The sequence below is a fragment of the Podarcis tiliguerta genome (genome assembly GCF_965153285.1).
Source record: "Podarcis tiliguerta genome assembly, chromosome: 13".
Taxonomy (NCBI): domain Eukaryota; kingdom Metazoa; phylum Chordata; class Lepidosauria; order Squamata; family Lacertidae; genus Podarcis; species Podarcis tiliguerta.
In genome coordinates this window covers 38520678-38649354 of record NC_139546.1, presented here as the reverse complement: position 1 = coordinate 38649354, position 128677 = coordinate 38520678, and the positions used below count along the sequence as shown (strand labels likewise).

The window sequence follows — 128677 nt, the reverse complement described above, 5'->3', positions numbered from 1 at the left end:
CATACATCACTACTGGGAAAACCATAGCTTTTACTATACGGACCTTTGTTGGTCAATAACTCTAGCTCCCCCAAAATCTGGCTCCCCCAAAACGCATGCGCGACGAAACCCGGAAGTATACACTTCTGGGTTTGCCACGTTTGCAAGCCGAAAAGACGCAACACGAACCTAATGCAACACGAGGTATAACTGTAGATTGAACCTGCACTGCTGACCCCGTAGCATTTTTATTTTTGTTTGGCATTTCATTAAAGATTAAGAAAGCATACACCAAAGAAACAAAAATAACTATTTCCAACACTGGAGTGCCACAGATTGTATACAAACAAAACAAACATTCACATAATGTCAGTCCTGAATCGAGAGCATTACATTTTTACATTCCAATTTTTTGTACCAGCTATTAATAAACGTATCTGCAAATTGCTGCCTGATGCATATAAAATAAAGTTCCACAAGGTGGCGAAAAATGTCTGTGGTTTTCTTTACCCTGCAAAAGTGTCCTGGAAGTTCATTCCATTGTCTTTCGAGGCAGACAGAGGCCAACAAATTTTCTCTGAAATTGTAATTGTCCAAATATTCCTGAACCTAGCAGGCAGATCTAGATTTTCCAGACTTTTCCGCTTACAAACTGCTGTCTGTCTTGTAACAATGAATAAGAAAGTTAGCAATTCTTTAAATTTAATATTAGAATTTGGACTTACAAATAACGACAATAGAAATAGCTTAGATGCAAGAGCAATGTAATTTTAAGTAGTCTGTTATGAACATTAGCTCAGAATGGCTTAATACATGTGCAATTCCCACTAAAGCTGGTAGTATGTACATTTACCATTGCAGCCCCAACAACAGTTTGCACTAACTTTAGATGACAAATGAGAAAATTGAGCCAGTGTTCTATAGCAGCAGTGAAATGCCTTAGGAGACGTTTCCATAATATTTCCCAATACTGTTTTAACTCCTTTTTTGGACCGTCATTTATAGCATCTTTCTTCATCAATGACTGCTTGCAAGTCAGTTTCCCATACTTTCTTTAAACCTACTAACAGCCTGCTTGTTTGTCAAGCAAGTTTGTGATACTATCTCACTTTTCCCCTCAAACCAGCATTCAGCATAGCTTGTTCAAACCTTGTTAAATTCCTGTTGGCATGGGATTATCTCATGACAATTCCCAGTGTCGTTTAACAATAAATCCCACTTCCCAGCTAACTTTGGTAATTATAGCTCTGTGAGGTCTCCTAACAACTCTCAGCACCCATAACAAATGACACTTCCCATGATTCTTTGTGGGGACCAATGACAGTTTAAAGTGGTAAGATGCCATTGTAAAACATACAGTGCAGATGGGATCCAGGAAATTGAAAGTGTTGTTTCTTATATTCATATCAAAAGTCCACGAGGTGGCAGCAAAGTGCATCAAATTAGCTCTCACATTGAGTACTCTCAAATGATGGCGAGCTTTTCAGACCCTGCAATATACAGAGTCTTTCTGTATCACCTTTCTCAAGACATTTTGGCACCTGAGGATGAAGAAACTAGGCTTTCTTTCACCCAGATCAAAGACCCAGTTTGGCACACTCCCATGTGCATTTGCACACACACACACACACACACACACACAGGTTGGGAGCTTCACAGATTGGAGGTTTCCCCTGGGGCAAAAAACCTGGCTAGCTAGTCAGTCTCTCCCAGCTATGGCACTACCTGAGGTGAACTACAAAATGCCTCCCCTCCTGGTCAGGGAAGAGTGAAGATTGACATCAAGAACCAAGAATAAAGATCTACATCAGGATCTGCTGTATCTGTGGATCATGCTGCCTGGGGCAGACACTTCACCCTGCCTTATAGGAGCAAAGTTCTGGGTGCCCAGGTCCCCCAATAAAATATATGAGCCTTACCCCACCCACCCCACACAGTTGATGGGCTGTGTCATTCAAATGGTGTGCATGCACTGTTAGTTTCTGTTTGTCCCACTGTGCAGCTGCTTAGAGTCACAAGACTCTGTTTACATTCCAGAGACAGTCCAGGGTGTTGGAAGTCTCACGAGAGACGGGAGACAGATGTGACGTTACTGGTTTCCTGTTCCTTTGTTTTGTTTCAGTTGCTCTCTGCTCTCACAGAGAGAGGATGTGTTTTCTGTCTGCGTAGTAAGAAATAAAGCATAGCGATGTAGCCATAAATCTCATCACTTCTGTGTGCTGCTTTGATTCTCTGCTGAATGGGAATGTGCCTGAGCCTCATCAAAGGCTCAGGTCGTTAATCATGTCAGAGGGCGATTCCGAAGGACTCGGCTGGAGGAAGATGAGCTTTATCAGCTCGGTCGAACGCAGATTCCAACATGCACCACATCATGTGATGAATTATGCAGGGTGGGGCTTACCTTTCCCCCGCCCCCGCCAATATTTTATTCAAGTTGGCTCCCCTGCCCTGCCCTTGGGTGGACTTTCCAATGTTATAGTCACGGCCTCTTTCCAACTATGAGTGATAAGCAATCTAGCAACAAAGGGGAGGAAAACAATTAGGTGCTTTAAGGTAAAGCCAGCTTTATCCCCGTAAAAAAAGAGAGAGAAAGCAAAGTTTTGGGTAGAAATCTATCCAATAATCACACCGATTTCCTTCTTATAAGGAAAATTCTGGGTTGAGAGGCTATTCAACTGCCCAGCTCATTGGGACTGAGCCCGTGGGTATGTGTGGTCAGAATGGAAGGAAGTTCCAGCCAAAAGCCAGAGCAAAACAGCTGTTAGTAGACCAAGATCTTTATTGTTGCGCAACAGGTCCCCACGAGAGTAAGAACCCTGAGCATGGGGCAACATTGGCTTTTAAAACTTTCCCCAAATCCCCAGAATACATTTCACCCAGCATCACTTATACATCATTACTACTGTGGGTTAAACCACAGAGCCTAGGACTTGCTGATCTTGCAGTTATGCGGCAAAAGGAGGCTTTCAGTGGAAGAGCGGACTCCCCAGTTTTGCTAAGTAAGTCGTCCCCCTTCCCCAAAATGTAGCAAAAGCGCTAATGAACCTCAACCACCTTTACTCTACTGCTGCTTTAAACCACCGGAGTATCTCATTTCGTGGCAACTCGCCGAACTCGGGACGAGGCAAAAGTTTCGCTCCCCTCCAGACCCACCTTCGCGATCCTTAGTATCCACCGCCGCCAGGGCCAAAGCTAAAGGGTAGCCAGAAAGCACTCTGGGCTGCGAGCGATCCTCCAGGGGCTGCGCCTCCACTCTGGGCTGCGCCCGATCCTCGGGGGGCTGCGTGTCCTCTCTGGGCTGTGCGTCCTCTCTGGGGTGTGCGTTCTGTCCCGGCTGCCTGCGCCGGCGGCACCTTCTTCCCCTGGCTCTTGCAAGGCATCCTGAGCCCTGGAGGAGGAAGGACAAGAAGGGAGCTGGAGCGGCTGTCCCGCGGAACCGACTGACCCAGGGCCCTCAGGGGAGCGGAGGAAGATCCGCCGACGGCTGCCTCGAACCAGGGGGCATTGGCCGCTCAGAGGAATCAAGAGGGGCCGGGAAGCTGCCGGCAAATGCCTTTCAAAGGCGGAGGAAAGTCTTCCTCTGCTAAATCAGGAAAGGAAACACCCGGGGGGTTGGGGCGCGGAGGGGAGCTCTCCTGCGCTCATGGGAGTCGAAAAGGGGTGGACCCCAGGCAAGAAGGCGCTCTACCTGCTGGCTGCGCTGGAGGGTCCTTCGCAGCCCCAGAAAACATTTTACTAAGAAATAATAAATAAAGGATTTTATTTAAGTGATGAATTAATATGTTTAATTCCATAAGGTGAAGATCTAAGGATGTTAATGTTTTAGTTAAATTTCATAAAAATTGGGATTTGGAAAACCGTTAAAAGGACATGCAATGAAATTCAACCAAGGGGAAGCGAGGAAGTCGCTTAACAAAGTTAATAACTGTAATTTTCAATAAGGCTATGATTTATGTTTGTTTGTGTTGTGTGTTTGTTTGCTTGTTTATAATATTGTGAAAACTAATTAAAAAAATTGGGGGGGGGGGAGAAATAATAAATTAAATATTGGATTGTCTGTGAAAGAATTCCTTGCAAGGTGAAATGCGTGAGGAATTGAATGGGTGGAAGGGAGAGGGTTGGAGGAGAGAGCTAATTTCTCCGTGGCTAGGGGGCGCAATCTGGACGGTTCTGCCAGGGGCGCAAGATCACCCTGGCCGCTGCGCTCCCTCCCCAGCCGCTCCTTACTTTTCCCAGTGGCGGCCAGGAGCTCCTCGGCGCGGTCCTTGCCGTTGATGGCTTTCAGCACCTTGGCGGTCAGCTTCACTGCGTACTCCTCGGCGTAGAAGCTGATGAGCAGATCTTTGAGGTCCAGCGCATCCGCCTCCTGCAGCCGCCCTCGGGGGATGTTGTCGTAGCCCTTGGAGATGGGGAACCCGTTCAGCTTAGCCTTGAACCTCCTCAACTCGCCCTCCTTCAAGTTCTCCAGGCAGTCCAGCAGGCGGTCCTTCGCGCTCCTCGCCATGGCGCTCCTTCAGTGCCAGCAAGAAACGAAACTTGCTTCGCGAAAGCAGCAAAATTGAAAGCCGGTATCGTGCCTGGGGTGGGGGATGGGGATGTAGGACTCGGATTGGTGCAGCGGGAGGAGAGAGGCGTGGCCTGAGTGAAAGCTCCAAAAAGTGGTGGAAATGCTCCCCCGTGGCTCTCGCGCTTTTCTCTGTCTGTTTTCTTAGCAAGCTGGGCAGAGACGGTTTCTCCCACTATAAACATTTCCTTACAGAAGGCGCTCAGGCAGGGGCGGATCAAGGCAGGTGTAGCTGTAGGACGGCAGGCAGCCTCCTCGGAGGCCCCGCGATCTCCCCCCCCCAAAAAAAGCCCAACAACTCTGGCTCCCCCCAAAAGGCTCCAAAAAGCTCAACAACGTTTGTCACTGCCAGTAGATCGCAGTTTCTTGAGAGTTGGACCTGCCTGCTATAAATAAAATAACACAAGCCAAAACACAATCCATCCTGTAGATTTAGGTATCTGTCCACAGTTGCCTACTTGTTATCAGAGGCCCAGAATTCACATTCCTTTGTAAGAAAATATGAAATTAAGTCAAACCATTTTTGCAGGCAATAATAATAATAATAATAATAATAATAATAATAATAATAATAAAAAATTAAAAATCAATGGGGGGGGGGTTGACAAGAAATTTTCCGTACCAGATATCACCTGACCTTGCCGCGCCTGTTTCTTCCAGGTGCCAAGTTGTGCAGGCAAACCCTCCAACATTTCTCTGATGAAAATAGGGGAACAACAACAATAACAACAACAACGTATTTATACCCCGTCCATCAGACCAGGTTGCCCCAGCCACTCTGAGTGGCTTCCAACATATATAAAAACAAAATACAACATTAAACTTTAAGAAAGACTTCCCTATGCAGGGCTGCCTTTAGGTTTCTTCTAAAGGTTCCCTAGTTACTTCTATCTCCTTGGCTTGGGGGTAGCAAAACTCCATACCCGCCAATATTTCTTCGATGAAAACAGGAACATCCTAAGGAAAAGCGGGACATTCCAGGATCAAATCAGTAACCTGTAAATCCGGGGCTGTCCTTTGAAAATAGGGACACACGGCTCTTGCAGGAGGGAGAGATAGGGGTGGGGGGACTTGGGGGGACGGAGCAGGTTTGTAAGAAATAAAGAGGAAAGCCATGCGAACAGCCAGGCGCTGGTCTATTCTTGTAAACATCACAGAAATCAGACACACAGGCAACCCCTCGTCCCTTTTCTATAAACCTAAGGCGCGAGACTTTCATATATTCCGCTCGGGTTTTCTGATAGACTGTCAGAGCGAACCTCGGGCCCGCCGCTTAATCTCTTTTTCTCCCATGGCAGAGGCTTTTGACACATGACAGGCAGACATTCAATAGGTGAAAGCTTTATGCACACAAACACACACACTTATTTATTTATTATTTATACCCCGCCCATCTGGCTGGGTTGATTGGGGGGAACCCTGCCCTCCTTGGCTGCGCCCATTCTGGGAACCCAGACGAACCGCCCCGCCCTCCCCCCTCCCCCCCCTCGCAGCGGGAGGGCGTGCAATCCGCCTTTGAACTTCCCCAGATCCGACTCTTGCAAGTCCCGCAGGGCGCCGAGCAGCAGGCGAGAAACAGAAACTCGGCTCTTGTCCTTCCCCGACAGCGCGGCGGAGCCCAGCAGGGGTCGCTAAAGGAACACGCTCTGATTCCAAGCTTTCCCCGGCCGTTCGCGTCGGCTCCGATTGGCGGCGCGGGCGGAAGAGGGCGGGTCCGGAGCTCCGGGCTCCAATTCTCATCTTGCTTTCGCTTTCCTCCCGTCTGAGGAAGCTCCTCTGCTCTAACAGCTTCCGCTTTCCCTTTCTGTCCTCCGGAAGGGAGGAGGCGGGGCTTGGTGGAGGCTTCTTGCGTCGGGCGCGCCAGCCTTGTTGCGACTGGGGCTCCTTCCTCTCGAGAATTTCCTTCTCCTCTCCCGCCTCTCCTCGGGGCTCTCCCTCCCGGCCTCTGCCGAAGTGCTGCCCGGGGAACTGGGACTCCAGAGCCCGCCGAAGGCGCCCGATGGCGTTTAGGTTGAGGGCCTTGAGGGAAGGGTCGGGTGGGAAGGATATCGCTGAATTCTTCATAGAGCTGGTAGGCTCTGGAGGCAGTATTCAAATTGTCCTTCCCACGGTCTTTGCACAGAAGAACAGATTCAAAGCAGAAGCAGAACCCCAGCTGCGGGTGTGTGTGAGTAAGATAGGAAGATAGGAAGAGGATGGAGGCTCAGGCAGTAGGAAATTCTGCTTTGAACAGCTTAATGGATTCAGTAGTTGTTGTTGTTTAGTCGTTTAGTCGTGACCGACTCTTTGTGACTCCATGGACCAGAGCACGCCAGGCACTCCTGTCTTCCACTGCCTCCTGCAGTGTCGTCAAATTCATGTTGGTAATTTCAAGAACATTGTCCAGCCATCTCGTCCTCTGTCGTCCCCTTCTCCTTGTGCCCTCAATCTTTCCCAACATCAGGGTCTTTTCCAGGGAGTCTTCTCTTCTCATGAGGTGGTCAAGGTATAGGAGCCTCAGCTTCAGGATCTGTCCTTCCAGTGAGCACTCAGGGCTGATTTCCTTAATTCAGTGCAAAGGGAAGGCATGAGATCATTCAATGCATGCAACTGGATCCCCTGGGATAGATCTCTCCATTTCTGCGGCCTCAGCTCCATTCAAGGTCAGCAATAAGGAACCTGTTTTTGGCCTTCAATGCCTTGTAGAGCTGATCCTTGCAATAGTGGTTCCAGCCAGGCACCAGCGTGTAAAGTTCCCTCATTTTTTCTTGGTTAGTTTCCCTTGAAGAGATTTTTTGGTACTGTTCTTCATCCAGGATTTGGCCGTGCAGCATATCCAGGACTGCTGCAACGTTGGTGGTCCGCTGGATCAGCTGTTCCCGATACTGTTCAATGAAATGGCAGTCAGAGGAGCTGGATGGAGGAGCATCTGTCAGACAAAAGAAGAACAATTCACATTTAAAAGGATGGGGGAGGTTTAGAAGATGCTGCAAGAGACTGACCTCTGGTTACATGAGACCATATTATAGATTCCTACTGACCTTGTACTGAGTGGAAAACAGAAGGCGTCAAGTCTTCTGAAAGGGGACAGAAAAGAGGGAAGTTAGACAAACTATGATTGGCATGTCCTTATCAATCCTTCATCTCAAGCTTTGGTCAAATCATGGAGTCCTTCCTTGTTCAAATGTTTAAAGGTGGCTAATCCAGAGTTACCCTGTCTGAAATTTGGCAATGTTCATCCCCTCATGTTTCCCAAGTTTCACCACCTATGTGAAATAACAAACAAAAGGCTATAGCTCTTTTGGTTTCCAAATGTAGCCAATGAGATTTTTGAAGATTTGTTTTTTTCTGGATTGCAATTCAGATCAGGACTCCAGATTGGGTTGGGCCAGATCCATATTAATGTGAACTGAACCAGATGTGGATCACTAAGGTTGATCCTGAATTGTATTCCAGTTGGGGTGTGTGTTGCATTGCCTTAGTATCTAGTATTAAATGCTTACTCTTTGCACCTATTGGGAAGAAGGATGGGATACAAGCACATACACAGGGGAAGTGAATAAACAATTAAAATAAATAAATAAAACTTACCTTGTGCTGGGGGCAGAACAGAAGAAGTCAACTCATCTGAAAGATAACAGAAAAAAGGAAATCAGAGGGGGAATGTGGCTGGGATGTCCTCCGTTAGCCTGCTTCCCAATGGATGGTCCAACCTTTTGTCCTCTCTCAATCAAAGCTCACCGTGTCGCACACAGGCCTTCCACACAAGTTCATCCTTCTTATTTATCAGGTTGAGCTCCAGTTCATCCTGCATGTGCTGAGCACACAGTTCAATGTACTGCTGTTTCATGTCTGCATTCAGGTAGTTTAACTTCAGTTCCTGTGAGAATGAGTGAAAGATGGACTTTTCTGTTGAGCAGGACTAAAAAAATGGGAGGAAATTGCAAGGAAGTGGATTTTGGCAAAACTTTTTGGAAAACTTCCTAATGGTAACAGTTGTTACCATTGGGACAGTGCCTTGGGAGGTGGTGGCCCCAACTTCACTGGCATTATTTAAGAAGAGGCTGCACAGTCATCTCCAAAGGGATTTAACAGGTATTTGCATCCTTTGAAGAGCTTGCACTGGGCAGGGAGGTGGACTGTAGAGGCAGGTGGAAAAGATGACCCCAAAGTTCCTTCTGACTATGATTCTATGTGCAAATGTTGCTTAACCCACAGCTTTCCACCTAGCCCTCCATTCAAGAGGGTAAGCAAAAGGCTGAAGAGCTCTGAGCTGAGTTTCTCCTATTCTCATACCTCATAGGCTAGGTACCCTCCCAGCAAAACCTTTCACCCTCTTCGCGCTGTACCTTCGGATAGATTGTGACATCATCTAACTTCTGCACAAAGAAGCGAGAGCCAATCTTAAGAGGTTTCATGGTCACAGGATTTTTTTGCATTTTTCGTGAATGGCACTTCGCTTCATACTCATGGACAGCCTGGAATGAGCAAACAAAGTCACTTTTCAGACATTCAAAGAAGATGACAAACTGCTGGAGGATTTTCCAACAAACTGAACTGGCAGAGGTTCAGATATTCTCTGGGTAAACACTTCCGAGACTAACAACATATAAGGAAAACTAGGTCACTTTGACACTCAGTACTGAATCTTGGTCAATGGATTCCCTGTCTTTTTTCCACCATGGAATCCAAGAAACCACACATGCAGTTCCTAATTAACCACCCACCCAGGCACTGACCAAACCCTGACCTGCTTGGCCTCAGCAAGATGATGGCTTCATATGCCTTCAGACCAGATCTTTGCTCTGGTCAACAGGATCAAGCTAATCATCTTGCAAATTTGTAGAACCTAGTAGAACTGGAGATTCCTGGTTACCTTTTTAAAGGAAGAGTCATTGGGGAGGAGGTACAGGTGGAATTTTGGAGCAGAGACTTCCAGCTTTTCATAGAGCAGGGCCACAGCGTGCACCTTTATCTTCTGCTTAAACCAAAACTTTTTGAAAACTGCTCCACAAGGAGATAACTTGGGGTTTTCCAACACAGCATGAAGTGGTCCCACTCTGGCTGGCTTCTGCAGAATCATCATCCTACCGACAAAATGTGCTATACGGACTTGGGAACCCTTTTTACCTATCAGAGGAAGGAATGCAAATGAAACACAGTTTAATAGTAGTTAGCCTGTAGACCCACTGCCCTCAGGGAGGCACCTAGTTCTTACGACCTTTAGTTCACCCATTCCTGAAGACTCCAGAAGGTTCAAAATACTGTACACTGGAATGCTGTTATGCTGTTTCAAGTGACGGGCTGACCATCAATTTATCCAGCCTTTTTTTTTGCATAACTAACTTGCTTTTTTTTGATAGCCTGTGATAACAGATGCTGCTTTATGTCTAGCACAAATTGTCTCAAATGAGCATCTGCTCTCTGTTGCCCAGATTCCAATACTGTAAGACATGAACACTGTAAGAGGCGTTCCTATTGCACAGGCAAGTGGGAAGTGCCAGACTGCATTAATTTAAGCCATATATAAAGCAGTTAAATTGGCAAAAAAATTTTTTGAGCAAACATATATCAAAATAGGTGGCATTAGTTATTGGGCTGTATTTTAATGAGCTTATCTAGATGTGTAGGGTGAAGTATTTATATATTTTGTAAAAACAAAAACATGTGTCTTTTTATCTCAAATGGGGCATGTCAAAAAGGCTAATCTAGGTAATAAAAATCATAAATCCAAAACCAGCAATTTCAAAAACCCCAAGAAAAAGCAGTGACATTAAATTATCAGGAGCTGATAAACAAAAAAACTTCACAGGTCATCCAGGCCAAATGCATATATGAACAACAGAATTTTGAAGCATCTGCTTAAAGGCAAAAGAAAAGTTGGCTCTACTGCAACAAGAAGTTCCTTAGCTGAGGCACTGCAGCAAAGGTGGGCATCCTCAGTCTTGGGGGCCAGAGATGGTCCTCTAGACTTCTCTGCCAGCCCCTTAGAACTCCGCTAATCAACAGTTTTGTCTGGATTGAGATTCACTTTCTGCACCCACAATGGATCTAGCGGTCCTTGGAATATAATAGCTGCAATTCAAACCACACAGCAGCATTTATTATCTGAATTGGTAGTAAGGAATGGGAACTAAAGTTCAAGGAGCATCTGCACGTCTTCCCATAATGCAAATCAAGAGCAGTGATTTACCAAGGTGGAAACCAGAAAACATGGGCTATAGACAGCAGAGGTATTTTGTCCTCGGAAGAGTGTGTAAACACTGAAGAGGTGTATACTCAAGTTCACGTGAACTATTCAACTACCATTTATTATTTATTGGATGTGTATCCTGTCCTACCTCCCAAATGACTAATCTTTACCCACTGAAATGAATTGACCCATTTAGTCATTCCCTTCAGTGGGTTTACTCTGAATAAATGTTAGTCAAACCCAACGCTTATTGCCCTGCTGGTCTCACAATCAAAATGGTTTAAGAGGGACCAGCATGTTACAAGTGGGGGAAAATAAGAGCTTAGGTTAGGAAGCCAAGTCTCCTTCACCCTCCCATGCCATGATAGTCAATCCCATTTAGGATTCTTGTTACAATGGTTATGGAAGCTTTCTCTTACCATACCTGCAAGACACAAGAAGTGAGGAAGTTGAATAGCTGACACAGACTCGACTGGATCTGCTTGGATGTTGAGCAAAGGGCCGGCAACCATCAACTTCCATGCATCCCACCTGTTCAGGTGTTTAGGCCATGAGTCAAATTGGTATGTGATGGTCACAGCTCCCCTCACCTCAAATATGAGATCAGTATAACAGCAACGGAAAGAGCCAGCCTCAGTAAAGCATAACCTGAAAGCAAGCATGAAAAAGTCAGATGGGGAAGGGGGTGGAACACATTCCTTTGCTGTTGAGAGAAATCATAACTCATGTCCTATGTGCTTGCTTGGTAAAACATATCATCTAGTAAAAGTTTAACACTGCCTGAAATTTGTGGTTATTCATCCTTGGTTTTCTTGCATCTGATATAGTAGCTGACCCACAGCTTCCTTGAAATAGATCTTGGTCACTGCTAGTGATCTGCCACATAAATGTGGAGCTACAGATGTAACCTGGCTGTGCTTTAGAGAACACCAACATTCATCATGATTGTGCGACCCACATGAGCCGAGTCTACAGAACATTCCCCAGAAGGTAGGCTGAAAAATGTGTGAGATAAATTACTCACTTGTAGGATGTATGATTCCCTTGTAAATCCAGAACCACCTCTGGGATTATTTTTCCTGGAAGAGCCTTTAACAAAGCAGTAATGATTAATATTGATGCCAATTCACGTGCACACCCACCCAATCTCATCTGAAAATAAGAATGTCCTTCTTCCCCCAAAATCCTCAACAGGCAGTTTAGTATAGGAGACATTCCACAAAGGTAGGCTGAAATTGATGAACTCCGCTACAAGCTGAATGTGCATTGATTAAAAAATGTTAAAGCACCAGAAAAAAAGTGTGGATTTCAAATTGATAACATTCAGTGGACCGTCTGTAAAATGTGAATAGGATTGATGATTCTACCCGAAACTGAAATCACAGTGTGATAGTACAGAAAGTCAATTGCAATTCTATTTACTTCCATTGCCAACTGTAGGGAAACTGCTTTACCACTATCTATTGACACACACACAAACCAACACCAACGATTCTAAAAAGTGTGGGATGTATTATTACTAGAGCAGCCAAGTACAACATTTTCCTGTTGCCTAGAATGGACACACAGAGGAATGTGGCTCCAGACAGAGAGGACTTCCTGTCATACCTGCTCTGTTTCTTCCTGCCCCTTTGTGTGACCAGGTAGATGGGCATGATCCTGGCTGGCCACGCAACCATCTGCCTCTTGGACTCTTGCTCTCCTGGCTCTCAGCCAGCACATGGCTCAACCTTCACATAGGATGGAGCCCAAAAGCAGAAAGTCTGAGATGTAGCTCAGACTTCTTTTCACTGTAACCACAAGATAAAGCCTGCCTTCAGATTACTGCTGTGAACTGAATGTGAGTAAAACTTTTTAAGAGGGAAATAAAGGGGAAACCTACCAGGAACAATCCAGACTGGACAAGGCAGACTGGATTGCTTAATTAAATGATTCTAACGAATCATCAACTTGCTTCCAATAAGGTGCAAAAGGATTCCCCCCCCCCCCGCTGTTTTCCCACTAGCATGAGGAGGGATAATGTCAAAACAATATATCCTCTCCTATCTTCCTTAACATTCCCACAAACAGATTACTTTCCACAGTAAACCTGAATTTCAAGTTTGGTAGATTCACCTTGAAAGTATCCATGTATTCCTCATTCCTGTGGGTGGTAATGCAAATCAGATTGAGTCCAGTCCCTTACCTTACTGGGACACCTGCTACACGGGACACTTCCCCCAAAATCTGCAGCCTCATCTGTCTGACTACTGCTTTCTTCTTCTACAAACTGGGGTTTTTTCTCACCGCAGCACCGAGTGGGCAGGAATCTGGATTGAAATTTGATTCCACTCTGTAAAATAAGGACAATTATTTATAATCCCACATAGCTGTACTGTGATCGAAGGAAAAATTTCATTGTCCTTGAGGATTAGGAAGAACCCTAAACCAAACTCACCTTGTGCTGCATTTTGTACGACCGCCTCTGTTTCCAAGTGTCCATTTCTACGCATTCCACAAATTGGTGACAAGTTTTCATCCCCCTTTCCCGAGTTCTAATCGGCAATTTGTGACCTTTCTCACATTCTTCGAAAATGTGTTCTGGGTCCTTTTCAGCAATTTTCCATAGATGTTTCCTTCCCGTGTGGATCATCTCATCACTAGACATTGTGGCATTTTGCAAATTACCTGTTGTAGAAACGTTTGTTTGCTTGTTTGCTTGTTTTGACATCAGCATAAAAAGAACGAGAACCTCAACAGGGTATGAAAAGTTTCCCTATACGGGATCCTACCGCTTGCCTGCCTAATTTCCCAGGGCCAACTTTCAAGGTCAAGTGACTCTCCCAGGCCGCAGATAGAGGCAAGTCTTTCCTAGCCCGGCTTGCCATTTTTCAAAAATAACTGTTGCAAAGGAAGGTTGAGTAAGAAAGTGTTCTTCAGAATAACGCATAGAAGAGAGATACAATATATTCGAAATGTCGTCCCTGCCGTTTAATGGCCATGTTGAGGTGATGCAATGGAATAATGAGAGGGAGAAGGAGAGCAAAGCGGGAATATAGGAAGAGAGCCCGGGGATTCCCAAGTCGTCCCTCCAATTTTGTCGCCACGCGCTTGTACAGCTGGACCCCGGAAAGCAAACCTCCCCTCTCCCGGCCAACGTTTCCATAGGAGATCCAGGCGAAGCAACGGCTCCCCTTCCCGAGGTCCTTACCTTGCCTGCTGAGGAGGAGGCGCTTGTCCGCCTGGCGCCGGCCGTCGATGGTGCTCCGCGCCTCGGGCGCCACCTCCACGGCGCTGCTCTCGCAGGTGTGGCGGAGCAGCTCGACCGGGAACTTCTCCAACTCGCCCTCCTCAGAGCGCGCCGGGGTGAGACTCAGGGGGCCACGGCTGGCGCCACGGAACAAGCGGAGACTTGGCAGCCGGGATGCTCTACCGGAGCGGAAGGAATCCTCTTCAGAGAAGCACCCGTCCCCAGCGCAACTCAGAAAACATTTCACCGACAGCATTTCCCCCCCACCCAAAGGCCCTGCAAGAGCGGCTTCCTTCTCCTTAAGGGCTACTTCCACATCCCTCGGGTGGGGAAGCTCTGCGCGGGTTTCTGGCCTCTCCAGCCGCCTTCCCTGCCCGCTTCAGTCGCTCGCCCCGTCGAAGTCCCGAGAGGCAGAGACCAGCTTCAGACACCAGGGGACTCGACGGCGGTGACGGAGACCGCGACTGCCGCGGCTTGCTCCTGCCCGACCCCTGCGCTTAAGCAGCTGCGCAGTCTCTGCCAGGACGCCGAAGCCTGCTGGAGGCTTTCTGCGACGTTTCGGTTTCTCTCCTTCGCATGCGACTTCCTCATCCCTTGTGCTGGGATCTTGAGACTCTCGCCTTCTCCGCCTACCGCCCCCAATCGCCTGGGGAACCAGAGGAGCATTTTCGCTTCAGACACCAGCAGACTCGACGGCGGGGACGAGATGGCCTGAAGGGCTTTTTCTTCCAGCTGCTCTCTCTTTTCCGCCCCTCCCAGCCGTGCGCTTCGGCAGGCGCGCAAGTTGCGCGGATTCGGAAGGGCTCCGAGGGGAAGGACTCTGAAGTCTGCTTAAGCTTTTCTGAGAGAGGTTTTTCCTACATTGTGGTAGAAGGGAAGGGGTTTCTTGTCCCCGGGATCCAAACATGGGAGGAGGCCGGGGAAAAGCGGGAGGAAGGGACAGGACGCAGCAGGTGGTTGAGCAACCGCAGCGCGATGCGCGTGGGGAGGGGGACCCACACCGTGCTGATAAATGAATTTTCAGCCTCATAGAGGTTCATTTGAAAATAAGAAATAGAACCTTCAGTGCCTTCCGCCCAGAGATTCAAGCACCTTCTGTGCCAACTTTTAAACCCCTGCTGAAAATTGTTCTATTCTGCCTGGCCTATGCAGGAAATTAATGATCCTTTCATAATGGTTAAGTGATGTCTGGTTTTAACTCCCCCCGCCCCCTCCAGTTCTGTTGCTGTAAACCACTTTGCTATATTGTGTATTAATCACAATATAGCAAACTTTTTCAGCAGGGGGCCGGTCCACTGTCCCGGTGTGGGGGCCCGGACTATATATATTTTTTTTGGGGGGGGGGAGATGAACGAATTCCTATGCCCCACAAATAACCCAGAGATGCATTTTAAATAAAAGGACACATTCAATTCATGTAACAACACGCTGAATCCCGTACAGTCTGTGGGCTGGATTTAGAAGGTGATTGGGCCGGATCCGGCCCCCGGGCCTTAGTTTGCCTACCCATGCTATTAATGGTATAGCAGTATACAAATACTTTTATAAATGCATGCATGAATCTGCTTTGCTTTCTTGTGGGCGAATCTTGTGTGTGTGATTTGGTGTTGCCTTTTAGGATATGCATAAGTCCCACCAATAATAGCTGAGTTGTACACAAAAAAAGAACCAGGACCTCCTCACCCCTCTCCTTAATCCCAGAACTGTATTGAAGTAGTCAGGATGCCCTAATGTGCTCTCTTTGCATTTGACTTCCTGGCTATTTTGGGAGGTTGCTGATCCTCATTTCCTCCCATTAACATTTAGTTAAACAAGGCATGTGATGGGAAGTCATCCTCCATGGAGGAGAGAGGAGGAAGGATGGTTAGGAGTTGGGGCAACCTATTCTCTGCACCAGGTAAATTATCAGTACAGTGGTACCTCGAATTACAAATGCCTCAGGTTACAAATCCCCTTCATGGATCACTGCCTTGCCGTGGCGAAGGGGCTTGAAGAACTCAGAGAAGCTATGAACTATGCCGAGCAGGGCACCCAAGATGAACAGGTCATAGTGGAGAGTTTGGACCAAACGTGATCCACCTGGAGCAGGAACCGGCAAGCCACTCCAGTATCCCTGCCAAGAAAACTCCATGGACAAAGACAACAGGCATATAAAAGATATGACGCTGGAAGATGAGCCCCTCAGGTCGGAAGGCGTCCAATATGCTACTGGGGAAGAGCGGGGGACAAGTACAAGTAGATCCAGAGCTGATGAAGCGGCTGGGCCAAAGCCGAAAGGAAGCTCAGTTGCGGATATGCATGGAAGCGAAAGGAAAGTCCAATGCTGTTGTCAGAGCTGGCTCCGGGTCCCAGCTCACCAAGGACCAACGCTAGCCGATAGTATAGTATCAAAGTCTTTATTGAAGAATAGTTTCCATTTCAAAGCCTCAGCGTCCCAGCTCTACGTCTGAACTTTAGACCGGCGAAGCTCCATCTGAGTCTTCCCCCCCTGCGCACCAGTTTAACACTCTAATCTTACTCCACCTCTTCCTTCTCTCTCTCTTCCTCTGGGTCCTACTACCCCCCGGTGTCTCCTCCCTCCTGGACTCTTCTGATGCAGACGTTGACCCCTCGGACTCCTCCCCCTCTCTTCGGCGGGCTTTAGGACCTGGCTCCCTACCCGGGCTGCCCACCTTGCCGCCTTCCTGTACATTTGAACTTGGCGCGCGCGCGCGTTTAACTTTCCTGATGACCGTTTCCTCGCTCCCTGACGAGGGTGTGGTCGCTCCTGCCTCACGTTCTCCCGCTGCCCGCGCGCCACCTGATCCCGATGCTTGGGACTCCTCCCCCCTACTGCCCTCTGGGGGGGACGCTGGTCCGGATTTCCAGCTGCTACTCTCTGAGTCCCCTCTGGCCCCTTCTTCCTGAGGTGCCCCCCTGGGCACTCCCCTTGCCCTGACCATGGGGGCCCCTTTCTGTGAATCTTCCGAGTCACTGGAGAGACTCAGAGACCTTGGACTGCTGTCTTCGCTGACATTTCCTTCAGACTCCTCCCCCTCGCTCTCCATTTCCTCCCTCTCCTGTGACTCTGCTCCTGAACCCCTGACAGCTGTAAAGAAAAATATTGCATAGGAACCTGGAATGTAAGAACCATGAACCTGGGTAAGTTGGATGTGGTCAAAAATGAGATGGCAAGAATAAACATTGACATCCTGGGCATCAGTGAACTAAAATGGACGGGAATGGGCGAATTCAGTTCGGATGACTATCATATCTACTACTGTGGGCAAGAAACCCGCAAAAGAAATGGAGTGGCCCTCATAGTCAACAAAAGAGTGGCGAAAGCTGTACTGGGATGCAATCTCAAAAATGATAGAATGATCTCGATACGAATCCAAGGCAGACCTTTTAACATCACAGTAATCCAAGTTTATGCACCAACTACTGGTGCTGAAGAAACTGAAATTGACCAATTCTATGAAGACTTACAACACCTTATAGAAGTGACACCAAAGAAGGATGTTCTTCTCATTATAGGGGATTGGAATGCTAAAGTAGGGAGTCAAGAGGTAAAAGGAACAACTGGCAAATTTGGTCTTGGAATTCAAAACGAAGCAGGGCAAAGGCTAATAGAGTTCTGTCAAGAGAACAAGCTGGTCATCACAAACACTCTTTTCCAACAACACAAGAGACGACTCTACACATGGACATCACCAGATGGGCAGCATCGAAATCAGATTGATTATATTCTCTGCAGCCAAAGATGGAGAAGCTCTATACAGTCAGCAAAAACAAGACCTGGAGCTGACTGTGGCTCAGATCATCAGCTTCTTATAGCAAAATTCAAGCTTAAACTGAAGAAAGTAGGAAAAACCACTGGGCCGGTAAGATACAATCTAAACCAAATCCCTTATGAATACACAGTGGAAGTGAGGAACAGGTTTAAGGATTTAGAATTGCTGGACAGAGTGCCTGAAGAACTATGGATGGAGGCTCGAAACATTATACAGGAGGCAGCAACGAAAACCATCCCAATGAAAAGGAAATGCAAGAAAGCAAAGTGGCTGTCCAATGAGGCCTTACAAATAGCGGAGGAGAGAAGGCAAGCAAAATGCGAGGGAGATAGAGAAAGATACAGGAAATTGAATGCAGAATTCCAAAAAATAGCAAGGAGAGACAAGAAGGCCTTCTTAAATGAGCAATGCAAAGAAATAGAGGAAAACAACAGAATGGGAAGAACCAGAGATCTGTTCAAGAAAATTGGAGATATGAAAGGAACATTTCGTTCAAAGATTACCATAATAAAGGACAAAAGTGGTAAGGACCTAACAGAAGCAGAAGACATCAAGAAGAGGTGGCAAGAATACACAGAGGAACTATACCAGAAAGATATGGATATCTCGTACACCCCAGGTAGTGTGGTTGCTGACCTTGAGCCAGACATCCTGGAGAGTGAAGTCAAATGGGCCTTAGAAAGCATTGCAAATAACAAGGCCAGTGGAAGTGATGGTATTCCAGCTGAACTATTTAAAATTTTAAAAGATGATGCTGTTAAGGTGCTACACTCAATATGCCAGCAAGTTTGGAAAACTCAGCAGTGGCCAGAAGATTGGAGAAGGTCAGTCTACATCCCAATCCCAAAGAAGGGCAGTGCTAAAGAATGCTCCAACTACCGCACAATTGCACTCATTTCACACGCTAGCAGGGTTATGCTTAAAATTCTTCAAGGAAGGCTCAAGCAGTATGTGGACCGAGAACTCCCAGAAGTGCAAGCTGGATTTAGAAGAGGCAGGGGAACCAGAGACCAAATTGCAAACATGCGCTGGATTATGGAGAAAGCTAGAGAGTTCCAGAAAGACATCTACTTCTGCTTCATTGACTATGCAAAAGCCTTTGACTGTGTCGATCACAGCAAACTATGGCAAGTTCTTAAAGAAATGGGAGTGCCTGATCACCTCATCTGTCTCCTGAGAAATCTCTATGTGGGACAAGAAGCTACAGTTAGAACTGGATATGGAACAACTGATTGGTTCAAAATTGGGAAAGGAGTACGACAAGGCTGTATTTTGTCTCCCTGCTTATTTAACTTATATGCAGAATTCATCATGCGAAAGGCTGGGCTGGATGATTCCCTAGCCGGAATTAAGATTGCTGGAAGAAATATCAACAACCTCAGATATGCAGATGACACAACCTTGATGGCAGAAAGTGAGGAGGAATTAAAAAACCTTTTATTGAGGGTGAAAGAGGAGAGCACAAAATATGGTCTGAAGCTCAACATCAAAAAAACGAAGATCATGGCCACTGGTCCCATCACCTCCTGGCAAATAGAAGGGGAGGAAATGGAGGCAGTGAGAGATTTTACTTTCTTGGGCTCCATGATCACTGCAGATGGTGACAGCAGCCACGAAATTAAGAGACGCCTGCTTCTTGGGAGGAAAGCAATGGCAAACCTAGATAGCATTTTAAAAAGTAGAGACATCACCTTGCCAACAAAGGTCCGTATAGTAAAAGCTATGGTTTTCCCAGTAGTGATGTATGGAAGTGAGAGCTGGACCATAAAGAAGGCTGATCGCCGAAGAATTGACGCTTTTGAATTATGGTGCTGGAGGAGACTCTTGAGAGTCCCATGGACTGCAAGAAGATCAAACGCATCCATTCTTAAGGAAATCAGCCCTGAGTGCTCACTGGAAGGACAGATTGTGAAGCTGAGGCTCCAATACTTTGGCCACCTCATGAGAAGAGAAGACTCCCTGGAAAAGACCCTGATGTTGGGAAAGATGGAGGGCACAAGGAGAAGAGGACGACAGAGGACGAGATGGTTAGACAGTGTTCTCGAAGCTACAAACATGAATCTGACCAAACTGCGGGTGGCAGTGGAAGACAGAAGTGCCTGGCGTGCTCTGGTCCATGGGGTGACGAAGAGTCGGACACGACTGAACGACTAAACAACAACAGGTTACAAATGCTTCAGGTTACAAACTCCGCTAACCTGGAAGAGTTACCTCGAGTTGAGAACTTTGCCCCAGGATGAGAACGGAAATCGTGTGCCTGTGGCGCAGCATCAGCAAGAGTCCCCATTAGCGAAAGCACGCCTGTATTCATTAATAGAGAATCCGCAGAGTAACTTCTTTGATGCACTTTCTGTAAGACCACAGGAGCTCTTTCTCATGCCTCTCACTGCCTCAAAAAAACCAGCTTTGTTACAAAAGGTTTTTTTTCCTGCCTAATTTTTCACTTCCTCAAATGATTCTCAGAAGTCTCAAAAGCCACAGATTCAGAAGGAAAGCAACACAATGTTAGTTTCTAAGACCTGAACATAATCCCTTGGGAGCTATATATTGGAGTCTTCATCTCAGTACAGACACTGTATTGTGTGAAAGTTAAAAAGGCAAAATAATAATAATAATAATAATAATAATAATAATAATAATAATAATAATAAATAAAAGTCAGGGAATATGACCAAGATGCTGTTACCTCTTCCACCTTGTGGTACTCCCAGCTGCAACCCACCCTTAGTCAAAGACCACCTTATGTCATGTGGGTCTGCCAGATGGAGCCCCCCCCATTCTTCTCTCCCAGGTTGTCAGCTCTCTTACCTGTGTGCAACGTGCACTTCAAAATGCCGCTTCTTCATGTCAGGATACAGGAATTCAGCTTGCACATGTTGTCATAGGCCTTCTTGATGGGTTGACCTGTTGAGTTTGCCCTTGAACTTCTTGAGTTCATCTCTCCCTCCCCACCCCACAAGTAGTCCTGGAGAGGTGGTTCAAGGGTAGGATTTGCCATCATGCCCCTTCAGCACTGGTTGAGCCAATGCCAGAAAAAGGGCAAAGAAGAGGCTGCAAAGGCTAGTGAGAGGGTCTGCTTTTGCTGCCAGTTTCCAGCAACCCCAGTCAGTGCTAATGGAGAGCAGAGCTTTGGCCTGAATGAGGAGGTTCAGCCTGAATCCATTCTGCCTGCACTTCTCCCCCTCATCATTTATTGGGTGATTGCAGAGGTGGAGCAAGGTGGGTGCCGTTCGCCCCGGATGTCATCCCTGAGGGGAGTGACATCACCGCCCTACCCCCCAGATGCTCGGCACGGGCGGTGCACCCTGGGACACTCACCCCGCCCCCCCCAGGACGCTTGCCCCACCACCTGGGGCGCTAGCCCTGCCCCTGCGGGCAGCTAGCTCCACCCCCCGGGTGCACGCCACTCTGGGTGCCGGAGCAGCTAACTCCACCACTGGGTGATTGGTGCTGTCTATGGTCACTTCCACATGATCATTTTTTGTGGGGGGGGGCATTTATCCCAATTTGTTTGCAGGGAAATTAGATGGCAGCATTTGCTCTGATTCATTTTCAGGAAGGCTAGATGTTGCTTCAAAGCAAGTGCTGTCTGACATTTCCCACCACATTTTTCTGTCACTCTCCTTTTGGGAAAGCGAGAATGTTGCACAACAGCTTTAAATCTGCTTTAATTGCGCAAACTGAATTTGCTTGTGTGTGGTTGGAATCCCCATTCAAAAATAGCGGCCGTCTTGGAGTGTCCTATGATGCTCTTTGGGAATATCCCTTCTCTTGGCACAACCGTGCACTTAAAAATGCTGATTTTTGCAGCATGTGGTTTCTGCAGGACTTGAGAGAGAGACGTTCTGGTGGGATGAAGCTGGAGGAAAAAACAAATTAAAGGCAGCTGAGCCGGGTGATATATTAAAACGACATCAGAATCATCTGGCTAACTCGGTTACAACTCCACAGGCTGAAAGGTGGAGTGATACACCATTATTTGCATTAGTAGCAAATCAGTAACAGAATATTCCAGCATGCCTGCATTTAGCTGTATATGGTGTGACAATTGCCCTTCCCTTCCTAACGCCGGCAGTTGGAGCACATTCAGTGCGTAAAACTTCAGACTAGGCTGATTGGGGAAGGTCCATGACTCAATGGCAGAGCGTTTGCTTTTATGCAAAAAGACCCAAGGTTCAATCCCTTGTGGTCTCCAGGTAGCGCTGGGAAGACCCCTGTCCTGGACCCTGAAGAGTCACCGTCAGTGTCATTAATACTGAGCCAGGTGGACCAAGTGACATGAGGCAGCTTCCTGTATTCCTGTGCTCTCAGATAAGTCCAGCAATCCAACCTGGCCTGCATAGATAGGGACTAGGGTTGGCAAGGCGTGCGGGCTTGAAGTTTCAGATCCCTAAGCGTGCCCTTATTTTCAAAGTTTCTTCCTCCTTGAGAGGACTTCTGTTCCTCATTTTAAAGGCCAGTAATTGGAAAGTATTTCTCAACTGGTGTATATATTATGAGGGATCTATGGCCTTCTGCTGACCTTCATTTCCTTCCATTAACTTTTAGGTAAGTAAGACATGCAACATGACACCAACCCGCCAGGAGAGGAGACAGCAGGAAGGAGAACACAAGCCCACAGGTTGCTCCTGATCTAACCACAGTTAGGAAACCAGGCAGCCTCAGGTGTGCAGGGGTAAGCGCCAGGATTAATGGGCGAACTGCAGAGTAACTTCTTCTCTGGGAAATTGTTTGCAAGACCACAGGTCTTCTCCTTCACATCTCTCACCGAGACAACAGAGTCCTTCAAAACTGTCAACAAACTCATGTAAGACCCCAAGTTAATATCAGTATTCCATTAATGTACAAAATATACCTTTAATTAGCCATCCTAGTTAATATATCATTCCATCTCCAGCGTCAAACTCAGGCCTGTGCCATTCATACTTCGAAGGCCTTCTAGGGGAATGGATAGCAGCAGAAAAAGGCAAAACAAGGTTTGATTAAATTTATTGTGGCAGGGAGTTCTGTAGACCCTGAAGTATAAAAACTAAAGGAGCACAAATACCTAAACCTGTTCACTAAAGGAACTGAATGAATTTGCCCTTGGACTTCTTGAGTTCCTCCTCCCCAAGTCCTTCAAGATGTCTAAAAGATGGCTGTGGATGATCTTCACCATCACACCCATTCAAAGTCAGCACCAGCTGAGCCCTGTAAAAAAGCACAAAACAGGAGAGGCTGCATGTGGGAATTGTGGATAGTAGGAGAGGATATATTGATTAAATATTATCCTTCCTAACTCAAGCTAGTGAGTCATACAGCAGAGTTCATTCCCTTCTACACACAGCAGGAAGCTAGGTGTAAGTGGCTCCTGTCCTGCTTTGCTGCTTTAAAGCGAGCTGTGGAGTAGGGAGGGAGGGACGGGATCACTTTAAAGCAGCAAAGAGGGAGAGGAGCCATTTACACGAGAGGAGGCTGCTGGGATTCCTGTGTCAGGTCTGTCCGGGGGCGTGCTGCCTCCCCGCTCGTCGCTCCTTGAGCGCGCATGCTAAAGAAACATAGAGCTCCTGTCCCTCTCCGTCTCACTCTGATATTATACTGGTAGTTTATTAAATAGTTGAGTACAACATTTGATTCAGAATATCCCCCCCCCCCCCGTTTTCCTCCTCTAAAAACTAGGTGCGTCTTATGGTCAGATGTGTCTTATGGAGCAAAAAATATGGTATATTCCTGGTAAGACCCCTTTGATTCCCTCCTAAAAGAAAAAAGACACGAGTCTTCATTATAAGTAATGAAATGTTTACTCACATTCAGTTCAAAGTATGATCCCAGAAATAATAATAATAATTTATTATTTATACCCTGCCCATCTGGCTGGGTTTCCCCAGCCAATTTGCGCAGCTCCTAATTGAATATTAAAAACACAATACAGCATACAACATTAAAAGTTCCCTAAACAGGGCTGCCTTCAGATGTCTTTTAAAACTAGAATAGTTGCTTATTTCCTTGACATCTGATGGGAGAGCGTTCCACAGGGCAGGCGCCACTACTGAGAAGGCCCTCTGCCTGGTTCCCTGTAACCTCACTTCTCGCAGTGAGGGAACTGCCAGAAGGCCCTCGGTGCTGGATCTCAGTGTCTAGGCTAAACAATGGAGGTGGAGACATTCCTTCAGTTATACAGGACCGAGGCCATTTGGGGCTTTAAAGGTCAGCATCAACACTTTGAATTGTGCTCAGAAACATACTAGAAGCCAATACATGCCTCTCAGGACTAGTGTGGCTTACATCCTTGTAAGGATGGGCCTATGTGCTGCTGGCAGAGAGCCAGCAGACAGCATCAAATGCACCAGGAGCAGTGGCCAAAATAGGAGAGAGAGATGGTTGCATGACTGGGCCTTTTGTTAGGTCTGCAAGGGTCATGCTCATCTACTTGGTCACATGCAGGGGGAGAAAGCTCCAGACCAGGTGTAACAGGAAATTCTACCTTGGCTGGAGTAACATTTCCTGTGTCCACTCTAGGGAAACAAGAAATGTTGTATTTGACTGCTCCAATGGATTACATCCCACACTGCAGAGGTAAGCAGGAAGGAGTGTCTCATTCTGTTGTCATTTCCAGTCCCTCTAGTTAGTGTGAGGGAGGCAGGGGGCTCAGCCTGAGGCCCAGAGTCCAGCCTGGAACAGCCCCTGTTGCAATTCTTTCTCCCCACTTCTTCGCTACACTGCAGAAGGAACTCTTCTGGAGATCTCTTCAGCCTGTGAAGCTCTTTGAGGACCTCTTTTCTGCCTTGCACAAACCTATGCTTAGTGCTTGCTGGTTTTGCAGCGCTTCATTTTTGCTGGACTGTTGAGAGCAAAGTTAGGATGGGAAGAAGCTGAAAGAAAAGCTGAGGGGACAAAGTTAAGTGACAGAGGATCAGGCTTGTTATATATATATATATATATATATATATATATATATGAATGAAACAACTGTGAGATTTGGGCAATTTCCTGCCATTCTGTTGTGCTCCCATAACTCTGGTTTTCAGAAATAACTGTGACACTTTTTCTATCAATCTAAAACCAGAACTTATCTGATTTAGGTTGAAAAACCTGTCAGCCTAAAATCCTTGTACGTTTTCTGATCGCTCACTGCTGATGACTGGGGTGTGTGTGTTTAAATGCTGCTCGATTTGGCAGTGGACGTGCCTGTTCCCTACTGGTGCAGCCAAAGCAAGCAGTCCCCTTATTGTTAAGACACCTGCTTAAGGAGAGACATCTCCCTCATGCTGCTGGGGCTTGCAATAAGCAAGTTTCTTTCTCCCACTCTTCTCTGGTGATGGACAAACTGGAAAAGGACAAGGCTCAGCCAGCAGCAATTGCTGATTTTGATGGCAATGGATTGAGGATTAATTTTGTAAATTAAAATTTAAACCTCCTGTCCCACACGTGTTTGAGAAACAGGCTGTGAAGCCCTTTTAGCAGAATAAAAAAAACCCTAATGCAGCTCAAGGCAAGCTAGGAATTAGGCAATTGCACCGGTTTATTTGTGGTCAGCTGACCTCCCCTTCTTTGTCCTTATTGCTAAGAATGAACCACACGTTTTAGTAAGATAAACAAAAGAGAGCTCATGCAGGGGAAAATACATAGTATTATTTCCTTTGTTGGAAATCCCCCCCCCAAAGCATTAAGGAAGTGACCTCATACGGTCCCTCCTTTATTGATTAAGGAAGAACTGAAGTCACATAGTACATGCAGTTGGAGTTGCTGTTGTCTCTCTTTGACTTCATTGTGGTCTCATTTCCCTTCCAGTTCATCAAAAAGATATGGATTTCTGTTCTTCAGTACTTTGTAAAGCAGATCCTTGCAATAGCGGTTCCAACTTGGCGCCAGCATATAGAGCGCCCTCATTTTCTCTTGGTTGGTTCCCTTCGAAGAGATCATTTCATACTGCTCATTATTCAGAATGGTGCCAAGGAGCATATCCAGCACCGCTTCAACGTTGCTGGTCCGCTGGATCAGCTCTTCCCGGTGTTGCTCAATGAAATGTTGTTTTGATGAGACTGACATTGGATGAGGTGGGCTTGCCTCTGTCAGACAAAAAATAAAAGAAAATGCTCTTTTAAAAAATGGCTTCAGAGGATGTTTCAAGACAGTGAGCTCTAGAGAGAGGTGGTCAAAGTAGAAGGCCTAGTTTGTCTTCAAGCTGTCCTGGCTCCCAGACATTTATAGGGATAGAAAATGGCTGAGAATATGAGAAATAACTCATGGCATGTTCCAGAGGCACTGCTGAGGAACAGTGCAGTCGTCTCTATGTAGCCACTAGCAGCTGGAAAAGAGAGAGAGAGAGAGAGAGAGAGAGAGAGAGAGAGAGAATGAGTAGATGCATGAAGCAAGCAGAGACTACAAGGATGACTTCCAAATCTCACTCTAAAATTTCCCATAGTGAATATGCACCATTCCAGATGTGCAACCCTGGGTAGGCTATTACTGCATTCCTACTGACCTTCTGTTGGGTTAGAAGATTTCAGCTCTTCTGAAAGAGAACAGGGAAGATGCAGTCAGAGAGTGCATGTGGCCTTTTCAAGCTATGGTCCAATCTTACGGTCTTCCCTTGAGCAAAGCTCACCTTGTCTCACAAAGGCCTCCCAGATGACTTCATCCCTTTTCTTCTCTATCAGGTTGAAGTGGAACTTATCTTGCCTGTGTTCAGCATAGAGTTCAAGGTACTGCTGCTCCATGTCTGCATGCAAATATTGAAGCTCCAGTTCCTGTGGGAAAGAGGGAAAGCTGTGTGACTATGGCCTAGCCCATGGTCTACCAATTTTAAGGGGAGTAAATAAGAGGTTGAAGGGATCCTGGTATAGCTGTCCCCTTCTCATACCACACAGACTCCCCCCAGGTAACACTTTCCATCATTTTTGCGTCTTACCTTGGGGCAGATTTCAACATCATCTAACTTCCGCACAAAGAAGCGAGAGCCAATCCTCAGAGGCTTGAGGATGACAGAGGGTTTATCCAATCTCCACGAAGGGCATTTCTCTTCTTTCTCATGGACTGTCTGGGAAGCACAAACAGAGTGATTTTTGAGACATGCAAGGGAGATGCCAAGCTGCTAAGCCAATTCCAAGCCTCACCTCAGGGAAGACTTCAAAGTCAACATGCTGCATAACCTGGCATAAAGGTATTTTCTTTACACAATTCGATGACAACACTGTGTCTAGAGAAGAAGACAGTCATTTGGCTTCTGCCCAGCAAAGGAAAGGGGTTTATTTTTATACTGGATATTTGAATACTAATGCTGGTGGGGGACAACTGCTAATGTGGGTTCATGTTTGCTAGAACTTCAATCAATCAATCAATCAATCAATCAATCAATCAATATCAATCAATCCAAGCACACCTTGATGAATGAGTTTGCCCACAGTTCTTGCATCTAATTATATTGCAAGTCTCATGCCACTTAGCAGAGTGAAAGATTCCCAATTACCTTTCTTAGAGAAGAGTCGTTTGGGAGGAGGTATAGGTGGAATTTTTGGGCTGGAACTTCAAGCACTTGATAGAGCAGTGTGATGCAGTGGACCTTCATCTTCCGTTTAAACCAAGGCTTTTTGAAAACTACTCCACGGGGAGAGAACTTGGGGTTTCTCAACACAGCATGACGTGACCCCACTCTGCTTGGCTTTTCTAGACTCATCCCCTCTTCCACAAAATGACCAATGTAGACTTGGGAGCTGTCCCCATCTGTAAAAAAAAGGAACACAAATGGAATATGGGTCAATAATAGGTAGCTTGCTTAGGGCAGCGGCTCTGGAGGTTATCTAAACATTTTTCAAAAAATAATTTTTATTAAGAATTTCATCATAACAAATTATCAAAAACATATCATCTTCATTTCCCCCATTTCCCCCTTCCACCTCCCCAAGAAAAACCCTCCCTCCCCCCAAGACTCCCCTCAGCTCCTCTCTCTGATTTTTCAACACATGTTATTCTCTGCATAATATAAACTTGTAAAGATCCTTAATTGATCTGTCTATTATGTTAGCAATAATAAATTTGTGTATGTTTATTCAAAACCTGCCAAAGAGTCCAGTTCATTTTGTTGTTGTTTTAAGTAATTTGTAAAATGTTCCCATTCTTCTTTAAAGCCAGATATCTCCTCCTGCACACTAGCCCTTCTCTTTTCTGCACCAGCCCTCCTGGTAACAGCTCCTTCCTGTTTACCCGCCACCTCTGAGTCAAAACAGGTAATGTTGTACTTGACTGCTCCCAGTGGATTACATCCCACACATGTTAAATCGTATTCTTGTTTAGTATTCATTCCTCCAGTTACAGTTATACCATTGGAAGGTTCCCCCCCCCCCCCACCGTACCTGCAAGGCACAGGAAGTGAGGGAAGTGAACGGCTGCCACAGCCTCGAGTGGATCCGCTTGGATGTTGAGCAAAGGACCAGCGACAGACAACCTCTGTGCATCCCTTCCATTCAGGTGCTTGTGCCACGAATCAAAGTGGTATGTTATGGTGACACCCGCTCCCACCTCAAATATGAGATCAGTGTAGTAGCACTGAAAGGAGCCAGCCTCAAGGGAGCACAACCTGAATGCAACAAAGAGAAAGATGAAAGGAATAGTGATCAGTGCAGTTTCCCCTGCTGTTCTATTAGATCAGGGGTGACCAGCTCCCAAGAGACTGTGATCTACTCAGAGAGTTAAAAACTGGCAGTGATCTACCCACTTTTTTGGGGTTCAGGCCAAAGTAGCTGAGCTTTTTTCAGGGAGGAGGAAAGGCCCAGTTTTGGGGGGTGCAGGGGGGAAATGCTGAGCTTTTTTTTTAGAGGAGCCAAAGTTGTTAAGGGTTTTTTGGGGGGAGCTGGTGATCTACCACAGACGTCCAGTGATCTACCGGTAGGTCAGGATCTACCTGTTGGACATGCCTGTATTAGATGTATCTGTAGCTCATCTCACAACTATTAATATGTACGGCCTGCATGTTCTTCTCATACTAAGGACAATGTAGTAAAAGTTCAATACTGCCTGCATGTTCTGCTTCTTTGCTCTTGGCTCATCTGCATCTGATGCAGCTGTTGTGGGATGTGAAACACAAGAGCAGTTAAGTACAACATTCCTAGAGTGAACATGTTTACACATGGAGAGGAATGATTGTCCAGCCACCAGATAAACTTCCTGTTTCCTTCTGGGACAGACTTCCTATGTATGTGACTAGAGGTGGGCGTGGCCTCACCTGTGCAGGTAACGACAAAAGCACAGGGCAGGACAGCCATCTCTCTCTCTGTGACTACTTTCATCGAAGAAGCAACATCTGCTTAGCCAAAGATGCTCTTTTGGCCTCCAGCCAAGAGAGGACAAAGGGACTGTATGTTTATGGGATAGTTTCCAGGTGTATGTTACTTTTCTAAGCTAAGTCTGCCTTCTGGGATCCGATTGTGAACAGAATGTGAGTAAACTTTTTATACTTTTAAATAAGACTGTGTCGTGTCTTATCTTTTATGAGGGAATAAGGGGGAAATACCAGAACAGTTATTATAGAGGCTTTAGCGAGCCTGAGCAAACACATCTGCTGTGAGTTTAAAAAGGGGAATGTTACCCTGCTAAATTGTGAACTTGTTTACACAAGTTGGAAAGGCTATAATCAAACAATATATCCTCTCCTGCATCCCTGAACATTCCCACAGCTGTGTGGGTGGCAGACCTATGCAAATAACATATTGGAAGCTGTATGGGGATGAGGAGAGTTGATTAGAAGGGTAAGGATAAGAAAAAACTGGGCTTCCCTTGAAAGCTCTTTGCTACACAGTGGCCAAGTATAGGGATGAAGCTTTTAGTAAAGAGAATCTCCCAAGCAAACATCTTGCCACACACACATAGAGAAGTATTTTAGCTACAAGACTGCCCAGGAAGTAAGTAAGGCTTCTTTCGGTACTGGAAAAAAATGCTTTTAAATGCTGGAACTAACAAAAGGTTGTGTGAGTGACTCTTAGTAATTCTCTAAACCAGCCAAATCCAGTGAGCATGGGGAGGGCTCCAATCTCCCTTCCATTACCATGGCAGATAAGCTTTTCTGTAACAGAATTCACCCACCGCACAATCACAACATGCTGTCACAGATGTAAGCTGGTTATATGAAGATCATGAGACCCCAGAGATGTACCTAGGGTCTTTTGTGCCCTTGCAAGGAGCTGTATCAGCAACCCCCCCCCCTTGCGAATCACGTTGCCTTTGTGCTGCAGTATGAGAAGGGTGGGAAACTTCCGTGTCTGATCTCTCTGAGATGTCGCCACACACACATATACATTGTATATTTCTGGGGTGATTTTGGGTATGCCTCTGTGAGACCCACATTAGTTGAATGTGTTCTGTAGTACCTTTCCCAGAATTGTCAGCAGACAATTCAATGTTGAAAACATTATTTGAATGTAGAGATTGTAAAAAGATCTCACCTGTAGATTTCATGGTTCCTTTGTGAATCCCAAACCACATCTGGTATGATTTTCTCTGGAAGATCCTGTGGCAAAGCAGTAATGATTAATATTTATGCCATACTGCCCATCCTATCTGAAAATATAGGCATTCTTGTCTTCTTGCAGTGCCCTAGTTCCTACACCAAGGAGCATGGCTTGAGCCCCACCCTATGGAAACACTAAATGCTATTTCACAGCATCTGCCTTTTGTGTTTGTTTTGGCAATGAGCTATAGTATGGTGATTACAGGCATTATCTTTTCTTTTCTTTTTAATCTAGACTTTTAGCCAAAAATGTTTACAGAATATTTGCCATTCTTTCCAAAGATCTCGGTGTACTTACCAAAAGCAGAAGTAACCCAAAAATATTAAATTACCTGCACTCTCTGGGTAAGGAAAGATAAGGATGGGTGGGTGTGCAAGGAAGTATTGAACCAACATTTTGTAGTCATATCAATGCATTTGCATGCAGGTACACAGGAGTCAAGATGCACAACCTCCTCTTTAGTCAAAGAATTGCCTCCTGCTCCTTCAGACACTGGGGACAGGTTGTAATCTGAAGAATTCTATTGAAACATGGGATTATTGCAAATTGATAACATCATAGTATAGATCCCACACAGAACATTTCCACGCTATATACAGCAATCACAATAGGAGTGTGTGCAGTTGGCCATTTGCAGCTCACAACAAAAAACAACAACACACAATTATTTGTGTTGGAGACACCTGTCCATTCCAAGTACAGTGGTACCTCGGGTTACATATGCTTCAGGTTATAGACTCCGCTAACCTAGAAATAGTACCTCAGGTTAAGCACTTTGCTTCAGGATGAGAACAGAAATCGTGCTCCGGCGGTGCGGCGGCAGCAGGAGACCCCATTACCTAAAGTAGTGCTTCAGGTTAAGAACAGTTTCAGGTTAAGAACGAACCTCAAGAACGAATTAAGTACTTAACTCGAGGTACCACTGTAATTCGTGTTGAATAGCAAAACCACAACCTTACCTAAGCTTGAAATTCAAATTCACAAGTTAGGTGTTAAAAGGGGCTAATACAAATCAGGATGAGTCCAGTCCTTTACCTCTCTAGGACACTGGTAGCAAAATACAGTTTTCCTGGAATTTGCAGGACTTGTCTTTCGGCACTGCCCTTTCTCTGCAAATAGAGGGGATTCTGATACTTGCACCGAGAACTCAGGAATGCCTGTAAAAACAAGTGATTTATTTTCCCACATGGCTGCTGTGAAAATGAAGAAGCAAACCTTGAAGATTAGACAAATGTGAAGTGAATTTCACCTTGTTCTGCTTGTATGAGGAATAGGGGAAAGGCCTACTGAGTTCAGATTGGGACTGTAAACCTTTGGGTCCTCAGGAAATGGAATGCAAAAAGTAGAGATGGTACTAATTCGGTTGTTAACCCAATCTCTTCTCTCTCTCTCTCTCTCTCTCTCACACACACACAACTTTGATAACACAGGCATCCTGACATGGATAAATCAAAGTGGGGAAATGGAAACAAGAGATGATCTGAAGAGGGATGGAACCCACAGCAATCTTGCTGTAAATTTTCATTATTTATCTCATACTATAAATTCCTATTTATTCTATACTGAAAGTCAGACCTGATTACAAGTAGAAACCCTGATGAAACTACTTCTAACTAGTAAAAGACATCACAGGAGAAAACTGTGTCTGTTTGAGATCACTGGTTGTCTGCACCCACGTGTACTTGTAGTGTCATTTTTCAAAATAATTGCAAAGAAGGGGAAGTGACTAAAGCATGAAAAAGCTACAATGCAAAGATGATAAATAATGTTATTCTTGCCATTTAATGTCCATGTTGAAACGATGCGAAGAAATAATGTGAGGTGGAGGAAGGGCAAAGAGGGGCATTTAAAACTGCTTGAGGGTTGTTGGTTTTTTTACAACCAACTGAGGTATAAATTTTATGCAATAAAATAATATAAATATAGGTAGAGAGATCTGCGATTTCTGAGTCCTCCCTCCAATTGGTTAAGACACACTGAGAATGTAAATAATAAGTTTATGACAAATACGACCCAGCTAAAGAAACCTCTCTTCCTCCAGCCAACATTTCTTCCTGAGGAGTTAATCAGGCTCAAACAAATGTTCCCCTTTCCGAGGTCCTTACTTGTCCTTCCACGGAGAAGCTTGTCTGCCTGCGGCTGGCAGTCGATGGCCTTCAGCACCTTGGCTGCCACCTCCACGGCACCATCCACACCATAGTGTCTGAGCAGCAGATGGCAGAGAGTCCAAGCACCAAGTTCCTGGAGCCAGTCCTGGGTGACCTGGAGATCGCCCATCGGAGTGTAGAAATGGCAGAGTTCGCCCTTAAACCTTTTTAGCTCAGACTCATCTAAACTCTCCAGGGTGCACGCCAGGAGACCATAGGTGGCTCTATTATAGGTCAAATGGTGACCTGACAGCAGAAATGGTTCCATTGGGAGCCCAGAATCCTCTCCAGAAGAGTTCCCAGGATGAACCGCAGGGGCCAGAGACTTCTCCAAGGAGAGGGTATTGCAGTACCCCACCTGGTTGCCTGAAATGAAGTGGTTTTCTCTCCCAAAGTCACCATAGATGTCAGCAGGTTTGTAGGCATCATTGGTGAAGTAAGGGTTGTATCCTTCAAAGCTCAGAGCACCGAAGGGGATGTGTATTTGCCTCAGCTGGACTCTTGGCCTTTCAGAGTCATAAGTGCCAGAGTGGTATCCTGCAAGGTCCAGGGCATCCTCCGAGAAGGTGTGTTTTTTTCTCTGCAACGCGCCTCTCTCCCCCATTGCGCCCTGCCTCCCCAAGTCTCTGGGGCGCTCACGGAACGGCGCGCGGGGGAGGATCTGGTGCCGCCGCGTCCACAGCATTCCACCGCCTGCGCTCAGAGATCTTCTATCGGCCCTGACCGACTCCTCTCTCCTTACCGGGCTGCTATTTCCTCTTTCCTCGGGCACAGAAGCTCTGCGCCGATTTCTGTCCTCTGTCTGTGGGCCGCCCGCCCGCATTCTCGGTGGCGTGGCGTGTCGCGTCCGTAGAGAAGGAACCCCGCTTCCGACATCAGCGGACTCGACGGCGGGGACGGAGCCCGAGATTGCCGCGAGCACGTTCGGAGGGGCGTCTTCCTGCATCTGATTTTCTCAAGCAGGAGCTCAACCCGCTCTACTGCTACCTATCAGTCTTGTCCCGCTCTTGCTTCCTCCTAGTCAGAAGGAGGAGTGTCAGAAAAACCCCGGGGGCGGGCTCCTCTGAGGTCGCCTTCCTATCCGTAGCTGTCAACGTTTCCCTTTTTAAAAGGGAAATTCCGTTATTCAGAATAGGATTCCTCGCAAGAAAAGAGAAAAGTTGACAGCTATTGTTTAGTCGTGTCTGGAATTAAGGAGAGGGGTGAGTTGGTCCTGGTTCTTTTTTGTGCACAACTCAGCTATTATTGGTGGGACTTTGTTGTTGTTTAGTCGTTTAGTCGTGTCCGACTCTTCGTGACCCCATGGACCAGAGCACGCCAGGCACTCCTGTCTTCCACTGCCTCCCGCAGTTTGGTCAGACTCATGCTGGTAGCTTCGAGAACACTGTCCAACCATCTCGTCCTCTGTCGTCCCCTTCTCCTTGGTTTGACTGTATTAAATATGAGGAGAGACTCACCGGTTGTTGAAGCAGGACTGAAGGACAGTGCAGAGGTCTGAATGCAGCCACTAGGACCTGGAAAGGAAGGGAAGAGAGAGCACATATATATGAAGCATGCAGACGGAAGCAAAACAGAGGGTGAAACAGGAGTTCCAAATTTTGTCCAAAGCTCTCTAGAATATCCTCCAGTTTAGATGCATGATCCCAAGTGTTACAACAAACACACAAACACTGATAGGGAAAGGAAGTCAGGATATACAAACTCAGAGTCTGAGTTGCTTTTGATATGAAGAATTTGCTGAGTTGCCAGCATTCCCATTTCTTGACAAGCATAATAAGACAGAGGAAGTTTGCCGGGTGTAGAGCTGTAAAATCTAGAAGTTCTTAAGTGATGTCGTATGGGGTGAAGGGGACGGGGAGAACCCTCCCAATAATGTGCCCTTCTGCACATTTCAAGCATGGGTGGTAGTGGTGGTGAATAACTATAAGTCAAGGGAAATAAACAAATCATCCTTACTGACCTTGTGCTGGGTGCAAAACAGAAGACGTCAGCTCTTCTGAAAGATCAGGAAAGAGGCAGTCAAGGCATGTGGCTTGGATGTCCTTTTCCATCTTTCTATGGTCCATCTGCTCCCTTGGTCAAACCTCACCTTGTCTCACATAGGCCTCCCATACTAGCTCATCCTTGTTCTTCTCTATCAGGCTGAAGCCGAATTTGTCTTGCATGTGTTCAGCATAGAGTTCAAGGTACTGCGGCTCCATGTCTGCAGGGCAGGTACTGAAGCTCCAGTAGCTTTGGGGGAAATGAAAACTGGAAAAGAAAAAAGAAAAAATGATTGTGGCTCAGCCCGTGGCCTTTTCACCCAGTCCATCAATCAATAGGGTAAACAGAAAGCTGAAAAGTTTCTGGTTTAGTTCCTCCAACCCTCATACCTCACAGCCTCAGTTCTCTACTGGCAACACTTTCCATCATTTCTGTATCTCACCTTGGGGCAGACCGTGACATGATCTAAGTTTTGCAGAAAGAAGTGAGATCCACTAGTCAGAGGTTTGATGGTCCCAGGGGGTTTCCTGCATTCTCCATGAAGGGCTCTTCACCTTGTGGTGTTGGCCTGCGAACACCTTCAGATCATCCTGCCCCAAACCCTTCAGTGGGGAGGGAGGAAGGCGACTATCCGAGGTCCGAAGAGGTGCGGGGCAACCGGTTTCTGCCCTTCACAGACCTTGTCGCCCTTCTCTCCCGGAAAACTTCTCTCCAGCTTCTTCAGTTCTTCCTCCAGGGGCTCCTCCACCATCTTGCCTCTTCCCTACCCGTTGCAGTCCAGTAAGGAGTCTCACCCACGGGCAACAGAGAGGGGGAAAGAAAAGCTTGGATTCTTTTGCCTCCACAGCTCCTGGCATTGCAACAGGAGGAGGGAGGGAGGGAGGTGTGGCTAGCCAAACTAGTCTTGTTGTCCTGTGGCAGGTTTCCAGTTTCTTCTGCATGTGGATTGGCTGGCACAGGCGACTGGAGGGCGGGGCCTCAGGATTCAGGGCGAGAATGCCATGGGGGGGGGGGCATTCCCAAGACTCCACTCACTCTAATATGTAGTACAGCGTAATTGGGGGCAAGCAGGAATGCGGGGAGAATATCTGTTTTGCATGCAGAATTTTCCAGGTTCAACCCCAGCATCTCTAGGCAGAGCTGTGAATGTTCCCTTTCTGAAATTCTGGAGCAAGATGGACCAACGGCGTGACACTCTATGAGGCAGCTCCTGTGTTCCCTGTGACCCTTAAGGAAAGTCCCACCACCACCAATTTCAGCCAAATCGGGTTCCCCTCTGTTAGAGGCCTCAGATGTGCACACCCCTGGTGACCTGCTTCACCCCATCTCAGTCTGTGCCAGGAGTCTAGTGGCTGCTGGCAGTGGTGGAGGAACCCTCTCCAGCACCCAGGGCAGCACAGCCCATATGGACTGCGCATATTCGGCATCCCACCAGTGCGCACTCCGTATGGAATGCCGCACATGCGCAGTTCGTATGGGATGGCGCTTGCGTGCGGTGGTTGTACAGGCTGCCGCTCGAGCAGCATCCCGTACGGACTGTGCACGCGTGGCAGCCGAGACGATCGCCATGCAAGAGGCAGCCTGTACAGGTGCTGCGCACGAGAGCGGCAGCCTGTACGGATACCTGTATGGACGGTGCGCGAGAGCGGCAGCCCGTACGGACGCTGCGTGAGCGGTGCCCATACGGACTGTGGGCGCCGTCGGCTGCTCTACAGCTGGGGGGAGGCAGGGGCCATCTTGTCACCCTCCTAGAGTGGCACCCGGGGCAACCCGCCCCCTCCGCCCCCCTTCCTACGCCACTGGCTCCCGGAGGGTGCCACTGCCCCGTCTTGCACTGCAGCTGATTTTATGGGTATTGAAATTTACACATGCTTGGCTATTCCAGGAATCGTATCTCTTCTGGATCTAGGAATTAGAAGGAGGTTGAGGCATACAACCTACCGCCCTGCCCGCCTCAAACTTACAACAGTTATGTAGCAGGATCTCTGTCTCAGCTGGTTGGTTCCTGTCTTGGCTGGTCTGGATCAGGATTGTCCATGTAAATTGGCCATCATGACTCAGCCGAAGCTGAGTTTTTCCAATGCTCTAACCCAGGGGTCAGCAACCTTTCCCAGCCGTGGGCTGGTCTACCGTCCTTCAGACCATGTGGGGGGCCGGGCTATATTTTGAAAATAAAAATAAAAATGAATGAATTTCTATGCCCCACAAATAACCCAGAGATGCATTTTAAATAAAAGGACCGTGGGCCGGATTGAGAAGGGGATTGGGCCTTAGGTTGCCTACCCCTGGGTTAAAAAGGTAAAGGTAAAGGTACCCCTGCCCGTACAGGCCAGTCTTGCCAGACTCTAGGGTTGTGCGCTCATCTCACTCTAAAGGCCGGGAGCCAGCACTGTCCGAAGACACTTCCGGGTCACGTGGCCAGCGTGACAAGCTGCATCTGGCGAGCCAGCGCAGCACACGGAACGCCGTTTACCTTCCCACTATAAAGCGGTACCTATTTATCTACTTGCACCCAAGGGTGCTTTCGAACTGCTAGGTTGGCAGGCACCGGAACCGGACGACGGGCGCGCAGCCCGCCGCAGGGATTCGAACCGCTGACCTTTCGATCGGCAAGTCCTAGCTGCTGAGGCTTTAACCCACAGCGCCACGGGTGTTCTAAGGGTTAGGGACAGGCCAAACGAACCGTTTGCTAATCTTAATGCCCTGACCATGCAGTGAAGGAAAAGACAGCTTTTAGGTAACCTGGTCTGCAGTTGTTTAGAGCTTTGCATGTAAGTAGCAAGACCTTAACTTAGGCTCAGTAGCTAATAGGTGGACTCCACAGAACTTTTAGCATGGGTTTGATTTGTTCCTGATGAGGAAAGGCCACTCGGCCTGCACAACCCATTAGAATAAATGGGTTTAATATACTTCATTGACACTAGACAATGGTATGATGCATTTTCTATTTGACTGTCAGCTAATTTAATAAGAAATTCATTACAGAAACAGGAAAGTCCAGCTGCAAAAATAAGTCACAAAACTAATTTATTTGCAAGTGATAGTTTAGTATTTTCAACACAGCGACACCTGCAGCCTTTGAACCAGGAAAGCAATTCATCAGCGGTGTATGGGTGCCTGTTCTGGTGCACACGCCCTGTGCCTGGGGCCAGGGTGAGTCACCCTATAGGGGCAGGGCAAGCTGTCCATGGGGCAGGGTGAGCTGGGGCCAGGCGAACTGCGTGGAACCTCCATGGGGTCCACCCACCACCTCCAGCGGGCAGATGCAAGCCCCACGGAGCCTGCAGGCACCCGAGCCACTGTGGCAGTCCTAGGGCCATGCTGCCTCCGAGGTCACGGCTCCATCGTCTGAAGTAAAATGTACAAGGAGGAGGATAATGAAGCCTTGAGAAGGGTTGGGCAGCAGCTGCAACAGGCTCCGCAACTCAACTTTGTACTGATGGATGGTGGCCAGTGAGGGCTGCAGTTGTGGTGTGAAGTTGTTGACGTCATCCTCCTCCTCCTCCTCCTTGGAGTGATGGAAGCCCACGAGACCCAACCATAGCTCAGCTGTGGAGGCATTCAGTCTTACTCTCTCTTCCTCACACAGTAGTTCCAAGGAGAATGAGATGACAGTGGAGCGTCGCAAAACCCCAACCATCCAGTGTCCACTCCCAATGACATCAGCACCAACAAAGCTGAAGGCCCTAATGAGAGTGGGGGAAGAGTGGGGGAGAGAAATAAAGCTGATCATAGGGAGCGGGGGTGTTATAGCTCCATGTGAGAGTGCCTCTCAGTCTACAGCAGAACATCATAGAGAGGTGGGGATGAGAATGGTATCTGGGCAACTGCCTAAAGGAGCAAAGGAGTGACATACTTGACAGAGTAGAGAAAAAGCCTCCTCCAATCACACTCCAGTTCTTATCATGGGAATATTGAAGGGTATGCATGTAAGTGCTTGGGAAAATACATGGTATGGCTTTGTCTTCAGGAGTCCCCTAGCAATAAGGAGGTGGATTTCTGGTGCCTTGAAAGGGGTCTTGCCTTCTGCCTTCCCTTGGGCCCTCATTGCCCTTCCAGGTCTTTCACGAGATGTGGGTTGTTGGCCTTCAGTGCCTCATACAGCTTATTCTTGCACTGGAGGTCCCAGCTTGGCACAAGCTTGTAGAGCTCTCGCATCTTGTCCGGGTTAGTTTCCTGGGCAATGATTTTTTGGTATTGCTCCTCACTGAGGACGGAGGTATGCAAACTATCCAGCACCGGTTCCACTGGGATGGTCCGTTGGATTAACTCCTTCCTGTGCCGCTCGATGAAGTGCACGTTGGAAGAGTTTGGAAACTGTGGCCCTACCGGGAAAGAGAGAAAGAATGGAAATCTTGCTACAGGTTCACACTGCAGGCTTAAGACTGGTCCCCCAACTCATTCCCTCTTCCCCCATGCCCTGGGAATTGTAGTTCCATGAGGGGAGGGATTGTGAACAGAGCATTACTACGTAGTAGCTCACCTGCCTACAATTCCCAGAATTCATTGGGCAAAGCCATAACTGTTGAGGAAGTATAAAACTGAAATAAGTGAGAGCTGTTGGAAGGGAGCCAAGGCTGGGGCCAGCCCTACCATTAGGGAGGGTGAGGTGGCATCATAATTTGGGGTATCATAAATGACAGCAAATTGTCAGGCAATTAATTCATTAGTATTTCACATAGTATTATATTTAGCTTTATCTTTTCTTACTTTAAAGCCCAGGAATTGATAGAAGTTGGGACTGAATGACACTTGGAATCCCTCCAAACTCTACAAATTCTATGCTTCTATTATTGTTGTTATCATTACTGAACCCAGCTTTCTTCCACAGAGGCAATTTCCCTCACTATCCAAATTCCACTATCCCTATACAGCCTAGGGCCCTTGTACTTACGAGACCGCCTCTCCTGGTATGCTTCACGGAGGACCTTAAGGTCCACAAACAATACCACCTTGGAGGTCCCGGGCCTCAAGGAGGTTAGACTGGCCTTCTCGGCCCTGGCCCCAGCCTGGTGGAACGCTATGACGCAAGAGACCAGAGCCTTGCGGCACTTGACATCTTTCTGCAGGGCCTGCAAGATGGAGTTGTTCCTCCAGGCCTTTGGTCTGGGCCCAGTCTGACCCCCCTCTTTTTACAAGACCCTGCATGTAAGTGGCCTCTCTCACTCCTCCAACTGGCTCATATAAGACCAGTACAAATAACTGGGCCTGGTGAGCACTTAATGTTCCCAACCCCTATAGTTAAAATTCATGGGTTGCCATCATTCTGATCTTAACTTGATTTTAAGCTGTATTTTAATCGATTGTTTGACTTTATGTTTTCATGTATTATATACTTTGATGTTAGCCACCCTGAGCCCAGTCCTGGCCAGGGAGGGCTGGATATAAATAAAAGTTGTTGTTGTTGTTGTTGTTGTTGTTATTCCATGAAAACCTTATCCACAAGGCCTCTGTCCTTAGAAGAAGACAAAGTTATGGAACATTGTCTCACAGATTTATGAATTATGCTTACAGTATCACTTCATAACAAATGACAACAAGAGCAAGTAACAGTTCATATTTTAAGAACTGCCACTCACTTTAAAATTGAGACGCTCACACTGTAAAACTTAGAGTGAGGAGATCAATGTCAGCAAAAGCTGTTCTGCTTGCCGGATGGAACAATTCTCTTAGTTTCCCTCTGAACTGTGTTCTGTGGATTATTGTGACCCTCCAGAGAGGACTTGAGGGAGAGGGACAAGGCGGATATTGAGGAGAAAGTCCCATCGCATTAGTGGGAGCCCTTCTGATACCATGTCAGGTTAGTTGCATCTGAGTGAAAAATGTTCTTAAAAACCTAGGTGAGTTGAAAGATCTTCATCTGGCACCAAACAAAACAATAAGCCCAGACAACCTTGTTTAAGAAGGCTGTTGAATAAAGTTACAGTGATACCTTGATTCTCAAACTCAATCCGTTACGGAAGTCAGTTCCAAAACCAAAGCATTCCAAAACCAAGGTGCACTTTCCCATAGAAAGTAATAATACAGTATTGTAGATGATAAAATATTTTTTAAAAAAATTCTTACCTGCACTGTTGATAGCCATTGTTTGGATGGGGGGGGCTTTTATCCATTTCTGCAGTCACACAATCAATCAATCAATCAATCAATCAGTAGCTGAATTGGGTTCCACACAGTCACAAAAACAAATTAACCGAAAAAGCCTCAAAAACCAAAATGCAAAATAAATAGCAGAAACAAAAGTGCCAAACTTAATCCATTCTGGAATTCCGTTTAACTTCCAAAATGTTTGAAAACCTAGGCGCAGCTTCTGATTGGTGCAGGTGCCCCAGAAACAATAGCTGACAGCCGCATCAGACGTTCGGTTTCTGAAAATCGTTCAAAAACCGGAACACTTACATCCAGGTTTTTGGCGTTTGAGAACCTAGGCATTTGAGAACCAAGGTACCACTGTACAAAAGTTTTTTTTCATTTTTGTGCAGTGTATGTTCTACTGTATCACCAGCACTTGCTATCGGGAGGAAGATAAGGTACAAGTACAATGAAAGAAACAATTAAAACCTGCTGACCTTGGGCTGGGTGTATAATAGGAGAAACCATCTGCCCTGAAGTTAACTCATCTGAAAATCAAGAAGAAAAAGTCAGTCAAAGAGGGAATGTGACCCTTGGTCCTTTTCCATCCTGCCTCCCAAGATATGACTTTACCTCACGATCATCCCTTGATCAAAACTCACTTTTTTTCAAATGCGCCTTCCAAACAACTTCAGTCGTGCCCTTCTTCATCAGGTAGAAGTTGAACTTCTCTTGCATTTGTTCAGCAGACAGTTCTACATACTGCTGCAGTTTCTCTGCATCCAGGTATTGAAAATTCAGTTCCTGTGGGAAAGAATGAAAACTCTGTAGGTGTGAATCTGGTTTGGCCCAACCCACCATTGCAAGGGAGTCAAATTAAAGGGTGAAGAGGGATCCTGGTTGAATTTCTCCCAGTCTCAGGCTTCACAAGTCTTGGTTCTGCCCCAGCAAAAAACCACCATCATCTTCATGTCTCACCTCAGGATTCACTGTGACATCCTCTGGAGTACTAAGAGAGACTTGAGAGCCAATCATCAGAGGTTTCAGGGTCACAGGGGGTTTCTCTATTCTTTTTGAATTTTCTTCACGCTTATCGACCGCCTGGGAAGGGTAAAGAGAGTCACTTTTGAGATACACAGAGAGGGAACCAAATTTTTGAAAGACTAGATGCCTACAACATTCTTGGGATTGTAGCACCAGGAAATGCAGGAATGGGGAACCTGATGCCCTCCAGATGTTGTTGGACTCATATCCTCCCCAACAAGCATGGGCCAAGGATGATGGGTTTCATAGTCCAAGAACATCTGCAGAGACACAGATTCTCCATACAGGCTCTTGGACTGGGCAGCCTGAACTATGAAGTGGCCAAGAGGTACCATGAATCCTGGTTCCACCTTCATCTTCTCTTGATGAGACTATGCAGGAAACCACAGAAGCCATGAAACTTAATGATTTGAATGAAGCATAAGAAGACATTTTAAGGAAAAGTTTAAATTGAGAAGGCAATATGGTAGTGTGCTTTATCTCCCATGTGCCAACACTGCAAATCAGGAAGAATGTTTTTCCTCAGGAGTTATCTGAGAAAGCTTGTAACTACCAAGCTGATTCCTTAATGAACGAAGCAGTATTTGTTCATTGCTAAATACGTTTACTCTGAAGGAAGTGTTACTGATTTCAACGAAGGCTTCCAGGAGAATGTGCTTAGGGCTTTCACAAGTCAGTGACAACCCCTTTGTTTAGAGAACCAGACAGGCTGTGTAACAAATGAAAAGGGCATATTTCAATATCGGAAAAATCACTTTAAAACAACAGTGCTGGTGGGAAGCTAAGTAACCCAGCAGTGGGCAACTTGTTAATCTTCTCTCTACTGGCATGTTGATGTTGGGTAGAACTGATCAAGTCCAACAATTGTGCATAGTCGGGGTTAATGTGATCAAGTAAATGATCCAGGCAATCGGAATACCAGAGATGGAGATTCCCAGTTACCTTTACTATCGAAGGGTCATTGGGCAGAAGGTACAGGTGAAATGTTGGCGTCTCCAGCTGAAGCCTGTGATAGAGCAGTACGACAGTGTTGATCTTTTGCTTAAACCACTTTTTGAAAACGACCCCAAGGGAAGAGAACTTGGGGTTTTCCAACACAGCATGGTGAGGCTCCACTCTGTCTGGCTTCTCCAGCCTCATCCCCCCTTCGACAAAATGTGCAATGTAGACATGGGAACTGTCGTCACCTGAAAAGACAAGCATGTTAGCAGTGGGAAAGTGACAAAAATGTCATCCCTTAACCCTCCCTATTTCATGCAAGTATTCATTTTCTCACTGTCATTTAAGAGGTTTATAACATCATTTCACAGGACAATATGCTTGCATGGCACCTTACAACAGAATGCAAATCACAGAAAATAATAAAACAGCACAGTTGGAACATTTTGAAAAATTGAAACAAATCACAAAAGTCTGGTATGCCAGCCCTCCTGACCTCTAGAACCCACACTGCTATCCCCATAGCATTCTGGAAACATCAATGGACATTGAGGATTCCTCCTATTATGGATATAATGCTGGAAACTTCTCCCCTGCCATACCTTCAAGGTACAAGAAGTGAGGGATGCAAATGGATGCCACAGCCTCTGCTGCATCCACCTTAAAGTTGAGCAGAGGGCCAGCGACATGCAACTCCTCAGTGTTCTGTTCTTCCAGGTGCTTCGGCCATGAATCAAAGTAGTATGTTACCGTCACAGCTTCTTTCACTTCACATATGAGATCCGTATCACCACAATGGAAGGAGCCCGCCTCAGTGGAGCACACTCTGAATGGCACAAAGGGAAAGATGAAAAGGAAAAGGGGATCCCACTCGGTGTACCTTTCAGCAGCTCCCTGGGCAACGCCAAAATTCAGTACCTTACTCATGCCTCTCGCACTCCGTTCTGAATAATATTTGTGGCATCTCCTGCAGAGACCCTGAGGCTCCACACCCAGTGCTACTGAACTGGCCGTGCTCCCCTAAATTTGCCTTTGAATAGCTGATATTTGTGTTGTTGAACCAAACTGTGGGAATGTTGAGGGTGGCAAGAGAGGATATATTGATTATTAATACCCTACCTCGCACTAGCAAGTTTCTTTATATAGCAAAGTGCATTCCCCTTCTTACGCAGCAGAAACTGGTTGCAGACTCGTGTGAGTCTCTTAAGACAATAGGCAATTCAATCTGGCTTGGCCAGATTGAGATGTATTCTATTATTCCTGGTAAGACCCCTTCAGGTAAAGGTAAAGGATGCCTGACAGTTAAGTCCAGTCACAGACAACTCTGGGGTTGCGGCGCTCATCTTGCTTTACTGTCTGAGGGAGCCGGCGTTTGTCCATAGACAGTTTTTCCTGGTCATGTGGCCAGCATGACTAAGCCACTTTTCGCGAAACCAGAGCAGCGCACGGAAACACCGTTTACCTTCCCACCGGAGCGGTACCTATTTATCTACTTGCACTTTGACGTGCTTTCGAACTGCTAGGTTGGTAGATTAAAGACCCCTTTAATCTCTCCTAAAAGAATAAAGACACCACAGTCTTATTCATAAGTGCTAAATAGTAGTTTACTTACATTCAAGAAGAACACAGTGTGAATCCTAAAGGCAGGCTTAAGGCTTAAAGTTACAAGTATGTACAATGTGCATTTACCCCATATCAGGGAATAACCCAGTGCTACTGCTGGATGAGAGCCAGCAGTGCAGTCCAAGCTGGAAGCAGGTCAAAGGTGAAAGGTGAAAGAGAGAGGAGGAGTGCATGACTTAGCCTCTTTTCAGGTCTGGCAAGGTCACAACCACCTGCTAGTCACATGCAAGAGGAAGGATGCTCCAGCCAAGTGCAATAGGAAGTTCAGCTGGCTGGACCCAACATTCCCCTGCATGTCCACTCTAGCAAAACAGGTAATGTTGTACTTGACTGCTCTGGTGGATTACATCCCACTAAAACTAGTAGAGAAGAACAAGAGAAATTGATTTTGGGACAACGACAATAATGCCAAGGAAGGGACAGGGGACAAGAGGAGCTGAAATGACTCCCTTCCTTCAAGAAGCTCATTGGGTTACCTTGGGCCAGTCATTGCCTCTGAGCCTAAAGTACCTCAAAGAGTTGTTGTGAGGGGGAAATGGAGAGGCGGATACCATGCGTGCCACATTGAACTCCTTGGGAGAAAGGTGGGATATTTTTAAGGAAGAGAAACAACAATTCCTCCAAAAATCCAGACTCCAGATTTTTCACCTTTCTCAAACTCTGCATCCTTCTTTTGATGCTACCCCAACCTGAAAAGAGGGTGGGATATATACAACTGGAAGTTAGCAACAGCAGTGCTTCAATGTAATGTTTTTTTCCAGCTCTGCTCCATGGAACCCAGGAATTCCTCAATGAAGACATCAGGAATGGTGGTTAAGCTTCCTTCAGAGAGAATTTGTCCACCACAACTGACCGTTCACTGCAATATGCAGATCACTGGTGTACTCTGCATAAGTTTTACTGAGAACCACCATATGTGGTGACTGTGAGACCCACACTGTTGGACTCTGTTGGACAATTCAAAGTAGAAACCACTCCCTGAGGGGAGAATGTTTCAAAAGGTCTGAGAGAGATAGAGATAGATGATAGATAGAGAGATAGCGAGAGGGAGAGGGAGAGAGATCACACACCTGTAAGCTTCATGGCCCCTTTCTGAGTCCCAAACCACCTCTGGTTTTATTTTTTCTGGAAGATCCTATAATGAAACCATAATCATTCATGTAGATGCCAGAATCCATATCCCATCTGGAAACGGGGCATTATTGTCTGTTCCTAAGACCCTTGAGACCACACCCTTCTAAAACCGATGTGACACAGGAAGATTCCACACTAAACTGGAATCACAGCATTAGAGTTCTGCAGTAGTGCAATGATCTTTTTAGATGGAAAGTGTTTAAGCACTGGAAAATATGGGAGGATTTGAAATGTGACATCAACTGGACTGCCCGTAAGATAAGGGCAAGGCAAGATGATTCCCGACTAAATGGAAACATGGTGCTAAGTGTGCATTGCAATGACTCTCACCATGAGTTAGTAGCACAAGGGAACAGCTCTTTAGATGCAGCCTTATTTCCTGCTACCAAGCTCTAGCTTTGAATATCAAATATGTATATAATTACTTAAGATGGGATAGTTGCTAACCTTAGGGGACTAGAAATTTAAATTCAGTGGCTTCATGTGTACCTTATTCCTGTGGGCGGGAAATGCACATCAAGACAGGTCGGCCTCTTACCTCACTGGGACACCGGCCACACGGCACACTTTCCCCAGGACCGGCTGATTTCTCCATCTTCATGCTTCCTTCCCTCTGTAAATATGAGCAAGGCAAGATGATTCCCAACTAATGTAAGCACAGCAAGGCAAGAAGATTCCACATGAAATTGGAATCACATAATTACAATTGTGCAGAAATGCAATGCTTGCTTATTTATTTATTTAGCACTAGGAACAACCTGTTTAGAAACAGCCTTGTGGCTCACTACCAGCAATTAGTGCCGAGTAGCAAGATGATTAATTAATGTACAAAAATACCTAAAGAGGGACAAGGGCTTTTTACAGTGCACAAGAAATTCAAATTCAGAACCTTTCTGTTCGAAGTACCCATTATCAAGGGTGGTCAATGCAAATGAGAAGAATGCCCACCCTTTACCTCACTGAGACACCAGTTGCTTGTGATAATCTCCTCAGAACCTACTGGGTTCTCCATCTTCATGCTTTTTTGTTCCCCTCCATATAAGGGGGATTCTGAGTGTGGCGCTGTAAAAGAATGACAATTATTTGCCTGCTATGACTATTGGAAGTTGGTTTGCAGGGTGAACACATAAGAATACAGTATTTCTCAAGAACCCATAGGATGTGAAGAGTAGCGCCTTGTGTGAGGCCAAAATTCTGTGCCCCCACTTCTCTCTTTCCATACTACTCAGTTCACTATGTTATAGTTGCAAAGCCCTGCAGTACCCTCTAGGAACCAGTCTCACTGCCCAAAATCTGCCTCTGGTGTGGATTGTGGCTAACGCCATGGTTGGCCCAATACATTTTTCTACCTGAGACAAAGTAGAAAATACCCCCTATGTAACCTGATTAAGACACTGAACAGAAACCAGGTGATCACTACTACCCACTATGATCTTAGACACATCCTTTTAATCCTTTTTTAAAAAAAGAGTATTTCTTCAGTGTTGTTGAGAGCACATTGAGCAGCAGGTTGGCCTTGGTGACTTCCAAAGTCTGTTCCAACCCCAAAATGCTGTTATTCCATTCAGAGCAAAAGCTCAGCCTTGGTCAACCTCGTTGTAGAGCCATCTCATCTCTCCTACTGACCTTGCTCTGGATGTGGGCCTGAAAACTTCAGCTCCTCTGAAAGAGACCAGAAAAAAGAGGCAGTCAGAGAGGGAATGTAGATGGGATGTCCTTTCCAGCCTGCCTCCTGAGCTATGGCCCAACCTTGTGGTCCTCCCTCAGCCAAAGCTCACCTTGCCTCACATGGGCTTCCCAGACCAGTTCATTCGTGCTCCTCTCTATCAGGTTGAAGTTGAGCTTGCCTTGCATGAATTCAGCACTGATTTCGAGGAACTGCTCCTCCATGTATTGAAGCTCCAGTTCCTGTGAAAAAGCTCTGTAGGTGTGAATGTGACTTAACTGGTGGACATTTTATCTCCAAATGCTGAGAAGAAGCTGAACCGAACTAGCAGACTTTACTCTGGGCATAATCACACTCAGACTCTGGGTTTAGGAGATGCAAACAGCCATGGTTGTTTGTGCATCTCAACAGGAGAGACACCAAAAATGTCTCCTTTACCAAGACAAGGATGAAGAAAAAGGAAGTGGTAAATGAGATATCAGTGTAGCACCTGAGAGGACGTCAGCACAGGCTAGGTCAGACAGGACAGTCTAGGAAACAGGGAAGTCTCTGTCCTCCTCTGCCTCCCTTTCCCCATGCAGACACATCTGCCTCAAGTGCAAGCTGAGATGCATCCCAACACTTCCAGTGTAATCCCCCCACCTCCCCAGTATTCAAAAGGGGATAAACAAAAGACTGAAGGGATCCGGGTTTGGTTCCTCCCATTGTTAAACCTCACAGCCTTGGTTCCCTCCAGACAACCCCTGTAATCATCTCTGGTCTCCTACCTCAGGGCAGACTGTGACGCCATCTAAATTTTGGATGAAGACGCGAGAGCCAATCTTCAGAGGCTTGAGTGCTCCAGAGGGTTTTGGCAGTCTCCTTGAAGGCCACATTTCCTCAAATTTATAGACATTCTGGGAAGGGCAAACATGGTCACTTTGGAGACATGAAAGGAAGACACCAAATCTATGGAACACGGGGTCCCTTTGCTTACTACTGCATCTTGGATAGAGAGGGATCCAGAAGAGATGTCTCCTCTCCCAAGGATGGCATGGAGAAGAAGTAAGCAGAGGTCAGCAACCCAAAGAATTTCACTCTAGCCTGAAGGAAGGTCAGCAAAGGTTAAAGGACAGTCTAGGAAAACTTAGAGAGTCCCCTCTCTAACTTTCACCCATGCAGCTACATCAGCCTTCAGCACATACTGAGTTGCATCCCAGCACTTCCAACAGAATTGATATTCAATAGTATAATTGTTTTCATAATCAAAACCAGACTGATAATCTAGCCTGCCCAGAACACAAATCAGAGTTGGAGATTCTCAGTTACCTTTCTTAGGGAAGAGTCGTTGGGTAGGAGGTACAGGTGGAATTTTGGGACTGAAATTTCCAACTCCTGATAGAGCAGTGCCATGGCATGGACCATTATCTTTCGCTTAAACAATGCCTTTTTGAAGATGACCCCACAGGAACAGAAGTGGGGGGCTTTCAATACAGCATGATACGGCCGCACGAGGTCTGGCTTCTTCAGTCTCATCTTTCCTTCAACAAAATGTGCTATGTAGACATGGGAACTGTCTTTACCTGAAAAGAAACATAAAGGAAACATGGGCAAACATTTCACTATACTGTAGACTTGAGTTTAGGTGAGAAAACGTACCCCTTCTCCAATTCTGTTTAATGCAAGTCAAGCCACTGGCCTGATCCAGCAGACCCATTCTATGTTCTTAAGTGTTTATTTTGTTATCATAATCTAGTGGTGTTTTTAAAAGCCCAGATTACAGAGCAATGTCCTCCCAAAGCAAGTTACAGTACAAAATACAGTATACAGTAAGTCATACAGTACAAAATATAGTAAGTCAAAGAAAAAAGCAGAATTCTTGCAAAAAGACAGAATTCTTGCAAAATCAAAAGGCAGATAAAGCATTGTGATCCACTGAACCAGCCCATAGCATTATTCAGCCATTAAGGAATGTACATGATAGACAAAAGGAAGAATCTTAAACAGGAATGAATATTAACACTCTATTCTTGGAAGCTTTTCTTCCTACCATACCTGTAAGACACAAGAAGTGAGGGAAGTGAACTTCTGCCACAGCTTCTTCTGGATCCGCTTGGATGTTGAGCAAAGGACCAGCGATAGCCAGCTCTATCATTTGCCATTCATGCAGGTGTTGAGTCCAAGAATCAAAGTGGTATGTTATGGTCACAGCTCCCCTTACCGTAAATATAAGGTCAGTACAACAGCAAAGGAAGGAGCCAGCCTCAGTGAAGCAAAATCTGAAGGCGAGAAAGACAAAAGGGGTTGAAAGAGATCGATGCAGCTTCCTGTACTGTTCCAGCTGATACTCTTATAAGCGATTTGCGGGTCTTGTCAAATGTGCTCTCTTGATAACAATGATCATTAGCAGTATTTCAGTCCAGCATTGACTGGAATTTTGGCTCTTCATCTGATGCTCTGCTGTGGCATGGGCGTAGCCAGGATTTATGTTAGAGGGTACATCCTTTATGTCCACTACTCATCTCCCACAGCGATGTGCACCCACAGGGGCAAGCAGAGTATGCCTTAGAGAGCACCGCAATGTGGGAGCATCACCATATCCATATGCAGTGCAGAAAACATTCTCTGATGGTAGGAAGTACCACTACTCACCTGTAGGTTTCATGGCTCCTTTGTGAATCCCAAACTTTCTCTGGTCTTATCTTTCCTGGAAGCTCCTAGAACAAAGAATAAAGGGTCCGAATTGATACCATATTCCTCCTCCCATCTGAAAATAGAAACACCCACTATGACCACACCAAGGATCCCTTCTTGAGCTCCACTCCACAGCTCCACATTGCTAAAAGTCCTTTAGACCTGCTGCATTCTGTATTCATTTTTAGTATAGTAATTGGACCTGTGCTGAATTCTGAAATACTGTGTGAACTGCTGATCCATTAAAAAAAAAAAACTTTAAAAGAAGATATAATCTTCCAAAATATTTCATTATGGTTATTATGCATGCAAATGAAGAAAGATTTAAGCTCCGGGAAACACAGGAGGATTGAAATGTAACAAACAGCTAGACCCCCAACAAAATATGAGTGAGGCAAGAATATTTCACACTAAACTAGAAACACGGTGTGATAAGTGCCCATTGCTCACTTGCCATGGTTTATTAGCACATGGAGCCATCTCTTTTGATGCTCCTTACCTCGCTGGGACACTGGATGCACATGATGCTTTCTCCAGGATCTTCAGAATGCTCCATTTTCTGGTTCCTCATTTCCTTTCTGAATAGGAGGGATTCAGACTGCAGCACTGACTGGTCAGAAACCTGGACTTTATTTTTAAACCAATATGACTGTTGTGAAAATGAAGAAAGATGCAAAAAAGTAACCTTAAGGAATAAGAATGACATGAAGTCAAATCCACCCAGTACTGCAAATAGCAGGATCCGAACAGAAGCTGGACGTACCATTTCTAAACATTCCAGGAACCGACAACAAGCTTGTTCTCCCCTTTCCAGGATTATACTTAGCAATTTTTTAATTTTCTCTTTAGAATCTTTCTCCATTTTGAAAACGTCCTTGTATTCTTGTAGTGTGATGACAGAGCAAGAGTGTAGGGTGTGCAAAACGAAGTCTAGGTCCTCTTCAAGAATTTCAATCAACTGTTCTCTTCCCTTGCAGATCATCTCATCACTAAAGAATGCGTATCTTTTCAACGACCTGTGGCAGAAACAGAAGCAGGGGGAGGACCATAACCTGGTTAGGTGGCCAAGTTGCAGCCAGTGGGCCATCGGTAGCCCTCATCTGCACACCCTGGGGCCCACCAAGACTTGGGGAACCTTGCCTTCTTTTCTTAGCCTTAAGCTGTGCAATTTCACCTTCATAATCAGGTGTGCCAGCAGGTGAAGAGGGAGCTAAAAGCGTACGTGTGAAATGAGCGGAGGGGAAAGTTGTGTGTGTAAGAGAGAGTGGGAATGAGAATTGTGAAGGTGGGTGTGTCTGAGCAAGTGTGCAGCCCCCGACACACTACTCACCTGCACACACAACCCTCAGGGATAAAAAGATTGCCCTGCTGTCCTCTATTCAACAACAACAACAACAACAACAACAACAACAACAACAACAACAACAACTTCATACCCTGTCCATCTGGCTGGGTTTCCCCAGCCACTCTGGGCGGCTCCCAAGAGAATATTAAAAACATGATCAAACATCAAACATTAAAAACTTCCCTAAACAGGGCTGCCTTCAGATGTCTTCTAAAAGTCAAATAGTTGTTTATTTCCTTCCTTGACATCTGATGGGACTCCCTCAAATATTCTTCCAGCTACCCCAGTCAGTTCTTATCTTTAGTTCTTATCTTAGCATTATTATCTTTATATGAGCAGGATGGGGGAGGCTGAGAAACAGTCCACACAGTGGCTTCGTTGTAGAGGCAAGATCTGACCCGGACTTCCCTGTTTCACAGCTCACTATTTCCCACCGGCTCTGCACCTTTATGGTTGTGGAGTGAGGCCGGCCTGAAAAGTATCTGGCAGCCTGACAGCTTCAGCAGAGAATATGCACTTTGGTTTTACTGCCCAATGGTTGACTTAGAAAGTCATCTGTGGGCAGGAAACAGAAGGGTTCAACATGGTGATCTAAAAAATATTCTTTCTTCCAAGCAGCCTTTGCCTTTAAAAAGCACACACACAATTATTAAATTGGTGCTAAAGCATTTATTTGTTTTAAGCAGAAGAGCTTGCTTAGTGTTAACTGAGAGGGGAAAATACATTGCTAAAATGGTGGCTTCAGTCACTTAAGTAAAGTGTAGAAATTACCCTTTGGTGGCTCTTTCTGATGAAACCAGTTCCTCCAGACCTTGAATAATTTTTGAAGACAATACTACAGCTGTCCGATGCCTTGAAACATGCTTTTCAGGGGGTTGCTCTGCTGTTAGATATATTGAGAAAGTGAGTACACATAAACAGTTTTATTTAATCAAACCCATGGCCTAGCTGAAGTTCTGCCAGAACCATCAGGGCCGGGAGGCATATATAAGCAAAGGGTAAGAGATAATATTGTGATGGCACTTATTTTATAAAATCATTGTGAAACTTGAAGAGATACTGATTCAGAGTCTTCGCTCCGATTTTGTCCAGAATATATATTCAGAATGCTGCACAGGTTTCAGACACACCCAAAGCCCGTCTAAGAAGCTTCCTTTACACCCAGCCCCACTCCTAGAAGAAGACCATCAGACTCAGCCAATGTTCTCCCTTCCAAGTTCCTTACCTTTCCCGATGAGACGAAAGAGCCATTCTGGCAAGGGCTCACATTCAATGGCCTTCAGCACCTCTGACACCACCTCCACAGAATAATCCTCAGCACAGTATGTAAGCAGCAATTCTGTGAGCTCCCAAAGATTTGCCTCCTCCAGCAACCCCTTGGGGATACTGACATAGCCTTCCTTGAAGGGGAACACGCTGAGTTTATCCTTGAACTTCTTCAGATCTGACTCCTTCAAGGTTTTCAGGGTGACCAGCAGGCATAAATGTGTAATCCTTACTGTTGGAATTATTGATGTTAGTAGCAGTATTGAACAGAAAAAATCCAGCGTTCCTACATTCCCCTTCCCCTTCTCTTCCTGTTGGAAAACCTTGAATAGGTAGCACTAAGTGGGAAAGGGCCGTGGATCAGCGGTAGATCACATGCATACAAAGGATCCCAGGTTGAATCCCTGGAGTCTCCAGATAGGGCTGGGAAATATTCCTGCCTAAAACCTTGGAATGAGCTGGACCAACTGGTCCAATGTGCCCTAAGGCAGCTTTCCATCTTTCTATGATTTCCAATGATTCCAGCAATTCAGCCTGACTCAGAAGACAGAAACCACTCCAAGGGGGTTAGGAAGGCCTGAAGACTCTCTTAATTTACATGCCTCTTAACTATTTGCAGGCTTCAAGCATGAAGAAAAGAAAACCAGACTCCACAAGGGAAAATCTGAACCTCAAGCCAAAGGACCACAAGAAATCCATGTAAACTGTTTCTTTGCTGTTCTCTGCATCCTAAGATGAAGATGCCGTATTTGCAATTTCTTAAGCATTTGCAATCCGGTTGTTGAAAGCTACTGAGAATTACTGCCATCAGCCAAAAGCTTTCTATAGAAAACAGTGCATGTACTAAAAATATCTCAGCTTGATATTTTTTTGTTACTTATTACTGCACTTTGGGGCTAGGCTAATCTAGGAGCAGGGAGTCTCAAGCCCTGAGGCCAAATGGGCTCCTCCAGGCCCCTCCTTCAAGCCCTTGGAATGCTCCCCAGGCCACACCCCTCACTGACCCCGCCTGGAAACCCTCCTGGGGTGCCTCGGCCTTCCTGGAATGGGGCCTTGAGCTCCGATCAGGGCTGGCGCACTCATGAGGCAAGGTGAGGCATGATCTACAGGGGCAGCAGATCCCAATGCAGATGGTTATTCCCCACCTCGTTCCTGATGTTCCTTCTTCCCTGGTGGGGAGTGGATGCCATTTTTTTTGTTTCGCCTCAGGAGCTAAACTCTCTTGGGGCAGCCCTAGCTCCGATAATGCTTCTTTCTGGTCTAGATGGAGGGCATCTAGATCAGAGCTCACTTTCCGCAGGTAAAAATGATTGACACCCATCATTCTGCTCCCTTTCACTGCTGGCCCTGCCTAACATTGGCCTTTGCTGGAAAAGTTGCCCCACCCCTGGGCGACTACAGCCATGGGAAGGAGCTGTGCTGTCAGTACAAACAGAACCCCGAGGTGTCACCACCAGCAGCCAGATGGATCCGCCCCTCTCCGGAGATCCTTACTTAGCCTGATGAAAACAAAGAGAGAGCCCACCGGGGGCTTGTAGTCCATCGCCTGCAGCACCAGCGCCGTCAGCTCCACGGCATAAGCCTCGCCATAGTACTGGATTAATAGATCCCTGAGCTGCCGAGCATCGGCTTCCCTCAGCAACCTTTTGGGGATTCTTACGACGCCCTCCTTGACCGGGAATCTCAGGAGTTCGCCCTTGAATTTCCTCCAGTCCTCGTCCCGCAAGTCCAGCAAGGTGCCCAGAAGGAGGAGCGCGGCGCAGTGAATCGCCCAAGGCTGCGGCTCCAGAAAGAGCGAGGGACCCGCTTTGGGCAGCCGCGTCGCGGGGAAAAGGCTGCCCTCGTCGTCCCCCTTTCTGGGGGGAGCTGCGAAGGAGAGAGCCGGGAGATTGAGGACGATCTTCTTCGACATCGCGCTCCTTCCCCGCCAGCCCCAGCGCAGCAGAAACCACGGCCACCCAAAGACCCAGGTCTGGAGACTCTGCCAAGGGAAGTGGGTGCCAACTCGCGGCGCCTGACTCCCCGGGGGAGAAAGGCGTGGAGCGACAGCAGCAGCGGGAAACCCGCTCCGAGCGCCGCCGGCTCTCTCTCCTCTCCTCTCCTCGCCTCTTTCTGTTCCCTTTGGCGAGGAAACTCTCCTTAAAGATCCTGCCCTCCGGCAGCTGCAGGAGACTCGAGGGCGGGGTTTCGCTTCACCTTTCGAGCTCACCTGCTGCCCAGCCCTGCGCTGGAAGAACTTGGCCCAGAGGTTCCTCGAGGAAGGACTCCGAAGCGCAATTCTCCAAAGGGAAAAGAATTCGTTCTCTCGCTCTCTCTTTGCGCAGGATCTGAAGCCGGGATGAGCGCCCGGACGATGGGACAGGAAAACGCGTGAGTGTGCGAGAAGAAACTACTCGTCCTTCGCGAATTTAAAGCACCCCCCCCCAAAAAAAAGCAATACTGGGAGCTGTGTTTTGTTAAGGGTGCTGGGACGCGTGTGCGAGGTAAACCATGGTTCCCAGGACTCTTACTGGGGGTGGGCTTGAGATGCGTGTCGGCAGCTTCTAACGCTTTCGTTGTGCTCTCCAACGCTAGTTTTCTTTCCCCTTTGGGGGATGTTCTTACTAATTCCCGACCCACACAGGGCTGGAGGAACCCCTTAACCAAGTCCCCTGGTAGGTTTTGTGACGCAACAAGTATTTTGTTTAACATACAAGCATATCTCTGCAAGTGATTGCAACAGGTAAAATCTTCTCTCTAACCAGATTCAACAGCCACGCGGCTGCACATTCTGTGTTACAATAGGTAGCTGGCTCAGTTATTCCAGCGATTAAGATTCCATTTCTGCACCCACATCCTGTCCCCTGGCAGGTCTCAGACAAGAATTCAAGACCTCTACATCCTCCCTGAAATGATGTGAGGAGGGGAGAGAGGAGTATCCACAGCATCCTTTGGAGCTGGAGGGAGTTTTGTAGGCCATGTGGCCTGAGGCACAAAATCCAGCCCCACAGCATGTTCAGCAGGTGGCTGTCAAGACTCTGCCTGAAGACCTCCAGTGAGGGAGCTCCTCACCCCAGGAATTGGCTCCATGAAACCATAGGATGAATTCACAAAGTCTCCTGCAGATATTAATCGAAACAAGTCCAGGTATGTATTTTAGGGCACTGTTTTGTGAAGTATTCTCTGCGTTTCCCCCATGCTTTTTGAAACTCTTGTCTAGTGTGATCTCTAATTGCCTCTGTTAATCTAGCCAGTTCAATATACTCTAACAGTTTGTCTTGCTATTCCGTTTTTGTTGGCACAGTCCCCCCGCCCCCCAGTTTTTAGCAATTTGTGGATATTTAAGTTATAGTTAGAAAAATCTTAATAATTATTCATAAAGGAAACAGCTGATAAGAAGTAAATAAGGAGGCCAGATACAGGATAAAGGAAGGCTTTTATTTGGTTGTTTGTATTGTTGTATGTTGAGGGACGCGGGTGGCGCTGTGGGTTAAAGCCTCAGCGCCTAGGGCTTGCCGATCGAAAGGTCGGCGGTTCGAATCCCCACAGCGGGGTGCGCTCCCATTGTTCGGTCCCAGCGCCTGCCAACCTAGCAGTTCGAAAGCACTCTCGGGTGCAAGTAGATAAATAGGGACCGCTTACAAGCGGGAAGGTAAACGGCGTTTCCGTGTGCGGCTCTGGCTCGCCAGAGCAGCGATGTCACGCTGGCCACATGACCCGGAAGTGTCTCTGGACAGCGCTGGCCCCTGGCCTCTTTGAGTGAGATGGGCGCACAACCCTAGAGTCTGTCAAGACTGGCCCGTACGGGCAGGGGTACCTTTACCTTTACCTTTATTGTTGTATGTTATGCTCATTGTATGTTATGTTCACGTTTAATGAGGGTGGATTTTTGTATTGGGGTGGGAGGTTTATGTTATGCTGTAAATTAAATTCCAATAAAAATTAAAAAGAAAAGAAGCCATAGGATAAATCACCAGATAAAACTCTTCCTGCAGTTTCATGCAAATGCCAAGCTGCATAAGCGACCAGGTGATTTTCTGCAGGAACCCACAAGCCCAAAGGTCATGTATGTATGAATTCATGCCAAACCTTTTTTCACCTTGCTGTCAACAAGGAAGAGATCACCGCCCTACAGTGCATTATACTGCTTATAATGTTTAATCTTGTTTACAGTAACATGCCTGAAACTCTCATGCATCAGCAAACTTTATTATCTGGATTGGTAGGCATAAAACTAAAGTTCAACTCCTCTCCTCCCGATTTTTATGGCAAGGAAAAAAACCACGTATAAAATATAAACTGTTAACAGACACCAGAGAGAGGGGTGGATTTGGACTTCCGGATTGGAGAATTTACTACCAGGCTGCATGCTTAGGATGGATAAAAGACTGGGTTGTGCCTGACAAAACAGAGATTCTAGACTTGGAAGGATGGAACAACCGCTTTGGATGGCATGCCTATTTAATTTATGATAAAGTTGCAGTAAACAGGGAAATCCTGAACCACATAGTCAGGAAGTCTCTATATAAAGTGTGGGCAAATTACCGATGGTTGTTAGAACCTAAAATACCATGGTGGGTATCCCCACTAGAAGTACTGGAGGAGGTGGAAGATGGCTGCCGAGCTTGAGCTCCGCGTTAGTACTGTGTTATTTGTGCTATTTTATTAGTCTTTTATTATTGTTTTAAGTGATAAGGGAGATTAATAGCTGAAGGAAACCCGCTGTGAACTTTTACTGCAGCTGAGTGAGTATAACTCCCCAAAGGAAAAGAACGTGACTAGAGAGAAATTCTTGGGAGGAAAGAAAAACCGCTTACCTGATAAGGGCCTGGAGAGGCCTTGGAACCCCTCCTTATTACTCAAAACTGCCTTGCGGAGAGCCCTGCGACGGAGCTAATGATCCTAGTTTAGCTTATTAAGTTTTTAACTCAAAGTTTTAAGTTAATGCATTGTAGCGTGTTTATTACAACAAGAAAGAAAGAATCCACAACTTTAATGAAACAATGGTGACGACCAGGAGTGGCCGCAAAACCTCAGGCTTTTCTCTGAAGGCTGTAAGACCCACCTTTAAAAGAGCCACTCTAAAGAAAGCACAAACAAAAATCACTTGCTTCTACAGGAACAGAGCAAAATGTGGAATAAATGAGGAAACGACTGAAATGAATGAGAACAAGAACAAGAAGGGAAGAGAAACTCTACTCTCTCCTACCAATCTTTCTTACAGCCATAGTGAAGGACAGGTTATGCAAAGAAAGGAGTGCACTAAAAGCAGCGATAAAAGCCTGAAGTACATCGATACAGCTGATGAAGTATCCCCGAAACTGAAAGCCAAATCCCAAGTTCCCCCCGAACCATCGTTAGATCAAAAAATGGAGGAACTAATGTTAAAACAAATTTCGGAATTGGCCTCGGGAAATATTAAACCCTCGAAAGACTCTTATTCTCATTCCCACGAGACAAATGAAGAGGGTTTATCTATCATCAAATGGCTAGTGCTCCTTACTGAGGACATCGAATCCATAAAGTCCTACATGGACATTTGCACAAAAATTTTCACCATCATGGCTGACTTATGTAAATCTCTCTGGAGAAAACCCATCGGAATGCCTGCAGAATCAGAGAGTAAACATGGCCTCGCATCCACCCTCTGTACGAGTGGCCCATTAAGGAAGGGTAAGAAAGCCTGCAGAGCTAATGCTTGTAAAAGGAGATCCACAGTTGTAAAAAATGTTAAAAAAAGTAAAAACATAAAAAATTTTAAGCCAGTGTATTATAAAAAAATGGTTTTTAAAAAGCTTTTTAACCTACTAGAGAGCACATCAGCCTCTGGGACTAGAGGGAATATGGCGAAGCCTTTAGCCAAGAAGTCAGTCAAACAGGATTTGCACCCAAACGTCTGTGCTGATAAAGCTCTGGATTGTCTAGAATCTTCAGCGCTTGCTCCACCATCAAGCTCTAAGCAAGATTTATTACTCCAAGATCCATGGTCCTATGTTTTAACCATAGACAACTCCAAATCCTATAAGGAGAGCATTCCAACAAATAAGAACTGGAAGCTGGTGTTGCTTCAAAACAAGCTTGTTTTTTCAAGCTATCCTAAGCCTCCAGGATTCTTATCTCAAGAGGATCGCAAAGTCCATTTACTGAACTTCCTTAAGGCATATATGCCAGGTACTCTGAGTAATCCCACGGAGTTGGACCAAGTGGAATATCTATATTTTGATGGCCTGCATGCCAGGGCGGTGGCTACATTCCATGATCGGAGATTGGCAAAACTGGTATATAAACACAGAGAACGCCTAAAGACAAGTGGTGTAAAAATATCAAGATACTTTAAAAATGAGGCCTCTCCTATCCCACTATTCCCCAGCTCTGCAACTTCGACTGCAGCACTTCATCAAAAGGCCGAATACCACACTTTAATTGATATAAAAGCCACCGAGGACTCGCCTAATCACCACCCAGAGTTACTTACTAATGATCTTCAAAGACCAGACTCTCCCGGGACTTTATATGAGGTGAGCCAAGGTAACGGGTTCGAAAGTTTTGAAAATAACTTAGTTTACTCCTACTGCGCTCTCCCCCAAGAAACTCAGAACAAAATACTTTATAGACTGAATAACCTCCGTTCTTGTCTGACAAATCTGACGAAGGACCAATCAGGACCACACAACCAAAACATATCTGATTTTGCCCCAGATCAGGCTTCATACCTCTATCGTCACGAGCTGGATTTGTGGGTCAGGAAACCCTCCGTTACCCCAGGCCAACTGGTTGCTGTGGAGATGAATCCATCCTCTCAGATCTTGGAGCCGAAACGCCCCTCCTATAAACCAGCCCACATGCAATCCATCCCAGAGGCAAACCTGGTCACTACATTAGCATGGGATAAAATGAGAGAACTTAATGAGACTGAATTGGGCTCTCCAAATAAAGTGCCCAGCATGGGTGCGCCAGGTTGCAACCCTAGCATTCCACCTTCCTCAAATGTGAGCATACTGAATACATCTTTAAACATCATTGAATTAGCATCTGAACTAGCTGAACCCGCTGAAAGGGCTAATAGCAAGAACCAGAGGAACTTGGGGTGACATCCGGAATGCACCACGCATACCTCACTAGCACCCTTAAATCAAAGATCTCTCCAAACTCTATCTATTATGTCCTGGAATGTAGCTGGACTCTCATGTAAATTAGCTGATTCTGATTTTATAAATTTTCTTGAGTCTTATGATATAATACTTCTGCAGGAAACCTGGTCTCTTAAACTTTTAAATATTCCTAATTTTATTACTTATAATTTACCCGCTACTAAAATGTCAACAAAAGGCCGACCTAAAGCCGGTTTGATCTGCGGTATTAAACAGTCTGCTAACCTTAAAATTAACTATACCAGAAATATTGGACAGTATGCACAATTGTTATCATTTTCCATTGCTTACAGGGAAATTCTTCTTTTAAATATATATTTTCCTCCCATAGAGTTGGAAATTAGACCAGATGATGGTTGGAATATAGTCTCTGAAGAGCTGTATTTAATACGTAGTAAATCTCCAAATATCCCCCTGATTGTAATGGGAGACACCAATGCTCGAATTGGATCAGATAATACAGCTCTCTATAAACGTTATGTCTCAAATCTAGCTGAAGATGCCCCACTTCCATTGAGAATAGGGAGGAATTCAAAGGACATCATTATTAATAAAGCGGGAGGAAAACTTTTACAATTGGTTTTAGAATTTAATCTCTCATTTTTGAATGGCTCAATGTGGCCGGATATTCCAGGAAATTTTACCTTTAGCTCCAAAAGGGGTAGGAGTGTAATCGACTATTCTCTAGTTTCAGTTGAAATGTTAAATGAAGTTGCCTCTTTTACAGTTGTACCTCGCTCAGAGAGTGACCACTTCCCAATAGTTTTAGAGATGTACAGGAATCCTAGAAATAATGATATCTGTCCTCTTATTAGTATTGATAAGACTATTTATGCCAAAAGAATTTATATAAGTGATAAAAATAGGGAGGATCTATTAGCAGTATTTGAAAATAACCCAGTTACTCTCGAACCTGTGGCTAACCAAAATTTGATGCCGCTGGAGGACAATGATTGTTATTATAAGACTATCCAGGAATTATTCTCTTCTTTTTTAGACCCTCAGTTCAGCAACAAACCTTCAAATAAGTATAGCTGGTTTGATAAAGATTGTATTAACTATAAGAAAAAACTTAGAACTTGTCTAAAAGAGGCCTATATTACCAACTCTCAAGATCTCTGGCAGACTTATTTTGAAATGAAAAATGCTTTTAAGAACATGCTCCTGGAAAAAAAATCTGAGTTTGCACTAGCCAAATGGTCTAAAATTGTTACTGCATTAGAAATTAAAGATACTAAAACTTTTTGGTCACTTCTCTCAATAAAAGATATCACTGATTTCCCTAATATAAGCGATGAGGCTTGGATCTCACATTTTACTGCTGTTTTTTATGATCACCAAGTCTGTAAAAAGGAAAATTTTATATTTTCTCTGGTAAAAACTACACAATTTCAAATTACTGTTGAGGAGATGAAAAGGATAATTTTCTCGTTTAAGCAAGGGAAATCACCTGGTATGGATGGCATTCCAATAGACCTGTTGAGATTAGATGTAGAATGGTGGGCCTCTAAACTTGTGCCGCTTTTTAATTCTATCTATCACTCAGCCCTTGTACCTAAGTCGTGGAACAACTCAATAGTGGTACCGATCTTTAAAAAAGGTGATAGGAATTGCCAAGAGAATTACAGGCCTATAAGTTTGTTACCATGCATAAGTAAAATCTATGCCAAATCTCTGCTTATTAAATTGGAAGAATGGATGCTGACAAAAGGTCTACCTGGTAAAGAGCAGGCTGGTTTTAAGGCAGGCTCGTCAACTCTTGACCACTGTCTAGTGTTAAGCCATCTTGTGGATAAATATGTCATGAGAAATAAACAAAAACTCTTTGTGGCATTTGTGGATTTAAAAAGCGCCTTTGATTCGGTCGACCGCAACAAACTATGGATTAAACTAGAACATCTTGGTATCGACCCATATCTACTTACATTGATTCAAAGTTTACATTCTAATAACCAAATATATGTTAAAGTATCAAAAGACGGTAGACTTGCAGGTCCCATTGTGAATAATCGAGGAGTTAGGCAAGGCTGTATCTTGGCCCCTACCCTATTTAATCTATTTTTATCTGACCTACCATTATTTCTTCAAAACGCAACGACTCATACTCCTTATTTAAACAATAGCCCACTCTTTTTATTACTTTATGCAGATGATGCTGTAATTATTTCACTCTCTGTTTTGGGTTTAAAAAAATTATTTAAGAGCTTCTCAAACTACTGCTCTCTCAATAATCTCAAAATTAATTACGAAAAGACAAAGATTATGCAGTTCAGAAAGAGAGGGAACCCAAAAGGCTGTATAATTAATGGACATCTAATACAGGAAGTTAAGCACTTCAATTATCTGGGAATCACATTCAAAAATAATATGAATTGGAATACACATATATGTGCTGCAATAGCTAAGGCCAAAGTGACAGCCCAATATATTAAATCCTACTTTTTTTCTCCAGTAGGAAACAGATTTATTCCAGCTGTATTGCAAGTGATTGACATGAAACTCTGTGCCCAACTTCTATACGGCACACCAGTGTGGATTTCAGGTGACCTCAAAAGGTTGGATAAATTTCACGCATCCCTTCTGAGGTCATTATTAGGACTTGCAAACTCTGTAAAATATGAAACATTATGTTGTGAGCTGGGAATATTGCCTTTATCAGTAAGAGCATGGCTGAGGACCTTGAAATATTGGATCTTCCTCCATTATAGAGCCCTATCCCCAAATTCTCTACTTTACGATCTTTTAAGTGATAGCGTAATCTACAATCTATCATCGATTTGTAGGAGAAAACTGGATTCGATAGGGCTCACTCTAACTGACTTTGAAATCTCTGATCCAAAAGATATATGGGAAACTATCAGGAAGACCCTTACAGAAAAAACTGTTCTCACCATGCTTGAGGTTGCAAAGCACAGTATCTGCTCTCCTATCCACTTAAATCTCCCTTTGTGTAGAGATTTCCAAAAGGGATACATGACAAATCTGAAGAAACATGAATCGTGCAGGCTGTTTATGTTGGCCAGATTTAACATGTTTCCCTCGGTGGTAGTGAGAGGAAGATACTTAGCTATCCCAGAATCAGAGCGTCTCTGCAGATGCGGAAAGCAAGAACCCGATACTCTGGAGCATATATTTTTTTCCTGTGATTTTGGCAGGTATGCCAGAGGACAATTATTTGAGGCCCTAGAATTGAATGGGCAGATTTTTGTACAGCCAACTGTTCAGGGCCTGCTGGCGGACGGCGATGATCGAGTCACTTTGATAGTGGCTAAATTTTTGGGTGCTGTCCATGAGGAAAGAGTGGCCCATGATAAAGAGTCTTAGTGGTTTTTAATGGTAGGTGCTGTTGTGTTGTATTGTACTGTCAATGTGCATTGATTTATTTTTTGGGGTTGGGATTTGGACTGGGATGGGCTGTGTTCGCTGAGCCCGTATTTTGTGCAGTCTGTGTGTGGTGTTTGTATGTTGCTTTGCGATGTTTTATGCCTAATAAAGGATTTTTGAATTGAATTGAATAGAAGTACTGGCAGTGAAAAGAGTAAATATGGAAAAGGGCTGGCCAACATATCAACAGTTACTAATAAAAGAGCACGGTGAGATAAAAATAAGACCCCATGAAGAGGTTAAGAACTGTTGTAACAGCTGGCTACAATATCACAAGGTATTGCATATCTTCAACCAAGATAAAAAAAATAGGATTTGAACAAAAAACATCAAAATTACAAAGTGAACTTCCACAACCAAAGAGGAAAATAATATCAAAATTACCGTATACAGCTTGCTCCTTGAATGGGAACTGAAAGATGAGGTAATAAAAGAACCAATGATAAAATGGTCACAAGAGCTGGGCCAGACAATTCATTTGGACAGATGGGAAAGATTATGGAAAACTGATATAAATTTTACAGCGTGCTATTCGATTAAGGAAAATATAATGATGTTTTACTGCTGGTACCTCACCCCAGTGAAACTATAAAAAATGTATAAAAAACAATCAAATCTCTGTTGGAGATGCAAAACAGAAGTGGGGACGAAGTATCATATGTAGTGGGGGTGCAAAGTGGTGAAACAATTCTGAATTATGATACATGAAGAGCTTAAAAAGATATTTAGGAGTTCAATCTTTAAAAAACCAGAGGCATTTTTGCTGGGTTTTGAGTGACATTCCTGAGGATAAAAGGAAAGTATTCCTTTACGCAATGGTGGCAGCCAGAATTGTAGTGGCAAAAAATTGGAAAATTGATAAAATACCAGAATTATTAGAATGGAGAATCAAATTTCTTGAATTAATGGAGATGGCAAAATTAACAGCATCAATTAAGGAACACATGGAAAAAGTCGGTGCTGGAGCTTAAAAATAATATGCAAAAGTTTAAAAGGTGCAAGGAGATAGGATTAAGGATGGAATAACAAATAATGTGAATAACGCAAGAATAACAAAAATAATTGTAGGTAAAGAAGATCATCAGAAAGGATGAGTGCCTGGTCAAGGAAGCTGTGGACTTAAAAAGGTTGGAAACCACAGGGCGAGGTGAGACACAGGAAGTGAGGAAAGTGTATGGAACTGCTTGGACCAGCAACAAGGAATTGTCTTCCATTCATGCAGATGCTTAGGCCATGAATCAAAGTAGTATGATATGATCACAGATCCTCTCATCTCACACAGGAAATCAGTATTGCTGCAAAGTAAGGAGTCAGTCTCTGTGGAGCACACTCTGAATGTGAGGAAGCCAGGAAAGCAATTCACCCAGCAGTCTGTGTGCCCAGCTCACACCCAGCTGTCCATGTTGCCAGTCATTGAAGCACCCACTACCAGGATCCCTCTGGCCTCTGGGAAAATATCCTCAGAATGTGAAACAACTTGTTTGTTGACACAGGCCTGCTCAGAGAGCTAACGCTGACAAGTGTTTTAATACGCATTTTACTTCTATAAAGTTATATTTTTAACTACTGATATTATTCATATTTTGATTTTTAAAATCATTTTTAATTCCTGACATTTATCAGAAATTTTAATGTTTATTTGGTATTCTTAAGAAACTGTGAAGGGATTTTTTTTACAACTAAGTGGTATACACATTCAATTTTTTAAAAATTGACAGCTGAAGAGCACTAATTTGTGTGGGGGTTGCAGCCATAAGAACACATGTTCTGCTAGACAGCACAGGGCTAGTATACAGAGAGTTCTTGAACTTCCTAGAGAGGACTCTGTGTGTGTGGTCATTTCCTTTGGCTCCTCTGGGCAGGAACTCTGTAAAAAAGTAGACAATTATTTATATTTCCTTCTGCCTGTGACAAGACTCTCTCTTTCCACCATGCCTTCAAGCTGAGCAGACCTCTGTGGTTGAGGCTCCTACTTTCAGTCATGTTTGCTAAGACTACTGCAATTTTATTGTAACTTAGAAGTATTTTTCTGCATTCTATACTACTTTTTCTGTATATGCTGCTTGCATGGAAATGTAAGGAAAGCCTTTTCCAATTATCTTACTAAAATGTGTGGTTCATTCTCTGCAATGGAGGTGAAGAGGAGGAAGGTAAGCAGACTGCAATTGAAAGGGATAGAATGGTGGGTTTGCTAAATTCCTAAGCGTTAGTAAACTGCAAAACTCATAGGTGCTTGCGAAAAAGGCTTCACAGCTAGATTTCATTTGCATTTCTCCCACACACTTAGAAGAGGAGGTTTAGATCTAAATCTACAGATTTAATCCTCAACCCATCTCCCATAGTTTGGCTATCCCTGAAGTGTTACAGCTCCTTAGCCCCCAAGTAGGGATGATCTGAATTGCTGTCCATGTTGTGGGTGGGCTGCCAACATTCCTCTTTTCTTACCACTTCCTGCAATGCCTGAGGAGTCTCTCTGCCTCATCCCTGCAGTTGATGGTTCTGAGCACCTCAGCTGTCACATGTGCGGCATAATCCCCTGTATAGAAATTCAGCAGAAGCAGGCTCAGGTCCACCACATCTGCCTTCTCGAGTCTCCCTCGGGGGATGTTGTCACAGCCCTCCTTAACAGGAAACTCATGAAGCTTGAGCTTGAACTTCTTGAGTTCGTTCTCTTGCAAGTTCTCCAGGGTGGACACCAGGATGTCTGTGATGGTCTTCTCCATCCCTCTGCATTGTCACCCCCCAGAGGCAAGAAAAAACAGACACGCTCTCAAGATTCAAAATGGACCACCCGTCTAAAAAGGTTGGCGACTCCTGCTTTAAATACTGTGATAAAGGATTGTAAGCTACATTTATTAAAGCAAATGTAAGTATGCCTTAAAAAACAGTAACAAACCAAAGTGGAGTATTCATTGTGGGATGTGAAACACAAGAGCAGTCAAGTACAACATTCCTAGAGTGAACATGTTTACACATGGGGAGGGATGTTTGTCCAGCCAGCAGGTAAACTTCCTGTTTCCTTCTGGGCTGGGACAGACTTCCTCTGCATGTGACTAGAGGTTGGTGTGGCCTCACCTGTGCAGGTAATGACAAAAGCACAGGGCAGGGCAGCCATCTCTCTCTCTTTCTCCACATGCATCGAAGAAACAGCATTTACTAAGCCAAAGATGCCCTCTTGGCTTCCAGCCAAGAGAGGACAAAGGGACTGTCTTTTTAAGAGATCGATTCCAAGTGTATGTTACTTCATTAAGCTAAGTCTGCTTTCTGGGATCTGATTGTGAACAGAATGTGAGTAAACTCTTTTTATACTTTTGTAAAAGACTGTGTCGTCTCTTCTATTTTATGAGGGAATAAGGGGAAATTACCAGAATAGTTATTATAGAGGCTTTAGCGAGCCTGAGCAAACGCAGCCGCTGCAAACTTAAAATAAAGGGGAATGTTACTCTGCTGAAATTGTGGAACTTGTTAACACAAGTTAGATAAGGATATAATCAGACAATATATCCTCTCCTGCATCCCTGAATATTCCCACATTCATCCCATCATACCTTTATAGATTAGAATAAATCAAGAATATAATGTTACATTTATTTCATTAAAACAGTGTCTGGCTGGCTTTGTACCACATCAGAATTACCATAACTAGTGGGATACAGTTCAAGCACTGTTAAAGAACAGAGTACAGGCAAATGTTGGCTGGGGTTAGGTGAATCGGCAGTGGTAGATAAAAGCTCCAGCCATAAATAAATTGGTGCTCCCTCCCCCCATTTGGTGGAATCTCTTCTCCTTCTCCTTCTCCTTCTCCTTCTCCTTCTCCTTCTCCTCCTCCTCCTCCTCCTCCTCCTCCTCCTCCTCCTCCTCCTTCTCCTTCTCCTTACAGGAACACACATATCTGTCTTCAGAAGTGTTCATCATACATGCAGTTTCCCCGAGAATTTATCTGAATTCTGAGTAACGACTTTCAGAGCCTCCCCATTGCCTCCCATCCTCCAATACCTGTTGCCCACCTGAGGCAGCTGCTTCACTGTGCCTAATGGCAAGATGGGTCTTTTTTGGTGAAATGGAGTGGGGGAGAAAGGGTTAAGCCTTACCTGCCTTCCACATTATGTCCAGGGTTAGTTCTGCTGAATGATGCATTGGTTGGTGTGCAGCCACAAGCACCTGGGAAGGTGAAGAGGGAGGGAACACATACAAAGCAAGCAGGGACAACGAATAAAATGAGCATGGTGGGAGATGAGCCCAAGACTTCCAAATCACATCCAAGTTTCTCTTGGATATGTTAAGAACTGATACTCAATTTAAAATGGAAAAGCTCACACTGCAAAACTTCAAGGGAGGAATTCAATGTCAGCAAAAGCAGTTATGCTACTGTTTCATCAGCCCTCTGTGCTCCTATTGGGAGGGAAGTGGGATACACATACATGCAGAGAAATAATTAAAACCTGCTCACCTTGTGCTGGGTGTGGAATAGGAGAATCCATCTCCTCTGAAATTAACTCTCCTGAAATAGAATAAGAGGCAGTCAAAGAGGGAACGTGACTGGTGGTCTTTTTCTGTCCTGCCTCCTAAGATATGACCCAACCTCACGATCATCCCTTGATTAAAACTCACTTTTTTTCAAATGCGCCTTCCAAATAATTTCAGTCGTGCCCTTCTTCATCAGGAAGAAGTTGAACTTGTCTTGCATTTGCTCAGCAGACAGTTCTACGTACTGCTGCAGTTTCTCTGCATCCAGGTATTGAAACTTCAGTTCCTGTGGGAAAGAATGAAACCTCTGTAAGTGTGAATCTGGCTTAGCCCAACCCACCATTCCAAGGGAGTCAAATTAAAGGGTGAAGAGGGACCCTGGCTGAATTTCTCCCATTCTCAGACTTCACAGTTTGACTCTTCCCCAGTAGTACCTTTCATCATATTTGTCTCACCTCAGGATAGACTGTGACATCCTCTGAAGCCTTCAAAGATACCTGAGAACCAATCATCAGAGGTTTCAGGGTCACAGGGGGTTTCTCTATTCTCTTTGAATTTACTTCACGCTTTTCGACCGCCTGGGAATGGCAAATAAATTCACTTTTTAGATATGCAAAGAGGGAACCAAACTTCTTGAAGACCGGATCCCTACGACCTTCTTGACACCGTAACACCAGCTAAGGCAGGAATGGGGAACCTGATGGCCTCCAGATGTTGTTGGATTCAAATCAACCCCAACTAGCTGGGTTCAGGGATGATGGATGCTGTAGTCCAAGAGCACCGGCAGATACTCAGATTCCACATCTGCAGTATGAAGAAAATTAAACCACTATGGCACTACACATGGGGAACTCAAGCCAGAGCTCTTGAACTGGGCAGCCTGAACTAAGCCTGAGCAAGTTGGCAGAGAGGTACCAGCAATCCTGCGTCCACCTCATCTTCTCTTGATGAGACCATGCAGGAAACCACAGAAGCCATAAAACCTCAATATTTGAATGAAGCATAAGAAGGCAATTTTAAGGAAAGTTCAGATTGAGAAGGTAATATGATAATGTGCTTTATCTCCCATGTGCCAACACTGCAAATCAGGAAGAATGTTTTTCCTCAAGAGTTCTTATAGATAGTTCATAATTACCAAGATGATTCCTTAATGAACAAAGCTGAATTTGTTCATCAATAAATCTGAAGGAAGCCTTACTTATTTCAGTGAAGGCTTCCAAGAAAATGTGCTTAGAATTTTGTTTTCACAAGTCAGTGACAACAACGTTTGTTTAGAGAACTAGGCAGGACATTTGTCCTCTAGCAAGCAGGGTGGCTAACAAAGGAAAAGGGTGTATTTCAATATTGCAAACTTCACTTTGAAACAACAGTGTTGGTGAGAAGCTAAGTCACCCGGTGGAGGGCAACTGTGAATCTTCTCTCTAGCAGCATGTTGATGTTGGCTAGAAGTTCGGTAAAACAGATCAAGTCCAACAAAGATAAGTACAGTTCATGCACCCTAATGAATAATTTTGCATAGGTATTCTCTCATGGTTAGAGTGATCAAGCAAAAGATCCAGGTAATCTGCAACACCAATCAAAGTTGGAGATTCCCAGTTACCTTTACTATAGAAGGGTCATTTGGCAGGAGGTACAGGTGAAATGTTGGTGTTTCCAGTCGAAGTCTCTGATAGAGCAGTACGACAGTGTTGATCTTTTGCTTAAACCACTTTTTGAAAACGACTCCAAGGGAAGAGAACTTGGGGTTTTCCAACACAGCATGGTGAGGCTCCACCCTGTCTGGCTTCTCCAGCCTCATCTCCCCTTCAACAAAATGTGCAACGTAGACATGGGAACTGTCGTCACCTGAAAAGACAAGCATGTTAGCAGTGGGAAAGTGAAACTTAACCCCCCCCCATTTCAGCTCCTGCCAACCTAGCAGTTCGAAAGCACATCAAATTGCAAGTAGATAAATAGGTACCGCTTCGGTGGGAAGGTAAACAGCGTTTCCGTGTGCTACTCTGGTTTTGTCAGAAGTGGCTTAGTCATGCTGGCCACATGACCCGAAAAAACTGTCTGCGGACAAACGCCGGCTCCCTCAGCCAGTAAAGTGAGATGAGCACTGCAACTCCGGAGTCGTCTGCGACTGGACTTAATTGTCAGGGGTCCTTTACCTTTTTATTTCATGCAAACTTTTATTTTCTTATTGTCTTTTAAGAACATTGTTTCACAGGACAATATGCTCACATGGCATCTTACAACAGAATGCAAATGACAGAAAATACCGTATTTTTCGCCCTATAAGACGCACTTTTTCCCCTCCAAAAATGAAGGGGAAATCTGGGTGCGTCCTATGGGGCGAATGCAGGCATCGCGGACCTCTCCGGCAGCAGCGGGAGCGCTCCCGCTGCTGGCGGAGGGGTGCCTGCATGCTGAAGCCTGCGCGCGCTGAGCTCAGCGCGTCCAGGCTTCGCGGACCTCTCCGGCAGCAGCGGGAGCGCTCCCGCTGCTGGCGGAGGGGTGCCTGCATGCTGAAGCCTGCGCGCGCTGAGCTCAGCGCGTCCAGGCTTCGCGGACCTCTCCGGCAGCAGCGGGAGCGCTCCCGCTGCTGGCGGAGGGGTGCCTGCATGCTGAAGCCTGCGCGCGCTGAGCTCAGCGCGTCCAGGCTTCGCGGACCTCTCCGCCAGCAGCGGGAGCGCTCCCGCTGCTGGCGGAGGGGTGCCTGCATGCTGAAGCCTGCGCGCGCTGAGCTCAGCGCGTCCAGGCTTCGCGGACCTCTCCGCCAGCAGCGGGAGCGCTCCCGCTGCTGGCGGAGGGGTGCCTGCATGCTGGAGCCTGCGCGCGCTGAGCTCAGCGCGTCCAGGCTCCGCGGACCTCTCCGCCAGCAGCGGGAGCGCTCCCGCTGCTGGCGGAGGGGTGCCTGCATGCTGAAGCCTGCGCGCGCTGAGCTCAGCGCGTCCAGGCTTCGCGGACCTCTCCGCTAGCAGCGGGAGCCAGCACTGGGCTCCCACGGCTTGCAGAGAGCTGCCTGTTTGGGGGCTGGGGTCGGGGGAAGCTCGGGCTTCCCCAACCCCGCGCCTGGGGGGGAAATAATTTTTTTCCTTTATTTCCCCCCCAAAAAACTAGGTGCGCCTTATGGGACGGTGCGTCCTATAGGGCGAAAAATACGGTAATAAAGCAGCACAGTTGGAATACTTTGAAAAATTAAAAAAGACTGGAAAGCCAGCACTACTGATTTCTAGACTCCACACTGCAGGCCCCATAGCATTCTGGAAACGTCAATGGAAGTTATTCCTGTTTAGGATTCCTCCTATTATGGTTATAATGCTGGGAACTTTTCCCCTGCCATACCTTCAAGACACAAGAAGTGAGGGACGTGAATGGCAGCCACAGCCTCTGCTGCATCCACCTTAAAGTTGAGCAGAGGGCCAGCGACATGCAACTCCTCAGTGGTCTGTTCTTCCAGGTGCTTCGGCCATGAATCAAAGTGGTATGTTACGGTCACAGCTTCTTTCACTTCACATATGAGATCTGTATTACCGCAATGGAAGGAGCCAGCCTCAGGGGAGCACACTCTGAATGGCACCAAGGGAAAGATGAAAGGGGAATCTGGTTGAACATTGTATTTGAGAGCAGAAGCAGTAAAGGAGTCTAGAAATGTTGTGAAATGCTGAAAAGCTGCAGAATCATTTAGCATGCTGAATCACTGAATCCTGAGGATGAGTCATTCTCTGTATAAATATTGTATCTGTTTGCAGGCAGACCCAGTGTCCCTGGTGTCTCTGTCTGCAGTGACTGTCTGAGCTTTGTGAAGCATGTGCACACTGAAGACTCTGTGTGCCTCTAACTCTGTGTATGCTCTAAAGCTAACTTAATCTTCTGTTCACTATGCTGTGAGAACCAGTGTGGTGTTGTGGTAAGAACGATGGACTCGTAATCTGGTGAACCGGGTTCGCATCTCCGCTCCTCCACATGCAGCTGCTGGGTGACCTTGGGCTAGTGACACTTCTTTGAAGTCTCTCAGCCCCACTCACCTCACAGAGTGTTTGTTGTGGGGAAGGAAGGGCTGCTTTGAGACTCCTTAAAGGGAGTGAATGGCAGGATATTTATTTTAACTCAGTAAAACTTTTATTCTTTTACTGAAGAAGATTCTGCATTATTAATTTACGCTGCACGTCAAACATGAATTGGGAGAACTTCCACACCTGGTCTAATTGATATTTTTGCAGGAGATGCTTCGCACACTGAGTTATGGAGGTAAAATATTGACAGAAGGACATCTCCTGGTCAAGCATCACTCAACTGAAGCACAACTGCTATGAGGCCACCCAAAAAGTAAAAAAGGTGGTTTTTCTTATACAGAGAAGGTGTTTTTAAAATGGTGCCTTCATGCAGAGCAAAGCAAGCTGGTGAAAGTAACTACTCATCTTCTGTTTACCTGTGTGTTGATGATACGAGATCATCAGGGAAATTTCTCATACTCGGTAACCACGGCAAGAGTTCTGTAACCCATGTGCCCATTTAGCTCCAAGCACCAGACCAAAAAGCAGAGTGCTTTAAAGTGATGGGGAGGGAAACCATGCATGCCACCTTGAACTCCTTGGGAGAAAGGTGGGATATAACTAAAATCATATCAATAAAATGATTTTAAGGGGAAAAACCAACAGTTCCTCAAAAAAAATGCAGAGTTCCATATTTTTCACTCTCTTGGAAATAATAAGCAACAGCAATGCTCCAAGGCAATGATTTTCCAGCTGTGTTTGAGGAACCCAGGAGTTCCTCAGCAAAGAGATCAGGACTGGTGGGTAAGCTTCCTTCAGAGAGAATTTGCCCACCATGGCCAACTGTTCATTGCAACATGCAGAACATACTGTAGATGTACTCTGTGTATGTTTTAGGGAGCACCACCATATCTGATGACTGTGAGACCCACAGAAACCAGATGTGCTCTGTGGAACAATTACATGTAAAAACCGTTCCCTGAATGGAAAAGGATTTTAAATGTCTGATGGAGCGATCACTCACCTGTATGCTTCGTTGCCCCTTTCTGAGTCCCAAACCACCTCTGGCTCTATTGGGCCAGCTGCCTTGAGTGGAGTTTGATCCAAATCTGTAAAAGGAAGACAATTATTTGCCTGATGACTGTTGCAAGGAGGAAGTTAGTTGAACTGCCCTTGAAGTTTAAGAACTCGAAGTCAAACTCACCATGCATTGCAGAGAGCAGAATCAGAATGGTACCTGGATGTGCCATTTCTAAACATTCCAGGAACCTGCAACAAGCTTGCTCCCCCCTTTCCTGGATTATACTCAGCAATTTTTCACTTTTTAAAATTTTCAACATTTCGCAAAAGTCTCTGTATTCTTTCAGAGTGATGACATAGAAATAGTATAGCACATCTACAAAATGTCCAATATCCGGTTCAAGAATTTCCATTAATTGTTTTCTTCCCTTGCAGATCATCTCATTACTAGAGATTGTAGAACTTTCCAATGACCTGTGGAAGAAACATTTATTTTATTTAGGTGACAGAAGGCGGGGAGAGGAGAATTAGAACGTAGTTAGGATGCAGACTGCTCCCTTACCATAAATGCCAACCAGGGTCCTTAGGGCAACCCCCTAATAATTTTCTTCTGGGGACACAACCCCCTCAATATTTTCTCCCCACCACTGCCCACCCACCTGCCTTCCCATCTCCCTCCCTTGGTTTGCTGTTTACCCCCAGCCAGGCATCACTCTCTGTTTCTGGCTTTCCCCCAGGAGGAGCAAAGTGGGACAGAGCAGTGCTGGGGGGCACATGTGTTTGAGTGTGTGGTTTGTGTGTCCATCCCCCACCTGGCTGCCCATTCCTCCATCCATTGCTCCCTCTCTCCCTCTCTCTGTGTGGCACCCTGTGAGCCATTCACTGACGACCACTTTGTCCCCCAAGCAACTGGAAAGTTCCCTGCCCTCAGACCAGCTTAATGTGGCATACAGGGCTGGAGGGTTAAAGGCCTTTCAGATACCAAGAGTCATTTGCTGAGGAGGCTGTAGCTCTTGGTTTTCTGCTTCAAGCAGCAGCTGGACTGGCATAGATGGCCCACCGAGTTCCCTCCAGGTCTGGTATTCTATGACACAGGCAGGATACCTGCAGCCAGTGGACCACAGGTAGCCCTCGGATGCACTCCCTGGGGCCTTCCAAGGCCTGTGGAGCCCTGCCTCCATTCCCCAGCTGCCTTTAAAGTATCTGGCAACCTGCCAGCATCAGTGGACAATATGCACTTTGGTTTTCCTGCCCAATGGTTGATGCAGAAAGTGGGAAAGGTCCAAAATAGCAATTTTCAAAGTATTTTTTCCCCAAAGCAGGGGCACACACACATTTATTAAATTAGTGCTAAAGCATTTTTGTTTTAAGCAGGAAAGCTTGTGTTGTTTTAAGATTAATGGATTTTACGTTTGTTTTGGATTGGAAGGGTTAGCTGAGAGGGGGAAACATTGCTATAATTGTAGCTAAAATGGTGGCTTCCGTCAATTATATAAGTACAGAAATTACCCTTTGGTGGCTTTTTCTGATGGAACCAGTTCCTCCAGAGCTTGATTAATTTTTGACGACAAGAATTCAGCTGGCCGGTGCCTTGAAACATGCATTTTGCAAAGTCGCTCTGCTGCTAGATATTGAGAAAGTGAGTGCATGTCAACAGCTTTACTGAGTCCTTTCCCCTTTCTACATATTTTTAACCATTATTTGGCATTGACACACATATTTGGCATAGGATTCACTTCCGTCTCATACAGGTCAGTCTGCCAGTGAGGTGGAGGTATCATTTTGGGTGGCCTAAAGCTTAATGTGGAATGCATACTTCTTTCCAACACTATTTTGGCTGTTGATGTCATGGGTGACATACTGAAGGCACAAAGGCAGACAATACCAACACTACAGTGGCAAGACTTTTATTAGCCAAAAATTGGAAATCGCAAGAAATACCAACAATAGAAGATTGGCAGATGAAGATGTTGGATTTATTAACTGGAAGAATCCGCGACCAGAAAGAAGAGGAGACACAAGAGGATTGGAAGAAATGTAAAGAATATTTAGCTAAATAGTGTAATATAAGATAACTAGAAAATTCTTGGAAGCAACGAATAGGTTTTGGGGTAGAATAAGAATATGTGTTAGTAAATATTAAGGATTAGAATATGAATAAAGGAGAAGAGGTTAGTAAATGTTAGGAGTCAATATTATTAGCAATATGGAGAACTGTCATACAGGTGATATAATGAAATTCAATTAGAGGAGATGCGAGGGAGTCAGTTATAATGTTATGACAATTAAATATCTGAAGAAATATTTTGTGTGTGTGTTTAGCTTACTGTATTGTGAAGTGTTTTTCTTTGTTGTGTGTTTTGTAATGTCTTTTTTGCCATAAATGTGGAAAAACAATAAAAAAATGGGGGGGGGGGAGAGAAAATAATCAGAGAGCTTGTCTTGTGTGGGAGAGCCTATCGACCTGACAACCCATAGTATATGTGAAAAGGATCTACGGGTCTTAGTGGACTACAAGCTTGACATGAGTTAACAGTATGATACAGCAGCATAAAAAAGCTAATGCTATTCTAGGCTGAATCAACAGAACTATATTGTCCAGATCAAGGGAAATATGAGTATGACTTTATTTTGCCTTGGTCAAACTATGTCTGGAATACTGTGTCCTGTTCTGGGCACCACAACTTAAGAAGGATGTTGACAAGGTGGAACGTGTGCAGAGGGGGGCAACCAAGATGATCAAGGGCCTGGAAATCAAGCCTTATGAGGAGCGCTTGAAGTAGCTGGGTGTGTTTAGCCTGGAAAAGAGGAAACTGATAGGAGATATGACAGCCATCTTCAAATATTTTACGGGCTGTCACATGGAGGAGGGAGCATGTTTGTTTTCTCCTGCTCTTGAGGGTAGGACACAAACCAATGGCTTCAAGTTACAAGAAAGGAGATTATGACTAAATACAGGAAGAACTTTCTAACAGTAAGAGCTGTTCAGCAGTGCAACTGCTCTGCTATTTATCACTAGCGTGAGTGAGGAGGGATAATATCAAAACAATATATCATCTCCAACCTTCCTTAACATTCCCACAATGTCAAGAAGACATACACAGATTGGCACATAGGTTACACACACACACACACACACACACACAGCCCTGTTCAAGAAGCCTCCTCTCCAACCAGTCCCATCAGACTCAGCCAACGTTCTCCCTTCCAAGTTCCTTACCTTCCCTGGTGAAACTTGGGGGACATTCTGGCAGGGGCTCACGGTCGAAGGCTTTCAGCACCTCTGAAGCCACTTCCACAGCATAATCCTCATCACAGTATGCAAGAAGCAGTTCTGTGAGCTCCCAAGCACTTGCCTTCTTCAGCAGCTCCCTGGGGATACTGACATAGCCTTCCTTGACAGGGAACTTGCTGAGTTTGACCTTGAACTTCTTCAGATCTGACTCCTTCAATGTATTCAGTGTGGCCAGCAGGCATAATTGTGTAAACTGCACTGTGGTGATTATTGATGTTAGTAGAAGTATTGAACAGAAAAATCCAGCATTCCTACATCCCCCTTCTCTTCCTGTTGGAGCACTTTCAGACTGGACTAAGTAGGGACGGCTGTGGATTTGTAGTAGATCACATGCATGCAAAGGATCCCAGGTTTAATCGCTGGAGGATCCAGAAAGGGCTTGGAAAGATTCCTGCCTAAATCCCTGGAATGAACTAGATGGACCCAGTGGCCCAATGTGCCCTAAGGCAGCTTCCCATCCTTCTAGCCTCTCAGGTGATTGAAGGAGCTCAGCCTGGCCCAGAAGAGAGAAACTGATCCCGGAGGGTTTGAAGACTCTCTTAACTTACAGGCCTCTTCTTAACACTTTAGAGGCTTCTACAATTATTTCCCACCCTGTTTCTGATGTTCCTTCTTCCCTGGTGGGGAGCGGATGCCGTGTCGTGTTTTGCTTCAGGTGCTAACATGTCCTGGGCCAGCCCTGGTTTAGATGGAGGGCAGAAGGGTGAGGGAAGATGCCACCTCACTTTACACAGGGAAGATTTACATCCATCATTCCACTCACTTTCACCCTGGACCTCCACCCCCCCCCCACTCCCGGAATTTGGGTCTTTTCTCCTGCTCTGGAGGAGGCAATGGCTTCAAGTTGCAAGAAGGAGATTCCAGCTAAACATTTGGAAAAAGCTTCTGACAGTAAGAGCTGTTCAGCAGTGGAACAGACTCCCACGAGAAGTGGTAGACTCTCCTTCCTTGGAGGTTTTTAAGAAGAGGTTGACCATCCGTAATGGATGCTTTAGCTGAAATCCCTAAATTGCAGGGGCTTGAACTAGATTCCAACTAGATTCCTTCCAACTCTTAGATTCTATGATTCTTTGGAATGTTACCCAGGAGGATATGCGACTCTCCTGCTCGAAAGGTTTCCCCACCCAAGGACGAAGGCAACCATGGGAGGGAGCTGAGTTCTCGGTACTGACAGAACCCGCGAGGTGTCAGCACCATCAGCCGGATCGAACCCCTGCCCTGCTCCCAGTCCCTTACTTAGCCAGGTGATAACCGAGGGATCGTCCACCGGCGGATTGTAGTCCATTGCCTGCAGCACCAGGGCCGTCACCTCCACAGCATAAGCCTCACCGTAGAAGCTGAACAGCAGCTCTATGAGCTCCACAGGCATGGCTTCCTTGAGCAACTCCTCGGAGATTCTTCTGACGTCCTCCTTGACCGGGAATCTGAGCAGTTCGCGCTGGAATTTCTCCCACTCCCCTTCCCCCTCCTTCAACTCCTGCAAGACGTCCAGAAGGAGGTACCTGGCGGATTGCAGATTCGGGTACTCAGGATTTAAGAAAATGAGGGCACGCATGTGATTTGTGGAAAAGAAGAACTTAGTCCCCATTGCGCTCATTCTCCACCAGAACCAGCCCAGCAAAAACCTCGGCCAGAGAAAAACTCAGAAGATCTGGAGACTGTGCCAAGGCAGAGAGGCAGGTGGGCACGATTTCCGGGCCACCTTGCCTAGAAAGAGAGAGGCCTGGCCGGTGGGCAGCAGGAAACCCGCTCCGAGAGCCCCGTCTCTTGCCCTGCGCGTCGCCTTCTTTTCCCTTTGGCGAGGAAACTCTTGGCGATCCTTCGCTCAGGCAGCAGCAGGAGACCGGAGGGCGGGGAGGGCGGAAGGGGCGTCTTTCCAGCAGCTCCTCTTTCGGGCTCCCCAGCCCAGCCCTGCGTTGGAAGAACTTGGCTGAGCGGTTCTCGGGGGAAGACCTCCGAAGGGAGCCCTCGCAAGATTTTCAGGGGCGCTTTGGCTGCAAGACGGGGGTGAAGAGAATCCGCTCTTGCTCTCCCCTTGCGCAGGATCTGAAGCCGGGAGGAGCGGCAAGGAGGCAGAGCAGGAAAATGTGGGGGCGCGCGAGAAAAACCTGCTCGTCCTTTGGAAATCTAAAGCACCCCACCCAAAGAAAAGGAATCTGTTATTTTGTTCAGGGTGCTGGGACTTGTAGATCTCTCAGAGGTGAACTGTGGTTGCCAGGATTCTTTCTGGGCGTGGGCTTGAAATGCGTGCCTTCTGGCACTTGTGCTGCGCTCTCGGATGCTAGTTTCTAAGGGCGGCAGCTGAGGAGACTGGCACAGAAAAACCAAAGAGCCCACCGGAACATTTTCCACACACACAATCACACACACAGCGTGGCAGTCGAGCGCACTGGAATATAACAAACCTAGACAGTGAGTGCTTTTATTTTTTAACTGCTTGAGGCATAATCCTGCCACAGAAACTTTCATTTACTTGCAGCGTGGCAGCCAAGATATTAAACCTGGTAGGTGGGTGGGGGTCAGGAGTGCCAACTTGAAAAACACATGGGGGGGGGGGCGGAGAAGCCCAGCCCTGCATTATCGATCACATGAGGCGATGCACACACTATCAGTCTGCATTTCTTAGTGCAGAGACTTTTGATATGATGTGTAGAGATCTTTCCTATTCTACTGAATTCAAGAAGGTTCTGGAAGCTTATCCGTGTGAAAGAAACAAGCAGAAGTTGAAGTCACCATGATTACTATTTCTCTCCTTTTTTGAATGTTTGGTTATCTGCTCATCCAAGTCTTCAATCTGGTAAGGTCACTGCTGTTTCTTTCTCCAACAATTTTTACCCATAACCCTCAATCTGCTTTTCATCCTCAAAGTCATGGATTTTTTTCCAAAAATTTACACATCCTTCATATATAATGCTACTCCTCCACCCTTCCTGATTGGTCAATCCCTACAGTCCAGTCATAAGTCTCATCCCACCTGGTTTCAGTAATGCCTACCAGGTCGTATTTGCCATAATGGATAAAAAGCTCCAGTTCATCTTGTTTGTTTCCCATGCTTTGTGCATTATGGAGAGACAAATGAAACCATGAGTTGTTCTCTGCAGCTGCTTCCTTCCTGCAGTTTCTTGCCGTTTAGCCGGTTTCTAGAGCATCACCTCAGTTTCCTGTGACTAAACTAATATCTTTAGTCAGGAGATACTTCAACTGAGATTCTTGCATTGCAGGGGGTTGGACTAGATTACCCTTGGGGCCCCTTAAACTCCAAGATTCTATGATTCTAACCAGATTCACCCACCCAGTGCTGCAGATTTTGCATACAAAAGGGTTGCAACAGGTAACTGGCCCACTTATCCCAGTAATTAATATCCAGATTCTGCACCCACAACTTGTCTGCAGACAAGTCTCAGACCTAAATGCAGGACCTCCACCTTCTCCCTGAAATAATGTGAGGAGGGGAGAGAGGAGTATCATCAGCATCTTCTAGGGCTGGAGGAAATTTTCTAGGCCATCTGGCCTGATGCAGAAAATCCAGCCCTACAGCATTTTCAACAGGTGGCTGTCAAGACTCTGCCTGAAGACCTCCAGCAGGGGTGCCAACTTGAAAAAATATTAACAGCTTGCAGATTTAACATATAGAATAAGAGAACAAGAAGAATATATCACAATATGTGGTACACACAGACCTTTTGAATGTCAATGACTGTCAACTTGGGGGGGTCACATATTTTATGAGGAGGCAAAGGGTCCTTGGCCACTAGGAACTGGCTCCTATGACCTTCAGTGAGGGAGCTTCCCACCCCAGGAATTGGCTCCATGAATCCATATGAGAAATTTCCTAATAAAACCCTTCCAGCAGTTTCATGCAAATGCTAAGCTGCATCAGAGACCAGATGGATCTCTGCAGGAGCCCGCAAACCCAATGCTCATATACAGATTCATCCATGCCTGATCTTTCTCCACCTTGCTGCCTACAAGGAAGAGATCACTGGCCCAGCCTTTGTTTACAGTAACCTGCCTGAAATCCTCATGCTACCAGGAAACGTTATTAGCTGGGTTGGTAGGCATAAAACTAAAGTTCAAAGTACAGTGTAGGGCAGGTGTAAATCATAGAAATATGGACTCCTTGTGCCCTGGGAAGATGTTTGCAGAAACACTTTGGAGGTGCCTATTCAAGATCTACTGATGCTGAGGAATCACCATGCTATAATCAGTCAGGGTGATTTCAGAGGGACAGACATGCTACAAAGGGGGACATACAAGCCTGGGTTTAGAAACCAAGCACCATTATTTCTCTTTCTGTGTTCCACAACATTATATTTAATTCAATTTAGGATTTCTACTGTTATGGTTATAACATTGTTTTTAAACTAGTGTGCCGGGGCACATTGAGGAACATTCAGGGGAGCTGTCCTTTCATTAACTTGCAACCCTGATCTTCCTGCATAATCTCTCTCTCTCTCTCTCTCTCTCTCTCTCTCTCTCTCTCATTCTGAGGAACATTCAGGGGAGCTGGCAACTTTAACTTGCAACACATTATCTTCCCAAAATAAAACAGTGACAAAAAAAGAGGGAAACACTTTTGCATGACTGTTTATATTCTGAAAATCTCCCTCCTCCAAACAAAAACCCTCCACAGCTTCAGTAACTAACAGTTCCTTAGTTCTACATAGAGGGCTTGAGAAATACAATAAGGTAGCAAGGTAGCTTGATGATGATAGTGTGTGGGTGTCCACCCTATAAAGAGGGTTTTAAAAATACAGTGGTACCTCAGGTTAAGAACTTAATTCATCCTGGAGGTCTGTTCTTATCCTGAAACTGTTCTTAACCTGAAGCACCACTTTAGTTAATGGGGCCTCCTGCTGCTGCTGCTGATACGCCGCTGCATGATTTCTGTTCTCATCCTGAAGCAAAGTTCTTAACCTGAAGTAATATTTCTGGGTTAGTGGAGTCTGTAACCTGAAGCGTATGTAACCCTGTAACCCTGTACCACTGTAACCCTGAAAGTGAGCAGTGTCTTTTGTGTTTCTCACTCCTTCTACCCTCAACATCACCCCCCTTCTTCTCTACCTCTCCCCCCAGGCAACCCCCTCCTCCTTAACAGTCAGCCAGCTTTATGGGGACAGGGAGAATGTTGCAGGAAAGGATCGTGTCTGTATGTGTGTCCTTTGCTGTGTGTTTCTTGCTTTCCTTCCCCATGGTAACAAAAAAAAATTCTGCTTCTGATCCTAATCTTGTTTTGCCCTCTCCATGCCCCCCACCCAACCAAAGGGAAGCTGGGCTGCCATGTGGAGTCCATCAATTTGGCCCTGCAGAGCATTGCTTGGCTTCCCACCGACACATGCCTCCCCACTTACATGTGTGCCAAAAATAGCGCTGAAAAGGGGTGGGATGGAATGGAGAGATTCCCCAGTACACGTGCCTTGCAACAGAACCCCAGCGTCAGTGGCTCCCATAGGGGAGCTGCAGAAAGGATGAGTGGCTGGACAAGGAAGCTGTGGACTCAAAAAGGTTGAAAACCACTGGGAGATGAGAGACACAGGAAGTTAGGAAAGTGTATGGAACTGCTTGGACCAGCAACAAGGAATTGTCTTCCATTCGTGTAGAGCAGGCATAGGCAAACTTGGCCCTCCAGATGTTTTGGGGCTACAATTCCCACCATCTCTGACCACTGGTCCTGTTGGCTAGGGATGATGAGAGTTGTAGTGCCAAAACATATTTGCCTATGCCTGGTGTAGGTGCTTAGACCATGAATCAAAGTGGTATGTTATGATCACAGATCCTCTCATCTCACATAGGAAATCAGTATCGCCACAAAGTTAGGAGTCAGCCTCTGTGGAGCACACTCTGAATGTGAGGAAGCCAGGAAAGCAATTCACCCAGCAGTCTGTGTGCCCAGCTCACACCCAGCTGTCCATGTTGCCAGTCATTGAAGCACCCACTGCCAGGATCCCTCTGGCCTCTGGGAAAATATCCTCAGAATGTGAAACAACTTGTTTGTTGATACAGGCCTGCTCAGAGAGCTAAAGCTGAAAAGTGTTTTAATATGCACTTTATTTTATAAACAAAATGCCTTGAAAGGGGTCTTGCCTTCTGCATTCTCTTGGGGCCTCATCGCCCTTCCAGGTCTTTCATGAGATGTGGGTTTTTGGCCTTCAGTGCCTCATACAGCTTATCCTTGCACCGGAGGTCCCAGCTTGGCACAAGCCTGTAGAGCTCTCGCATCTTGTCTGGGTTAGTTTCCTTGGCAGTGATTCTTTGGTATTGCTCCTCACTGAGGACAGAGCCATACAATCTATCCAGCACCGGTTCTGCTGGGGTGGTCCGTTGGATTATCGCCTCCCTGTGCCGCTCGATGAAGTGCACGTTGGAAGAGTTTGGAAACTGCAGCCCTGCCAGGAAAGAGAAAAAGAACGGAAATCTTGCTACAGGTTCACACTGCAGGCTTAAGACTGGTTTCCCAACTCATTCCCTCCTCCCCCATGCCCTGGGAGTTGTAGTTCCATGAGGGGAGGGATTGTGAACAGAGCATTACTAGTAGCTCATCTGCCTACAGTTCCCAGAATTCTTTGGGCAAAGCCATAACTGTTGAGGAAGTATAAAACTGAAATACAGTAAGTGAGAGCAGTTGCAAGGGAGCCAAGGCTGGGGCCAGCCCTACCATTAGGGAGAGTGAGGTGGCATCATAATTTGGGGTATCATGAAACAACAGCACATTGTCAGATGATTAATTTCACATAGTATTATACTCAGCTTTATATTTTATTGCTTGAAAGCCCAGGAATTGATAGCTCCTACATTGTAGTGGGTTGGACTAGATGAGACTTGGAATCCCTCCAAATTCTATGCTTCTGTTATTGTTGTTATAATTACTGAACCCAGCTTTCTCCCACAGGGAGAGAAGAGACCATTTCGCTCACTATCCAAAAGCCATGAAAACTTTGCCCACAAGGTCTCTGTCCTTGGAAGAAGACGAGCCTATGGAACATTGTCTCACAGATTTATGTATTATGCTTGCAGTATCACTTCATAACAAATGACAATAAAAGCAAGTAACAGTTAATATTTAAAACTGACACTCAGTTTAAAACTGATAAGCTCACACTGTAAAACTTAGAGTGAGGAGTTCAAGGTCAGCAAAACCAGTTCTGCTACTGTTCCATCAGCCCTCTGTGCTCCTATTGGGATGAAAGTGGGATACAAAGACATGCAGAGAAATAATTAAAACCTGCTCACCTTGTGCCGGGTGTGGAATAGGAGAATCCATCTCTGAAATGAACTCTCCTGAAATAGAATAAGAGGCAGTCAAAGAGGGAACGTGACTGGTGGTCTTTTTCTGTCCTGCCTCCTAAGATATGACCCAACCTCATGACCATCCCTTGATTAAAACTCACTTTTTTTCAAATTTGCCTTCCAGACAATTTCAGGTGTGCCCTTCTTCATCAGGCAGAAGAAGAACTCGTCTTGCATTTGCTCAGCAGACAGTTCTACGTACTGCTGCAGTTTCTCTGCATCCAGGTATTGAAACTCCAGTTCCTGTGGGAAAGAATGAAACCTTTGTAGGTGTGAATCTGGCTTAGCCCAACCCGCCATTGCAAGGGAGTCAACTTAAAGGGTGAAGAGGGATCCTGGTTGAATTTTTCCCATTCTCAGGCTTCACCATCTGGGCTTTGCAAAACCTTTCATCATATTTGTCTCACCTCAGGACAGACTGCGACATTCTTTGAAGTCTTCAAAGAGACCTGAGAGCCAATTGTCAGAGGTCTCAGAGTCACAGGGGGTTTCTCTATTCTCTTTGAATTTTCTTCACTGTCATTGACCGCCTGGGAAAGACAAATAAAGTCACATTTGAGATATGCGGAGAGGAAGCCAAGACTAGATCCCTACAACTTTATTGGCATTGTTACACCAGTTAAGGCAGGAATGAGGAACCTGATGCCCTCCAGTCAGCAAGAGTCAGGGCTGATGGGTTTTGTAGTCCAGTAACATCTGCAGAGACACAGATTCTCTATCTGCAATATGAAGAAAATTAAAGCACATGGCACCAGAAACTAAAATGTAAGGAGGAGATTCCCTGGCCTCATGGGGAACTCAAGCCAGGGCTCTTGGACTGGACATCCTGGTGGCCGAGAGGTACCAGCAATCCTGGGTCCACCTGCATCTTGATGAGTCCATGCAGGAAACCACAGAAGCCATGAAACCCATGTGCCAACACTGCAAAGGAAGAAGGATGTTCTTCCTCAAAAGTTCATTTAGATAGCTTGTATGAATTAAGCAGAATTTCCTCATCACTGAATACGTTTACCCTAGAGGAAGCCTGATTTCAGTGAATGCTTCTGGAAGAAATCCATTGGGACTCACAAGGGAGGCTAAGGACTGAATTGTTTCACAATAATAATAATAATAATAATAATAATAATAATAATAATAATAATAATAATAATAATAATAATAATATAATAATATCTTTATTGTCATTGCCCCCTTCAGGGACAACGAAATTACTTACTTCAATTACTTACAATTGAGTGACAACACCGTTGTTTGGAAAACCAGACAGGGAATTTGGGCTTTAGCAAGCAGGTTGTTTAAGAAGTGAAAAGGGTGTATTTCAATTTTGGAAAAATCCCTTTAAAGCAACAGTGTTGGTGAGAAGATAAGTAACCCAGCAGAGGGCAACTTGTTAATTTTCTCTCTACTGGCATGTTGGGTAGAACTGATCAAGTCCAACAATTGTGCATAGCCGGGGTTAATATGATCAAGTAAATGATCCAGGCAATCGGAATACCAGAGTTGGAGGTTCCTGGTTACCTTTATTATCGAAAGGTCATTGGGTAGGAGGTACAGGTGAAACGTTGGTGTTTCCAGTCGAAGGCTCTGATAGAGCAGCACAACAGAGTTGATCTTTTGCTTAAACCACTTTTTGAAAACGACTCCAAGGGAAGAGAACTTGGGGTTTTCCAACACAGCATGGTGAGGCTCCACCCTGTCTGGTTTCTCCAGCCTCATCCCCCCTTCGACAAAATGTGCAATGTAGACATGGGAACTATCTTTACCTGAAAAGGAGCCCAAAGGAAACATAGACAAACATGTTACAAGTGGGAAAGTGAAAAAAAATCACCATCACTTAACCCTCACCCTCTCTGGGTCATGCAAGTATTTATTTTCTCATCCTCATTTAAGAGGTCTATAGCATTGTTTCACAGTACTGTATGTTCTCATGGTAAAGGTAAAGGGACCCCTGACCATTAGGTCCAGTCGTGGACGACTCTGGGGTTGCAGTGCTCATCTCACTTTATTGGCCGAGGGAGCCGGGGTACAGCTTCCAGGTCATGTGGCCAGCATGACTAAGCCGCTTCTGACAAACCAGAGCAGCACACGGAAACGCCGTTTACCTTCCTGCCAGAGCGGTACCTATTTATCTACTTGCACTTTGATGGGCTTTTGAACTGCTAGGCTGGCAGAACCGCCGATCTTCTGCCCTAGGCTCTGTGGTTTAGACGACAGCTCCAACACGTCTTACAACAAAATACAAAGCATCACAGAAACAGTAAAATAGCAGAACATTTTGCAAAATTGAAACAAATCAGAAAAGACAATTTAGCCAGCACTACTGATCCCTAGAACCCACACCACTGCCCCCCAAACATTCTGGAAATGTCAATGGAAGTTATTCCTGTTTAAGATTCTTCCTATTATGGTTATAATGCTGTAAGGTTTTTCCCATGTGATACCTTCAAGACACAAGAAGTGAGGGACGTGAATGGCGGCCACGGCTTCTACTGCATCCACTTTAATGTTGAGCAGAGGGCCAGCGATCTGCCACTCCTTGGTGTTTTGTTCTTCCAGGTGCTTAGGCCATGAATCAAAGTGGTATGTTATGGTCACAGCTCCTCTCACTTCCCATATGAGACCAGTATCACAGCAATGGAAGGAGCCAGCCTTTGTGAAGCGCGCTCTGAATGGCACAAAGGGAAAGATGAAAGGGGAATCAGGTTGAACATGAATTGGGAGAACTTCCTCTGTTGGTCTAATTGATATTTTTGCAGGAGGTGCTTCACACGCTGAGTAAGGAGGTAAAAAAATTATGGAAGGAAATTTCCTGGGCTGGCACCACTCTTCACACTCAGGATTTTGCCACAGAGAAGCACGTTTATTATGAGGCTGCCCAAAAAGTATTCTTCTGATACTGAGAAGGTGACTTTAAAATGCCTGCGTTCATGCAGAGTAAAGCCAAGTGGTAGGATTAACTACTAATCTTCTGATTCCCGGTGTGTTGATGATACTAGAACTTCAGGGGAAATTCTCATATTCATTGAGCAGGCCAGGGGTTCTACAAGCCATGAACCCATTTTGCTCTAAACCAGTATTTCTCATAGTGGGTGATCCCACCCCCTGCAGGGTGCTGGAATGATTGAGGGGGGGCAGTGGAAGCTTCAGGTGCAATTGGGGGGCATTGAATAAAAATAAGGGGGCGGTGAAAGCATAAAGAAGAAAAAAGAAGAAAATTTTGAAAAAACATATGTTGTGTAATGACGCTTACTGCAACCTGGGCACTGTTGTGAGACACTGACAATGCCTCCCCTTGATCTGACGGTTGTGCTGGAGGTGAGGGTTTTTCCTGGGTTTGGGTGAATCCATTTTAGCTTCACCCAGGCCCAGGAAGTGGATCGCAGCTTGACTGCCTATTTGGTCAATGGCAGGCAGGCTGCGACACTGGCCCCATCCCTGGGGCAGATTGAACTGACATGACAGGCTTAACTCTAGTCCTCCTCATAGGTTTTTAATCCTGGGCCTAGTCCACCTCCTCATCCAGTTCTGAAAAAGCATTTGTACATGTTTCATCCGTTCTGTAATGATGCTTACCAATGTAACATGGAGTTAAAGTTGTAGTGATTATTTTCCAAATAAACACACAAAATGCATGTTATAACTGATCAGTGGTCAAGTCCACCAGCGGGTCTTATATGCGCTACAGTACAAAAGTTTTAAATTGCATTTCCTTCGTCATATTTAGAGGAACATGGGTGGAGACAGCAACCATATTTGATGACTGTGAGACCCACAGAAACTAGATGTGTTCCGAAGAACAATTCAATGTAGAAACCATTCCCTGAAGGGAGAAATTTTCAAGAGATTGGGGAGAGAGATCACTTACCTGTAAGCTTCATGGTCCCTTTCTGAGTCCCAAAACACCTCTGCTTTTATTCTTTCTGGAAGATCCTATAATAAAACCACAAGCATGAATGAGGATTCCAGAATCCTTCTCCCATCTGAAAACGGGGCGTTCTTGTCTATTTCCAGCACCGCTGTGACCATACCAAGGAGCACTGCTTGAGGCCAAAGCCACAACTAGGCAGCCGCGCCCTCAGGTTGCCGTCGTGTTCCTCCTCGCTACCCATCTCCAGCCTTCGGAACTCCTCCTCTACCTGGGCTTCCGCGGAGCGTCCCCTGCGAGTCTTCTTGGCCATCGCGCTCCTTGCCCGCCAACCCCAGCCCAGCCAAATAATCGGCCAGCGAAAGACCCAGATCCGGTGACTGTGCCAAGGCAGAGAGCCAGACTCTGGTGCCCAACTCGCGGCGCCTGATGCCCCGGAGGAGAGATGCCTGGCCCGAGGGCAGCGGGAAACCCGTCGCTTGCTGCTCCCTTTGGCGAGGAAACCCTTTGAGATGCTTCCCTCCGTCCGCGGCAGGAGACTCGAGGGCGGGGCGAGCGCAAGAGGCGTCTTTCCCGGGAGCTCTCGCTCTCTTTCTGAAGCAGGGAGGAGCGGCAAGGAGTTGGAGCAGGAAAACGTGTGAGCGTGAGAGAAGAACCTGCTCCTCCTTTGGGAATTTCAAAAACACACAACCCTCCCCCCCTCAAAAAAAGCAATCCTTGAAGTTGCTTGGGGGAGAGCTGGATGAGAGTGAAGCAGCCAAACAGCTGCTCAGCGAGGAGGAGCACAGAAAGGGCTCTTGCAGGACCCAGGTATTACAATGAACAATAATTTTCTTACCCAGAACCATCTCTTTGTGTATGATTGCAACAGGTAAACTCTAATCTCTATCCACCAGCCAAATGTTGCATATGAAAGGTAACTGACTCACTTTTGCCAGTAATTCGGATTTCATTTCTGCACCCACACCCTGTCTGCTGACAGCCAAGAATGCAGGACATTCGCATCCTCCCTGAAATGATGTGAGGAGGGGAGAGAGGCGTATCCACAGCATTCTACACAGCTGGAGGGAGTTTTGTACACCATCTGGCCTGAGGCAGGAAATCCAGTCCTACAGGATGTTCAGCAGGTGGCTGTCAAGACTCTGCTTGAAGACCTCCAAATGAAGGAGCTCCTCACCCCAGGAACTGGCTCCATGAAACCATAACAATAATTTATAATAATTTATAATTTGTACCCTGCCCATCTGGCTGGGCCTCCCCAGCCACTCTGGGCAGCTTCCACAGAAACCAAAAATACACTAAAATCACACATTAAAAACTTCCCTGAACAGGGCTGCCTTAAGATGTCTTCTGAATGTCAGGTAGTTGTTTATAGCTTTGATATCTGATGGGAGGGCGTTCCAAAGGGCGGGCGCCACTACCGAGAAGGCCCTCTGCCTGGTTCCCTGTAGCTTTGCTTCTCGCAATGAGGGAACTGCCAGAAGGCCCTTGGTGCTGGATCTCAGCATCCGGGCAGAACGATGGGGGTGGAGACGCTCCTTCAGGTATACTGGGCTGAGGCCATTAGGGCTTTAAAGGTAAACACCAGCACTTTGAATTGTGCTTGGAAACGTACTGGGAGCCTCTTTCAAGACCGGTGTTATGTGGTCTCGGCGGCCGCCCCCAGTCACCAGTCTAGCTGCCGCATTCTGGATTAGTTGTAGTTTCCGGGTCACCTTCAAGGGTAGCCCCACGTAGAGCGCATTGCAGTAGTCCAAGCGGGAGATAACTAGAGCATGCACCACTCTGGCGAGACAGTCTGTGGGCAGGTAGGGTCTCAGCCTGCGTACCAGGTGGAGTTGGTAGACATCTGCCCTGGATACAGAATTGACCTGCGCCTCCATGGACAGCTGTGAGTCCAAAATGACTCCCAGGTTGTGCACCTGGTCCTTCAGGGGCACAGTTACCCCATTCAGGACCAGGGAGTCCTCCACACCAGCCCGCCCCTGACCCCCAAAAACAGTACTTCTGTCTTGTCAGGATTCAACCTCAATCCATTAGCCACCATCCATCCTCCAACCGCCTCCAGGCACTCCATATGACAAATTTCCAGACAAAACTCTTTCAGGAGTTTCATGCAAATGTTAAGCTGCATCAGAGACAAGATGGATCTCTGCAGGAACCCACAAACCCAAAGGTCATATATGGATTTATCCATGTCAGTTCTTTCTCCACCTTCCTGCCTACAGGTAAAGATAAAAGGTTAATTAACCCTTGGACGGTTAAGTTCAGTCAAAGGTGACTATGGGGTTGTGGCACTCATATTGCTTCAGGCTGAGGGAGCTGGCATTTGTCCGCAGACAGCTTTCCGGGTCATGTGGCCACTGGGGAAGTCGTAATTCTGTATTGATTTGTTTTGGATGTTGTATGTGATGCCAATAAAAGGTTTGATGATGATGATGATGACTAAACCGCTTCTGGCGCAATGGAACATTGTGACGGAAGCCAGAGCGCACGGAAATGCTGTTTACCTTCCTATCACAGTGGGACCTATTTATCTACTTGCACTGGCGTGCTTTCAAACTGCTAGGTTGGCAGAAACTGGGACAGGGCAATGGGAGCTCACTCAGATCGCAAGCCCAAGAGACTCAATGGTTCAGACCACAGTGCCACCCTACAAAGAAGAGATCACTGCCCATAACATGCAGTTCTTCAATGCTTAATCTTGCAATGGGTCTGGCTCTGTTTACAATAACATGCTATCAGCAAACTTTATGATCTGGATTGGTAGGCCTGAAACTGAGGTTCAAAGAGCAGCTTCACATCCTCCTACAATGTAAGATCAAGGGGGGTGGGGTGGAGTGACTCTGCTGTGAAGACAGGTTGCAACATTTGGGACTTTTTAGTTCAGGGAAAAGGCGAGTAAGAGCTGACATGATTGAAGTTCATATGGCATGGAGACAGTGGTTGGAGAAATGTTTTTCTCCCTCTCTCGTATCACGAGAACCTGGCAGCATCCAGTGAAGGAGTGTTGGAAGATTCAGGACTGAAAAATGAAATTACTTCTCCATGCAACGTAGAGTTAAACGATGGAACTTGCTCCCACTGGCCACCAACCAGTTACACTCTGGTAAAACACTGAGTCCAGTCAGTTATTAAAAGCGAACAAAACAACAACAAAAAAGTTTCTTTTACAAACATTAACAAGTTTGTGGTTTCTCAGATAACATTCCTGTCAGTATCTTAACTTTAGTTTCTTTACCGGCCTATACCTCCTGACTGATTATCTCAACTGTTTGACTGACTCCTCTTAACCGATTCTCTCACTCTCTCACACCAGGCTAGCCCAACCCACAGACTTATCTTCTCTTGTCTCTTCTAACTCCAGACTGTCTTCTCAACAACTCTAACTCCTAAAAAAACCCCTCTGTGCTTATACCTTATACAGTTAACTCCTCCCCTTGGGTTCCCATTGGTTAGTCATTTTACAATTAGTTAACCCTTTCCCTATGAACCCAGTATGATGTCACACACTTAGGAGGGCAAACGCCACACCTATATATTGCCAGGCCTGATTTGAACCTGCTTTGTCACTTCTACACATTCCAGGAACCAGCAACAAGCTCTCCCCCTCACCTTTCCTGGATCATACTTGCCAATTTTTAACTTGCCTTTTTGGAATTTTGAGCATTTTGAGCGAGTTCTCTGGGCCGGCGCTATCCTCAGTCTGTCTGAGGGAGGTGCCTCAAGCACCACTCTGGAAAGGGTGGCATATCTGCATCTGGGTGCTGTGCCCACTCCCTGCCCCTTGCTTGTGGCGCTGACACCTCCTACTCCCTGGGACAGTTTTTTCAGGAAAGCAGGAAAGCTTTCCCTCCTCGCCCACCATTTTCCTTCTCCATTTCGTCCCCCTTGCTTTCCTGCTTTCTTCCTTCTCCCTCTGTTTTCCTACTCCATTTCACACCCTGCTTTCCTACTTTCCCTCTCTCCCATTACAATAATCATCCTACAATACTAATCTATTTTCCCCTGCTGTTCAAAGTTCACTCACTTTATTAAATGACAATTACTGTACCACCTGCTCTCTCTGAGTGTTTTATCAAATGACCTCTCAGCATTCCATGGACACTTTTAGACTTTTCCATGTAGGATTCAGAGAATCATAGACTTGTAGAGTTGGAAGGGACCACGATGATCCTCTAGTCCAACTCCCTGCAATGCAGGAAGCTGTCACCCGAAGCGGGGCTCAAACCATGAGGCACAGAGGAGACTGTGGTGTCTTTATTATATTTGGTTTATTTACACATATATACAGCCTGAGCCTACTGTTCAAAGCATTACATTTCAAGAGGGTCCCTTGCTTCTCCCATAGGTGCAGCAGCTTTAAATCCAAAACAGAAATCTGCTCTCCGTTTACAGCCTTTCAGCCCACATGATTCTTTGCCTCCACCTTCTTGCTAGTCACCACTAATAGACCTGAAGGATTTCCGTCCCTGTCCACATCAGGCAAACCTATTGGCCTTTGTTCATCTAGCTCCCTCTGGCTCAGGGTGGGCTGCATCCAGAAGATTCTTTGCCTGGTTGGTGGCTTTCTTGATTGTCATCACCCTGCCTTTGTTTGCTTATGACTTGACCATTATCAGGCTGCCTCATGAGTAAGCTGTCTTGTGTTATTTCCAACACTTGCTAGATCCAGGGATTCAGGGGGTTGCTTAAATGCTAGCCCTTTTCTGAATCCAGAGATTTAGGGGAGTCTGACCGCCTCCCTCAGCAAACTCATAACCATACATTGTGCTGCATCCATGCGCTTCCTTGAATGAGGGGCTTTGCTTACCATATATAAGAGAATTTTAGTGTGGAAGGCAGGCCTGGAAACCTACTGCAAAAGTCCTCTAGAAGAATGCTATACCAGGACTGCCAGTTCTTGTCTCTCTTTTTTATACACACACACACTGCCTTAAAAGCACAATAAAACATCAAATATTAAAAACCTCCCTAAGCAGGGCTGCCTTCAGATATCTTCTAAAAGTCAGATAGTTGTTTATTTCCTTGACATCTGATGGAAGGGCATTCCACAGGACGGGCGCCACTACCGAGAAGGCCCTCTGCTTGGTTCCCTGCAACCTCACTTCTCATAGGGAGGGAACTGCCAGAAGGCCCTCAGAGCTGGACCTCAGTGTCCGGGCTGAGCCATGGGGGTGGAGATGCTCCTTTAGGTATAACACATACTTAACACATAGAGTGAGTCTTTAAACTGTACAGCTTAGTACCAGCACATAGCCAAACAGGATCAGGTCCAAAAAGAGTGTGAGAATTTGCAGGGCTGATTTTTCTCTAGAAAAACAGCAAATTTTAAATTTGGTTAACAAAACAAACAAAAAACAAACCCTTGAGCTAACTTTCTGAAATTTGGCAGTTACTTCCCTCTGGAGGGACTACCATTTGTCCAAATTACATGTACCTATGGGAGAAAACAAATAAGTTATGGCCCTTTTGGTTCCCCCACTCTGAGTGAATGAGAATACAGAAGATTCAAATATCTAGGTGGTGATTCAGATCCAGGGTCCTGATTGGTTCATATTGGGTCTCGGTTGCACCTAATCAGAACCAGATCCCAAACTGATTGTACAATGCTTGCATCCGCATTTCCTGATAGTAAACACCACTCCCACCAATGCAGTCCATTGGACCAGCTGCTTCCAGTGTCCCTTGATGAAATGTGGCACTGATGCAACACGCTGGCTGGGCCTGATGGGAGTTGTAGTTTGGAACGTCTGGAGGGCAAGAGGCCAGCCAAAGCTGAAACTCTTCTATCAGTATGTATTTTCCTGGAGCACTGGGAACTGTAGTTTCATTGGAAGCTTGGGTTGTTTTTGTTTCTGTTTGAGATAATTGTTAGCAGTTTGCTAGACTACAATTTCCAGGATTCTCTGAGGGAAGCCAACGCTTTATAAAACTGGAAAAAGTTTGTAGTACTGAAGTGTTGTAGAGGATTCTGGATGGCAGCCATGGCTGGGCTGAGACAAAACAATTTGACTTCCAGATATTTTTGGAGATTGGCAGGATCAGATAAGGCAGGAGAGGGGTCACCATTGTTCGCTGATAAAAAGCCGAGGTTTAAACAAAGAACTGCTAGTTCCTAGGAGAGAGAGGGAGAGAGAATGAATAAGTTTATATGGAAGTGTAACAATTAAATACTGCCAGGAGAAGAAAGAAGGGAGACTTCACAGCCAAAGCAAAACCCCACTGAGCCTTCGACCTCCACGGCCTCCTCTTTAGGCTCTGGGAAGGTTCTCCTCATGAGCCACGATGACTTTCCCGCTTCCCCCTCCATTTCCAGGTTCCTGGCACTACGCATACATGTGGCTGCACACAAATAGTTCACGTGCAAGAGGGGAGTTGCCTGTACATCATTTTATTTTATAAAGTGTATATCTTTAATGGCTGGTGTTTTTTACATTTTGAATTTTTTAAACTCAACTCATCATTAACTTCTGACCTTTATATATAAAAAAAACAACAACATATAAACTGCTTAGAGGTGTTTACAGCTAAAAGATATGCCAATCTGTGAAATACGGTAAGTAAAATAAACGAAGAGCTGATGGGCACTAGATTGGCTGGCCGTGATATAAGACTTTCCTCCTTTCTCCCCCATGGAGACAGGATCAGAATCCATCCCTCTCACCTCACAGTGGGTGGGGCATCAGGGGCGACTGGCCCTCTAGATGCCTTCCCTCCCAGCCAGTTTCATGAGCTGGCCCTCCTTCTTTCTTACCTCTTCGCGGTGAGGCTGAGAAGTCTCTGTGCCTCATCCCTGCAGTTGATAGCTCTGAGGACAACAGCCGTCACCTGCACAGCATAGTCCTCCATGTAGAAACTCAGGAGGAGTTGACTCAGGTCCATGACATCTGCCTTCTCCAGTGTCCCTCGGGGGATGTTGTCATGGCCTTCAATGACAGGGATCTCGTGGAGCTTGAGCTTGAATTTCTTGAGTTCATCCTCACCCAAGTTCTCCAGAGTAGACACCAGGCAGTCTCTGATGCTCCTCACTGTCGCTCTGCATTGTCACCCCCCGAGGCAGGGAAAAACAAGGCACAAAGCAAGAGACACTCAGCAAAGGGACCTGAGAAGGAGCCACACCATCTGTAAGTGGGAGCGGAAAGAAATGCAGGTTGCCCTGGTGCTTAAATTTATCAGATATAAGGGCCAAGCATCACAATGCTGAGGTGGCAGCTAAACTCCCTCCTCCTGCTCTTTAAAGATTAACAGGCAACATCTGTCCACTTCAGGGTGTTTAGTCCTGTGTGCTGTGTGAGAGAGAGTGTTTCATTCCATTTCCATTTCAGTTAATTTCAGTTTCTTATGAAACTGCTGAATCTACTTACCAATATATAACACCATTCCAGATCCAATACTGCTGCCGACTAGGGGATAAAGATCTCCACCAGTTGAAAAAACAAGAGCATGGAGACAGCGCTTAACTGATGCATAACAGGAGGTAGTTCTAAAGGGCAGCTGCTGCCAGAATAAAGACTCAATTTCAAAACAGACCTCCTGAAGAGATGGTTCCAGCAGGAGGTTTTGTCCTGAAAAGTGTGCAGTAATCCCTGGGGTATAATAGGGGTAAGTCTATCATTTTGGCATCCTGATTTCACACGGAGTAGTAGTAGTAGTAGTAGGAGGAGGAGGAGGAGGAGGAGGAGGAGTAGGAGTAATAATAATAATAATAATAATAATCAAATTTTATTCCCCAGCCACTCTAGGCAGCTCCCAACAGAACACTAAGAACAGAATAAAAATTCAATCATTAAAAATTTCCCTAAACAGGCCTGCTTTCAGATGTCTTCTAAAAGTCAGATAGTTCTTTATTTCCTTGACATCTGATGGGCGGGCATTCCACAGGACTGGCGCCACTACTGAGAGGGCCCTCTGCCTGGTTCCCTGTGACCTCATTTCTCACAGGGAGGGAACTGCCAGAAGGCCCTCGGCGCTGGACCTCAGTGTAGGGTTTTGTATGAGGAATAGTTTGTGTGTGAGGTGGAGATTTATGTGACATTGTGTGTGTCTGAGGTGTGTGCCTTATGGCTGGTGAGCCTGCATGCTCCATAGGTATGCTTCTGTGCAATGCATGCACAGTATTTGTGTGTGTATTCTCTGTGTGTTGTGTGCACATACATTGGCCATGCCCACCAGTGACCTGTGACCCTCAAAGAGGTACCTGGCCTTTCATGAGGAACAGTTAAGCCCTACCTGCTTTCCACACTGTGTCCTGATGCAGAATGGGACAGAGTGCAGCAACCAGCACCTGGAAAAATGAGAGAGAAGGTGTGTTTATGAAACATGCAGGAACTATGGGAAAATCATAATCACTGGATATGAACCCAGGATTTTCAAATCTCTCCAGCATTTTGCATCATGAACAAGTGTGTTGATTGAGTTCACTACCAACAAGCAAATGGGAGCAGGGAAAGAAAGCCAGGAAAGTAGAAGCTTTCCCAGTGTGCTCAGTTTGAAAGGTTGCAGTCTTGACAATTTCTGGGCTGGACTAATTATTTCTTTTTAAGAAAAAACAAAACCCAGAGAAAGTGTGCCTGGCACAGCAGGAAACCCTCTATTTAGACAAATGTGATTGCTGCTGTGTGGGGGGATAGTGAGGTTGCTGGGGGTTGTTAGTAATAATAATATTAATTTATTATTTGTACTCCGCCCATTTGGCTGGGCTTCCCCAGCCACTTTGGACAGCTTCCAACAAAGATTAAAAATACATTAAAATGTCACACATTAAAAACTTCCCTGAACAGGGCTGCCGTCAGATGTCTTCTAAATGTCAGGTAGTTGTTTATCTCTTTGACATCTGATGGGAGAGCGTTCCACAGGGCGGGCGCCACTACCGAGAAGGCCATCTGCCTGGTTCCCTGTAGCTTTGCTTCTCGCAGTGAGGGAACTGCCAGAAGGCCCTCGGTGCTGGACCTCAGTGTCTGGGCAGAATGATGGGGGTGGAGACGCTCCTTCAGGTATACTGGGCCTAGGCCGTTTAGGGCTTTAAAGGTCAACATCAACACTTTGAATTGTGCTTTAGGAGATGCTTAGCAAACTAAAGCTCCCAGAATTCCTCACCACTGCTGAAATGGCTTTTTAAAAAGTATGGTGTGGTGATACAAGCCAACTATGGTTGGCCGTCCTGCCTGCTGACTCCCAATCTATCATGGCAGAGGTTTCCTGGCCCAAACTATGACTAATCAAATAAGACAGTCCTAATAATCTATCAAATGCATCTCTTAAGGAACCAGTCACTCTCTGTCCCCAGTACTGGAATTACATGGCTGGAGAGGGGGAGGCGGCCTATAGGAAGGAAGCTGAGCAGTTGGGGGAGCGGTGCAGGAAAAACAACTTATTCCTTAACTTAAAGAAAACAAAAGAGATTATTGTGGACTTTAGGAAATGGAAATGGAATATTCAGCCACTCATTATTGAGGGGAAGTGCGTGGAACAGGTCTCGGTGTTCCGATTTCTGGGAATGGAGTTGAGAGATGACCCAACCTGGGGAGAAAACAGTAAAGACCTGATGAAGAGAGCACAGCAGAGGTTATATTTTCTGAGAATCCTCTGGAAAAATAATCTCTCAAAGGACCTGTTGATGGCATTTTACCATTCTGCTGTTGAGAGTGTATTAACTTATGGTTTGTGTGTGTGGTTTGGGAGCTGCACGGTCGGGGGGAAATTGCTGTCTAGGGTTGTAAAGACTGCAGAGAGAATAATTGGGTGCACTCTTCCCACCTTGGATCAAATCTATGCTTCCAGGTGTCATAAGAAAGCTGCAGAGATAGTGCAGGATAGTGCGCACCCCGGAAATGATCTCTTTCAGCTTCTGCCTTCTGGAATAAGGTACAGGGTTATAAAGACTAGGACTAGCCACCTGAGAAACATTTTCTATCCAAATGCAATTTTGGTTTTAAACGCAGTGTAAGGTAGTCTCTATGGGAGTATATTGTATTTAATTATGGGGAATTTTTAGGGGGTTAACCAAGCTGGGATAGCTGGGATAGCAGGCTTGTTGGTTTTTGAATGTCTGATGTAGATTTTTTCAATTTTGTTGTTCTGTATGGGACAATGACAATAAAGATTATCGTATCATATGAAAAATGATATTTTAACAACTGACATTCAGCTGAAAACTGAGAAGTCCAGGTGGTAAAACATACGGGGAGAAACTAATGTCGCCCTCTGTGACCTTTCCTGCTTGCCAGACAGAGCTATCCCTCCCCAACAGCCAAGTACACACATCACACCCTTTCTGGCTGTTCTGGGGGTTCTCTTTGACCCTCCAAAGTGCATTTGAGGGAAGTGGCGGGTGAAGGGAGGAAAGCCCAATTGAAGTATCGTGAGCATTTGCACTGGATTCCATTAGCACACTGGGTGTGCTGAATCCAAGCCAAAGCTGTTTCCACGTTGCGTTGAAAGAACTTCATCTGGCACCAAGGGAGATTATAAAGCAATGGGCAACCCGCACCGGAAGGCGATTCCCTAACATTACAAAAGTGACTTTTCTGTGGTACTGTATCACCAGCCACTCTGTGCTGCCATTGGGAGGAAGGTGGGATTTAACTACGAGGAAATAAGTAATTAAAACCTGCAGACCTTGCTCTGAGTTTGAAGGAGAAGACGTCATCTCAGGAGGCTTTAACTCTTCTGAAAGAGAACAGGAAAGAGGCAGTCAAAGAAGGAATGTGACTGCGATGTCCTTTATCATCCTGCCTCCCAAATTATGGTCCAACCTTCCAATTTTCTTCCAACTAAGCTCACCTTGTGTCACAAGGGCCTCCCAGATGAGTTCATTCTTGCGCTTCTTCATCACACTGAAGTTGAACATGTCTTGCATTTTGTGAGCAAACAGTTCCACATACTGCTGCAGCTTGTCAGCATCTAGGTATTGAAACTCCACTTCCTGTGGGGAAGCATGAAACCTCCTTATGTGCAAACAAGGCTTAGCCCAGTCGACCAGTCCAAGGGAGTCAAATTAAAGGGTGACAAGGGATCCTGGTGGAGTCCCTCCCGTTCTCATACTTCACAGCCATGCCTCTGCCCTAGCAAAACTTTATCATCTTTGCATCTCACCTTGGGACAAACTCTGACAACATTTGTCTCCACAAAGAAGCGACAGCCAATTGTCAAAGGTTTCAGGGTCCAAGGGGGCTTCTCTATTCTCTGTGAAGGGCACTGTACTTCATGCTCATGAACCGCCTGGGAAAGGCAAAGAAGGGCACTTCTGAGTTATGCAAGAAACGTAACCAATTTCTGGAAGACTGGATCCCTACCCCTTTCTTGGCTTTGTTGCAGCATTTAAGGCAGGGATGGGGAACCTGCAACCTTCCAGATGTCATGAGTCAGGAATGACAACTAAATCACTCTGGTAGTAGAGACCAAAATATGCACAGGTAATTTGATGTTGGCTAGCAGTTTGGTAAATTAGCTCAAGCCCAACAAAGGGAGATACAGTTCATGAACCATGACACACTCAGAGGCATAATTTTGCATAGCTACTCTGTCAGGCTTACTATGCTCAGGTAAATGATCCAGGCCATCTGGAATACCAATCAGAGTTGGAGAATCCTGATTACCTTTCTCAGAGAAGAGTCATTGGGTAGGAGATACAGGTGGAATTTTGGTGAGCTGAATTGAAGCATTTGATAGAGCAGTGCCACAGTGTGGACCTTTATCTTTCGCTTAAACCATGACGTTCTCAAAATGGCTCCACGGGGAGAGAAGTTTGGGTTTTCCAACACAACATGATACGGTCCCACTCTGTCTGGCTTCTCTAGACTCATTCCCCCTTCCACAAAATGTGCAATGTGGACTTGGGAATCACTTTTGCCTGGAAAGCAGCACAAAGGAAAAACAAACAAACAAACATGTCACAAGTGAGAAACTGTGGACCATCTGCCACCTTGTGTCAGTGAAGTCAACTATTTATTCAAAGATAGAAGGCAGGCCTAGTGAGCATAGGAACTCCTTCTGGTAGATCTAGTCCCCATGAGGCAGTTCCCTAAGGCTCCTTTCCCCCTGGGTCCTTCCTAAGCAATCTGAGACTCCGTTGCCATATCTGTATTTGCTCTGCTCTCTTCATACCTCTTTAGTGGTGCGGGGTGACATTTTCTGTAGGTGAACACTTATGGTGTGAGGCACCAGCTTGTGAAGGCGATTTGGGGGTGGGGTGGCGACATTGTGACGTTGCATGCATGAGTATAGCACCTCCCTCCCTAAGCCAGGCAGAAGCTTCCTGGGCTTTGGAAGGGGCGCTAGGTCTCTGAAAGGATGCTGAAGCCCTGCTGCCTTCTTCCCAACATTAGGCGGGCTTTGAGAAGGGGACGGGAAGGCTCTTGCACCCATCAGAGTAGTGTGCCTCTCTCCCTGAGGTAGGCAGAAGCTTCACAGGCTTTGAGAAGCAGGTGCCAGGAGAACACTTAGGAAACTAGCCTCTTCCCCCAAGTCCACTGACCACATGCCACTGTACCTCTTCTGGTTCTGGGAGACCAGTGGGGAAGGGAGCTTGTCGCAGCAGGAAGGTGAGACTCCCCAGGCTTCTTCAGCAGCCTGCCTCACATCTGTCTCCTGGCCCACCTCCTCTCCAGCCTCCACTTCTGCCTCCAATTCTGGACTGCTCTCGGCCACAGCCTCTCCCTGCTCAGTAAAGTACCGTATTTTTTGCTTCATAATACACACTTTTTTCCTCCTAAAAAGTAAGGGGAAGTGTCTGTGCTTCTTATGGAGCGAATGCCTACGGATGGCAGGGGGATCCTGCTGCAGTCACGAGCTGAGCCGGGGAGGAGGGAGAGAAGGAGAGCCCACTCACTTTAAAGGAGCAAAGTGGGAGAGGAGAGGAGCTGCTTACAGTTGGCTGCTTTAAAGTGAGCCTCCTTCCCTCCTTCCTCCCTGGCTCAGCTCACTGAAAAGCTCCTTCTCCACACACCCCACACATGCTCCTTGTCCCTTCGGTGTTTTTCCTTCCCGCCCCACTTAAAACGTGGTTACAAAGCACGGATCCACATGGATCCTCAGGATTTTTGCATTGGGTCACCACAAATTCACCATCAGATCACATAGCATGTCCATGGCTATAGCCTGCACCAAAAAAATCACACACCCACTGTTGCCTGGGGCCGCAATGGCGCAAAACGTGGTTACAAAGCACGGATCCACATGGATTCTCACGATTTTTGAATTGGGCTACCCCAAACTCACCATCAAATCACATGTCTGTGGCCATAGCATGAACCACAAAAATCATACATCCACTGTTTCGTTAAGAATATATTTTTTTTCTTCTTTTCCTCCTCTAAAAACTAGGTGTGTCTTATGGTCAGGTGCGTCTTATGGAGCAAAAATTACAGTGCCTCAGTTTTTTAAAGTCTCTGTTGATGAACATTTTGGTTTTTGAATAGCATAAACCCAAAAGTAAATGCTTCGGTTTTCGAATACGCCTTCAAAGTCAAACAGGATACGCAGCTTCCACTGAGTGCAAGTTATTTGTTTCCTTATCTGCAAACAATACCTCAGTTTTTGAATGTTTCAGAACTCAAATGGTCTTCCGGAACAGATTACGTTCAAAAAGTGAGGTACTGCTGTATTTATTTTGTTGCAAGCTTTTTTTACCTGCCATACCTGCAAGACACAAGAAGTGAGGGAAGTGAACAGCTGCCACAGCCTCTGCTGGATCTGCTTCAATGTTGATCAAAGGCCCAGCGACAACCCAGTCCTCCATGTTCTGTTCGGCCAGGTGCTTAGACCATGAATCAAAGTGGTAGGTGATGGTCACAGCTGCTTTCACCTCAAATATGACATCAGTATAAAAGCAAAGGAAGGATCCAGCCTCCGTGAAGCATAGTCTGAATGGCACAAAGGGAAAAATGGAAAAAGAAGTGGATTGAACACCAGCCGGACACCCTCTGCATCTTCCTGATGGAAAGCAATCCCCACTCCAAACTCCCCCCCCCCGAACCTTCCAGGGAGGAGGAAGAGGAAGACAGTATTGGGGGGGTGTCTTTGCTCTCCTACTGTTAAGGCTTGCTGGGTTCTGGAAGATGGAGGGTCTGGAATGCTTTCTACTGATAACATGTTAGCTGTGCATTGCTCTGGCTCTCCCATGATTTCCCAACTTTCCCTCTCACCTGGCTCTGAGCTGTGACCTCCCTCAAACCCCTGTTCTAAATCTATACTGTCTTCCTCTTCTTCCTCCCTGGATGGTTCGGGGGGGGGGGGCGTCTCCACCACTCCTCCTCTGCCCAGTCCCTGACACAGATGTAGTTTGGGAACGTTTTAGAGAGGACCACCACATGTGATGATTGTGAGACCTTCATATACCAGATGTGTTCTGCGGAACACTTCTCTGAAATCTAAAAAGAAAATCAACTTTCCCTTAAAGGAGAAAGCTCTGCAAGATCTGAGAGAGACATTGCTCACCTGTATCTTTCACAACTCATTTCTGAGTCCAAAAACACCTCTGGTCTGATTGTCTCTGGAAGATCCTGTTACAAAATAATTTATCATTAATATGGGCACCAGACCCCTTTTCCACCTGAAAGCAGGACATGCCTGTCTGTTTCTAACACCCATATGACCACACCAAGGAGCACTGCTTGAGGTCAAACCCACAAATACAAATATAGCTACTTTGTTCTGCATTCATTTTGGCCATAGTAGTTCTCACTCAGGTCTTACAGTTTCTTATGAAAGGTTTTTTCTTTCACCTCAGCAGTATTCCCCCTGTTCCTTACAGAGAGCCCCTGCACAGGTTTCTCCCTATTAACATTTAGGGATCCATATTTTTCCATATTCCATATTTTTCTTTTTTACCATTATCCCTTCTAAGGGTGAAATCCACCAGGGTGTCTTCGGTTCTAGTAGTTCTTTGTATTTTGCCCATACTCTGTATATCGATTTTCTTATGATAGGATTGGTAAATCCCCTGTGAACTTTCACCTTTTCGTATCCTAAATATGCATGCCACCCATAGCGTTTATTAAACCCTTCAAGGTCCAATAAATCTCCATCCTGTAACAATATCCACTCTTTTATATACATATGCTTTATTGTTCATATTTGCATCTGTACATCAAAGACATACCTTCCTTATTTTACATTAGTCAATTTTTTCAAAACGAAAATCCAACAAAAGAATGTAAGTCCTCCTACAGTACATTTAATACATAAGCTTGACTTCCTGTCCTTTCCCAGTTTTTCCACTCAAATAAACCTATTGCCTCAATATATTACTCATGAAATTAAATCTGTTTTCTAACAGAGATTACTCAAAGACTGCTATCAAGTTCAGATTGCAACAATTGTTCTTTAAATATCTCCTTAGAGGTTCCCAATTTGAAATGAACTCCTGTTTTGACTTATCTTTGATCTTTTCCGAGAGACTGTCTAATTCAGCATATTCTACCAGCTTTAGTAACCATTCAGATTTAGTGGGAATTCTGTCACTCTTCCAATGTTTTACTATAAGTACCCTTGCGGCAGTGGTGGCATACAGAAAAACGTCTTATCTTCCTAACAATGTCTGAGTATCTCAGCAGCCATTCTCCCTCCTCACATGCAGAGAGAGAGGCAGAAAGACAGTTGAAAAAGACAGTTACTGGAATAATAGTTGGAAGAGAATGGAATGCCTCTCTCATGTGACCCACAGGCAGCCAATCACGTGACAGATACAGCGAAAGGATCCCCCCCTTTAAAATACAGAGTCATTTAACATAAGAAAACATCTCCATTCCAGGAATTGGGAATGCACTGCCACAGAATAGGTCTTCAAAGAGGCTCTAGTCTGTGTTCAGACGGACTCATTCTGCCAAGTTCGTTGTAGTCACCCTCTCTCACATTTACCGTAATCATTACCAGCTCCCTAGAGAACCAGGTGGCTGGTTTTGCTCCAGTTCCTGAGCAGGGACACTCAGGAGTAATCTGTCTGGCTGTGTCTTGCAGATTTGGAATGAAATGTTTCAACAACTGCTATATGCAACAGCGGCCGCCCAAATCTTAATTGCAATAAACTGGAAAGGGGAAAGGGTTCCAACAAGTTTGGAATGGTAGAATAAATTAGTTTGGAATGGTAGAATAAATTACTGGAATACGCATAAATGGCACAACTGACTAATCGGATGAGAGGTAATAAAATAATAATAATAATAAATTTTATTTATATCCCGCCCTCCCCAGCCGAAGCCGGGCTCAGGGCGGCTAACAACAATCAAATAATCAAACAATCAAATAATCAAACATTCTAAACACAATTCATTATATAAATTAATTAAAATCAAATTAATGGCAACCGTTAAGCAAAATTCTGTGCAGGTTGCCAGAGGAGGGAGTCAGGCTGGGCCCTGACCAAAGGCCTGGTGGAACAACTCTGTCTTGCAGCTGCATTTGCTTTTTCCATGGCTAAGTATAGCTTACTGCAAACTACTATTCCCATTTTGTGTGTGTGTGTGGGAAGCCTGGACAATTAAAGCAGCATGAAATTGACAGGCTTTGCAGTAGTGTGGATCTGGCTTAAGTGAGAGGAAAAATAATAATAATAATAATAATAATAATAATAATAATAATAATAATAAAAAGAAAAATAAAAAATTTTATTTATATCCCGCCCTCCCCAGCCGAAGCTGGGCTCAGGGCAGCTAACAACACTAAAATAGTGCAACATTATAAAACATCATAAAAAATTAATTAAGATCAAATTCAAAATTGATGGCAACCATAAACTAAAGTTTTGTAAAGATTGCCAAAGGAGGGAGTCAGGCTGCACCCTGACCAAAGGCCTGGTGGAACAGCTCTGTCTTGCAGGCCCTGCGGAAAGATGTCAAGTCTTGAGGGCCCTAGTCTCTTGTGACAGAGCGTTCCACCAGGTTGGAGCCGCAGCTGAAAAAGCCCTGGCTCTAGTTGAGGCCAGCCTGACCTCTCTGTGGCCTGGGACCTTCAAGATGTTTTTATTTGAAGACTGTAAGTTCCTCTCTGGGGCATACCAGGAGAGGCGGTCGCATAGGTACGAGGGTCCTAGGCCGTAGGCTTTGAAGGTTAAAACCAGCACCTTAAACCTGATCCTGTACTCCACCGGGAGCCAGTGCAGCTGGTATAGCACCGGATGAATGTGATCTCGCAGCGAAGACCCCGTAAGGAGTCTCGCTGCGGCATTCTGCACCCGCTGGAGTTTCTGGGTCAGTCTCAAGGGCAGCCCCACGTAGAGCGAGTTACAATAATCCAGTCTGGAGGTGACCGTCGCGTGGATCACAGTGGCTAGGTCAGGGCGAGAGAGGCAAGGAGCCAACTGCTTAGCTTGGCGGAGATGAAAAAATGCCGCCTTTGTTATAGCTGCAATCTGCGCCTCCATGGAGAGGGAGGTATCGAAGATTACACCCAAACTCTTAACGGACGGTGCTGGCACTAATTGCACCCCCGCTAGAGATGGCAGTTGCCCCCTCAATCCCATATCGTCCTGTCCCAGCCAGAGGACCTCTGTCTTCGAAGGATTTAACTTCAACCGGCTCCCACGTAACCATCCAGCCACAGCTTCCAAGCATCTGATCAGTGTGTCTGGGGCCGAGTCAGGATGGCCATCCATCAGCAGATAGAGTTGGGTGTCATCAGCATACTGATGGCAGCCCAGCCCAAAACTCCGGACAAGCTGGGCGAGGGGGTGCATAAAGATGTTAAAAAGCATTGGGGAGAGTATCACACCCTGGGGCACTCCACACACCAAGGAGTGGCGGGATGACAATTCCCCCCCAAGCGCCACCCTCTGTCCCCGACCGGAGAGAAACGAGCGCAGCCATTGAAGGACTGTGCCCTGGATCCCCACGTCGGCAAGGCGGTGGTCCAGGAGTTCGTGATCGACCATGTCGAAGGCTGCTGACAGGTCTAGAAGAATCAGCAGCCCCGACCCGCCTCGATCCAGCTGCCTGTGGAGATCATCTGTTAGGGCGACCAGAGCCGTCTCGGTCCCATGACCAGCGCGGAAGCCGGACTGGAATGGATCCAGAGCTGATGTTTCATCCAGAAACCTACCAGGCTGTTCAGCAACCGCTCTCTCAATCACCTTACCCAGGAATGGAAGATTCGAAACCGGGCGGTAATTGGATATATCTAAGGGATCTAATGATGTTTTCTTTAAGAGCGGGCGCACCACTGCCTCCTTCAATTCCCCTGGAAATATCCCGGTGCCAAGGGACAAATTGATGATATCCCCCAGGGGGGCCCGCACCTCATCTGGACACGCTCTAAGCCAAGACGGGCACGGGTCAAGAGGACAGGTGGTGGGCTTTCCAGCTCGGAGGAGTCTGTCCACATCGGCTGGGGATATCCGGTCAAAGTGGTCCAATACTGGACCCGAGGACAGTCGAGGGGCCTCCAGTTCCTTTATTGTATCCAAATTGGCAGGGAGGTCATGGCGGAGCAACAGGACCTTCTCCGCAAAAAAGCTCACAAATGCCTCACAGCTGTGTGTCAGATTGCTATTTAAATTTGGCTGTCCTTCAAGGGACGTTAAAGACCTAATTATACTAAATAATTGTGCCGGGCGAGAGCTAGTGGATGCAATGGAGGCCGAGAAGTAAGACTTCTTAGCGGCCTTCACTGCCATCTCATAGGTTTTCATAAAAACCCTATAAGATGTTCTTGAGGCTCCGTCACAGGCACCCTGCCATACTCGCTTGAATCATTTATTCAAAAATGGGACATGTTTAAGCTATATTTACAATAATGTAACAGTGGTGTGATATCTATGGCTGTATTTGAGTGCCCTTGTGTAAAATAATAACAAAGAAATAAGGAAAATTGGTACGATATGTTGTAAGAATGTATTAAAAAATATAAATAGATGAAGGTAATAATTATAAGTACACTCGATATTAGAAATGTTAAATGCATTGGGAGTTGATGGGAAGTCTATTACACTTTAGTAAGAATGTTGAACTAAAGAGATTGTATAAGATTGAATCAATTTTTATCTGTATATTTACGTAAGATTACTTAAATAAGATCATTTTTGGATTGTTTTTTGTTATTTATGAAACTCAATAAAGCATTGAATTGGAAAAAATAAAAATAAAAAATACTTTTTTTGACCCCAAGTGCTCAGAAAAATCTGTCAAAATATTTCTACAATTCCTACTTTTAGTATTTTTATTCATTTACGTGATTGGGTGGAGGCAGCTGCCCCACCCCCACCCCTAGTCTAGGCCCATGTGTTCAGCCACTTACCTCACAGGGACACAGCTTACACACAACACTTTCCCCACAAACTGCTGGGTTTTCCATCTTGCTTCTTCTTCCTTCCTCCGAAAATAGGGGGGATTCTGACTTCAGCCCTGAGGGGCCTGTCGCCTGGACCAATTTTTTACCCGAGCCTGTAAAAAATAATTCTTTACCTGACATGACTGTTGCAAGGAGGAGGAATGTAGTTGAACTGTCCTTGAAGTTCAGAAAGTACTCTTAAGTCAAACTCACCATGGACTGCAACTAGCAGAATCTGAAAGGAGCCTGGATGTTTCCTTTCTACTTGTTCCAAGAACCAGCAACAAGTTGCCTCCCCCTTTCCTGGATACTTTTCAGCAATTTTTCACTTTTCTCCTTGGAGTCTTTCTCTGTTTGACGCAAGTCCCAGTATTCTTTCCATGTGATGATAAAGCCATAGCTTAATAAATCTATAAAGAATACTAGGTCCTTTTCAATAATTTCAAGTAATTCTTTTCTTCCCTTGCAGACTATTTCATCACCAGTGGTAACGACTCCTTCCAGTGACCTGTGGAAAAAACATTTATTTTATATTAGGCATTGTTGTGGGGAGAGAATTAGAGCTTGATTAGGATACTAGCTGTGGCTTAGTTTTTCCACCCCTAGTATACTGCCTTCACTCATCCTCTGAGCATGCTGAGCTCTGCTTTTCCTTTGCAACCTGGAAAATATGTTGATTTACTTCACACTGAATAGAAAGCATGATATAATTTGCCACCCCTTTTTTAATGGCCAAGAATATACACAGTCTTCGTGATACATTTTGCACTCCTCTCTAGGTTTCATCCAAGGCAGGCGCCCCTGCTGACTTCGTTATTATACGTTCTACATGCAGACACAGCCAGGCTGCCCACAAAGAGGGGGAGGAAAGCTGTCGGGGGGGGGGGAGAGGCATACCTGGACCCTCCTAAGAGGGGTGGCAGATCTGCCTGCCACTGCCTCTGTGACCAGCTCTTCCACAGGCCCTCTTGCTGCCTCTCCTTCTCCACCGACTGCTAACTCACCACTTCCTGCTCCTCCTCCTCCTCAACTTCATCCACACCGCTAAGGAACAAGGACGGCAAAGTTGTAATAAAGTGATTTTCAAAATGGAGACCTGAAAGGAAGGTGTGTGGCAGGTGGTTGGTGGGGGTGAAGCTGCGCTGGTGGCCTGAATCTGCAGCAGGGACTCAAACCAGTCAACTGCCTCTCTTGTCCATACTTTTCCATCTTCCTGAGAAAGGAAGATGCAGCAGCTGTGCCTCCCCCTCTTCCATCTGGGCTAGGGTATTATTATTATCAAGCTGATCTGCCTCCTCTTTCAGGTAAGGCAGCCTCCTTTCCACCAGTAGAAGGAAAAAGCCACTTCATGGGGGGGGGGTGACAAACTAGCCAATCACAGTTTTCTTTTAGGGTTTTTTTAAAAGACCAAAGTGGGAAAACCTTCTTCTCCAGGCCAGCTGTAAAGAATAGATTTTAGAAATATACTGGCAAGATAATGGGGCAGTCATTCTAGCAGAAAGAAAATTTGGCTTGCTTATCTACCAAGTTAACAAGAGGCTTCAAAGCAACTCATTAGCTTGACTGCCCATCTTCTAGAGCCCCCCACCCACAGATCTGGATTCTGTATACATTTAGGTGTTGAATTTGAAAAGGGAGGGTTAGTGTCTGCATGTATGTACATAACATGCATTGTGGAAAAAGATTGCCACCTCTGGTTAAAGAGTCCCTCTTAACAGCATGAGATTTCCCATTTCTTTTTCCTCCTCCATGAGAGGAGCGGAAGCTGATCTAGGAAGGATGCTGCTAAGCCAGGGTCCTCTCTCTCCTCAGCTCTCTCCTTCGGTCACAATGGCTGCTGCATCTTTGGTGGCTCTTAGGTTGCCTTGTCCATCACAGTCTGGCTCAGACCCCTGGCCCCAGCACTGCCCCACCCACAGCCGGGCAAGGGTCTTCCTGGCCACTGCTGCTGCTCCTGCCACTGCTTATCACTGGTTGGGCTGCTGAGAAGGAAGGCAAGAGGGAAAGAAAGGAGACAAGTGTTTTCCCTGTGTTTCATGTGTGTGTGTAGAAAGAGAAAGAGAGTGAGTCCCTTAGCAAACTACAATTCCAGGGGGAGAACCAATTTGATTTGCCTCAGGCACCAAAATGTCAGCCCTGCATGCAAACCATGCTCCATAATAATAAGCAGAAGCTTGAAGTCATAGAAATGGTTGAGAAGTTGCCCTCTGGACTCACACACAAGCCTTTCTCCAGTTCCCCCATTCATCAGGTTCCTGAGGACCACTGAACTACTTGTGTCTCTTTACTAGTACACCAACATCACCTAGCAACCCCGTTTCCTAGGAAGTGATACTAAATCCCTTAGCACTGTCCATTCCAGTGACACATTTGCCCATCCTTTTCCCCTCCCAAGCTAAGGTCTGATTCTCACACCATCCAATGAATGGTCTTCCACTATAAGCTGCAAGTAGAATTGCAATGGGACTTACCACACATTTTTCTTTCGTATATTCCTCTGCATATAAGGGGGCATGACACTGTCAACTGTGGAAATGTAAGGGAGAGGTCAAAACTGGCTGTTTTATCCCTGCCCCCAGCAGTCTTTTGCAATATTTAATTAGCACCAGTGCATTTCTTGCTGGGTAAGCACTTTTTCCTTTAACCATTGATGTTTGTGTGACACTACCCCTTTGGGATATCATACTGTGAAATGCATATGAGAGAAAGAGTAGGGGCAAATTGTCAGTTGACACTTGACAGCTCTAGTTCTAACAACAAATGGAGTAGAACAAGGGTGCTTATTGGCACCCCTGCTGTTTAACATTTATGTAAATGATGTAATAACTAGAACTAAAACAACCATAATTTTTTCCTGTTACACTTTTATCCCATAAGGTATCCATCTTGCTATATCCCGGCAATATGGCTTTTGAGCACAGACACGTGGGTATGAGGCTATTACTAAAGAACTTTGGGATCGTTTGTCCTAACAAAGGTTTGAATATAAATTATTCCAAGACAAAAGCTGTAGTATTTGAGTAGTATTATGCCTGTGAAGCATAAATGGTTCTTAAATGAACAAATAATTGAACAAGTGAGACATTTCAATTATTTGGAGATTTGTTCTCCAAGAGGAGTACTTGGTCACACCATATAGCAGCACTTAGGCCTTGAAGACATCAAGATCTGCACAAGCAATTCTTAGTTTTACCAGAAGCAAAGGCGGCAATATGATTGTCCCTGCACTGAGAACAAATAATGGTTAGGTGCTCCCACAGTTAACGTATTGGGGAGAAATTAATTTCTAATAAGACTACTCAGTTTATTCCCCCCCCCCAACTCCAGCAGCTAGTATTATAGCAGAAACAGGAACTATGCCAGTACAGTGTCAAATTCCTATGGTTTTATTTAGGTACAGTGGTACCTCGGGTTACATACACTTCAGGTTACAGATGCTTCAGGTTACAGATTCCGCTAACCCAGAAATAGGGCTTCAGGATGAGAACAGAAATCGTGCTCCAGTGGCGCAGCAGCAGGTTCCATTAGCAAAAGTGGTGCTTCAGGTTAGGAACAGTTTCAGGTTAAGTACGGACCTCCAGAACAAATTAAGTACTTAACCCGAGGTACCACTGTATTATTTTAAACTCTGTAATATGGAAGACTTTTTGTGGAACAACAAAAATTACAACAGAAGATATCTTGGGAGAGATGTGTGGCTCGGGTGCGCTGCAGGCCCCAGCGTGGAGTCTGGGAGAGACGTGGTGACTTGGGCATGCAGACTTCACGCTGCCAAAACGGTCCACCCACTGCCCCCCCCCCAGCTGTAGGGCGGATGAGTGGGAGGAGGCAGGCAGACTACGGAAGCCCCACAGTGCGCCCCGCCCCTATGGGCAGTTTGCCCTGCCCCTGGGCGAGCGGCCCCAGGAGCCCGAGCTGCTTCCTCCACCGCTGGATAATTGGTGATTACGTTATAGAAGGACTACCCTGTAGGTCTACTTATGTGTAAGCTAAAGAATTAAAAGTGTGCCTGTGTTGAGGGAAAGCCCAACAAAATTGGATGAAGGTTAAACAGGACTGATTGCTACCTAATGTCAAAAAACTCAGTGTTTTATATTTGTTTTTTATTGGAATAGGTTTTTATGGAGGAGAAAACATCACTAAAATGGATCCCTTCCAGTCGGAATTCAGGCCTCATCATGGGACTGAACTGCCTTGGTCGCACTGGTTGATGATCTTCAGTGGGCTAGGGACAAAGGTGAGAGCTGTTTCCTGGTTCTGCTGGATCTCTCAGCGGCGTTTGATACCATCGACCATAACATCCTTCTGGACCGTCTTGAGGGGCTGGGAGCACTGTCATACAGTGGTTCCGCTCCTTCCTCCTGGGCCGTGTTCAGAAAGTGGTGGTGGGGGATGAGTGTTCAGACCCTTGGACTCTCACTTGTGGGGTGCCTCAGGGTTCTATCCTCTCCCCCATGCTTTTCAACATTTACATGCAGCCACTGGGAGAGATCATGAGGGGGTTTGGGCTGGGTATTCTTCAGTATGTGGATGATACCCAGCTCTACCTCTCTTTCAAATCAGAACCAGTGAAGGCGGTGAAGGTCCTGTGTGAGTGTCTGGAGGCGGTTGGAGGATGGATGGCGGCTAACAGATTGAGATCGAATCCTGACAAGACAGAAGTACTGTTTTGGGGGGACAGGGGGCGGGCTGGTGTGGAGGACTCCCTGGTCCTGAATGGGGTAACTGTGCCCCTGAAGGACCAGGTGTGCAGCCTGGGAGTCATTTTGGACTCACAGCTGTCCATGGAGGCACAGGTCAAATCCGTGTCCAGGGCAGCTGTTTACCAGCTCCATTTGGTATGCAGGCTGAGACCCTATCTGCCTGCGGACTGCCTCCCCAGAGTGGTGCATGCTCTGGTTATCTCCCGCTTGCACTACTGCAACACACTCTACGTGGGGCTACCTTTGAAGGTGGCCCAGAAACTACAACTAATCCAGAATGCAGCAGCCAGACTGGTGACTGGGAGTGGCCGCGGAGACCATATAACACCGGTCTTGAAAGACCTACATTGGCTCCCAGTACGTTTCCGAGCACAATTCAAAGTGTTGGTGCTGACCTGGGGAAGCCCAGCCAGATGGGCGGGGTAGAAATAATAAAATTATTATTATTATTATTATTATTATTATTATTATTATTATATTGTGGCTTTTGTCAATTATTTAAGCACATACATTGCTCTTAAAGGGCTCTTTCTGATTAAACCTTTCTTGAGCTCCTGAATTATTTTCCATGTACAGAATTGGGCTGATCTTAAGGAAGGTTAACCCAGTTCCTTATTTATAATAATCATTTGACGTCATCCTCTAATAATGGGCATGCAGCATGTTCAGCAGACAGCCATTTGGAGACTATGCTGTAGTGGCAGTATTGAACAGAAAATCCAGGGAACCTGCTTATACCATCATAAAGCATGGATATTCCTCCTTCTCTTCCTAGTGCAAGCTATTTGCAGGACATTCAGCAGGCAGCACTTCCAGCTGGATGACCACTGAATAGCCATGGCTCAGTGGCAGAACACCTGCTTTGCATGCAGAAGGTCCCAGGTTCAATCCCTGGTGTCTCCAGGTAGGGCTGCGAAAGACTCCTGCCTGGAACCCTGGAGAGCCGCAGCCAGGCAAGATTAGCAATCCTGAGCTAGATGGACCCTAAGGCCCATTTGGGACCTTCCTCTGTTCCAGAGAGGTCAGGATGGCCTGCAAACTTTCTAAACATACAGGCCTGATTAAAAAATTTTGCAGGGCTTAAGCAGGAAATAAAAAGGAGTCTCCTTTCTACAAAGAACAACTTCAACCCCGAGTCCTAAGGACTTTGAGCCCTTATGCTTAAGGCTGATTCTTTGCTGTTCTGTGTGTCCTAAGGGCGCTGAAGGTGTTTGTAACATTTTAAGCAATAGCAACCAGACGGTTGAAACATACCAAATTATTCCATATGCGCTAAATGCCTGGCGCTATGGTTGGTTTTCCTTCCCTTCTTCATGGCTGCAGCTCAGCGCTGAGGCTGGCGCAACCAGGGACGGAAGGATCTGCTGTCAGTCTGAACGGCTGGGAAGGTCAGGATCCAGCAAAGCCTTACCTTCCCTGACGGAGAAGAGGAGATCGTCCGCCTCGTGCTTGCAGTCAGCGGCCCTCAGCGCGCCGGCCGCCACCTCGACGGCGTAAGTTACGCCGTAGTAGCTGAACAACAGGTCTCGGAGGCGAGAGGCGTCTGCCTCCTGAAGCGCCTCTTCGGGGATGCGGACGAAGCCCTCCTCGAGCGGGATCTCGCGCAGTTTGCGCCGGAACCTTCGCCGCTCATCCCGATCCAAAAGCTTTAGGGAGAGTTGCAAGTCGCGAGCGATACGGGGCAGAGCGAGAAAGAGATCTTTCCGCTCAGAGAAAAACTGCGGGGCGAACGAGTGCTGCAATCGCCACGTGTTGAGGTCCCAGTCGTCGTCGTCGTCGCTGCTGCTGCTGCTACTCTGGCTCTCATGAAGCGCGAGCCATCGGGACCTCTGGACCTCGAGGATGTGATTCATCAAGCCCTCCTCTTCCTCCCTCCCCCCCTTCTTCTCGGTGGACCTGCCGGCCTCCTCCGTCTTCAGCTTCTCGCCTACTTCCTCCAGGGGCACCTTCGCCGAATGGTCTTCGGGGGTCGTCATGGCGCCCCTGCCCAGAGGAAAGTCTCGCCCCGCGCCGGAGCCGGAGAGGCGGCAGCGTCCAAAGGAGGAAGAAGGAATCGGGCGACGCCCTCGGGGAAGCGGCTCCCCCGCGGGCGCTTGGCGGGCGGAGACTCGCGAGGTTTCCTCCCCCTCGAAAAGAGAATCAGCGTCGTACCTGGGAAGGCGAGAACGTGGGAAGGGTCTTCCCGGCGCTCCCAGAGGGTACCCCAAAGTTGTTGAGCTTTTTAAAGGGAAGGTTGCACAGAGTTTTGGAGCTTGGGGAGGGCAGGGAACACCTTTTTTTAGGGAGGGTTCCTGTGCGGGACCGATCTGCTCACCGGGTGCGAGCGCTGATTACCTTTCTCTGGCAGATCAGCCTGTTTAATGCAATTTAGCCCTGGAACAATGCTAGCTGTTAAGTTGTGGGTAGACATAGCAGACGACACAGCGATTTCTCCAAAGCAGCTCTTTATTTGTAAGCTGGAACAGAACTGAACTGAGGAGCTCAGTCAGCCTGCTCATATAGAGCTCCACTAGAATGCAACAGTAACCATTTTCTGTAACTAGCCAATCACTGAACGTCACTTTCAATCCTTCATTTGCATACAAACTATCCAATCACTGAACGTCACTTTCGATCCTTCATTTGCATAACTATCTACAGTATCCCCCTGCTGGCCCAGGGTGAGAACTTCAGTACATAACACTAGCCATACTCCCTTGCTTGCTTGCACATGTTTCACAATTTTCTTTGCAAGAAGGGCAAGCCCAGTTTGTTCAATTCAAACAGCCATGTCTTCAGAGCAAGTCAGTGCAAGATTAATGCTGAAACACAAACCTCACAGCAGCCATCACTGGGGGAAACTCTTCTAAAATTAAGGGGGGGAATATGCTTTCTAATATTTGGAAGGAAACTGAAGTGAGGGAATCTTCCCCACTCCCCCCCCCCATTGACAAAAGGCTCAAGAAAGTGGAGTCCAGGCTTAGGCTGAGTGCACACCATACATTTAAAGCACCTGGAAAAAGCAGCACCCAGGAAAAGCAGCACCTTTCAACATCCTCAAGCACCAGCACCAACCAATAGTCATTTTAACCACCAATCAGAAAGAAGTCGCTCCAAAGCAGTGTTGTGGTGCAGAGACAGAAAAACAACTCTTTGGGAGCAACTAGATTTTTATGTGTCTAACAAAAGCACCATGCATTGCCCTAAAAGTCCAGGGAACACTAGGTGCTTCTAAATGTCCTTTTCATTGGACATGCATCAATTTCATTTGCACCTGCAAAAGTTTTGGGGCTGTCCGACATACTTCCTTTCCCACCGGTCCTAGAACTTCCCGATGAAATCGTACAGCTGTTCATGCCACAAATGTTCTACGGGAGAGTGGGGGGTGGTCCCCTCTTTTGCTGTGCCACTCCAGAAATTGACAATATGGTAGCCACAGGGAACAACTAATAAAGGGCAGAATTAAATCCACCACCGATGCGCTATTATTCTGTCTAGGAACGGAACACCATTGCGGAAGGGCCCATTAACTATTTCCCCAGAAGGGCGGCTACTCCCATAGCTCATGAGACAAGCACACCCCAGGGACCAGGAACTTGAGCATCCAGCCATCTTTAATTTAAAAAAAAACACGTTTAAATAATTAACAACAGAGAGGCTTGTTTCATGTACTACCGATTGCAAAAAAGGTGGGAGGGGAGAGATAATACACACACACAAACCACACCTCGCAAAGTGGCACCATCTCATATTTGAGGATTATTTCCACCAGCCCAGACTTGTTCTTCCGAAAGGGGGGGGGGTATCAATGTCAACTCCTTAAAGGAGCAGATACCGTATTTTTCGTCCCATAGGACGCTCCGTCCCATAGGACGCACCTAGTTTTTTGGGGGGGAAATAAAGGAAAAAATTTTTCCCTTTATTTCCCCCCCAAAAGCAGGTCGGGGAAACCCAACCAGGTCGAGGAACAGCGGGATGGCGGCGGTGCGCCTCCCTGCTGTCCCCCGAGCTTGTGGGGCTGGCCGATGTCTGCCTGGCCTGAGGGGCGCTCTGCTTCAGGGCGCCCCGCCCGCCGGGGGCAGGCTGCTATCCGCAGCGTGGGGAGCACTGCGGGGAACTCCTGGAGGGCTCCCGACGCTGCGGGTGTCTGCCTGGCGCGAGGGGCGCTCTGCTTCAGGGCGCCCCTCGGGCCAGGCGGCAGGCTGCTATCCGCAGCGTGGGGAGCCCTGTGGGGACCTCCCGCAGGGCTGCCTAGGCTGCGGATGTGTTCCCGAAGCGCCGGGCGCTCTGCTTTGAGGGCGCCCGCCGCTCCGGGAAGCAGGCTGCTATCCGCAGCCTAGACATGCCTGCGGGACCTCCCGCAGGGCTGCCTAGGCTGCGGATGTGTTCCCGAAGCCTGGAGAGCGAGAGGGGTTGGTGCGCACCGACCCCTCTTGCTCTCCAAGCTTCAGCGAAAGCCTGCATTCGCCCCATAGGACGCACCCAGATTTCCCCTTCATTTTTGGAGGGGAAAAAGTGCGTCCTATAGGGCGAAAAATACGGTATTTTCCAAGCTCTAAACGGAGATGGGAAAGCTGAAAGCTGAAGGCAGGCAACAGGCAGCCCTGCCAGGCACCCCACTTAAATGCACTATGCAAGGGGGGTAGGGAGCCCCAGGAAAACCCAAAGCCTGGCGGCAGAGGAAGAAAGCCTCTTAAAGAGGCAGGCAGCTCATTAGAACGCTGAGGAAAATATGCAGTGCCCAGAAAACACACACCAATCCCATCAGCCGAGACTGGGAGGCAAGTGGCAAAGAACAGACACTCTAACAACGCAAAACAGGGACTGGGAGGCTGGCAGCAAAGCAGGAAACACACATAACTCAAAGCAGTAACGCAGGGGGAAACTCACCACACACACACACACACACACACACACACAATTTCAGGATAAAGGGGAGATCTCAAGTAAGTTTGGCCTTGCCCGCCAGAACCGCTGCAGCCGGGCAGCGAGGGCTGGCGAAAGGGCGCCAAGGATGGAGATACGATGGTTTGCCAGAGCAGCGGTTCCCTCGCAGAACTGGCAGGGTGAAGTTGATCCCGCAGCAAAATAAGCAGGAGCTGGAGCAAACGCCAGATCGCCGCTGCTGCCAGATCCCCAGCCAGAGCTTCTTCTATATACTGCCGAGAGCCGAGCAGAACCCAGCCCGCCAGCGCGGCCCGCCCCATCTTCCTACGCCACTGAGCACATTGCAAGCAACGGGGTTACGTCCTTTATGCACTTCAGTCAACTTTTCTCTCTCTGGTCCCAGAGAGAGATCCAAAGCTTGTTCATCATGCAGTTTCTCTGCTGCTATTAGCCATCTCTGATTTCTCAAGTTTCCTTTCCAGCTGTGAAAACTGCAGTGCGGGAACCACTGAAATGGAGAACCACTCTTCTTCTTTCACCTAGAGTGGAAGAAATGGCTTAAGGTAAACATCTCCTTGCAGCATTCCAAGTACAATGCATTCAAACACAGCATTTTCTATATATAACTTTCTCTTGTGCAGGTGGCAAAATTCAGCTCCTTGTATGGATGGCGCCTGCCTTACAAGCCTGGAGATGCCTCATAGGAGGTGGGAAAGAGGAGAATGCCCAGGTGTTATTAGTGGATCGATGAATTCTTCTTGTGGGGAACCTTTGGCCCTCCAGATGTGGCTGAATTACAACTCCTATAATCCCTGCCCCTCCCTCAGCCCCTTATTGTTTTAGTGTTTTCTTTTGTTTTATTGGCCACATTTCCCATGTTTATCCAAAGAGTTGGGAATCCCTGAAGGTGCTCCTCCTCTCACACATGTGATTTTACAGACATTCTTTGAAGCAGACGTAGACTTAAGACAGAGACTGGCCCAAGGAAACCCAGGGAACTTCTCTCATTCCAGACCATTTCTCCAATTTCTTTCAAATGGGCAAATTCCCAAAACTGTCTCAAAAATTCCCATGATGAACTGTATCAAAAATTGAGCGAGACTTCTTGGACCAGTTTCCTTTCAATGAAAGAATACTGGAAGCAAATATTTGTAGCTGTGGTCAGGAAGTTACAAAGGGCAGGTTTTACCTAAAGTGAGAAACACATCTCTAAATTTGTGAGAAGTTTCACTGATGTACCTGTTCCCAGGCAGAGCAAACTGTCCCCCAATCATGTTGTAGCAAAACTCCCCAAACTGGGGAACATGAGACCATGTGAATCAGGGGTAGTCAATATGGTGCCCTCCAGAAGATGCTGGACTACAACTCCCATCTTGCGTGACCATGGGAAATGCTCTTCTGTAAGCCTCACATCTTAGGGACACAAGACGAAGGGCTGATCAACACCATTTAAGTGCATGAATTCCTCCAAAGAATCCTGGGAACAGTATTTTATTTAGAGCATGGTGTATTTCAGCCCTCTGAAGGGCTAAACTACAGTTCCCAGAATGCTTTGGGGGAAGCCACATGCTCTAAATGTGCATTAAAAATGTGGTGTGGATGCACAACTAGATCCATGTCTTCCTATTTCCAACAACATTGCCCCAGAGCAAACAGCTTTTGTATGTACAGCAGCGGTAGCCAACACAGTGCCCTAAATAAACTGCAGGACTACAACTCCCATCATGCCTGATCTTTAGCAGTGCTGGCTGGGACTGATGGGCGCAGCAGTCCAACACCTCTAGGGAATCCATATTCTAGCAAGGCAGCACCTACACTCTGGAACGGCTTGCCCATTGACAGCTGTCTTCTTTGTACGATGCTCAGTGCCTGCTAAAAAAAATATTTGTTTAGGCAAGCCTACCCAGATACGTAAAGCTGACACGTAGGTGATTTTCTTTTAAAAATTATATTTTAGCTGCTGATATTATTAACATTTTGAATTTTTTTAAGCTCAACTCATTTTAAACTTCTGACTTTTATTTAAAAATAATATTTTTTGTATGCCAGCAAGTTTGGAAAACTCAGCAGTGGCCAGAGGATTGGAGAAGGTCAGTCTACATCCCAATCCCAAAGAAGGGCAGTGCTAAAGAATGCTCCAACTACCGCACAATTGCACTCATTTCACACGCTAGCAAGGTTATGCTTAAAATTCTTCAAGGAAGGCTCAAGCAGTATGTGGACCGAGAACTCCCAGAAGTGCAAGCTGGATTTAGAAGAGGCAGAGGAACCAGAGACCAAATTGCAAACATGCGCTGGATTATGGAGAAAGCTAAAGAGTTCCAGAAAGACATCTACTTCTGCTTCATTGACTATGCAAAAGCCTTTGACTGTGTCGACCACAGCAAACTATGGCAAGTTCTTAAAGAAATGGGAGTGCCTGATCACCTCATCTGTCTCCTGAGAAATCTCTATGTGGGACAAGAAGCTACAGTTAGAACTCGATATGGAACAACTGATTGGTTCAAAATTGGGAAAGGAGTACGACAAGGCTGTATTTTGTCTCCCTGCTTATTTAACTTATATGCAGAATTCATCATGCGAAAGGCTGGGCTGGATGAATCCCTAGCCGGAATTAAGATTGCTGGAAGAAATATCAACAACCTCAGATATCACAACCTTGATGGCAGAAAGTGAGGAGGAATTAAAAAAACTTTTATTGAGGGTGAAAGAGGAGAGCGCAAAATATGGTCTGAAGCTCAACATCAAAAAAACGAAGATCATGGCCACTGGTCCCATCACCTCCTGGCAAATAGAAGGGGAGGAAATGGAGGCAGTGAGAGATTTTACTTTCTTGGGCTCCATGATCACTGCAGATGGTGACAGCAGCCACGAAATTAAGAGACGCCTGCTTCTTGGGAGGAAAGCAATGACAAACCTAGACAGCATTTTAAAAAGTAGAGACATCACCTTGCCAACAAAGGTCCGTATAGTAAAAGCTATGGTCTTCCCAGTAGTGATGTATGGAAGTGAGAGCTGGACCATAAAGAATAAGAATTGATGCTTTTGAATTCTGGTGCTGGAGGAGACTCTTGAGAGTCCCATGGACTGCAAGAAGAACAAACCTATCCATTCTTAAGGAAATCAGCCCTGAATGCTCACTGGAATGACAGATCGTGAAGCTGAGGCTCCAATATTTTGGCCACCTCCTGAGAAGAGAAGCCTCCCTGGAAAAGACCCTGATGTTGGGAAAGATGGAGGGCACAAGGAGAAGGGGACGACAGAGGACGAGATGGTTGGACAGTGTTCTCGAAGCTACAAACATGAATCTGACCAAACTGCGGGTGGCAGTGGAAGACAGAAGTGCCTGGCGTGCTCTGGTCCATGGGGTCACGAAGAGTCGGACACGACTGAACGACTAAACAACAACAACAACAAATAGCTTAGAGATTTTTTTCTTATAACTGAGCAATACACACATTCTGTTAAATAAAAAAGATAAGCCAACTACTCAAGGGCACCAGGTTGGTTATCCCTGACGTGTGGTTTTTATCCTCTCATCCCCACTGCCCCCATGAAGAGATTATGAATCCACCACTCTGCATTGGGGGGGGGGGCTGGCAGGTGGCACTCCATTTGCCTTCCATCCTAGCAAGTTTTGTGAGCTGGAATTCCTTCTTTCTTACTCAGTCTCAGAGAGGGAGATGAGCCTCTCTGCCTCGGGCCGGCAGTTGATGGTTCTGAGCACCTCAGCCGCCACCTGCACAGCATCTTCCATGTAGTAACCCAGCAGCAGCAAGCTCAGGTCCATGACATCCGCCTTCATTAGCCTCCCTCGAGGGATGTTGTCATAGCCACCCCTGATGGGGGAATCACTGAGATTGAGCTTGAACCTCTTGAGTTCATCCTCATCCAGATTCTCCAGGACGGACACCAGACCTTCTCTGATGGTCCTCACCTTCACTCTGCACTGGCGCCTCCAACAGCAGGGAAAAGCAGACACAAAACAAGAGAAGCTCAGCAAAGGGATATGGGAAGGAACTACATCATCAGGAGGTGCTGTCCCCTTCCATGACTGTGACTGGCACTGGGGGTGGGGGAGAGGGGTGGCCTGAAGTTGCTTTGAAGTTTAGAGAGCCATCTTTGATCAGCGATCGGAGGTCCGAGCAACACAATGCTGGGATTGGAGCTAAACCTCCTCCTGCTCTGAGGGGAGCCTTGCATGCAACTGATATGTAGAGAGATACCCAATTTAGCTTCTGTTGACTTTACACATTTGCATGTTCCTGCTCCTCCAGCAACAGCAGTGCAGCCAATGCCTAAACAGCACCCCACCAAACATCTGCTGTCTGCCTGTGGCAGCTGCTGTATTGTCCCTAATAGCAGGACTGGCTTTGTGTGAGGAAAGGGAATGTCAAGCCCTACCTGCTTTCCACCCCATGTCCTGGGTCAGTGCTGCTGGAAGCAGCATGGGTCAGAGTGCAGCAACAAGCACCTGGAAAAGACAGAGAGAAAGTTCATGGATAGGTAGGAAACAAGGAGGTATCACGGGGAAATGATAATCATGGAACATGAACCAGTAGAGGACCTTCGGGTCTTAAATTACAGCAGCGTTGTGTGACACCAAAATTTTGCACACTCACAAGCTTCTCACCTTCCATTCTACATCATAGTTGTAGCAGGGGTATAGCGGGGGGGGGCCCAGGGGGCCATCGCCCCAGGTGAACAATTTTTTGGGGGTGCAAACCAGGACTGCTGGCAGGGGTCTGCTGCGATACTGTAGGGAGAGAGAGGCCATTCTGCCAGCATTTAAATCCATGAAAACTACCCACAAGGCCCCTGTCCTTGCAAGAATACCACCTTTTTGGACTCTGTGTCACATATGTTACTTGTTAAAGTCTTACACTTGCACTACTCCTTCATAACACAATTTCCAAAGTTGGCTCACAAGGAAAAACAGAGCAACAAACACACACATTAACATGCAATTAGAAAAATAGTTTAACAACTGACACTCAGTTGAAAACTGAGAAGCCCAGGCTGTAAAACTTACAGGGAGAAATTAAATGTCACCCTCTGTGACCTTTCCTGCTTGCCAGACAGAGCTATCCCTCCCCAACAGCCAAGTACACACATTATACCCTTTCTGGCTGTTCTGAGGGTTCTCCTTGACCCTCCAAAGTGCATTTGAGGGAAGTGGCGGGTGAAGGGAGGAAAGCCCAATTGAAGTATCTTGAGCATTTGCACTGGATTCCATTAGCACACTGGGTGTGCTGAATCCAAGCCAAAGCTGTTTCTACAAAATTTAGCTGCATTAAAAGAACTTCATCTGGCACCAAAGGAGATTATAAAGCAATGGGGAACCTGCACCGGAAGGCGATTCCTAACATTACAAAAGTGACTTTTCTATGGTACTGTATCACCAGCCACTCTGTGCTGCCATTGGGAGGAAGGTGGGATTTAACTACGAGGAAATAAGTAATTAAAACCTGCAGACCTTGCTCTGAGTTTGAAGGAGAAGACGTCATCTCAGGAGACTTTAACTCTTCTGAAAGAGAATAGGAAAGAGGCAGTCAAAGAGGGAATGTGACTGGGGTGTCATTTTCCATCCTGCCTCCCCAATTATGGTCCAACCTTCTGATCTTCCTCCATTCCAACTCACTTTGTGTCACATGGGCCTCCCAGATGAGTTCATTTGTTCGCTTGTCCATCACACTGAAGTTGAACATGTCTTGCATTTGCTCAGCAGACAGTTCCACGTACTGCTGCATCTTGTCAGCATCCAAATATTGAAAATCCACTTCCTGTGGGGAAGCATGAAACCTCCTTATGTGCAAACAAGGCATAGCCCAGTCGACCGTTCCAAGGGAGTCAAATTAAAGGTTGCGGGGGATCCTGGTGGAGTTCCCCTGTTCTCATGCTTTACAGCCTTGGCTCTGCCCTAGCAAAGCCTTTCATCATCTTTGCATCTCACCTTAGGACAGACTCTGACATCATTTGTCTCCACAAAGAAGCGAGAGCCAATCGCCAGAGGCCTCAGGGTCCAGGGGGGTTTGTCTATTCTCTGTGAAGGACACTGTACTTCATGCTCATGAACCGCCTGGGAAAGGCAAAGAAGGGCACTTCTGAGTTATGCAAGAAAGGTAACCAATTTCTGGAAGACTGGATCCCTACCCCTTTCTTGGCTTTGTTGGAGCATTTAAGGCAGGGATGGGAAACCTGCAACTTTCCAGATGTTATGGTTCAGGAATGATGGGTTTTGTAGTCCCAAAACATTTGAAGGGACACAGGATCTCCATCAGTGATATAAAAAAACTAAACCACTTCGGTAGCAGAGACCAAAATATGGATAGGTAATATGATGTTGGCTAGCAGTCTGGTAAATTAGTTCAAGCCCAACAAAAGGAGATACAGTTCTTAAACCATGACACACTCCGATGCATAATTTTGTATAGCTACTCTGTCAGGCTTCCTATGGTCAAGCAAAAGATCCAGGACGTCTGGAATACCAATCAGAGTTGCAGAATCCTGGTTACCTTTGTTATGGAATGGTCATTGGGCAGAAGGTACAGGTGGAATGTTGGTGGCTGGAATTGAACCATTTGATAGAGCAGTGCTACAGTGTGCACTATTATCTTCCGCTTAAACCATGACCATGATGTTTTCAAAATGGCTCCACGTGGAGAGAAGTTTGGGTTTTCCAACACAACATGATATGGCCCCACTTTGTCTGGGTTCTCTAGACTCATGCCGCCTTCCACAAAATGTGCAATGAGGACTTGGGAACCATCTTTACCTGGAAAGGAGCAAAAGAAAAAACAAACAGACATGTTACAAGTGGGAAACTGTGGAGCTGTCCACCAGGAACTGGAGTCAAGAGCAGGTCAGCAATAAAACACCCAGTGTCAGCGAAGTCAACCCTGCACTGCAACTAATTCCGGTACATCTAGCCCCTATGAGGCTGTTCCCCAAGGCTCTTTCTCCCCCAGGTCCTTCCCAAAGCGATCTGAGACGAATGGAGAAAGGAGCAGGCTGCAAAAGGAGGGGGAGGCTGCCCTGACTTCTTTAGCAGCCTGCCTCACATCTGTCTCCTAGTCCCCCTCCTCTCCAACCTCCACTTCTGCCTCCAATTTTGCACTACTCTTGGTCACAGCCTCTTCTTGCTCACTAAACCATGTTCCCTCTCCAACCTCCACCACCACCTCCTCCCAGGCTGCTCCCTCTGATCCCTCGTCATTCTCCCACCAGCACTCTCCTGGCTCTGAGCCTTCTTCCCCTGGGGGTTCCCTTGGGGGTTCCCCAACTGGTGCCTCCCACCACTCCTCTGCAGCCAGCCTGTGCATGACCTCCCTTGAGTTTGGATGACAAAGCTCATCACTGCACCCTTCCTAGTTACATGCAATATTTATTTTGTTACAAACTTTTCCGCCTGCCATACCTGCAAGACACAAGAAGTGAGGGAAGTGAACAGCTGCCACAGCCTCTGCTGGATCTGCTTCAATGTTGATCAAAGGCCCAGCGACAACCCAGTCCTCCATGTTCTGTTCGGCCAGGTGCTTAGACCATGAATCCAAGTGGTAGGTGATGGTCACAGCTCCTCTCACCTCAAATATGACATCAGTATAAAAGCAAAGGAAGGATCCAGCCTCCGTGAAGCACAGCCTGAATGCCACAAAGAAGAAAAGTGGGAAAGAGAAATGGATTAAACACCATCTGAACACCCTCTGCATCCCCCATGATGGGAAGCAATCCCCACCCCAATAATATTTGACCATAAAATCTCAAAGAAACAATAAAATGGGTTAGAGCACGGTTCTGATCAGTGTTATTCTTCTAGAAAGAGATGCTGGAACTCACCATGAACGCTTCCCTTCTTCTCTTATAATGGCCATGGCACCCACCTGAGAGGTGCTGGAACTCAGTTCTGGTGAGGTCCAGATGGAAAAAGCCCTGGAGCTGATAATGCCAAGGTTTCAAGTTTGATCCCTGCATGGGGCAGCTGCATATTCTGGCATTGCAGAGGGTTGTACTATATGACCCTCAGGATCCTTTCCAACAATCCTATGATTCTATGAAGATTAGGAAGAGACCTACACACACTTAAACCCCTATGGAAAGCAGGGTGTAAAAGAGTGAAATGGAGTTGTGGAATATTAACCCCAAGATCACAACTGAAAAGTGGAAAACCATGAGCTCTTTGTGTGAGACATTTAAAATGCAGTCGAACCAACAATTTGTGTTTTGCTAGATAGGCGCATGAAAGGGTTTTCCCGTAAACTTGCTAGCAAGAGCTCTGTAAGAACATCCCCTTGTGCCCAGGCAGGAAGTGGGCAAAACTGTATCTCCTCCTCTCTGCCTGGGCACACCTTCTTTCTGCTCTTCTCCATGTGCCTGCAATGTTGCAAGATCTAGTAAGTCTTAGCTCCTTTATTTAAAGAGTAGAAAAACCTTTTCTCCAAACTTACAGACTTCACTTTCCTCACAATCTGCTTTGGTTTAGACATCATTTTGTGATGCTAAGCCCATTCCTCAGAGGACGGACGGGGGATATAAACAATTGGATATAAGCGACACCAATGTTGAATCGTAATATTTTCCCAGCTCTGTTCCTGAGAACCCAAGAATGCAATGTGCAAGTGACAGATTGTCAGGATGCTGTCAGCAACGCCCAGCTGTTGCCCAGAAAATTATTGTAACAAGGGAATATTTCTTACCATCCTTTTTTATTCAGTATTTACAGAGAGAGGCTATACAACCCAGTCTCTTCAATAATGGAGTTGTCCCAAGTGAATCTCCACACATCCCGTCTCTCCCACTTCCTCATTCGTCACTTCTATTGGTGCTGTCTTTGACCTCTTTGCTCTTCTACTTTAAAGGCTCGCTGGGTTCTGGAAGATGGAGTGTCTGGAATGCTTTCTAATGTCAGCATGTTAGCTGTGTGTTGCTCTTGCTCTCCCATGATTTCCCAACTTTCCCTCTCATCTGACTCTGAGCTGTGACCTCCCTCAAACCCCTGTTCTAAATCTATACTGTCTTCCTCTTCCTCCTCCCTGGATCGTTCGGGGGGGGGGGGGAGACGGTCTCCCCCACTCCTCCTCTGCCCAGTCCGTGACACAGATGTAGTTTGGGAACGTTTTAGAGAACACCACCACATATGATGATTGCGAGACCTTCATATACCAAATGTGCTCTGCTGAACACTTCTCTGAAACCCCAAAAGATATTCAATGTAGATAACTTTCCCTTAAAGGAGAAAGCTTTGAATATCTGAGAGAGACATTGCTCACCTGTATCTTTCACGACTCATTTCTGAGTCCAAAAACACCTCTGGTCTGATTGTTTCTGGAAGATCCTGTTACAAAATAATTTATCATTAATATGACCGCCATACCCCTTTGCCACCTGAAAGCTGTCTGTTTCTAACACCCATATGACCACACCAAGGAGCACTGCTTGAGGTCAGCCCCACAAATACAGACCACTAATGGCTCTTTTAGAGCTACTTTCTTCTACATTCATTTTGGCCATAGTAGTTCTCACTCAGGTCTGACAGTTTCTTACGAAAGGTTTTTTCTTTCACCTCAGTGGCATTCTCCCTGTTCCTTACAGAGAGACCCTGCACAGGTTTCTCCCCATTAACATTTAGGGATCTTCCTCTTTCTGTTTCACCTTAGACCACAGTGACACACACGCCCCAAATGAGTATCCTGAAAACTCTCTCTTGGCAGCCATTCTCCCTCCTCTCACGCAGAGAGAGAAGCAGAAAGACAGTTGAAAAAGATAGTTACTGGAATAACAGTTGGAACAGAATGGAATGCCTCTCTTATGTGACCCACAGTCAACCAATCACATGAGAGATACAGTGAAAGGAAAAACCCATGTTAACGTAAGAAAACATTCCCATTCCAGGAAAGGGGAATGCACTGCCACAGAATAGGTCTTCAAAGAGGCTCTAGTCTGTGTTCAGTCAGACTCATTCTGCCAACTTCCTTGTAGTCACCCTCTCACACGCTTATTCATTACCAGCTCCATAGAGAACCAGGCGGCTGGTCTGGCTCCAGTTCCTGAGCAGGGAAACTCAAGAGTAATCTGTCTGGCTGTGTCTTGCAGATGTGGAATGAAATGTCTCAACAACAGTTGTTTAAAATCACCGTATTTTTCACTCCATAAGACGCACCTTTTTCCTCCTAAAAAGTAAGGGGAAATGTCTGTGCGTCTTACGGAGTGAATGCGTGGTCCCTGGAGCCGAATTGCCCAGAGGCAAAAAGCAATTTGTGCTTTTTTTTTTTTAGAAAGAGGGAAGGGGGTGTTGAAACAAAGCAGATGAGCAGCTGATCAGCAAGCGATCGGGAGAGGAGATAAGGGATTCTAGTGATAAAGGAGGGAGGTAAAAGCACATGGATCCTCAGGATTTTTGCATTGAGTCACCCCAAATTCTCCATCAGATCACATAGCATGTCCATGGCTACAGCCTGCACCAAAAAGACCACACATCCACTGTTTCGTGGGGCCGCAATGGCACAAAAACGTGGTTACAAAGCATGGGCTACCCCAAACTCACTGTCAAATCACATATCATGTCTGTGGCCACAGCATGAACCACAAAAATCATACATCCACTGTTTCGTTCAGAATATTTTTTTTCTTGTTTTCCTCCTCCTAGGTGCGTCTTATGGTCAGGTGCATCTTATGGAGCGAAAAATACGGTACTTTGTTGTTGTTGTTTTTTACCCCAAGTGTTCAGAAAAATCTGTCAAAATGTTTCTACAATTCCTACTTTTAGTTAAGTATTTTTATTCATTTACTTGACTGGGGGGAGGCAGCTGGCCCCTCCCCTGATCTGGGCCCATGTGTGATCTGGGCCCACTTACCTCAAAGGGACACAGATGACACACAACACTTTCCCCACAAACTGCTGGGTTCTCCACCTTGCTGCTTCTTCCTTCCTCCGCAAACAGGGGGGATTCTGACTTCAGCCCTGAGGGGCCTGTCCCCTGGACCAATTCTTTACCCAAGCCTGTAAAAAATAATTCTTTACCTGATATGTCTGTTCCAAGGAGGAGGAATGGAGTTGAACTGTCCTTGAAGTTCAGAAAGTACTCTTAAGTCAAACTCACCATGGACTGCAACTAGCAGAATCTGAATGGAGCCTGGATGTTTCCTTTCTACTTGTTCCAAGAACCAGCAACAAGTTGCCTCCCCCCTTTCCTGGACCATATTCAGCAGTTTTTGACTTTTCTCTTTGGAGTCTTCCTCTGCTTGACACAAGTCCTGGTATTCTTTCAGTGTGATAATATAGCCATAGCCTAATGAACCTAAAAAGAATTCTAGGTCCTTTTCAATAATTTCAAGTAATTCTTTTCTTCCCTTGCAGACTATTTCATCACCAGTGTAAACGACTCCTTTCATTGACCTGTGGCAAAAACATTGATTTTATTTTAGAACCTGATTAGGATACAAGCTGGGGCTTACGTTTTCCACCCCTGGTATACTGCCTTCACTGAACCTCTGAGCATGCTGAGATCTGCTTTTCTATGCAACCTGGAAAATATGTTGATTTATTCCATGCTGGGGAAAAAGCATGATGTAATTTGCCATCCTTTTTAATGGCCAAGAATATACTCAAACCAGTCAGCTGCCTCTCTTGTCCATACTTTTCCAAGAAAGGAAGATGCAGCAGCTGTGCCTCTCCCTCTCCCCTCTGAGCTAGGGTATTATTATTATCCAGCTGATTGGTCTTGGCTGTCAGGTCCAGCTTTGCCTCCTCTTTCAGGTCAGGCAGCCTCCTTTCCACCAGCAGAAGGCAACAGCCACTTCATCTCAGGTTGCCTCCTCCATCCCAGCCTGGCTCAGCCCCCCTGGTCCCAGCAGGGCAAGGGGTTTCCCTGCCATTGATGCTCTCCTGCCACTGCTCATTGCTGGTGGGGCTGCTGAGAAGGAATGAAGGCAGGAGGGAAAGACAGGAGAGAAGTGACTTTCCCCTGTGTTTTCACACACCCACCCTTAGCAAACTACAATTTCTGGGGAAACACCCATGTGATTTGCCTCAGTCACTAAAATGTCTGGGGCCAGCCCTGCATACAAAGCATGCTGTATGATAATATGAAGAAGTCTGAAGTCAGAGAATTATGGTTTGCATGTGATGTTATGTGGTGAGAGGAGGCCTGATGGGGTCTGTCACAACAGCATGAAGGGCCTTTTTATTATTATTTACTTGATTGGGGGGGCAGCTGGCCCTCTGCCTACTCCCATGGTCTTGGGCACAGAATATTGAGGGGACCCAACCCGCTCCTTGAAATTTGGGGGGTTGTCAGTCCCCCGTCCCCCTTGCTTATCATCGAATCCCTTAGCACCATTCGTTTTAGCAACACAGTTGCCCATCCTGCAAACAGAATTGTGTTGGACTTACCACACTTTTCTCTTTCTTTCCTTGCTCTGCATATAATAACCTGTAGGCAGGTAAGGGAGAGGTCAAAATTGGCTGCTTTATTCCCCCTCCCCCTGCCCCCAAAACAGTCTTTTTCTATATTTAATTTAATTCTATATTTAATTGGTGCCAGTGCATTTATTGCTGGGTAAGCACTTATTGCCTTAACCAATGACTAGGGGTGTCACACTAGCTGTTTTGGGGGGGGGTATAGAATATTCTCCACAAACTGTAAATTCTAATGTAAGAAAAAGTTTTACAACCCACATTTTAAAAATCTAGTAAAAATTAAGTCAAGCTGTGATATTGCCAGTGTAAATAATGAATAATGGATTTTTTGATCCAGTTACATTACTGGGCAATGTGTCATTCACCACTGGCACTTATGAAACGTGAGCTACAGAAAACATTTTTTTTTTTTTTTAGTTTTAAAAATGCTATTCGTTTAAATTTGATGAACATTTGAATTTGTTTGTATTTCAACTATATGTAATAGCCTTTTTCTATTTTGGTGTGACCTTATTCTTAGCAATTGTATACCCTTGGCCATACAGTGTGATTTTTTTTTACAGAAAGTAGCTTTAATGCTTTATACACTTAAAGTACCTAGGCTTATACAATTATGTGTAATAGCACATGAGGTGGACTCATTTATTTAGCAAAAAGAAATAGGCAGAGACAGAGCAGAAAAGCTTGCATATGTAGCTCATAACTTAAAGCTCCTAGAAGAGAAGAAAACACAGCTTCTAACAAGCTCATTGAATTTTACACAACCATCAACTTCGTTCTATGATCTTGCAGATGATCAGTGTGGAACTGAAATCTCTGCTATCAGTGGAGACAAAGATGGTAACTTATCCTCTTAAGATGTTTGAGGAGTCAATATAAATTTATAAACATTTGAGACTTGTTACTTAAAG

General features: G+C 46.0%; 6 protein-coding genes and 2 long non-coding RNA genes across 21 annotated transcripts; 2 read left to right on the top strand and 6 right to left on the bottom strand.

Moving 5' to 3' along the window:
• Positions 1 to 3019: 3019 nt before the first annotated feature.
• On the bottom strand, positions 3020 to 4731 carry LOC310662817 (pyrin domain-containing protein 1-like). Its single transcript, XM_083409971.1, has 2 exons — positions 4207 to 4731; positions 3020 to 3367 (listed from the first exon to the last, which is right to left on the bottom strand). The coding sequence occupies exons 1-2, from the start codon at positions 4481 to 4483 to the stop codon at positions 3144 to 3146; spliced, it is 501 nt and encodes a 166-aa protein (XP_083266097.1). The 5' UTR covers positions 4484 to 4731; the 3' UTR covers positions 3020 to 3143.
• Positions 4732 to 6469: 1738 nt separating this feature from the next.
• Positions 6470 to 14447, bottom strand: LOC310662777 (caspase recruitment domain-containing protein 8-like). Of its 3 annotated transcripts, none has more exons than XM_083409881.1 (11): positions 13906 to 14447; positions 13153 to 13382; positions 12901 to 13047; positions 11740 to 11804; positions 11140 to 11363; positions 9399 to 9652; positions 8856 to 9000; positions 8264 to 8431; positions 8114 to 8149; positions 7564 to 7599; positions 6470 to 7451 (listed from the first exon to the last, which is right to left on the bottom strand). In XM_083409881.1, the coding sequence occupies exons 1-11, from the start codon at positions 14198 to 14200 to the stop codon at positions 7171 to 7173; spliced, it is 1881 nt and encodes a 626-aa protein (XP_083266007.1). In that variant the 5' UTR covers positions 14201 to 14447; the 3' UTR covers positions 6470 to 7170. The 3 variants fall into 3 exon arrangements, with proteins under 3 accessions (XP_083266007.1, XP_083266008.1, XP_083266009.1); XM_083409882.1 differs by having other exon boundaries at positions 7564 to 7596; XM_083409883.1 differs by having other exon boundaries at positions 8264 to 8402; positions 8872 to 9000.
• An 8243-nt stretch (positions 14448 to 22690) lies between these two features.
• Positions 22691 to 33522, bottom strand: LOC310662773 (NACHT, LRR and PYD domains-containing protein 1a allele 5-like). Of its 4 annotated transcripts, XM_083409875.1 has the most exons (10): positions 32746 to 33522; positions 32305 to 32712; positions 31235 to 31356; positions 30134 to 30198; positions 28049 to 28272; positions 27166 to 27419; positions 26608 to 26736; positions 26305 to 26446; positions 26182 to 26211; positions 23482 to 25765 (listed from the first exon to the last, which is right to left on the bottom strand). In XM_083409875.1, exons 1-10 carry the CDS (start codon positions 33290 to 33292, stop codon positions 25473 to 25475), a joined length of 2214 nt encoding a protein of 737 aa, XP_083266001.1. In that variant the 5' UTR covers positions 33293 to 33522; the 3' UTR covers positions 23482 to 25472. The 4 variants fall into 4 exon arrangements, with proteins under 4 accessions (XP_083266002.1, XP_083266001.1, XP_083265999.1 ...); XM_083409876.1 differs by lacking the exon at positions 23482 to 25765 and adding an exon at positions 22691 to 22907 and having other exon boundaries at positions 32305 to 33522; XM_083409873.1 differs by having other exon boundaries at positions 26182 to 26208; positions 32305 to 33522.
• A 3817-nt stretch (positions 33523 to 37339) lies between these two features.
• LOC310662764 (uncharacterized protein) lies at positions 37340 to 54235 on the bottom strand. Of its 3 annotated transcripts, XM_083409851.1 has the most exons (21): positions 53586 to 54199; positions 52051 to 52323; positions 51597 to 51708; positions 50244 to 50496; positions 49980 to 50129; positions 49439 to 49503; positions 48842 to 49065; positions 48116 to 48369; positions 47575 to 47703; positions 46920 to 47049; positions 46768 to 46803; positions 46097 to 46203; positions 45680 to 45754; positions 45078 to 45142; positions 42987 to 43210; positions 42388 to 42632; positions 41380 to 41502; positions 41064 to 41205; positions 40900 to 40949; positions 38353 to 38658; positions 37604 to 38015 (listed from the first exon to the last, which is right to left on the bottom strand). In XM_083409851.1, the coding sequence occupies exons 1-20, from the start codon at positions 54001 to 54003 to the stop codon at positions 38374 to 38376; spliced, it is 3360 nt and encodes a 1119-aa protein (XP_083265977.1). In that variant the 5' UTR covers positions 54004 to 54199; the 3' UTR covers positions 37604 to 38015; positions 38353 to 38373. The 3 variants fall into 3 exon arrangements, with proteins under 3 accessions (XP_083265978.1, XP_083265977.1, XP_083265979.1); XM_083409852.1 differs by having other exon boundaries at positions 37340 to 38654; positions 40899 to 40949; positions 53586 to 54235; XM_083409853.1 differs by having other exon boundaries at positions 37604 to 38658; positions 51597 to 51705; positions 53586 to 54198.
• A 68-nt stretch (positions 54236 to 54303) lies between these two features.
• Positions 54304 to 121421, top strand: LOC310662833. Its single transcript, XR_014504325.1, has 3 exons — positions 54304 to 54461; positions 54942 to 55217; positions 121310 to 121421. It is a non-coding gene; the product is annotated as an uncharacterized lncRNA (long non-coding RNA).
• On the bottom strand, positions 64138 to 87731 carry LOC310662770 (caspase recruitment domain-containing protein 8-like). Of its 6 annotated transcripts, none has more exons than XM_083409865.1 (13): positions 76604 to 77047; positions 75293 to 75565; positions 73582 to 73696; positions 72257 to 72546; positions 72077 to 72161; positions 70403 to 70626; positions 68673 to 68917; positions 67528 to 67650; positions 67217 to 67358; positions 67056 to 67106; positions 66697 to 66766; positions 65051 to 65332; positions 64138 to 64472 (listed from the first exon to the last, which is right to left on the bottom strand). In XM_083409865.1, coding segments are annotated over exons 1-13 (2262 nt in total). In that variant the 5' UTR covers positions 76965 to 77047; the 3' UTR covers positions 64138 to 64471. The 6 variants fall into 6 exon arrangements, with proteins under 6 accessions (XP_083265991.1, XP_083265992.1, XP_083265993.1 ...); XM_083409866.1 differs by having other exon boundaries at positions 73582 to 73693; XM_083409867.1 differs by having other exon boundaries at positions 76697 to 77047.
• On the bottom strand, positions 90775 to 127859 carry LOC310662779 (caspase recruitment domain-containing protein 8-like). Of its 2 annotated transcripts, none has more exons than XM_083409885.1 (12): positions 127740 to 127859; positions 126448 to 126743; positions 105750 to 105895; positions 100959 to 101023; positions 100152 to 100384; positions 98120 to 98373; positions 97617 to 97742; positions 97305 to 97446; positions 97140 to 97190; positions 94752 to 94806; positions 93277 to 93558; positions 90775 to 92637 (listed from the first exon to the last, which is right to left on the bottom strand). In XM_083409885.1, the coding sequence occupies exons 1-12, from the start codon at positions 127769 to 127771 to the stop codon at positions 92631 to 92633; spliced, it is 1689 nt and encodes a 562-aa protein (XP_083266011.1). In that variant the 5' UTR covers positions 127772 to 127859; the 3' UTR covers positions 90775 to 92630. The 2 variants fall into 2 exon arrangements, with proteins under 2 accessions (XP_083266011.1, XP_083266012.1); XM_083409886.1 differs by having other exon boundaries at positions 100161 to 100384.
• Positions 102231 to 102554, top strand: LOC310662837. Its single transcript, XR_014504328.1, has 2 exons — positions 102231 to 102349; positions 102480 to 102554. It is a non-coding gene; the product is annotated as an uncharacterized lncRNA (long non-coding RNA).
• Positions 127860 to 128677: the final 818 nt, after the last annotated feature.

Coding starts and splice junctions, on each gene's coding strand:
- LOC310662817 (XM_083409971.1), bottom strand. CDS start 4,483: ATGGCGAGGAGCGCGAAGGACCGCCTGCTGGACTGCCTGGAGAACTTG. Junction 3,368..4,206: donor CCTGGCCGCCACTGGGAAAA/GTAAGGAGCGGC, acceptor TTCCTCCTCCAG/GGCTCAGGATGCCTTGCAAG.
- LOC310662777 (XM_083409881.1), bottom strand. CDS start 14,200: ATGCTGTCGGTGAAATGTTTTCTGAGTTGCGCTGGGGACGGGTGCTTC. Junction 13,048..13,152: donor CGTACAAAATGCAGCACAAG/GTGAGTTTGGTT, acceptor CTTATTTTACAG/AGTGGAATCAAATTTCAATC. Junction 9,001..9,398: donor ATGACTCTTCCTTTAAAAAG/GTAACCAGGAAT, acceptor TGCTCATTCCAG/GCTGTCCATGAGTATGAAGC.
- LOC310662773 (XM_083409873.1), bottom strand. CDS start 33,292: ATGCAGGAAGACGCCCCTCCGAACGTGCTCGCGGCAATCTCGGGCTCC. Junction 26,737..27,165: donor ACGACTCTTCTCTAAGAAAG/GTAATTGGGAAT, acceptor TGTGCTTCCCAG/ACAGTCCATGAGAAAGAAGA. Junction 25,766..26,181: donor ATCTTCTAACCCAACAGAAG/GTCAGTAGGAAT, acceptor TTTGTCTGACAG/AGGCAAGCCCACCTCATCCA.
- LOC310662764 (XM_083409851.1), bottom strand. CDS start 54,003: ATGTCGAAGAAGATCGTCCTCAATCTCCCGGCTCTCTCCTTCGCAGCT. Junction 49,066..49,438: donor AGGAGCCATGAAACCTACAG/GTGAGTAGTGGT, acceptor TCTCGCCTTCAG/ATTTTGCTTCACTGAGGCTG. Junction 45,755..46,096: donor GCAACTGGTGTCTCAGTGAG/GTAAAGGGTGGG, acceptor TCATATTTACAG/AGGGAAGGAAGCATGAAGAT.
- LOC310662770 (XM_083409865.1), bottom strand. CDS start 76,964: ATGAGCGCAATGGGGACTAAGTTCTTCTTTTCCACAAATCACATGCGT. Junction 73,697..75,292: donor CCCAAGTTTCACCAGGGAAG/GTAAGGAACTTG, acceptor CTCAATATCTAG/CAGCAGAGCGACTTTGCAAA. Junction 67,359..67,527: donor ATGTCACAGTCTATCCTGAG/GTGAGACAAATA, acceptor TCTTTCCCACAG/GAACTGAAGTTTCAATACCT.
- LOC310662779 (XM_083409885.1), bottom strand. CDS start 127,771: ATGCAGAGCAAGGAAAGAAAGAGAAAAGTGTG. Junction 101,024..105,749: donor GTAAGCTGTGTCCCTGTGAG/GTAAGTGGCTGA, acceptor ATTTTGTAACAG/GATCTTCCAGAGACAATCAG. Junction 97,191..97,304: donor GGAGGCCCTTGTGACACAAG/GTGAGCTTAGTT, acceptor GTTCTCTTTCAG/AAGAGTTAAAGCCTCCTGAG.